Genomic DNA, 144179 nt, shown 5'->3' with positions numbered 1-144179 from the left:
GTGTACATAGGTTACGGGTTTCATCCTAGGTTGGGGTTCGTATGGGAGGCAATAGATGGATGCTTCTCTCTCACCTCGATGTTTTTGTCTCTCTTTCTCCCTTTCTCTCTTTCTAAAATCAATAAACATACCTTCAGTTGAGGCTTTAAAAAATTCCATTAGCCTTTAAAAAACAACAACTGTTCAAATCTGTAATAAGAAATGTTGGCGTGGGGCACCCTGCAAGTAGGATCGGGGCAGTGAGGGTTCGCTCGCGCGGCAGCTCTCTAGAAGTGGGTCAGTTTGTTAAACTTTTCAACAGCCTCACAGTCACTGACTCATAGACAAAGCATCCCCTCAAGTCACTTCAGTCAGTTCAGTATATTTTTAATTCTGAATGAGCCAACTTCTCCCAATAGGTGACTCAGTGAGTGCAAATTAGGCATTTCAGAAAGTATAGTCATACTTTTGGAAAAATAGTAAGGTCTTACAACAGGGCCACTAATAGTACCAAAATGGCCTAAAAGGGCACATAACTCTCATAAGTTCCACTGTGTGATGTTTAGGTTGTGCTGAAGGGCAAATGTGAGTTTTCTGCACGCAGCTCCGCACTTTCAGAGAGCAAAAGAGGCTGGCAGCCTCTGACACATTTATGCCATAGCTGTGAGAACTATTTCTTTGGTGTGAGCTGCCATGATAATTTGCTCAGTTTGCATTGTGGACATAATCCAAACTTGCATACAGATAAGCCCATAAAGACAGTGAGACAGGTTCCCTGTTGGCTCGCAAAAGCCTCACTCTGCTCCTGCACGTCGTCCCCTCCACCGCGGAGGGGACAGGGTCCCAGCCAAACCTCATCTAGCTTGAATGTGGTGCACACGTGGGGAGGAGCTCACCATGAGACCACATTTTGCTTTGAAGAAAAAGTGTTGCTTTTTAAAGCTTTGATGGTCGTTCCTAAATCTTCACTTGCAAGGTGTAAAACATTAAGGGATCACCTTAATTATTTTGTCCTGTTGGAAGCAATAAACAGCTGCTGACGCTGATTTAAAACAGAAGACAGGCTCACACATTGTATTCTCTGTGGACAATTTATTTGGATTATTCTCTTAAACTGAACTAATTATGAGCTAAAACAACAAACTAGAAGGTGCAAAGGAGAGTCTTTTCTTCTCTGCCTGTGAGCGTCGTGAATGTGCGAGACAGATGTGCTCTGGCTGAGACCTGGGGTCTATCTTCTCAAAGTACTTCAGCAGAATCTGCTCAAATGGACATTCCTTGCACTCTGATGGTGTGGGATTTCTATTTTTGGATAATATTGTTAATGATTTCTTCAAAAAAGGATGTTTCTTACTTATGCCCTTTAGGCAGAGGACTGAGGCTTCAAAGAAGGAATGAGGGGTTCCTTCTGTGCACGATAAAAGCCCCCATTTTATATTTTCAATCAGCTTTATTGAGATTTAATTAAAATACAGATAACTGCACATATTTCAGGTGTACAATTTGATGAATTTGGATATATGCAAACTCCCATGATATTAGTACCACATCAAGGTAATAAACATATCCAAAGCCCTCAAAAATTTTCTTGTGTGGCTTGTGTGTATGTATGTGTTAAGAACACAACATAAGAGCTACCCTCTTAACAACTATAAAGTGCACAATATGATGTGGTGCTGTCTACTGTAAGCAGTAATAGAACTTACTCATGTGGTATAACTGAAACTAATACCTTCCGAACATCTCCCCACCCCCACCCCCAGCCCCTGACAACCATTACTGGTTTCTCTCCTTCTTTGAGTTTGAATATTCTAGATATATTGTATAAGTGGAATCATGTAGTATTTACCCTTCTGTGACTCCCTCATTTCACTCAGCATAATGCCCTCCAAGAGAAAACCTTCAATTTATTCTTCAATGATCAGATGTAGTCCTGGGCCTTTTATTCAGAGATCAGGAGAATTCCCTTGAATAAAACTTTAATGTTCTAATTTCAAAATCTCTTCCCTGTCTTCTCTCTCACTATTCTCCTTCAAATACAATCTACATGTACTTTGGTATAAGAAAATCACATATGTTGACTCAGATGTGCAAAAATTGATGTGATTTCCTTTCAGCTTTATGCGTCTTTCCAGTGATGGTTGAAAAACTTGACTCTGACAATTAAAATTGTCTAGTCTCTCTTGGTTTATAATAGCTCCCTTGGGTGAACCACTTCAGCTTTCAGAGTTTTCCCCCTTCTCAGGTATTCTCCCCTTCCTTACCTCCTTTCCCTGCTGGTGTGCGCCCATGGCCGGGTGGTGTTCTGGGAGGCACGGAGGAACCTCCACCTAAGTTGTGCCATCTTGTTCTTCTTGCTTGCTCCCCCATCACCAGCTTCCTCCGTCCTGTCACTCTGCAGACAGAGTGGCTTCCCCTGGTCACTGGGTATCCGTGCTGGTGGCCACTGCCATGTGGCTGGTGTTTGGGTGTTCTGCCAGCACCTGTGCTGACACCTGTTGTCTTGCAGGGATTCTAGTCAAAAGGCCCCCCTCCGGCAGCTACACTTGGGAACCCCCACCTCTTTGGCATCACGTCTTCTCCCGGTAGCCGGGCCTCCCCGGGGACTGAGACATGCTATGTGAAGGGACCTGGGAGGCTTCCCTGGGTTCACCGTCGTAGACACCTCCTTCAGGCTGGTCACACAAAGGCCTTTGCTGACACTGGAATTCTCAAGAGGCTTGACCTTCTCCAGGCTCACTCTCACATTTTTTCAGTAATTTTTTCTTTTCTCATATTTTTTATTTGCCTCAAATTCCTAAGTAGGCCAAGTATTCATGGGCAACCTCTTTCCCTTCTCTTCCTTACACTCCCAGGCACTCCTCCCAACGCAGAAAAGGATCTCTCTCCTCTGTGTGGTAGGAGCTTGTTAAAACCCTATTCCTCATCCTGCTCCCAGGCCAACCCTCAAAGCTTCAGTTCCTTATAAAAACTCTGCCCTAAGAGGTCTGAGAAAACTTCCTACTCCTGCTTAAAAGTCTCATTTATTTGAGACTATTGTTTATCTACAGACCAGATTTTTAAATCTAGTTTGAAACTCAAAGCTGAGCAAGGACTTCTTTGTTCAGGATCGTATTCCAGCTCCCTTTCCCTGTAAAAAATCATCTTCAGCTTCTTGGCTTAATGGGAGAAGGCTGCTGGGTTTTAAAAACAACCAACTAACCAAATAAACTAACAAAAACAACTCTGGAAATACTAAGGAGGAAAAATACACCATATGGTATTTCAGAGTAGTGCCCACTGTGATCAGCTACACTAAACGGTTTCTCTTCCCCAAATACACTGGACTGCCCGCTTCCACATCTTGCCCGTGTTTCTCTCTATATATACAGGCAGGAACTCAGTTTTAACTTTATATTTGCTTTGCTGTTACCTGACTTTTCACATTGGTTGGTGAGCTGATTTCTCCTTTGATTCCAAATGTTTTAAAAGAAAAAATAGCAATGAAACAACTGTAAGAAACATCAGTAATGAAACATCAGTAAGAAAATGACTTCTTACTGATGCTGGAGCTGAACTGGTGTACTCATACTTCTTTTGGCAGCCACCTTACACTTTCAAAACAAATGAAAATGTACAACATATGTATGGTAGCTAGAAACTCTCTTAATTAATCAATGTTTACTTCTACTTGCTGGAACATCTCTAGGGTGTGGCAGTGACCTTATCACTAAAATGTACATAAAATTGATTTAAACCTACATAGAGTGAAAAATTCAATATTCTTCCACTATGTCTAGGAATTCATGACAAGACACATTTTTCCAGTTACCTCATGATTCTGGTCATGGCTTATTTCCTCCAAATTTTCAATTCTTTCAAGTCTTACCATGTGCAACTCCTCCCATTTCTTTATTTCCTTCACCCCCTTATAATCTCAGATTTCTGAAAAATAGCATTCGTCCAAATATGAGCAGAAGACATGTGGAAGAATCTGGGGTTAGAGGACTAAAGAAAGCATTACTTAATGACACCAACCTCAGCTCTCTCTCCCAGCCATTCTCACCATCGAGAACCTCTTGCTGCTGTCTGCCTTGTTGGGCTCCGCCCCTCTCACCACCTGACTGTTTTCTTTTCTCACAGCCTTGCCCTATTCCCAGCCCCGCCCCCAACCCCCCATGATGCTCTCCTCACAGACTTAAACATTTTTGTATCAATTAGTGGGATATTTTGGTGAAGCATGTTCTATTTTTGATTTTTTAAGTTTATGTTTATTAAATTTACAAATTTACAAATTTTATTAAATTTATGAGGTGCCATTGGTTAATACAATTAAATAGGTTTCAAGAGTACATTTCTATGATACATGATCTGTGTATTGCATTGTGTGCCCACCAACCCAAGTTAAATCATCCTCCATCACCATATTTTGGCCCCTCTTACCGTTTACTACCTCCAGTTCCCTCCCCTCTGCTAACCACCATACTATTTTGTCTGTGTCTGAGTTTCAGTTTTATAATCCACATATGAGTGAAATCATATGATTCTTAGCTTTCTCTGATTTATTTCACTTAGCATGATATTTTCAAGGTCCATCCATGTTGTTGCAAATGGCAGTATTTTGTTAGGGCGGAGTAGAATTCTGTTGTATACATGTACCACATCTTCTCTATCCAATCATCTATCAGAGGACACTTTGGTTGTTTCCATGTTTAGGCCACTGTGAATAATGCTGTTATGAACATGGAGGTACATATATTCTTGCAAATAAATGTTCTCAAAATTTTCAGGTAGATATCCAGAAGAGGCCTTGCTGGGCCATATAGTAACTCTATTCTTAATTTTTTGAGGAACCTCCATACTGCTCTCCACAGTGACTCAATTACCTTTTGTTGCTTCACAAACCATTCCAAACAACCATTTATTTAGCTCGTAATTGAACTGGTCAGCAATTTGGATTGGGCTCAGCTGGGACACTTACGAATCTGCTGTCAGTGGCGGGTAGTCTTTGCTTTTTTTGGCTGGTCTCTGGTGAGTCTGGGTCCTCAACTGGGACAAATAGCCTGACTTTGCTCCATGCATCACTTATTCTCCAGGAGGCTAGCCTGAGCTTGTTCTCATGGAGGCTGAGCTGCATTCTACAAAAAACGGGGAAGCACCCAAGACTTCTTAGGAACAATATAGCTCCCAAGAAGTACACCATGTCCTCAGCTGTACTCTATTGGCTGAAGCAAGACAGCAGTCTCCATTTGATGGAAAGAGCAACAAAGGCACACTGCAAAACAATGGGCACATATTGGGGTAGGGGTGGGATGGGGAATAATTACAGCCATTCTGGTGAATAACTTACCACAGTTTCTCACTCCTTTTACACAGAACTATTTAATTCTCTTTGCCTCACTCTGAATCCAGACAGCACAATTCCTAAGGACTATCATTCTATCATTCCACAATCAAAATAATCCTTAAGTTGTTTTTACTACAAAGACATTTCTCCCCAAATTTTTGCAGCCACCTGCTAAACTTCTGTTTTTTTTGGTTCCCAAGAGCACATGGAAATGATGCTAGTACATGTGTGTGTGTCATGTGTGTGCCAGGCAGGGGAGGGAAGATTGCAAAAAATAAAAGTCATTTGAACAAATGAACAAACGATCCTGAACAAAGAAGCTCCTGAGTTATGGGAGATAAATTAATTTTAATTTTCAAAATGTATTATTATAGTGACTTTAAGATAAACAAACATGGTAAAAACACAGTTACATTTGCTTTATTTTATTTTACCCAAAACAGAATTACATGAGGACAAGCAACCTAATACCCCAATGTGGTACTCAGACAGGTTTCTACCTACCCTGATATTTGATGTAGAACATGGGTCAACCACAAACCATGAAATAGATTTCAAGTACACTGGAGATCATTACTTGTTAAAAACTGTATCAGAAGGCAAAGATCCTTTCTATAATTCCATTTTAATGCTGGAGTTAATAAACAACTAAAAAAGAATAGAAACTTCTGTGAAAGTAATAAAAAAAGTAACATTCCTTTCCTAAGGAAAAGGAAAGAAGCTGATGAGGAAAAAATAATCAATTCTGGGAAAGCAAATTTCAACAAGTTTAGTACATTGGCAAAAAAACGACTTGCTGGGAAGAAAGGAGTCCAGAAGAGCTGGATGCTCTTTAAACAAACAATTCTGGCAGGTGAACAAACTATATGGGAAGTGCAGGACAGGGAACAGCTGGCCAAATTGGCAAAGGAGAACTGTGCAAGGTTCTGAAAGGCAAATTAGAGACCCGAGAAAAGACGTCCAGCCAGATCACCAAGGAGGAACAAAAAGAAGGGGCACAAGTGTGTAGGGACCACATCAAAAGTGAGAAAGATAATGATGCAGGGTGGACATAAAAGGCACCAGGGAGCAGTTAATTCGCTGCATTTATAAAACCCAAGTTATTATTGACCATGTTACCATTTGGCTAAGTAATCAGTTCTGGACTTCATATATTTCTCTGCAAGCCCGTTGCCTGGCACCACAAACAGCATCAACTAAGATACATTCAATTGTAAATAGCAGAAATTCTAACTCGAAATGTTTTTTTTTTTAATGAAGGGAATTCATTGGTTCCTATAAATGTGAAGTTCAAAGGTAGAGTAATCTTTAGGTAGAGTATCATCAGAGTTTTAATTCTATTTTTCTGGAATTATCTTGGCCATCCCCTCTTCTGAATGTTGGCTTTATTGTCAGATGGGTTCCCTCATGGTTACAAAATGGCTGCAGCAATTCCAAATCTCATCTCCTCACCCCACATGATTCAGAGAACTTTGTCCTCCACCAGCCAGTATGCAAACTGTCTGGGCTTCCTGCCGATTGAACTGATAACACAGATTAATTTAGGCCAAGGCGTGTCTATTCCTGAAGGACCAACTGAGGGGGTGGATTTATGCTGACATCCTTATGTCATGCAGAGACTGGGACATGGGGCTCCATCTCACCCAAACCACCTGTACTCAGTGGGGAAAGTGGGCAGTGGAGGGAGGCAGCCATTTAAATGCTGGCATTGGGCAGTTTGGGCTATGGAAGAGTAGCAAGAGTAGACTGCTCTGGTTTGGGTGAGTGAAAAGACAAGTGACCAGAGACAAGGCAATCATATAGCAAATCATGGCAGGTTAGAGAATAATCTCAGGGGTGAACCTTAGCCTGGATCTCTACACCATGCTTCTGCCTTAAAGAAAATGAACAGTTTAATGTAAAGTGCAAATAACTGTTGTGCAGCCTTAGCTTTCGAAGGTACTGTCATCAGTACATACGTGGGGTGGGAACCCCATCTCTGACACTGGATCTTCAAACAGTTCAAACATAAAGAGAACAGTGTTTACAGCTCACCTCAAAATAAAGCTGAAAACATTTCAGTGCAGATTCAGTTGTCCCATATGTCGTCACTGTCTGAATAAAGTCTATGTTAAGTTCAATGACGTTTAATTGGTGAGAATAAATGTGAATGATGCACTTTTATGCTCTCAAATTAACAGTGAGTTTTGCTCTGCAAAGGATAATTTCATAGTTTTTCCTACAACTATGAGTCTTTTTTAAAAATTTAATTATTTATTTATTTATTTATTTAATTCTTGTTCAAGTACAGTTTTCTGTCTTATATTTCCAGCCCTGCCCAGCCCATGCTCCCCACCTCCCTCCCATTTCCGCCCCCCACCTTAGTTATTGTCCATGTGTCCTTTATACTTGTTCATGTGAGTCCATCCCCTTTTCCCTTCTGATTCTCTCCCCTCTCCCCTCTGGTCCCTACAACTATGAGTCTTGACATATTTGCAATTTCTAGAAAAACAATTTTATTTCTTAAAGAAATTGTTGAAAGCCAGCTTCTAAATTTCACTTGCAAAATAACAATAATTATACCTACCTCTTATAGTGTTATGAGGATTAATATTACCACTACAATTGCCTATAAACGTTGCATTATTTGTATGTATAATGACTAATTTTTGCTAACATTTAGCTTGCATCAATTCTTGCTTTTGAAAACTGGCCTTGAACATCAAGAAGCTTTCTTATTTTTATATTATTATTAATATTATTTTTTTATTTTCACTCAAGGATGTATTTATTAATTTTAGATAGAGAGAGAAATGGAGAGAGAGAGATGGAGAGAGACAAACTCCCATGTGAGAGAGTCACATTGATTGGCTGCCCCCACATGTGCCCTGACCAGGGATTGAACCCACAACCTTTCTGGTGAATGAGATGACACTCCAACCAAGTGAACCACCTGACCAGGGCAAGAAGTTTTCTCATTTTTAAAGGCAACTGCTTGCAAAATTAAAAACAATTAAAACTTTAAAAATTATAAGGAAAAAAGTGAATAAAACCAAGTACATATAAAAAATATTAAAAAGACAAAAATTACAAAGAAATTGAAAATAGCAAAACAAGATGAAAGAATTGCAAATATATTATTAAATGAATGTAAATGGATGAATGTACCTCTTAATAGATTAAAACCCTCTGTTTGGGTCTAAAGCAACTGAATTTTATTCAGTTTATATAAGGCACTGCAAGAAAATCCCACATAAAAATTGAAAAAAAGATGCAAAAAACAAATTAGGCAAATAGTTGCATAAAGGACCTGGATTCTCTCCGATTCTCTGCTCTGACATCCTTTGTTAATTTTTAGGCTTACAGCAAGATGGTTGTAGCAACTCCAGGTGCCACACCAGAAATAGCAATATTCAGGTGGAGACTGCAGACCATGGCTCTTGCCCAGAAGGCAATTCTCCCAGAGGCTGTCTGCCTCCCAGCACACTGCATTTGGGCCAGCACTGGATCTCATGCCCAATAACTAATAGTCAACTAAAACACAGAGTGGACTCACCATTTACTTCGTTGCATGAGTAAGGGGTGGCTACCCAGACAAAACTGCGGTTCTATTGGAAGTGAGAGGAAAAAATGAATTCAGGTTGGGTGGTCAGTGATGATTGCAACACCAGATAAATATTTACCAAAGGAAAACTGAAATATACTAAGCAGACTTAAGGGTGGGGGAAGCATTGTTAACGAGTAACAATTGCTCTACTTAATGATATATTCACCAGGAAGATATAATTATTCTGATTTCCTGTTGACCTAAAAACATAGCCTTGAAAATACATGCAGCAAAGAATAAGTAGATATAAAAAGAAAAAATTAATAATCCAAAGTAAGAGCTCATAGTGAAACAATTTTAACATAATTTCTCAAAGACATTCAGCAAATCAAAATTTAGTACGAATTAAGAAAATATAAACATCAGAATTACTAAGCTTGATGTAATTGATATATACATGTGAATATATATATATTCTATATGTATACAGTCCTACAAATATAGTAAATCCATTCTAATGTCAAGTGCACTTTGAACATCTTCAAAAACTGATCATTATATTTGACCACAAAGCACAAGTCAACAAAAGCCAATGCAATAGAGTTACAAATTTAATCAATACCTAATGATAGACCAAAAAACCCCAACAACAAACTACTAAATTAAGGAATTAAAAAATGCACTTGTAAATAACTCATGGTTTTAAAAAATTGAAAATTACCCTATAGAAATGATTCAAAATGTTAACCCAATACAGTAAAATACACAATTATTTGCAAGGAAATTTTCTTTTTCAGCAAATTGGACTACTCTTTCTTCTTCAGCATATTCCTGTCCAAAATGTTGACACTGATAGAAAAATTGAGGAAAAAATTTTACCTCTTCCGTGTACAATGGGAAGATTGGCTTTTGCTGTTTCTTTCCTGATTGTTTTCATGAAGTCACAGCTAGAGCCCACGTGCTGTTCATTTTCTCTTTACTAAGCCTTTTTGTGGCAATTTTATAGAAATAGGCTGCCCAGTAACGGTCAGCCTTTCTGCACATAGGAATACTTTCCTCGACCTACCACATGGCTCTCAGAAGAGTGTCCTGCTCCCCCTTGGCCAGTCCACAGAGAAACCTAAATGACCAGGTAGTGCCAACCTGACCATCTCTTCGTGGACTCTATACCATTACTCCAAAGCTTCACATTGGCAGCCTCTTATTCCTAGAACATCCTCATATGTGTATTTTAAAAACCTATAGAAAGGACAGACACTAGTTCAAAGCCATGCAACATTTTTCTCCCATCAGTAACTCATATGAATTGTGTGATCAACTTGATACAAGGAAAGAGGAAGACAGAAATTAGCATTTCAGTGTCTGCCCTGTCAGAGAGAAATAATTAACTCAAATAAGGAGGATAAATAGAATAATTTCAGCTTTCAGGGTACATTATAAGAATGACACTTTATTATTTAATTGAAAATGGATTTCTCCTCATGACTACTTAAAATGCACAAATATTTTTACAGATCATCTGCTACGGTTAAGAGTGATTTTGCATATGGTTGCATTAAGGAAAACCTATTTTAGTTTCCTTTGACTTCACTCTAGGATCACAAATGTTGGCACTCTTAACTGAACAAAGGATAGACTTCCTTAAGTATGTTTCATGATAATAGCTTTCATTTTATTTTGGTTGGCTAGATGTACGTTGCCTCTCCAAGACCTCAATTATATAACCTGGGATTTCCATATTGTTTTTGACAGAGAAGTAGAACAAAAATAAGTTATGCAGACCAAATTTGAAACACATGATATGGAATTGAAAGGACTTAGTGATGAAAACGTTGTCTGAGTTAGTGGTAATCAAATCTTGAAATAGATTTCTTCTTAAACAAGCAAACAGCTCAAAGTATTTGGCTTTGCATCACTATTTTTTCAAGCTTGAAAAGATTACACTGCTCCATCTCCCCCTATAGTGTATTTACGGCTGGACTTTGAAACTGATGCAGTAAACATCAAACTCTTACTCCAATCTTGAACTGTACTCCCCATTAAGCAGCCTCTGCAAGGCTCTGGCTTCAGCATTGCAGAGAAGCAAGCGACACTTCTGACACTACGTACACTTGAGGGAAAATAACAAGGTTTTGAAAACCATGGGCTGTTGCAACAGATGTTCTGCTTTTGTTGTTCCAAAGGATTAAGCTGCTTTAATCTCCTAATGTTGCAGAGCCAGGTTATATTCAACTCTTACTCCGTATCTATCATTCAATACCTCACAGGCTTTTAATCTATTCTAGGGTCATAAATGCTTTTGGGCATTTGATGGAAGCTATTGAACTGTATCCTCAAAATTTGGACTCTTTTGAGTGGACTCGTGGACTCACAAAGTCACTCATGGACCCCAGTTGAGAACCCCGAACCTAAAGAATCTGAGAGTGTAAACTCTGGAGAAAAGTAGTAGTTTTTCTTTAACTTTTTGAATAAGAGATCTTCTAATTGAACAGATGTACGTAGAGATTTTCTATTTTAGTTAAATTGTTAAGAAAGGATTCAGGAGGATTTTCAAAGAAAAAAAAAACATGTGCAATTGTTAGAAGCATTTTAACATTTGCAATCTTTTCTCTCTCTCCTTTTTTTTAACCAAAAATCAAATCAATCTTAAAAGTAAATAACTAGTGTTAGATTAGGTTTCATGCCCCAAAGGTTTAATTTTTCCCTCTTTATTCTACTAGATAAAATTCTAACTCACAATTATAGGTCATCAGAACTGGCAGAAAATATTTTATGGCTCTGACAAACTGTACTGGATATTTGGATTGAAATTATGGAGAAATTTCCATCTGAGGACCACTTTCAGCATTCTGTCAAAGACTAAATCAAGGAACATACCACACTCCAAAAATGGACTATTGTGTGCTTCTCGTTGGAAGTTGGAGCAAATGGTTTGCATTCTTTGGTTGCATTAGACCCTGGAAAGCGTTCCCACCTCTGCTACAGTATAGGCATGTGGTTTTATAATGCACCCAATATGATGTCATTATTTTTCCCCATAAAGATGGAAGAAAATTGAGTACTTGGTGTTTGAAAAGAGGCATACACACAGTGATAGAACTGTTTGCACCACAGTTTGATTTTATCAAGAAATCCTCTTTTCTTTTTGACATTAAAAAATTAAGTTATTTTTAGTTCTACAGTGATAGAATCAAGCTATTAACAGAAGAGTAGACTGAAATACACTGCTACTTTAGCTGACTATTTGAAATCATGCAAACAGTATTTACTGGCATTTTTTAAAGAAATTGAAATATATAACAGTTCTTTTTGAAGTTGAGGCCTTTTCTCTCACTTTAGAGGTGTGATAAAGCTGAATATCATACATGTTGTGTATTTGTTCACCAAGCACAATGACCACGACTTATGGCCAATAGCTGTAATTTTGGTATATCTCCATTTTCCACTACTACCCCAATATATAATCAAGAATAGGAAGCATATTAATAGCAATTATATCATCTAGGACATAGATATTGCTGAAGGTCAAACCAAAATACAGAGTCCAAAATAAGAGACAAGCTTATTTTTCTCCATCATACAAATACCCAACACTGGTACCGAGGGCCTGTCCCATAAAATCATCAGATGTCCCTGCTTCTTCTCCTCTCTCAGTATACTGTTGTCCAGGAGAGTTGACCTGGTCTGCATAATACAGGAGAGCACACCAGACACATACTGAGTGTGTGGCAAGGAGAAGAAGGGAAGGGGGGTTACTGATCTCATAGGTTACACATACGACTTATGGGTGTATCCCGTCCAATAGAGGCCAGCCATATGCCCACACCTCGCTGCTAGAGAGGCTGGACCCTGTCACCCTTGTTCTGGGTGGCCATGTGCCCAGCTAAAATACCCTAATACCATTTTAAAGAAGGGAAATGGACACTGAGTACAATTAATAGTCTCTGCCACACTCACCAGCTATTGCCTGAGAACCAAACATTATGGGTTTGATGTTCAGTTCAGGCAACACTTGTCTTCCCCATGGAACTTGTGCACCATCAGAACTGTTTCTAACTCAGCTTTTTTTCTTCCTGGTTTACATGGATCATAATTGTTAATGAAACAAAAATGTTTTTGTCTCTTACAAAGATTTTTGGTGATAGAATTTTAAAAAACCATTGAGCATTTTCTAATTCTTTCACAGCACATATTTTTGAATAGATTAATATTAAATGCATAAATAATTTAATCTAACTGTAAAGCAAAATATCTGCACACACACACACACACACACACACACATGGAGAGCATTTAGGTCCAACTCAAATTGAGAACTTGCTGGCTCTGGTCACAGAGACTTCCAAGGGCTGGTGCTGGCTTGTAGCCCCAGTTGTCTAGTGTCTGCGTTTGGGGGACAGACTTAGGGGATTATCAGTTAGGGTTTTTTATTGCACATGGTAGAAATTGACTCTGGCTAGCTTAGGGGGATAAAGAGAGGAATTTATCACAATGATTTGGAGGCTGCACATAGAAGAGAGAGCAAAAGGAACAGATTTCATGAAAGACAGAAACAAAACTGGGGCAGCCCCAGAAATCCCATGAAAGACCCTTCAGGACACACATGCGGCAGTGAGTCGGCCCTTGCCGCTCTCCTCCGTCACTATGCTCTGGATTCAGACTCCTGGGAGAAGACGCTGAAGCTTCGAGTTATGCACCAAATTGTCATTTGTGCTGTGCCGTCCCTCCCACCACAAACTCACATGTTGAAGTCCTAACCCCCAGTACCTGAGAATGTGACTATATTTGGAATGAGGGTTTTTCAAGAGGTAATTAAGTTAAAATGAAGTCATTAGGGTGGGCCCTAATCCAGTAGGACTGGTGTCTTTGTTAAAAAAGGAAATTTAGACAGAGACATCCAAAGAAGAAGAATTCTGTGGGAGCATGAAGATGGCCATCTACAAGCCAAGGAGAGAGGCCTCAGAAGAAACCCTGATAACCCCTTATCTTGGACTTCTAGCCTCCAGCACTGTTATAAAAATAAATTTCTATTGTTTAGGCCACCCAGTCTGTGGTGATTTGTTTTGACAGCCCTATCAGACTAATTTATTTGGATTACCTCTTTCTTAAGACTTCACAAAATGAAACAGAGGCCATCTAACCAAAGAAGGAGAAAGAAAAAGGAGAAAAATGTCCAAAATAGAAAACATGATACATATCTCCAAGTATCTGAAGGATCTTCTTCCTATGGTAGAGAGATTAAATTTATTGTGTTACTCCATAGAAGAAAATTGTCAGAACAAAAAGAGGTGGGATAATGCAGACAACTGTATTTGAACATTAATTTAAAAAATGGTTTAAAAAGAAAAAAAAGAAAGAAAATTAGCCCTGGCCACATGGCTCAGGTGGTTGGAGCATCATCCCATGAACTAAAAGGTTTGAAGTTTGATGCCCAGTCAGGGCACATACCTAGGCTGTGAGTTTGCTCCATGGTTGAGGCATGTACTGGAGGCAACCAATCGATGTCTCTGTTTTTCATCAACCTCTCTCTCTCTCTCTCTCTCTACTTCTTTCTCTCTCTCTAAAATCAATAAAAATATCCTCATGTGAGGATTTAAAAAAATTTAATGTTATTGGAAGTTCTGAGAAAATATATAATGGCCTAAATATAATAAAGAATTGCCTAATATAAAATAGAGCCAATTACCTTGTAATATAATAGTAATTAAAAACAGCTATTATCACCTTTATAAATAATATTGACTGGGTACTACTATGAGGGGGAGCCCCCCAAAATCAGGATTATTTTCTAATTTTCTGCAACCTGGGGAGGAGTTAGAATCTTGGGAACACTCCTTATAAGGGGTCTACTATCCAGGCTTCCCTGTTAGGTGAGTGTTCTAGGAACTCATCTGTATCAGCTGGCGTTGTTGTGAGAAGCTGCATTCAGCTTCAGTGAATATTTTTTGAAGACTCTTTCAGTGCATTTGCCCATTTCAGGATGGGCAATTTACTAGTGCACCTGCCCACACCGCACTGAGTGTTCAGCAGTTTTTGACCAAAAACCATGACCCCTGTGCCCACTCTCCCTGTTTACCCCATCTTACCCCGAGTGACTTATTTTTGTCTTGCCAGATGAAAAAAGTCTTCAGAGGGTAATGTTTTGTTGATGTGAAACATCAACAAAAAACAGAAGTACTAAAAAGCACCAAAATCAACAAGTCCAAAAATTGTTTTGATTAGAGGAAAATGAATCTCAATAGGTGCATTGCATTAATGGAGAGTACTTTGAAGGTGACTGAAGTTTAAAGATGTAAGAATAAATGCACAATTTTTTATAAATAATATCCATGCTTGTTTGGGGTTCCCCCTTGTATGAACTGTGTGGGGTTCCTCCCTGCATTATGTTATGTAATATGCCAAATGAGCTCATGCCCAAGCGACCATTATTATCCCCACTTATAAAATAATAAAACCAAAATTGGTAAGTGATAAAACCAGATGTTCAACACAGTCCTATCTGAATTGGGAGCTAGAATTCTTATCCTAGCAAGGAATACTACCATTGACAGTATTCAAACAGCCTGTTAAAAAGGCAGAACTCATAATTTCCATGTTCCAAACCTGTGACCTCTGTTCCAGTTCTCGATTTCAGGAGACGCTGTACTTTTCTTTGTTTCAGGCCAGGTTAGTACATTCTGGAGGAAAACAGAGATGTGGAGGCTTCAAGAGCGGCAGTTATTGAGAGGCTCTGAAAGGTTAGCAGATTGTCGCACTGCACTCTGTACTGTGTAAGACGGGCAGGAATTGCCAGACCAAAAACGCTGGTAGTGTTCCCAAGATTCTAACCCCTCCCCAGGTTGCAGGAAAGGTTCTTCAGGCAGTGTTTATAAGTGTTGGGTCTTCTTCTCACTCTGCTCTGCATCTGGTAACCATAGAAGTGGCTCAGTAACACTGTTTTCTAAGAAGTCTGCTTCTTGAGGTTGGACTGAAATGTTTAGAGCTATCTCCTTGGTGATGTATCATTCTTCTTAGGATAGCAACTGCCAGCCTAGGCTGTGCATTAGAACACGTGGGAGAGCTGTGAAACAGTCTATTAGCCTGGGCCTCATTCCCAGAAATGGTAATTCAGTTGGTTTGGAATGGGGCTGGAGCATGGGTATTGTTGGAATTTGCCCCCAGCACTTCTAATATGCAGCCAGGGGTGAGAACCACTGTCTAACAAGACTATATCATCTAACATGCACTTCAAACTGACGATGATACTCCATTTTTCTACAAGAAACCTACCTGAACTCTTTCTAAGTCATAAAAGCATCAAATGCTGTCCCTGGCTTTTATCCTTCCTAATGAAGGGTCTGATGGTATTAATAAATCTGTCTGGCCAAATATGGTGGGCATGAAACTATTTCTCATTCACTACCAACAGTGCGGGAGATTCCTGATAGAGCTGCAAAATTTGACCAAATGATGTCTATACCTTTTTGTTCAAGATTATTATACTTTCATATTCTATTTTGGTTAAAAAAATTATGTACATGAAAGGAATTTGCTTAGAAATAAAACTTAGTTGTGTGGAGCTTGTGATGTAACTGCATAACAGCCACAAACCCTCACTGATGGAGAGTGGTCGTGTTCACTGCTCGTGCATCTGGGGCGACTTGAGGATTGGCTCGGCAGTTCTGCTCATCTTGGCTTGACTAGTTCACACCACTGAGGGTCAGCTGGCCAATGGCTGATGCAGGTGACTAGAGTGACAGGGCTCAGTCCACATTTCTCACATTCACCATCAGGCTCACCCAAGGATATTTTCATGGCGACAGCAGAGGTGTCAGAGAGCAAGCCACCGATGACCTCTTCAAGAACATTCCTTATGTCAGGCCAGCTAATGTCCTATGAGCCAAAGCAAGTCATCTGACTGAGCCTGGTGTGAAGGGATGGGCAGTCACTCCACCCACTTGCAAGGAGAAGGCAAACGGTGTGAACACAGGAAGGGAGAATTGAAGCTATTATTATAACTCTAGAGCTGTTGGGAAAATAAATCCAATAATATGAAACTCTGAAATGGAGTACAGAAACAAAAGAAAGATGATGACATGGTGAAAAAAAAAGTTGGGAATATAGTTTTAAGTATAAATGGGAGATCAATGGTATAACTTTGTTAGCCTCCACTCTGCTAGATAAGAAAAATATGAATGAAGAAATTACCTCCTACTTTCTATCGCTTTTCTATTTAAAATATGACTGTTTAACCCTATGGAATATGGATACATTATAATGTATTCAAGGAAACTTGAAGAAAAAAACATGTCACTGTGAGGACATTTCAAACTAAGCAGTTAAATTATATCGTAATATATCAGTGAAGTCACTGAAGTTATTGGGGAATAAATATATGTTGAGTTAACCACTAAGGAATAAGTACAGCAAGCTATATCCTTAAATCTCTTAATAATTTCAAAATTGACTTTGAAATGCTATTCTATCAAATTTAATGCTATTTGTTTACCCAATTTTAAGCAATAAAACAGGTGTTTGGCAGAACACTATTAAAATAAGGAGCCTAGCATTTTGCCAACAGCTCTGAAGTACAGTCCCCTGGTGTTCTCCATTTGAGTGAGGCATTCCTTTAAATGATTTCATTCAAATACAAATCTAAATAAAAGTGGTACTTACACTTTCTGTCATCCTAAATTTTATCTGGCTGTTGACCTGAATAACCAGATATCGTTTCTTAAACTTTACAAAAAATACTTTAAACTGACTTCATGATATTTAGTAAAAGTATCACATTATTTTGAAGATGTGGAATACAGAAGATGAGTATCTGTGTTAATGCTAAAATTTCTTTCTCTTTGAATCAGATTAATTACAGAAACAAAGGAAAATAAAAATTACTGGCAGAATTTTAAAATTTGGCATAGCTAAGATAATAAGAGATTACAAAGTACATGTAGTTTTTTAATGTTTAGCTATTATTTTTTCACATTAAGGAGTACTTTTCCATGCGTGTTTTACATATATATGGTATTGAGACATAAGCGCTATATTTTTTAGACAAGAACATTTTTGTACTTGAAGAAAACTTAGGGGTCACCTCATTTGGCCCCTCACCTTATACATCTGGAAAGTGATCCTCAAATAAACTGAAGGGATCTGCCAAAAGTTATGCAGCAGCTTAACCATCACCATAACATCTCATACTTACGTAGTTTACGAAGCATTTTGCACTCACTATGTCCATTAATTTTAATAGCACCTTCGTTAAAATATGGAGTATGGTTCTTACCATCTTATTTTTGGATGAATAAACCAAGGCACAGAGATATTACATAATTTATCCAACATCACAGAACTGTAAAGAGAACAATGGTTCCATTATATTCCTCTGCTTCCTGACAGCAGCAAAGCAGCCCAGTTGGAAATGCAAGTTAAAAACACAAGGAGATGCCATTATATCCTTATTAGAATTAGAAGGTTTATCAAAAAGACTGACCATAACAAGTGGTGTGACGGGGAAGAAATGGGACTCTCCTGCCCTGCTGTGAGGATGCGGCATGGCACAGCCACTTTCGATATAATTTGGCAGTTTCTTTAGAAGTTAAGCACACCCCTACCATATGACCCTGCCTTTCCACTCTTAAGTATTTACCCAAGAGAAGAGAGAGCCTGTGTCTGTGCAAAGGCCCATATATAAATGTTGATGGTAACTTTTTTGTAATACCCATAAACTGGAAACATAACAATATTGATGAGTACCAAAATAGATATACTGATTGAAGGAAGCCAGACCAAAAAAAGGGTGTAAGTAATTGATGATTCCATTTATTTAAAACTCTACAAAATTTAATCTTCAGTGACAAAAAAAGTAGATAGAGTATTAGGGGACTAGAATGATCCGGAAATAATAGAAAAGGCGAAGAGAAAACTTTGGGGTGACAGAAATGTTCATTATGTTGATTGTGGTGATGGTTTCATAGAATATATATATATATTTCTCAAAGAGTACACTTTAAAATATGCATATACTATGTTTCAATACCTGTGTCTACCCCAATAAAGTGTTAAAAACAAAAAGTAGCCCAGCTAAAATCAAGATTCTGAAAAAATCTGTTTAATTATGCCTGAACTTGCTAGTTCATACTGATCCAAACAAGCGCCTTTCTACTTTTTTGACTGAAATAAACCATAGTGATAAAAAAGTACACAGATATAAAAAACAAAATGGTGGTGTAGGCAGACACAGCTTGCCTCCTTGCACAACCACATCAAAATTACAACTAAAATATAGAACAACCATCACTCAGAACCCTCAGAAATCAAGTCGAATGGAAATCTGATAACTACAGAATAAAAGAAACCACATCCACCCAGACTGGAAGGATGGGCAGAGATGCAGAAAGGGCTGGTCCCACATCCATGTGTGGTGTATGAAAATTTGGCAAGGATATTTCAGGACTGAGGAGTCCTAGCCCCACACCAGTCTCCCAAGCCAAGAGTTCCAGTTCCAGGAAGATAAGTCCCCATCACTCTGGCTGCAAAAACAGGGGTGACTGAGTTGATGGAAGAAATTTCTGGAGCCCCAAGCTGTTCCCGCTAAAGAACCCACACATGGACTTACTCAGGCTCACTCCCTCAAAGCTCCAACACCAGGGTAGTAGCTTCAAAGGTGCCAGTGGCACACAGGGAGAAACTGAAGTGTCTGGCATCAAGGCAGGAGTTGAAGGACAGCTTTCTCCCAGACACAAAGGCATACAGAGGCCATTGTCCCTTTTCTGAGTCCTCCCACCCCCACAGAGCCACAGCCATGGAGCAGGTGAGTGCCATATCTGAGACTCCATCAACCTGGCTAATACTGTTTATCCAACCCTGGAGATCCCCTGAGACTCCACCGCACCCAACTTACATTCCACCCAACTTATTGGCTCACCCAAATTGGTAACCATGACTTTTCCATATGAATGGCTGGTATTGGCTCATGCTTCACAAGTTCCTAAATCTTATCTAACAAACAACAGTAAGCTTTTAGGCCCTGTACCTCTTCCTAAGTGGCTCCAGCCTGATTCATAACTTGGCTTTACCTGAGAATCTCCAAGCCCAGTACAAGAAGCAGCCATCTCTGATTGCTTTGTAGCTCATGCATAGTGGCCCTGGGCAGAACACAGGTGGTGGCTGACCTTGGCCTACACCATCCAGGAAATCCCAGAATCTGAGCACCCAGTGGACAGCTACAGACCACTTTGGAGCAGCTGATCCACAGCTGATCCTCCACAGTGGATTAAGGTTGATAGTCAGTGGTTACAAACAGTCCTGCAGCTGACTGGCCTGGGTAAAGCCCTCCCATTGATCTGCCAACAGTAATCAAGGTTCAACAAGAGGAGGGTGTACTAAGTCCATACAGATGGCACACTTTGAGCACCCAGTTTGGGTGATACGAGAAGCTGTGCTATTGGCCCCTACAGGACACCTCTACTACATTAGGCCACACAATCAAGACACAGAGTCATAGAAGCTCTACCTAATACATAGAAACAAACACAAGGAAACTACCAAAATGAGGAGATAAAGCAACATGACCCAAATAAAAGAACAGATTAAAGCTCCAGAAAATGAACTAAACAAAATGGAGATAAGCAATCTACCAAAAGCAGAGATCAAAATAGAGGTTATAAGGATGCTCAAAGAACTCAGTGAGGACCTGAACAGCATAAAAAGGACTCAATCAGAAATGAAGATCAGTGGATTGAGCACGGGCCTGCGAACCAGAGGATCTTGGTTCGATTCCCAGTCAGGGCACATGCCTGGGTTGCAGGCCGGTTCCCTGCAGGCCAACTCCCAGCAGGGGACGCATGAAAGGCAACCATACATCGATGTTTCTCTCCCTCTCTCCTTCCCCTCTAAAGATAAATAAATAAATAAAATCTTAAAAAAAAATGAAGAATACACTAATTGAAGTAAAGAACAATTTATAGAGAATCAAGAGTAGAGTGGGTGAAGCCAAGAATCAAATCAATGATTTAGAACATAAGGAAGCAAAAATCAACCAGTCAGAACAACAAGAAGAAAAAAAATTTTAAAAACACCAAGGATAGAAGCAGCCTCTGGGACAACTTCTAGCACTCCCACATTCAATCCTAGGGGTGCCAGAAAGATAAGAGAAGGAGCAAGAAATTGGAACTCTATTTGAAAAAATAATGAAAGAAAACTAAACTTCCCCAATTTGGTGAAGGAAATAGACATACATGTCCAGAAAGCATAGAGAATCCCCAAAAAGTTGGACCCAAAGGGAACCACACCAAGACACATCATAATTAAAATGCCAAAGATGAAAGATAAAGAGAGAATCTTCAAAGCAGCAAGAGAAAAGCAAAGAGTTACCTACAAAGGAGTTCCCCTGAGAGTGTCAGCTGATTTCTCCAAAAAAACTTTGCAAGCAAGAAGTGTGCCAAGTGATGGAAAGCAAAGACCTACAACCTAGATTACTCTATCTAGCAAATCTATCATTTTGAATGGAAAGGCTGATAAAGTGCTTGCCAGACAGGGTAAAGCTAAAGGAGTTCATTATCACCAAGCCACTATTACATGAAATGTTACAGGGGCTTAAAAGTTAAGCAAAAGAAGAGAATCAAAACTATCAACAAAATGGCAGAAATATATATCTGTCAACAAGTCAATCTAAAAAAAAAAACCTAAGCAAACAAGAAAAACAGAGACAGAATCATGGATACAGAGTGTTTTGATGGTTGCCAGATGGGAGGGTGATATGGGGAAAATGGGCAAAGGGTGAAGGGATTAAGAAGTACAAATAGGCATTTACAGAGTAGCCATGGGGATGTAAAGTTCAGTATGGTTAATGGAGTAGTCAAAGAATGTATGCATGACCCACGGACATGAGCAATGGTGGGAGGTTTGCCTGAGGGAGTGGGGTTGCTGGGTGGAGGGGGACAAAGAGGGAAAATTGGGATAACTGTAATGGCATAATCAATAAAATATAATTAAAATTCAGCACAGAAAAAACCCTGAAAAGCAAAATAACATTAACATTGTCACACCTCTATGCCTTTTGCTGTAAATTCTAACAACAATAAGTAAGTGGTATGTTTTGTTGATTTGCTGTGTTTTAGTGAAAACAAGGATTCAATTAGAGAGGTGCACTTTGGCCATGCTGGTGAGAGTGCAAATGAAAACAATCTTTTGGAGACCTAATTTGGCATGGCAGTTTCAAGGACCTTAAAAATCATTGTATTCTTTGGTCAGGTGATTACACATCTGGCAGTTTAAACCAAGCAAATGATCTCAAAACAAAAAGATTTGCACAGAAGTTGCTCCTCCGAGCATTATTCATAATAGCCAAAAAGGGAAACAAATTTAGTGTCCAGAAATAGGGAATTCTTTTTTTGTTCTTTCTTTACCCAATGAGACATGTTCATTGATTTTATAACTAACTATCTATCTATCTATCTATCTATCTATCTATCTATCTATCTATCTATCTTCCTTATCTGACTGAGAATCCAACCTGTGACCTTCTGGTATATAGGACAACACTCCAACCAACTTAGCCACCTGGCCAGGGAAGAAATAGGGGAATTCTTAAATAAACCATGTTGCAGTCACACACTGAGCTACTCTATAGCAATTAAATAGATAACTTGTAGTGTTTTTTAAATTTTTTTTGGTTTAGATTATTTAATTATTGTTCAAGTACAGTTTTCTGTCTTATATTTCCAGCCATGCCCCCCCACAGTGCTCCCCACCTCCCTCCCATTTCCACCCCCTACCTTAGTTATTGTCCATGTGTCCTTTATACTTGTTCCTGTGAATCCTTCCCCTTTTCCCTTGTGATTCTTTCGCCTCTCCACTCTGGTCCCTGTCAGTCTGTTCTGTATTTCAGTGTCTTTGGTCATATTTTGCTCGCTTGTTTGTTTTGTTGTTTAGGTTCCTGATAAAGGTGAGATCATATGGTATTTGTCTTTCACCGCCTGGCTTATTTCACTCAACATAATGCTTTCCCATTCCATCCATGATGTTGCAAAGGGTAGGAGCTCCTTCTTTCTTTCTGCTTCATAGAATTCCATTGTGTATATGTACCATAGTTTTTGATCCATTCATTTACTGATGGGCATGTAGGTTGCTTCCAACTCTTGGCTATTGTAAATTGTGCTGCAATGAACATTGGTGTGCATAGGTTCTTTTGGATTGGTGTTTTAGGGTTCTTAGGATATACTCCTAAGAGTGGAATTGCTGGGTCAAAATGGCACGTTCATTTTTAGTTTTCTTAGAAAATTCCATACTGTTTTCCACAGTAGTTGTACCAGTCTGCAATCCCACCAACAGTGAACTAGGGTCCCCTTTTCCCCACAACCTCTCCAACATTTGTTGTTTATTGCTTTGTTTATGATAGCCATTCTCACCGGTGTAAAGTGGTATCTCATTGTAGTTTTAATTTGCATCTCTCTGATAGCTAGTGATATTGAGCATCTTTTCATGTGTCTCTGGATCCTCTGTATGTCCTCCTTGCAGAAGTGTCTGTTCAAGTCCTTTCCCCATTTTTTAATTGGGTTAGTTGTCTTCTTAGAGTGAAGTCGTGTGAGTTCTTTGTATATTTTGGAGATTAAACCTTTGTCTGAGGTATCATTGGCAAATATGTTTTCCCATACAGTTGGTTGTCTTTTTATTTTAATGCTGTTTTCTTTAGCTGCGCAGAAGCTTTTTATTTTGATGAGATCCCATTTGTTTATTCTTTCCTTTATAGTCCTTGCTCTAGGGGACATATCAGTAAAAATGTTGCTGCGTGAAATATCTGAGATTTTCCTGCCAATGTTCTCCTCTAGGACTTTAATGGTGTCATGGCTTATATTTAAGTCTTTTATCCACCTTGAATTTATTTTGGTGTATGATGTAAGTTGGTGCTCGAGTTTCATTTTTTTGCATGTAGCTGTCCAGTTCTCCCAACACCATTTGTTGAAGAGGCTATCTTTACCCCATTTTATGATACTGCCCCCTTTGTCGAATATTAATTGACTGTAGAGAGTTGGGTTTATTTCTGGGTTCTCTATTCTGTTCCATTGGTCTATGTGCCTGTTTTTATGCCAGTACCAGGCTGTTTTGATTACAGTGGCCTTGTAATACAGTTTGATATCAGGTATTGTGATCCCTCCTACTTTGTTCTTCTTTCTTAACATTGCAGCTGCTATTCGGGGTCTTTTATGGTTCCATATAAATTTTTGAAGTGTTTGTTCTATGTCTGTGAAATATGCCATTGGTACTTTAATAGGTATTGCATTGAATCTGTAAATTGCTTTGGGTAGTATGGACATTTTGATGATGTTAATTCTTCCAATCCATGAACACGGTATACGTCTCCATTTGTTTGTGTCTTCCTTGATTTCTGTCTTCAGTGTTGTGTAATTTTCTGCATACAGGTCTTTAACCTCCTTGGTTAGATTTATTCCCAGATATTTTATTTTTCTTTTTGCTATATCGAATGGGATTTTTTTCTTGATTTCTGCTTCTGCTGATTCATTGTTAGTATACAGAAATGCCTTTGATTTCTGGATATTGACTTTGTATCCCGCTGTTTTGCCAAATTCATTTATTAGTTCCAGCAGTTTTTTGGTAGAGTCTATAGGATTTTCCATGTACACTATCATGTCATCTGCAAACAGTGACAGTTTTGTTTCCTCCTTTCCGATTTGGATGCCTTTTATTTCCTTTTCTTGTCTGATTGCTGTGGCTAGAACTTCCAATACTATATTAAATAGAAGTGGTGAAAGTGGACAACCTTGTCTTGTTCCTGATCTTAGTGGAAAAGCTTTCAGTTTTTGCCCATTCAGTATGATGTTGGCTGTAGGTCTTTCATATATGGCCTTTATTATATTGAGGAATGCTCCCTCTATTCCCACTTTGCTGAGTACCTTTATCATAAATGGGTGTTGTACCTTATCAAAAGCTTTTTCCGCGTCTATTGATATGACCATGTGGTTTTTGTCCTTGCTTTTGTTTATGTGGTGTATTACATTTACTGATTTGCGGATATTGAACCATCCTTGCATCCCTGGGATGAATCCCACTTGGTCATGGTGTATGATCTTTTTGATGTATTGTTGGATGCGATTTGCCAATATTTTGTTGAGGATTTTAGCATCTATGTTCATCAGTGATATTGGCCTAAAGTTTTCTTTCTTTGTTGTGTCTCTATCTGGTTTTGGAATTAGGATAATGCTCGCTTCATAAAAAGAGTTTGGGAGTTTCCCATCATTTTGGATTTTTTGGAATAGTCTGTGAAGAATAGGGGTTAGCTCTTCCTTAAACGCTTTGTAGAATTCTCCTGTGAAACCATCTGGTCCGGGGCTTTTGTGTGATGGGAGTTTTTTGATTACTGCTTCAATTTCATTTGCTGTTATTGGTCTGTTCAGGCTTTCTACTTCTTCTTCATTGAGTTTTGGAAGATTATATTTTTCTAGAAATTTGTCCATTTCACCTAGGTTTTCAAATTTCTTGGCATACAGTTCTTCATAGTAATTCCTTACAATCCCTTCTATTTCTGTGGTATCAGTTGTAATCTCTCCTCTTTCATTTCTGATTGTGTTTATTTGTGTCCTCTCTCTTCTTTTCTTAATGAGCCTACTTAAAGGCTTGTCTATTTTGTTTATCTTTTCAAAAAACCAACTCTTGGATTCATTGATCCTTATAATTGTGCTTTTGGTCTCTATGTCATTTAATTCTGCTCTGATCTTGGTTATTTCCTTCCTTGTACTTGCTCTGGGCTGTCTTTGTTGTTGTTCTTCGAGTTCTTGCAGGCATCGGGTTAGGTTGTTTGTTTGAAATGTTTCTATTTTCTTTAGGTAAGCCTGTATTGCTATAAACTTCCCTCTCAGGACTGCCTTCACTGTGTCCCGTAAGTTTTGGGTTGTTGTGAGTTCATTTTCATTTGTTTCCAGAAACTTTTATTTCTTCCCTAATTTCATTCTTGACCCATTTGTTGCTTAATAGCATATCATTCAGTCTCCGTGACTTTGGGTGTTTTGGGTTTTTTCCTTTGGGGTCGGTGTCCAATTTCAGTCCCTTGTGGTCAGAGAAAACGCTTGGTATGATTTAAATTTTCCTGAATTTGTTGAGGCTCATTTTGTGTCCTATCATGTGTTCTATCTTTGAAAATGTTCCATGTGCATTTGAAAAGAATGTGTATTTAGCTTCTCTGTGATGAAGGGCTCTCTATATATCAGTTAAGTCCATTTCATCTAGGGTGTTGTTTAATGCTGCAATATCCTTGTTGATGTTTTGTTTGGAAGATCTGTACATTTTTGACAGTGGGGTGTTAAAATCCCCTACTATAATTGTGTTGCTGTCAAAATCTTTCTTGAAGTCCTCTAAGATTTTCTTTATATATTTGGGTGCTCCTACATTAGGTGCATATATATATTTATGATGTTAATGTCTTCTTGGTAGATTCTTCCCTTGAATATTATGAAGTGACCTTCTGGGTCTCTCTTTATGGCCCTTTTTTTGAAGTCTATTTTGTCTGATATGAGAATTGCTACCCAGGCTTTTTTTCTTGTCCGTTCACTTGGAAAATTTGTTTCCATCCTTTCACTTTTAGTCTGTGGTGGTCTTTTGCCCTGAAGTGGGTCTCCTGTAGGCAGCATATGTGTGGGTCATGCTTTCTTATCCATTCAGCTATTCTATGTCTTTTGATTGAAGCATTTAATCCATTTACATTTAAGGTTATTATTGATAGGTCCTCATTCATTGCCATTTATATACCTGTGTTCCTCTCTGTCTCTCTCTTCCTTCCTTTCCTTAAAGCAGTCCTTTTAGTATTTTCTCGTAGAGCTGGTTTGGTGGAGACGTATTCTTTTAGACTTCTTTTGTCTCAGAAGCTCTTTATTTGGCCTTCTGTCTTGACTGAGAGCCTGGCTGGGTAAAGTAGCCTTGGTTGTAGGCCTCTGGTTCTCATTACTTGGAATATTTCTTGCCATTCTCTTTTTGCTTGGAGTGTTTCCATTGAGAAGTCAGTAGCCAACCTTATGAGGGCTCCCTTGTATGTTACTTCCTTTTTCTCCCTTGCTGCCTTTAAGATTCTCTGTTTGTCTTGGAAGTTTGCCATGTTAATGATGATGTGTCTTGAAGTGAACCTCTTTGGGTTCCTCTTGATTGGGACTCTCTGTGGTTCCTGGGTTCATGTGACTTTTTCTCTCATCAAATTAGGAAAATTTTCCATCATTAGTCTTTAAAATAGGGTTTCTATCCCTTGTTCTTCTTCTCCTTCTGGTATTCCTATTATTTGGATATTATTACATTTCATATTGTCTTGCATTTCCCTTAATCCCTCCTCATTCTTTCTAAGCCTCTTTTCCTTTTCTTGCTCTTTCTGGAATTCTCTTTCTGCTTTGTCCTCCAACTCACTGATCTGATCTTCTGCCTCATCGATCCTGCTTTTCATTCCTTCTACTGTGTTCTTCAGTTCAGAAATTGTATTCTTCATTTCCTCTTGGCCTTTGCTGATAGTTTCTATTTCCTTTCTCATGTTGATATAGTTTGTGGTTAGTTCGTTGTAGCTCCCCTCTAGTTTCTGGTAGCTCATTGTGAGCTCTTTGAATTTCCTGATAACCAGTGCTTTGAATTCAATATCTGATAGTTGACTTGCCTCTATTTCATCTAACATTTTTAGACTTCCACCTTTTCTTTCATTTGGGGATTGTTTCTTTGTCTTCCCATTGTTTATGAGACTCTTCTTGTTGGCCTCCGTTTCTTAAATTGATCTGTTCTGATTCCCTGGGTGTATGGTGTGAACTTCTGTGGTAGAATACCTGCGAAATCCAGTGGTGCAGTCTCCTGCAGGTATCTTGATGTTCTCCGCTTCCACCTACTCCTTTTTTTGTGTGCATGCGTGATAAATTGGAGGGGGAAGCAAAATGGTTTATGACAGCAGAAGAGTATTTTATGTTATTTACAGTCACAGCCAGTAGAAAAGAGATAGAAAATTTTTAGGCTATATATAGTGTTACTCCTAACCTTTAACCCAACTTGCCACTTTTAAGAAAGGATGGACAAAAGATAAGTCTCTTGTTGGGAAGGGACGGCTTGTGAGTTGGATCTAGAAAGCAGTGAGGTTGCGGGTGGTCAGATTTTGAGGTAAGGTGAGAATAAAGAATAGTAACTAGGTGTAGTATGTGAGCAAATAGAGTTAATCACTACAGTAATAGAATTCAGGAACCTGTAAAGTGGGCTAAGATCCAAGAGATGTGTTGTGAAGTATTTACAGTTATATAGAACATCCATTATTTACAATAATATTAGAGCAACCATCATATTACAGACTCTATGTGATCTGTCTGAATAGGGGATATAGAGCTTTGGGTAGTGTGCCAAGGAAAACAAGTGGTGTGAAGTATAGAAAATTAGCAATACACGGTGGAGGAAAGAACAGGGGAAACCTGTCAAATAATACAGTATAACCAGCCAGGACTAAGAAGCCTATACAGAAAGAGGAGGAATACAAAGATACTATTAAAATATAAAAGAAGTGAGAATAATGAAAAAAATACAACTATGCAGGAACTTGAGGCTTCTCTACTATAGCCAAGTGAAATTTGTCTCTGTCTCTCTTGTTGAGATGCCCCCTCTTTGGGTCCCACTCTGGTCCTTTTGCAGTTCCCAGTTGTTTGTGTCTCTTGTGGGTAAAAGAAAACAAAACAACAAACAAACAAAGAAACAAACACACAAAAAAGGCAGGAGAAAGGAGGAATAAGCGATAAGTTCGGGAAGAAAGGAAGAAGGACTAAAACAGAAAAAAAGAAAGGAGAGGAACAAAGTATTGAAAGATAAAGCAATAATAAAATTAAAAAGTATGTAAGATTACTTGAAAAAAGTTGCTTAAAAAAACCCAAAACAAACAAACAAAAAAACCCCATCCTTTGTTGGTTTCAAACTGTCCACACCGTTTTTTCTGGTTGCAGCAGGACCTGAGGGCTGGGGTGCAGGCGTGCATGTAGGTGCACCTGCGCCAGCCAGGCTACTGCAGGCGCCGGTACACCCGGCAGGCTGCCGAAGCCCCAGGGGATCTGGCACAGTCCTTCCCAGTCCTGTGGCGGGACTCAAGTGCTTCCGCCCCTCTGCTGGGTGGCTGCCAGGCTGGGTGGGAAGCAAGGCAAGCTGCAGTTGCAGGAGAACACCTCAGTTCACTTTCCAATAAAAACTTCACAAAGCCTGCCTCTCAGCCCAGCCCAGTTCCCAGAAGACAGGTGACAACAATGCTCTTCTCAATTCTCCTGGGCTGGTGGGCTGGCGGGCTGGTGGACTGGCGACCACAGAGTCTGCAGTTGAACATGGCCCTCTGCCCTTGTTACCCTTTATGTAAACTTAAGCAGACAGGTCTCTGCCCGGTATTGCCCAGCTTTGCTTAGACGAAGAGGGAGGGAGTCAGTTCTCTCCCATGGACCCTGTAGCAGGCCCACGGCTCCCACGGACTCTGTTGTAGACCCACCGGGTGCTGGGCTTCTGAAGCACCCTCCGTAGCAGACGATCCCCCCCACTCCGACCCCCCGCGCTGTGCAGGCCCCGCCACCGCCGCCACTTTTGTCTTTATTCATGTCCCGGACTCCCCACTGACCTGTAGCTGTCTGGTCCCTCCATCACAATCTCTGGTTTCTTATTTTCACAAATGCTGGGGAACTGTTGGTTGATTGCACCGTTCCTCAGTAGATCTGCCAGGATTTTCTCCCAGGGGGAAAAAAACAGGAACTAGAATGATCCGTCCTACTCCATCGCCATCTTCCCTGGCCCTGTGATGGTTTTTAGAGAATCACCTGAAGACTTTCCTGGAAAAAGTGCATCCAAATCACAAACTATCTTTTTGCTTAAAACTAATGGAACAAACAAAAGGAGGTAAAAACAAAAGAAAAAAACAGCACTCAGAGAGCAGGCCCACTTTTCGTAATAATACCTGAAAAGTGGAAGAAGTCAAGTCCTAATAAAAAATACAGAAGCTGGTAAATTATGTCATTTCGATGAGCTCCTAATTCTCCATTCCTGAGCAGTGGGGAAGTGAGAGGGAGATAGAATTCTACTGCTGGGGTGACGATAGCTGACAACAAACGAGGCTCCCCAGCAGCAGCCAGCCTCTCAGCAGCCACCAAAGCCAGAGCAGCTACCACCGCTCCCGAACTACAGCCCTGCTTGGAACCCAGGAGGGGCAGGCAGCTACGGCAGAACAGCAACATCCTGTCTCCAGCACTAGTACCAGCACTCTGCTCCCATCAGTGGCTACAGCCCTCCACAGCCCAGTCACAGCCAGACACCCTACAACCTGGGAGATCACAGCCAGGACTATAGAGTCCCGCCACTTCCACCTTCACCACCTGCCTGTAACTACAGGCCCCTACACCCACCCTTCTGCCATCTCCCATCATACAAACCTGCCCTCAGCTCAGCTGTAACCAGTATCAGCAGTGTGCCTAGCAGTGCAACCAGTACTATCAGAACCAGGGCCAGTGGCCACCCTACTACAGGAACTGTGACTGCAGGAGCCACATTGGGAACACACAGGGGGTCACAAGCTCTCAGTAGCCATGGCACTGCCAAGGCCCCTGCCAGGTTCCTCCATAGGCACCTACCAGCACCCACCTCCGCCTTTCACCTCCCCCCACGGGGTCCTGTGGTGCATGGGTCATCCCAGGTCTGTCTCCCTCCAGCACTCAGCCTCCCCTCTGAGGGGCGTCCTGGCTGGGAATTTTCTTCTGGATTCAAACAGGCAACAATGACCTTTTATTTTGTTTCTCTCCCACCTCCTTTCTCTTCTTCCTCTTCTTCCCTTCCTCCTTTTTAACAAAAGACCCCCCACACTCACCACCAGTGAGGCTACCGTGGCTGAGGGGAGGACCCCTGCCTGTCCACTGTCCAAGCCCTGCTCCAGCGTCTCAGCTTCCCAGACCCTTACACAGTTGGTTGTAATTTCTTCCAGAAGCCGTTTCACTGTCTGTTTTTCAGGAGTTAAAAAAAAAAGCAAAAAATTAACAAAACTTTAAAAGCAAACTGTAGAGGGAGGAAAGAGTGGCAATTTTTTTGCAGTTATGCTTTTTTAAATTTGTAACTTTTTTATATTTGGAGAGATGGTGACTGTTGAATTTGAAACTTCTTATTCCAGGCATCTTGGTTGTTGCTCATTGGATCAAGGGGGTGAGTGGGAGGAAAGGGCGTGGGGCAGCACATGAAGTTCCCTTCACTGCCTCCTCTCAGAGGTCTCCCAGGTGTCAGACCCAGAGGTTTTCCCTACACTGATCCTCTGATTATTTTTACTTCCTCGGGCCCATATGTTTCAACAAGATTTCAACAAGATTCTTAACTTAGCAAGAAAAAAAGTTGATAAAAATTACGTGTACATAACTTTTCAGAAATCTAGCAAATTAGGACTGTAAGTTAGAAAAACACTAAAAATAATGAGTTGTTTCCTCATTAGCCACATTCAGTTTCTTCTCTCCTAAAAGAACTGCCATCTTTATTCACTCTCTTCTCACGGCACTTGTGGTTTTCAAATATGCCCACAAAATCTTTTATATTCCTCTCTTCAAGAGGTGGAGACTAATCAGTACAAAGTTGAGTGGCAGTGTGTGACCTGGGAGCTTAGGTTATACAAGGCAATGCAGCGTACTCCTTGCTTTCTCTTGTAGTGCTTGCTCCTGGGAAGGTAGCCGCTGTGCCATCGGCAGCTCTGTGGAGAGGTTCACGCGGCAAGGGGCCGAGGCCCCCAGCCAACAGCCGTGTGGGTGAGCCATTCTGGGAGCAGACGCTCCAGCCCCAGTCCAGCCTTCGGATTACTGCCTCCGCATCTGACAGCGTCACTTCTCCCTCATTAGAGACCCTCCACCACGCCACCCAGCTAGGCCATTCTCAGGTTTCCACTGCCACCAGGTGTATGAAATACTGAATGCCTAATAAATAAGTAAATGTGAGCTGCTACATTTGGGGAGTAATCTGTTAGGCAGCGATAACTAATACAATCAGTCATGTAGGAAGGCTAGACTCCTCCCCAGCCCCAAGGGTAAGTGTCCACTGAAACAAGCCAATCACAGTGATCTTTTGTTTAGGACTCAATTCAGATCATGAGACTTTGGTGTGAGTATGCTTCAGAAGGTTGGAAAGGCTTCCTCACTTTCAAAAAGTCACAAATATTCCCATTTCTTCCTCAAAAGGTTGTTGCCAGAATAAGACTCTTGGAACAGAGGCAACAATGTCAAGGTCACAAGAAAAGGCAGGGACACCTCAGGGAGAACACAATGTGCTGAGAAGTGGAGATCGGAAAGATGAAGGAACACTTTGTGGATCTGTAAGGTCACCCAGACCTGGAATTCCGTGAAACTCAGAAGTTCTTGTGGGAGATAGCAAGAATCTCCTTTAATGTTTAAGCCCCTTGTAATTCGACTTTCTATTTATTTGTAGCTGAGTGCACCCTGATTGATTCAAAAGAAAACTCTTGTAGGTCAGCTCCGGCTACCATAACAAAACATCACAGATGGTGCTTAAATAATAGAAATGTGTTTTCGCAGCTCTCAAGGGTGAAGGTCTGAGATCAGGGGCCAGCGTGCTCCGGTTCTGGTGGGGACCCTCCCCCGGTTCACGGACAGCCACCTTCTCACAGTGCCCCCACAGAGCACACAAGAGTGAAGAAAGCTCTGTCTTCCTTTTCTTATAAGAACATGATCCCCTCACAGGAGCCCTACCCTTACAACCTCACCTAAACATCACTTGCTCTCAAACGCCCCCCTCCAAATACTGCCACATTCGGATTAGGGCCTCAACACAGAACTCGGGGGAGAGGGTGGCACAAAATTTCGGCCCAGAGCAGCTCTTTGAATCTGATAAAAGATTATCAGCTTAAAAACCCATAGTAAGTAAATATCATATTTACTGATAAAACTACAGAAACAGTCTCACTAAAAGACCATAATCAAGACCAGGATGCTGGATATTACCACTTCCATTCAGCATTCAATTGCAAGTCCTAGCAAATGAAATGAGAAAAGAAAAAACTTATGTAAGCACTGGAAAGTGTTTAAAGTGTGCTTCTCTTGGTTAATGCTATGATTATCTACACCAAAATCCAAAGAAATTTAGGAAACATTCTTATCTGTTTTTAAAATATTTTATTTATTTATCTTTAGAGGGGAAGGGAAGGAGAGGGAGAGAGAAATATCAATGTATGGTTGCCTCTCGTGCGTCCCCTGCTGGGAACTGGCCTGCAATACAGGCATGTGCCCTGACTGGGAATCGAACCTCGATCGTCTGGTTTGCAGGCCCGCGCTCAATCCACTGAGCTACGCCAGCCAGGGCAGGAAACATTCTTGTCTATGTTTGATGTAGCTGTAAACTGGTAAAGTTTTTTGGAGGATAATTAGATAGCATCTACTGAAATAGTAAATGTGCAAAGTCTAATCAACTATATCTAGAAATTTTTCCTACAGAAAATTTCAAAGTGAGTAAAAATGTATATATATGCAGTTGCTTAACATAAAATTGCATATAAAGTTAATTGGAAATAACCTAAATGCTCAATGATAGAAATGATTAAATTCTACTGCATATAACACTATATAATTATTTACAGGAACAAAGTATATTTTATATACTGACATAAAATAATATTAATGAAATTTAAGGAGAAAAGCTTATTAAAAATATGTTTATGAATGTGTGTATGTATAATGTCCAGAACATACAGGGTGAAACAAAAGTAGGTTTACAGGTGTGAGTACACAAAACACAGAGTTTATTCTTGGATCATAATTTATTAATTATTGTATTATTTTCTGTATGAACAACTATAAACCTACTTTCACCTTACCCTGTACACCAAACTGTTAAAGTGTTATCAGGAAGATCTTAATATTTTGTATGTACCTCTGAATAATTTGAAAATTTTCAACAAGAAAGTTTTAGTTGTGTATAAAAAAAAATTTGCTAAAATACTTGATAAATAATAATTTTCTGATTTTAAAAGAAATTTAAAATAAAAAGAATCTAATATACCAACCCAAAGTGAATTACTAAAGATAAGAATATTAGAATGCCCTACATAAAACATAACTATATCAAACTTCAGTGTTAATTTGAGATTTATCAGTAATATCCCACATTTCGTCAGGTATCTAACAGTTATAGTAACCACTTCACATCTAACTTTAGAGGAAAAAAAGTCTAATTCAATTAAAAAATTAGATATGTCATTTGATGCTTTTGAGAGTACTTTGAGATCTTATTTAATTAATAAATACATATTTTTAAATTGGCAAAATAGGTGTTTCTATCCATTTTGCTCATATCAGTTTGAACCTCAATGGGTTTTTTTTTCATAATACTTACCCAAGGATATGTTTTTAACTGATTTTTACTAAGGGAGAGAGAAAGAGACATCAATCGGTTGCCTCCTATATGTGCCCATGTGCCCCTACCGGGGATTGAACCTGTAACCTAGGTATGTACCCTGGCTGGGAATCAAACTCCAAAACTTTTGGTCTACAGATGATGGTCCAACCAACTAGGCCACCCAGCCAGGGTTCAGTGTGATTTTTAAGAGCTCCTACCTTTTGCAACAGCATGGATGGAACTGGAAAGCATTATGCTGAGTGAAATAAGCCAGGTGTTGAAGGACAAATACCATATGATCTCACCTTTAACAGGAAGCTAAACAACAAAACAAACAAGCAAGCAAAATATAACCAAAGACACTGAAATAGAGAACAGGCTGACAGTGACCAGAAGGAAGAGGGGAGGGAATTTCAGGGGAAATAGGGGCGGGACTTAGAGGAACATATGTAAAGGATACATGGACAACAACTGAGAAGGGTGGAAATGGGAGGGAGTTGGGGACCACGGGGGGTGGGATGGGATAGGAGTAATAGACAGAAAACTGTACTTGAAAAATAATTAAGTAAATTTTTTTAAAAAAGTAAAAAAAAAGACAGTTTATTGCAAACACTATACTGAGAATAAGATTGATATCTTCACTCCCTCCAAAACGTGCTGTTCTCCTTTTCCATGTCCCTACCCCGTGACACAAAGGCCTGGATGGAGTCACTCTCCAAGGAAAGGAACTGGGGGATGTTGAAGAGGAAGAGAAAAAGATGAAGTGGCCTCCTCGATGACGAAGGGAAGAGCAATCAATTCATTCACCAATAACAAAAATAACTCTGCGAGTCTCAGTTGTGTCCCCTCAAAAATCTATAATTTTTGTCAATACCATTTTGATTGGTCTGAAGTGTTACTTTCCTCACAATGTTCCAGAACAAAGCTTGCCCTTGCTCTCTCTGCCCCAGAGGCCACTCATACAACCAAGAAGACTGGGTGTGCTGAGAGGACCTCCGAACTGCAGGGTGACCTTCCCAGGACATTGAGTCTACAAGGGTTTGTACATCCAAAGCCTGAACCGCTTTGCTTTTTCCCCCTGAAGCTTGTGTCCCAGTGTGTCAGTGAATTAAGAAGTGGTCACTTTTTGAGATATTTTGGAAATGAAGGAATTTTCTGAAGTGAGGAAAATAGGTAGAGGTAGCTGGTGGGGAAAAGAAGTTTTCACTTTCTCCTTTGCTTCATAGTTTCCCCTTTTCTTCTTTTTACCATTTTAGTTCCCTCCCCCCAATATTCTCTGAGGAAGTAATGCTTATAAAGAACATATTCTTGTTATCAACCTCCTCAGTGAAAGCAACCGTTGCCTCCTCCCTCCCAAGACAGGCAGGGGAACTGGAGCTGCCAAGTGTCTGTGGGTTTAGGGTCTCTCCTCACCCAGAGGAGGCAATGATTTAAGAGACCCAAGGCCCTCCCCAGGGCATCACAGATGACAGGTTTCTGAATAGCATGTCTTGTGGACAGTTTGTGAAAACTGTCCTAAGCAGCTTACGAGTTTCTTCCACGTTCCACATTTAAAAGATCCTGTTAACACTGAGCTGCAGGAAAAAATTATACTCTAGAGGGATTCCCGCCCCACTCCGTGATGTGATTAACATCTGAAACGACTCAGATTATGCTCCAGTGAGGAAAACTGGAACATTAAAAAGAATGCACTTGTTTTGTAATCTGCCCTTTTATTTCCAAAAGACCTTTCGTTCCAGGTCTAACCCTGTAAGATCCTCTGGTGCCGCTTTTTTCAGGCTGCGTACTTTGATGTTAGTGTCCATCTCATTGGTGGATGGCCACGAGTTCTGAAGTACTTTGAAAGCAGCTCTGGCCTGCTGATTGTAGCGACACATGAGCTTCCTATGTCAACCCTTTGATGCTGAGAATCTCGGACAGGATTTGGACACTCAGAGGTTTGCTTACCGTTGCTCTGCCAGGGCTCCTCGTCTGAATTTGGCAGTTTATCTTTTTTCCTATGTTTAGTTTTAGAAAACACTTTTTTCCTTTTCCTTTGATCTCTGTATGCTCTTACAGTGATCTTTAATTTAATAATCACCCAACAAAAAGGAAGCTCCTTAAAACTAATTTTAAAAAGAGACATCAATTCATAGAGAAGAAAAATTTCCATGTTGAAGTCAGGCAGGTGCTAGAGTCAGATCCTATGACTTGACTTGAAGAAGCTACATACACTCCCTCTGAGTTGCCCCAGTTTCCTCATCCATAAAATGGGATTAATCACAACTGAGGTAGGGTTTCCAAGTGAGAGCTTCAAAACAAAAAAACAACCATCCCTAGTGTGGACACAAAGACTCAAATGGTTACTGAGCCATCTACAAACACAAAACTACGTGTGAATTCTTTATGCTAACGCTTCTTATACCAAGTGTGTTAGTCAGCTACTACTAAAATAATGCCGCATAGATAATAAATCCCAAATCTTAGTAACTACCATATCTGAAAGTGAAATATCTATTTTTCTTATTTGTGGCGGGGTTCAGCTGATTTCCGCTGTGTTAAGTAAGGATTAGCACCAGGTTACAAGTATTGGGTTGGCCCAACATCTGTATGCTTTTTTGTGTAAAAGAAAGGACACATTTTTCATTTTCACCAACAACTTTATTGAGTTGGATATTTTGAGTATGTCAGCTATCTCCTGCATATAGATATCTCCGGTATGATGTTGATTGTTCTCAATTAATGTTTCAATTTGGTTGCTATCGACTTCAACTGGTTTACTCAACCGTCGAGCAGCGTCCAGTGAGAAATCTCCAGCTCGAAATTTTTCAAACCAGTTTGACACATTCGATCAGTCACAGCACCTTCTCTATACACTGCACAAGTCTTTTCTTGCATTCCAGTTCCTTTTTTTCCTTTCTTGAAATAATAAAGCACAATGTGCCAAAAATGTCATTTATTTTCTTCCATCTTCAATTTTAAAATGGCTATATGAAATTCACCAATTTTGTGAAATTTGTGAAACAAAGTTTTTTTAATGCACACTGATATGACAACTGTCACAATGCAATCTAACAAAAAATTGTTTCAAATGAAGTTGAAGACAACTAGGCACTACTACAGCCATCTTATGGAAAAAAACCAAACAAACTTTTTGGTCAACCCAATAGCTTCAGTCTGTTCCCCAGATCTGCATTCTTGGATTGGAAGCTACATGGGAAATGGGTTTTAGTTTGGTTATATTTGTTTGGGGGGTGTGGAGAGTATTTTTTAACGATGTATCACAGGACCTCAAAGGCCAAACCAAATCCTGAACACACTTATTTAAAGCCTCATCTCGTGTCATGTTCATTGACATTCCAGTGAAGTCCATCCTCCACGGGGCAGTGAAATATGCTCTGCTTCCTCTAGTGGAGGTTCTGCAAAGCTCCGCAGCAATAAGCATGGAGGTACGAATCCCTAACAAGGAGGAAGTGAAGAACTGAGAACAGCAGTTCAGCACAATCACCCTCACAGACATCATTCACTTTGCTCCCTTAGGTGAGGTACTCTCCTATTGCCCCTCAAAACATGCCAAAGCCTTACCAATTATGATGGCAGACTCATGGTTCTGTGGAATAGGATCTGTGCTATTCACTGGGGCCAGACACAGCTCTTCTTGATCCAGATATTTATAAAGAAAAAGGACAAAGAATCTATTACCTTACAGGCCCAAATATAATCATGAGACAGGGACAAGGAATAACAGTAAACGATATGGTGATCACTGGTATACAACAGGAACACCAAAATCCTGTTATGAATATATTGACCAGTCTTCCCAGGGTTTGGAGCATTCCTTCCTTCACTCAGCACTAGCTCTGCTCCTGGGAGTAATGCCCAGTCCACTGTTTCTTGTGGCCCCACTCTGCCTCAGGACCTTTCTTTTCCTTCACTCTTCGTGGCCACACTTAAAGAGAGTACTGGAGAATATGAGCAGCTCTCTCTCTCCTACAGACCTCTTTTAATCTAGCACGGTGGAACTTTGGCAAACACAGCTCTCAAAAACCTGTTGGTTTTTGATGCAATTACTGGCAATTCCACGTGCCAAAGGTCACACATAAGTTTTGTGAGGCATGTCTTTGTTAACTTAACTACAAGTACTTTGGGTGCATCAGGCCTTAGAGGGACTACTTATTCAGTCACTCTTCTAAAAGCCGGTTTTTCCAGGTAGAAGTACCTACTGTTGACAGCGCCGTGAGGTTTGTCTTAATGACCTTGTGCCTGGATTTTGTCATTTCTCTGAGATTTTTTTCAGTAGTTCTTTCAAATATAAGGTGTTTTTCAATTTTATCTTTTACTGTTTGGAAACAATTTTATTTATCCACCATACAGCTTCTGGAATTTCTTGGCTCTCTACATTCCCTCTCCATTTTGACTACAAACTGGCCAATTCTTTTCTGAGCTCATCACTTTCTTACCGTGCCTTTTCAAATGCAGTGAATGGCAGCCTATTCACATTACCAACATTTGATTCATAACCTCCATGTCCAATGCCACAAGCTCATGCAGGTACATTTTTTGCCTCCGTTTTATTGAAAATGACAATTTTGCAGATGTTTTACTACCACATAACAAGCTGCCTTTTTTCCCAGCCTCCTACAACATTTTGCCTTCTCTCATGAGAGATAATGCAAAGTCACAGGAAACAAGCTTGGCTGTATAATTCAATAATAGAGACGGAGTGAAAAATTGGGGAGAATAATCCAATTTAGCCACTGATCTAAATCAACACAAATTTGTAAATTTGTTAAAACAATTAACAAAACAACAAAACTCAAAGAAACAGCATTAACAATGTAATACTGTCTTGCTTATTCTAAATCATAACTCAAAATTTGATACATCCTTACTCTGAACTGGAGGTTTTGCAATGCCATCATTCATTTCATTCAGTAGGCCTCTTCTGGACGTATATCCCTATATGTGTCACTTATATAGTAGGTCTTCTTGTGTGCCTTTCTCCTTAGACACCTCAATAAAGTAGCACATGAGATTTAGTGGGTGTGACTCTCGTGTTATAAATAATACTTGATTATAATCCAGAATATGCTCATGTGTTTCCTGTCTTCTCAGCCTATTGATAGGGATGCTATTGACTGGGAATGCCTGAGGGCACTCACTTGAGCCATATTACTTGTAGAAGACCACACAGACATTTCCCCCAACCAGAGCCAATGTGGCTGGACCAGCCCTTGAGGTTATTACTGCGATTGCAAAGTGCAGCGCACCTCACCAATGACTATCAGGAAACTTACAAAAAACAAGGTTTATTGTTTGCAGGTCCTTGGGGGTACACAACAAACCAGAGGGCCTCACAGTGAGGTGGTGGGTAGAGAGAGGAGGTAGGGAGCATAAACTTGGGGATAAAATTTAATTGGGTTCAAGGGTGGGGTACCTAAGATTCTGTGGGTTCATTCTTTATTGGTGAATTTAAAACATAAGAGTAGGAATTTGGGCTTGGGAGGAGAAAATCAGGGTCACCCAAGTGGTCAGTTATCCCAGTTACCAGGAGCTTTTAAAACAGAAACTTCAGCCCTGGCTGGTGTGGCTCAGTGGATTGAGCATGGGCCTGCAAACCACACGATTGTGGTTCGATTCCCAGTCAGGGCACATGCCTGGGTTGCAGGCCAGTTCCTGGCAGAGGACTCATGAGAGGCAACCATACATTGATATTTCTCTCCTTCTCTCCTTCCCTTCCTCTCTAAAGATAAATAAATAAAATCTTTAAAAAACCCAGAAACTTCATGGGTGGGGCCACCTAGTTCCTCATCAAACTGTTTAGCTAGTAACTGTGTGACGCAGCTGGCAATACGTTTATTCACGATGGTGACTTTGGAATGGACACTTCTGCAATCAAAAACTTAATGTCAGGCACTTACACTACATTGTGTTGAACATTTTAATATTATTTTTTAATGTGAAATCCCAGCATTTTAAAATCTTACCACTCATGTACCAGTGAGACTATGGTCTGTGGATCCCTCAGCTGAGAACATTGATATGAAGGGTTATTGGGGGTTATAAATTACATGACATTGTTTAAAGGGCTTAACACAGTACCTGAGTAAGTGCTCAATAATTTTCAGTTTCCTTCCGTTCCCTTTTCACTTTATAGATTAGAGTTTCATAGTCCACTGTGAGCATTAATTTGTTCAGCTCTGCCTTCAGGTGGAACATCTGTATAAATTCAGCTTTGTGAATATTTTTAAACTGAGAACTTTTCCATCTGTTTTGGAGTTATAGCCATCCACATTATCCTCACTTGCGCTCTTAATGATATACGTGTGATGGAAACAAGACATTTTAATGTGTAAGTATTCATAGCCTCCCCATTCCTGTCTGCGCAGACTTTACCCTCTTCAACCCTCTGAGGTATTCCTTCTCTGCCAGTCCTGCTCTTGGTATTTTTGTGATGCAAAATTAGAAGACAGAGTGACCAGGCCAGAGATACATGAAGAAAGGGGAAAAGGTTTTGGATTTCTGGGTCAGCCCTGGGTTCTTTCTTGTAGAGAATCCAGGTAATGAGCAAAGCAGAAATGAAGCTCAGTTCTAAATTGGTCTAAACAAGAAAGAGCTTTAGGTGGAGGCAGGAGGAAGGAGACTGAAAATGTGATGTCAGGAGAAGTGAGGGAGTTTTAGAAGACTTTGGAGTAAACACAGAGCCTGAAAAAGTATGGAAGAGAGCTGGTATTTTTTAAAGTATTATTGCAGGTTATAACATAAACCTCCTTAATATTTTTTGAGAAATACACATAGAATATTAAAATTCCTTATAATTACCTAGGGCTACTGGAGTATATATTTCTTCAAATGGAATGCCATGTTAAAACTCACTTATCTAAACACCCCCCCCATCACCACCATGCCACATACATACATTTGGGTCCCATGCTATCCTTCCTAACTAAACAGCCAGCATCAGCATTCCACTTTCTCGGTAAAGTTCAGCAAAATCACTAAGGTTTCTTTTCTAGAGTTTCTTCTGTGTATTTTGTGTAAAACTTTCATTTGAACATTTTTTCAAGAAGAGAAAGTTACTAATATTGATATTACCTGTAAACACAGGCTCTCTCGTCAGACTTCAAAATCCATTTTAAAACTTGTAAGTAAGGTGATTTTATGCACACACACGGAGTTACATGGTGTTGAAGAGAGCTAATTAATCCTCAGTCCATGCTCCCTTATCTAGCCACACTGCTCGAGATTGAATTTCCCAGCCTCCCTTGCAGCTAGTTGGCCATTGCATTCTTTGTGCCAGTGGAAAGTAAGCAGAGGTGATTATGTAAGTTCCATATCGGAAACTTAAAATGAAGTAGTTTGCTAACCCTTTCTGCAGGCTATACTGCAGACAAGGAGCTGAGTCAGTTTCAACCACCTGGATAGAACAAGACCATAGTAACAACAACTCAGAAAGAACCCGGGTCTCTCCATGATCTTTTGCCCATCAAACCTAGGCAACCACTTCCCTGCAGACTACATGAGAAAGAGGTACACTTCTATTATGTTTTAACCAGTGACTTACGGTAGTATCTGTTAGTACACCTTAACCTACACCATAATCGATACATTTAGGATATGTTGCTTTCAGTTAGAGAGTTACTGACTAATGAATGGGTAATATAACTTATATATACTACTGTTTGTATTATGTAAACATTCTGTTGTAGTAAAATCTATAATTATCAGAGTCATCATCAGGTTCAAGAAGTACCATGCACTGGTATGAAAATGTATCTCTTCCTCTACTCGGTATGATGGTCATTTATCTCTTCCTCTACCAATGATGTTTGGTCAATTAAAAACTGAAACAGATTCATAGTCACAGAGAGTGAACTGGGGAAATGGGTAAAAGAGGTTAAGGGGTTAAAAAGTACAAATTGGCAGTTACAAAAAAGTCATAGGGATGTAAGTAAAGTATAGGGAATGTTGTCAATAATATTTCAATAACTATGTATGGTATCAGTTGACCCCAACTGAATATATTGAAGGGAACACTTTGTAAAGTATATGATTATGTAACTCCTAAGCTGAACACCTGAAACCAATACCAAATAAAATTGAAAATAAAATAAAATGATAAGAAAAGTCAGAAAGCATAATAATGAATAAGAAGTTATTCAATAAATATTTTTTGCTGAATGAATAAATAATCATAAATTAAAATATGTGCTACATGAAGTAAGGCTATTGGGTTTGGTTCAAAAACTCTAAATGGCAACTTTAGGTACAAAATATAAAACATTATTTGGTTTTTGAAACACAAATTTCTGTATATGAGGTTTCTGTGTAGGAAGTAATTTGGCATATTCATGATATGAAATAGAAAAAATAAATTTAATTAAAAGGTAGTAAAATACGTCTAAACCTAGTTACAAGGTGCGGATTAAAACTGATAACTAAAACAACTCAATAATTACAGGCTAGGCTGCCACTGTGATGTCCAGATTTACATCCACAGTCCAGCCACTATGCTACACAAATAGCTGTCCTAATTGGTTTTACAAGTATTTCTCTATACCAATAATACCAAAAAGGTCATTATTCTTATCCCTACCCATGTACCCATCCCTCTCTATGATGACAAGCTGTCATTGGGTACTATTGGTTCTCCTAGAATAAGAAGAGAAAGGCTGAACTAAGCTATAGCCAGGCCATTTACAACCCTGCCATGGAAAGTGTGGTCCTTGGGCCACCAGCACCTCCCAGGAGCACATCAGGAATGCAGGACGTGGGCTGCAGGGTGTCAGAACTGGACTGGAATACTACCCACCAGGTGGCTTTGCATGTGCGCTGAAGTTTGCGAGTGCTGCTTTCCAGTTTCGCACTGACATCGAGTAGCAAATACACTACTTTAAGCCTAAAACACTAACTACCTAAATAAAATACTTCTAATCCCAAACTATCCACAAAAAATACAGTAATTCAGGTTAAAGATCTGGAAACCACAAAAAGAACTAAACCGAAAATATATGTAAAACATCCTAGTCCTGCAGATCCTTCATAAATTGTTGCCTCAAGGAATAAGATTATTCGTTTTGCCAGAGTTTCATGGACTGTGTAGGATACTCTAAAGAGCGCTACAGATACAGCATCTTATTGTTAGGATTTGTCGGGATTTATCACTAAAAATCTCATTCTTCATCCCAGAGATGAGCCTACTTCCACACACTTTCTCGTAAAAAGAAGGCTGAGGCCATGAAAGGGGAAAAACATGGTCCTGGGACATACAGAGGGTGAGGCAAAAGCAGGTTTGCAGTTGTGAGAACATAAAATACAGAGTTTATTTAGTAAAAATGGTGGTTTTATTAATTATTATACTATTTTCCATACAAACAACTGTAAACCTTCTTTTGCCCCACCCTGTATTAGAGCTGCCTGCTCAAAATACTTTTACTGATAAGGGGATACAATGAAAAAACTTAAGAGCTATTGCTCTAAACTAATTTTTCTCAAGGTATGGAGCAAGAAACATACGTGTCGGTGTCACCACAGGGCCTAAGCCCAGAAAACCTGACTCTGAGCATTGGGATTCAGAACCTGTATTTTTAACAGGCACCTCTGCTGAAGGTGGCTCATAGGCACCATGTTGAAAAATGTAGCACTGAAGGAAATAAAAAGCATTCTGTGGAGAGACCAGACACTGCTGGACAAAGCTCTTAAGTGGTAGCCTTGTTGTGTGCAATGCCCACAACCAGCTGTTTTGCTCAGAAGTCTTGTTGAGGGAAAGAATTTGCCAAGCTGACTTTGCCCCAATATATAAACCTCTGACCGTAAGTGAAGACATCCCTTCTTTAGGATTATTCCGTAATAATTGTCCCTGTTAAAACAAACGTTGCCTGGGTGGGCTTTCAAAATGAGCCTGCTTTCTGCAACTTTAGGTGTTGTGGTATGTGTTAATCATTGTAGGGTCATCAGAGGATAGTTGTTTTGGGATTCATCCAAGGCCTCGAGTTTAATAAACTTTTAAAATAAATAAGTTAAAAAGTAAGTACATAGATAACATACCCTTTGTTAAAAAAACACTCCCAACAACCAGTACTACTATTAGATCCAGGAAAAGTGTCACTGCCCTGAACCCTTCTAAAAAGACCTCCATCACCCCCTGACCCTCCACCCCCTCACACACATGCATTGAGGAACGCACGGTGCCTCTGTTGTTGGGGATTTAGCACTCAACAGGATGTAGCACAGCTTTAAACCCAAACATCTGCTCTGTGACTAACACCATTCATGGCCCACGAAAATGCTTCTACACATCCTTTGCCTTGTGTCCTCAAAGGTGATCACATCCAAATGTCATGAAGGTTTGCAATCTGCTGCTGACAGCCCTGGATGTGAACAGTGCTTCCAAGAGCCCAGAGAAAAGACAGAGTAATCAACTCAGCAGATCCCCTGAAGGCAGTGTATCCTTACGTCCTGCAGTGCCATTTCCCATGGTGCCTGACTTCGTTTTATGTGGTATTCAATATTCAGTGAATCTTTACATAGTTGCATCTGGCAAAAACATAACAGTTTGCAATATTAACCAATTCACATTGTTACTGTGTGGCCACATGAGGTTCTGCTTCCCGCTGCCCATAAATTCCAGAGGCAGAGGTTGGTGAAAAAGGAGTCTTTTATTTAAAAGCTACATAATTTTGGACGAATAATGAGTTTCTGCCTCAAAGCCATTCCCTTTAAAATACTCGAAGACAAATTAACCCCTCTACCCTTTGCTAGCTCCGTTCAAGGCTGCACCTGGAATTTCTTCTCCCATTTAAAAATTACTATGGGATATGCAAATAGTTGCAGCATAATCATTCAACCTGCTTAGCTGGTTTCTGGTCGCGGTTCGGCTTCAGGCATTAGTGTCTCAAGTCTGTGCACCTGGCTGGGCAGGATCACGCAGCACAGTTCTGGTCACCAGGGCTGCCACCACTTCTCACGTGGGATGGAGTATGGGGTTTGTGGTCTGGCCACGTAGCCTCCCGGACCTTCTTGGCCCAGCAACACTTAGGTCCCGATCCCTGACTGGGCTAGCCAGGGGGCAGTAAGAGAGTGAAGTCTTTTCTGTGCACCCTGTGTTTAAATAGTCCGCCCCAAAGCCCAGTGCACTGTGGGAGTGCCTAGCTTGCCTGCCAGTCGAGGCTAACGTCTATCGCACGTCAGCCTGCACAGCGTCTCGGCCTCTCCTCCTGCCACCAAGATCTGGAAGTGGGTAGGAGGGTTTCCAGCCCGCAAAGGCACAGCGTCTGTGCCCGGGACGGGGCATCACCATGCTCGCCTCCACCGTACACGTGTGTTACGACTTTTCATGACGTGCATATTCTGTGCAAGCTTTGTCACAGCCACGTTAGTTGTTTACCCTTTGGGGGAATGGGCCGGGTATGGAAACTTGTCACATGGTTCAGTTACAATTTCAATCTGCGCCTTCGCCACTCCCCAACCCCTCTCACGGGTCTCTGGCGTCTGCCTAGCACTCTGGTCAGATCCCTCCTGCTACATCACTCCCAAATTTGTAAGTCTGTAGCTCTAGAGAAACCATTCATGAAATCTAATACCAGTGCTTTATACTGACAACCAACATTGAACACTTACCATTGCAGATAACTATATTTGTATAAAATATTTTAAATTCTCAAAAAATTAAGATTTTGGTTTTTAAAAACATCATTAATAATTTTTCTTTTCTAGCTTAATTTTATGTATAATTTGAATAATTTAGAATAAAAATAGTATTTCATAAACAATATATTAAAATAAGTTTAACTAAATTTTTCTGTATTTGTTTTCATGTATATAGTTCATGAAAATATATTCAAATTGTGGAACTGCATGTAGAATTACATTTTACTTGTAATCCTTCAGAACACAAATTATGACAAAAATCAATGATAATAATGTAATTAGTAATTTTTCCTCAAAGGAAGATAAGAAAATACATTTAATAGAATAAAATACATAATAAATTATGAAATATGTCTCTTTCATTTTATTACTCATTTAAATATTGCCAGTCCAACAACGAAACATTCAGATACACGCAGCAATGACTAAATTTATTTGTCATTGATATTTTCCCAACAAAAATCATACCTACACAGTTTCTGGTTTTTCATCACAGTGGTATATTTGTCAACATGGAAGGATAGGGCCTGTTTTATTTAATAGTGTTTTGATTTAGAGACAATGATAGACAATTATAATCAATTAACAGCTTGATTTGTAACTTTTAAATATTTAGGCATTTGGAAGTGGGCATCCATTTATCTTCTTGCCTAGGGCTACGCAAATGTTACAGACAGGCCTGAGAACTATTACAAATGGGAAAAAGACAAAACCAAACAAAACAGAGACAAAACAGCAAGAGGAGGGTTATGAACTTATAGAGGCCACTACCATCTCCTTAGACATCTTCATCAAAACGACTGGGCTTCACCCTGGCTGAGCGAGATGTGCCGCTTCCAATCAGGCTGTGCCTGCTCCTGCAGTAAAACGCCATCTCAGGATTGTTTTGGTTACTCTGAATATGTTGTTTTTCGTTGCCCACTGGGAAGAATGTTCTCTAGATTTAGAGAACTCACAGGAGACTCAGCAACTACTGGCTTTTTAGTGTGAGTCCACACATGAAGATGAACATGAAGTACAGCCCTATAGCTGTGTGAAGCCATCGTATTCCAGTGACACTGAAATTGCACTTGCTCCCCGCCTAGGAGAAAGATCACATACAGAAGTACAAATGAACATGCTGGCATTGAACTCCCTTATGTTACGTGAGAAACCAAAAGATATGCAACTACATAGTTAGCTGTGCCTACAATTACGTAGCCAAGTGTTTGCAACTCTTCCTCTCTGTCCTTCCCATGCACCTTCAAAGAGGCCATGTAATTTGGATCAGCACACAAGTTCTGGTGCATGCCTGACTCCGTTCAAATACTGGGCCCATCAGTTATCGACTTGTGTTTATGGCAATTCTATGCCAAGGTATCCTCTTCTACGATATGGATACTAGGGAGCACTTACCCCAAAGGGTGGCTGTGAGCATTTACGGAGTTAGGTGCTTAGAACAGTGCATGGGCAAGCAGTGCATGCTGTGTGTGCATTATTCAAATTTGTTATATGTCCTTAATTATGTCCCCACTTACAAGAGTCTGGAAGAGCAACATCAGGACATAAAACTGCTACTGCAGATCCAAGGGGAGAAAACCAACAACATGGCATTTGCATTTTACAAGGACCCCTTTATCCTAGGCTTTGGGCTACTTAAATCGCACAGTTAATTGACAAAAACACCTTTTTCTTTCCACTTAGCCCAAACTCCCATCTAAAATGGGATTGGTGGTAGCTTACAATATCAGAGCACACTTAAGAAAGATCGATGAATATCAAAACAAAGAGTTGACTGATGTGTTAGGGTCACTGTGTAGTCTTAGGTGCAGACCTGACCTCCCCACCAGCTGCCTGCCGGTGGTTCTGTGGCCCAGATACTCGTGGAAGAACTGGTCTCCTCGTGCTGAGGATCACAAGAAGCTTCTCTGTATAAGCCTCAAGAATCAATACACCACCACATCTGACAGGTTTATTCTCGACTCTTCTCACCCAATCCCCCTTTCCATTCTGCACCTTTGCACAGGAGGAGTGTGCAAGTAGGAGCCCAAGGCAGCTTCAAGGAAGGCCTGGGCAAGCACAGGAGGAAAGGAAGATCATGAGCTAACCTCACTGTGTTTATCTTACTGCATTTTTTTTTCAGAAGAAGTCCTAAAAAGTTCTCTTGAAACCCAGAGGTTTTTGGCATAAAACTTGAAAAAGTCTGACGTAAGAGGTGAAAATGCTGTTTTCCAATCAGGCTCAAATTTCTGAAATAAGGATCTCTTTTTGCGTCTTTTCAGGAAGGATGTTGGTAATATGGTTACAAAATTTTTAGCAGACACATAAAGGTGCTTCTATCATCTTCAAGCTCCCTCATGTATTTCTACAGATGATTTACCAATTTGCTGGATTCAAGCAATCTTTATATCAGACACCCTAAAATATTTTAGATGAGGTGTATTTGTTTCCCTGTGCTTTCCTAACAGGCTTATACACTAGGCAAGGTCTGTGTTTTTTAAATCAAATTGGATGCTGTTCTTGGCACAGGATTTTGCATACAGGTGCCCCATAAATATTTATTGTTGATTATTAAAAACGAAAACAGTAAGAGAGTAGTTCCAATTGTGCGAGGGTTTTTTGAAAGGGAGGAGTGAGCCAGAAAATAGTAACTCTTAACAATTATTCGCCATTTTCTGTGACTACAAAAAACATAAGCCTTAAAATTTAAACACCAATACAATGTTTAAAGATACATCAGTACCTCTTTAAAAAGTGGATAAAATAAAAAAGAGCACAGTATCAAAAATATTATAAAAATAATTAGGCTGGTTCTCTCAACACAAGCAACACATTTTAGGAGGAGAATGGCGAAAACACTTCTTCATTCCATCTCTTTTCCCATTCCCCCTGTTTGTCGCAGCACCTCGTCATTAAACAGCACTTTTCTTAAGCCCTCTGGGGTAGCCGAGATCATCTGTGTACAGGTGTGCACCCTGTAGGGTATAGGCTGAGCTCCTTCAGCCAGGAAACACCAAAATACAGTAACATAAATAAGGGGGATGTTTATTTGTTCCCCATAGCAGACCAGAGCTGATCATTCTACGTCTGGGGCCAGCAAACAGCCTCAGGTCAAATGTAGCCTGTTCTTATTTCTGTTTGTGAGGTAAGAATAGTTTTTACATCCTTAAATAGGTAAAAAGAATCAACAAAAGGATAAGGATGTTTTGTGGCATATGAAAATTATATGAAATTCAACCTTTAGTCTATTAAATGCAGGTTTTTCTTTTTGGACCACAGCCACACTCCTTCATTGAATCATTCATAGTCAAGCATCCATTCATTCAAGGCAAGTATTCATTCACAGTCAAATGGTTACCCGGGACTGCTTTGACGCTACGGTGGTGGAGCTGAATAATTGCAACAGGACAAGTGCCCCACGAAGCCTAACGCATTTACTACTATGTAGCCAGTTACAGAAAAAGTTTGCCGAGACCATGCTAGGTAGCTCTCACTCCTGTGGTGCATTCGAAGGCCCAGGTTCTTCTTCTTGCAGTTTTGCTGTTGTTTCCATTTCTGTCTAATCAGTGGTTGTGAACCATTGCCACATCCACGTTCCAGCTGTTGGTAAGAGGGACAAGTTAAAAACGAGGGCAAGCAATTTCTTTTTAGGCATGTGAAGCAGAAGTTGCACACATCACTTTTGCTCACATGGATTTCTTTGTTGAATTTATTAAAATATACTACACATAATGAAAGCAAGGAAGATGAATTTTGGGTTGGAGGTGTCAGGCAAAAATCAAGTGAGTACCCGAAGTCCATTGGGTTCAATATACAGAGTCATTCTCGCCTACGGTCAGAAGTCTTCACTATATTTATTAAAATGGCCACTTCTGGATGTAAAGCAAATTGGTGTTCAAGCTAGAATAATTTTCTGGAAGGAATTCTAGTATTTCTTTACATGTTTTCAAAATGAAGTGTCCCTCAGGATCCCAGCGCTGGCGTATTCTCATGTGGGTAATGCCCCAGAGACTCACAGTGTCGGGGGACAGCTGGGGTGCTGGAGCTCTGGCTCTCCTGCAGGTCCTGTCCCCAGCTCTGTGAAGTGGCACCAGACATTAACCCATTTGGATCTCAGCTCTACTAACTGCTTCTTATTTGTATTGTCTGCACTTGTATAAAGCTAATGTCTTTTAGAAATGGCGGTGACAAAGTACTTGCATTTTTGTCTGGAGTGAATTTGACTAAAGTACAACCATATTGAAGGTTCTCATCCTGACTGGCTGCTTTGCGAAAAAAATTAATTCCGATTCCATAAAAAAACTGAAAAAGAAGATAGTCGCAGTTTACTTTTTCAAATCGTAGATGCAGGGGCCCACCACTGTGATGAATAACCTTGTATTGCTCCTCGCCAATTATCACCTCATCCTGTGATGTGTTGGAAAATCCGGGTTGGCCCAGTCTGCCCTGGAGAATATGGCTGCCTGAAATCGCCCTGCTGCTTCCGAGCAGGGCACGATCCCACAGCAGCACCTCCCGGAGTGGCACTGAATCAGCCTTCTAATTGGAACCATTACCAGGCAATGCCCATGACTATTTCGATACTTGAGGTGTCCTGAAATTAGGGCAGAATAATACTGAAAGTCTTTAGAATGCAAGACGTTTTTTAAGTTGTGAGGTCTATTGTACATTTGTTACAGTCTATTGGTGTTTTGCATCTCTCAAAGCCTTGTCAGACTAACCTACATACGGAAAGGAATTCACCACATACATTAGAAAAGTTGTTTCCAATCAATGGGGGAAAACTCTTTAATAAGTGCCATAAGAATAATTGTCCATTCAATTGAAGAAGAAAAAAATCAAATTAGATTTTTTATTTTACAACACAACATATACAAATTAATTTCAGAAGGATTAAAGAGCCAAGTGAAAATAATTGTTTTAAACTTTTACAAGAAAATATAGGGAAGAAAACTTTCTAAGGAAGACATAAAATCCAGAATCTATAAAAAAGACAGACTTACTGACCTATAGTCATATTTAAACCTTCAGTAAAGCAAAAGACAAGTAGGTAAAAGGCAGATGTTAGACCAAGTTACATATTTGCAATATAAAAAGCATATAAATCATGGAAAAATGGTTTACAAAAAACTCCACCAATTACAAGGCATCTAATAAGAACATAAGTAATGACTATAAGCAAATTTCTTCAATTAAGAGATTAAAATGGCTTATAAAAAATAAAAATGTTCTCAACCCCTGAGACATTATTTTACCCCCCCGTGCAGGCAAACATTATGAAGACCAATACACACGATGGTGTGTAAGCCTGGGAAGCAATGGGGACTTCCATGTGTTACTGTGAGTGTGAGTTGGAAGGAAATTTAGAAATATCTCTCAAAATTTTAAAAATCTTGTTTCCTTCAACCCAGCAATTCTACTTCTGTATAGCTATTACTAGGGAAATATTTACGTATGTGCAGAAGGAATCACGTACAAAAATTTTTCATGTTCATAATAGTGAAAGTTGGAAAGACAGAAACATTCATAGGGGAATGGCTAAATGGATGATGGAGCATTATATAACAGTTAAAAAGGGGTTATATTTATATGTTCTGTTACGAACATTCTCCATAAAATTATTGAGTAAAAAAGCAAGTTTTAGTTTAATATTCCTCTATGTGAACCACATGTAAAGTATGGTCTTATTTATTTTAAAAGACTAATAAAACAAACTTACAATATTTTGTTTATATTCATGTTTGTGAATGCACAGAAAAAGGTAAAAAGGGCGCACATCAAACCAGTAATGGCCATCTCTTGGTGGTTGCCTCTGAGAAACGTGATTGGGTGGAGCTGGCTGAAGAGCAACTTCCACTTTGTACCCTTGCTCTTTGATTGCTTGAGAGTGAATTTTTGGAGAAGACCCTCTCCAAGAGAATTTATTACATATTATTTATGCAATTAAAGTATAAATAAAGTAAAAAGGCCTCATGAGGTATTTGTGGGCCACCCATTCTAGTAGTTTGCTCACACTGCAAACTGTGCCTTTCACCGCATGTGTCTCTACAGGTTGCTAGCCAAGTGTGAGGCGAATCTGCCACTTGTTTGTAAGTTTACTAGTTTTTACCATTTGGACGGGGAGTGACAGTCATTCCCTGCTTTGTATTTTATTTCATTGCCTATAAATAATAACTGGGAAAGAGAGTTTAAAAGCAATCATTATTTTCAGAAATTATAATGAATATTTGTTCTGAAATATCAGGTTCCTTCGTAAAATATCAACATGCTAAAATGAAGTCTCCTTTTTTCCTCTTCATTAGAAAGTAAAAACTATATTTATAACTACACTTGAAGTCCAATAGAATGAATTTAGATTTCTACCAAATGTTCTTACTTAACATATTTCTAGCTTTAGCAATGTGTAGCTTTCACATGAAAAAAATTCTTGATGAGAGTGTGAGGAAAGTTTATGGAAAACTTAATAATATTCATTTTACATTTCAGTAAATTCATGTTAAGCCAACATCAAATTAACCAGAATTAAGATTGGGGATCAAGTCTTCTGGCTCTGGCCTGTTTTTTCCCCCCCGCTACATTAAGGCAATCTCCCACAAACTACATACACTTTCTTAAATCTTTCTAAAACTGAAAGTTTTACTTCTGAGGATTATAATACAGCATTTGATATACTGAGATTGGAATATAATATAAGAAGCTGAGTAAAATACAATTTAGGAAAATGTGACATTTAAGATAATGATAAATGTATCTAAACAGTGGATTAAAATGAAGATATTTTACTCTTACATAAAGGATGAATGCAAAAATAAAAGTTTGGTCTATCACAAAATTCCCGCTCATTTGCATATGAGAGAGGAATTCTGCACACAATTTCATTTTAAAATAGACCCTCCACTGTTCTATCACTTTAAAATGAATTCTAATGACTAAACTATAATGTAATGACCATACATTAATTTTCAGTGACTTAACCTGAGGCTAAGGTATATATTATTCCTCTACTAAATAATAATAATAATAAAACACATTGCAGAAAGACTTTTGCTATACATTTACATCAGATTTTAAGAACACAAATCTTATATGTAAATATTTTTTAATCAATGTTCTCTAAATGCATTTAAAATTGTGTAAATAAGGTAAGATCAAAACAAGAAAATTAATTTGTCCCCTACTAGACTATATTAAAGCATACATCTCCATATTTCACTACAGCAGGTATTGTGAAAATGGAAGCAACTACATACATGCCTTCAGCTTTGCCCAGCACAGCTGAGCAAGTACATGTCAGAGGGAAACGTTGCAGCTGATTTCATGGTCACATCTGGTGACCGCCATCGTGGTCGTGGAGACCAAGGAGGGGGGAGCAGGTTTCTTTCGTCCTGTGAGTTACCAATTAGAACCACTTCTGTCGTGCAACTTATTCGCAGCAAGTCTGAAGCTGAAACTTGGCGAGGTACCGTGGACTTTGCATCCTTACAGCGAGGATTGTCTACCTATGTCTGCACTGAGCTCACACCGCAGCTCCAAGACGAGGTGCGCGCTGTACACCCGCAAGTTGTATCATGGAAGAGAACCAAGGACATCGGGAAACGGGATCAAATGATTACATTTATTTGCCTGGTGGTCAAAACTGTAAACCTACGTCCCTTTCTGCTTTAGATTGTGCCATTTCCCGATTTGCTGCCACGTATTTTGGGAGATAACATAGAAAATTCGGGGGTCTGATTTATCTTGGAAAAAATAGCTTTAGTATATGTTTTAACAACTTCCAGGCCACCTAAACATGGATAGGTGAGCCACTGCCCCAGCGCTGCCAGCCACCTTTAGAGGAGAGAGGGACCATGCCTTTCAGGTTTGGGTAACTCTACTTTCGCTCTTAAAAACCGAGGAAAGGTGTCGCTGCAGCTGCGAGGCCAGCGGCGAGAACAGGGGCGTCTAGGTGCTCGAGCCTCGGGTTGCACCCAAACCACAGCTTCGCTACTCATACTTGGGATGAAGGTGAGAAGCCAAGAATCATCAATAAGAGAATCTGATAACCATTCTCTCCCCTAGTGTCCCCTTTCGGATTCTTGTAAATTCTGTTCACTTTGCTCCGTGCAGAACCCTGGCCTTAGGGTCGCCCTCTCCTCCATACCTGGGCACCGTGGTCTCGCCCAGCCCCAGCCTTGCCCGAGGCGAAGGCAGCCACTGCAGCGCGGCCCCGGAGGTTGAATGTGCCTGGCTTTAAGACAGCCATGACCTCAGAAACCTAGTAACACCAGAAAAAAGGCTCCCGGGGCTCAAACCTCTCCTACATACGCTCACGTGCTATAGGCACAAACCCGAAGTGTTTGTGCCTGTAATTTCACTCCAGCTAATCGTGAGGAAAATAAAAGGCGCGCTGTAGTGGTCTCTCCCTCCCAGCCACTTGTAGTGAAATTTCCGACACTGGAGCCTGCTAAGACATGGGATTTGCACCGCAGCCTCTCAGCTCCCAGAGTCCGAGCCCGGCGCTACTTGAGGCCTCTCCGAGAATTCCTCCACTAAGTGCGAAGGAAGTAGACCCTTATGCTCAGCGCCTGCAAGGCCGGTGGAGCTAGGAGCCTGGACTGGATAGGGAGGACTCTGCAGGTTGGGGTCTCCCTGCGGCGCCGGCTGTGGCATCCCCTCTGCGAGGGTTAACTGCCATCCGCACAGCCGGGCGGGCGCAGAAGCTTCCTCTCGACGGCCCGGGAACGTGGATACCGCGCCCGCAGGATGTTCGCTGGCTGGGCCAAGCAGTCAGGAAACATGAGAAGGCCCCGACATTCCTGTTCCCGGGCCGCGCGCGCCTGTCTGGGTAAATAAAGCCGAGACGACGGCGGTGGCGGCGGTGAGCGCGTTGGAGCCCGCGCGGAAAACATGCGGCGGGGATGGGAGTGCGCCTAGCCACGAATCGGGAGAGCCAGCAGCCCTGCCGCCGGCCGCGGGCCCCACTCTCCCAGGTACAGCCCTCGGGTCTCGGAGTCCCCGCGCGAAGCCTCGGGTGGGAGGCTCACTCTGTCCCCGGGCGCCTCGGCGCTCCCCGTCCTTCCCCTATCTCTCTCCACAGTTCCTAGGAGACGCGCATGGGTGGTCGCTAAGCCTGGCGGGAGGGTCTGCTAGGACCTGGGAGCCCAGCTGGCCGCTCATCCTTTGCTTTAAAATTGTTCGCGGGTGTTGGGCGGGGCAGTCACTCTGGGAGGGAGCTCCGCAAGTGACAATTAGGAGTGAGTTAGGGTGAGTGGAAAGCACCGGAGCCGAGAGGAGGCGTGGGGTACCGCGCGTGGGCTCCCCGGAAGCTGAGAAGCGGCGGTTCCCACGCCCCCGGGACCCTTTGCGTCGGCATCCAGCTCTCGGACTTCTCTCGGCGGCTCCTGCCATGCCAGTGGACCCAAACCGCGCCAGGTGTTTCACTGCCACCTTTTGTGGGCTGGGGACATCCCGAGAGGGGCCCGATCTTCCAAACTTCAGGGCGGATGCTCTGGGAAAAACACGCCTACATACAGGAGCACTGGGGTGGGGGGAAGACTGTGGGGCTGGGGAAGGATGTATTACACAAATGGAGCAGCGAGAACGCAAAACACTAAGCGCACGGATTTAACAATTAAAAAAAAACAAAAAACACGAGTCCTGACCTTTGAACCGGGGTAGTGAGCACGGAAATTTGCTTTCACACTTGTCGCCGAGCTTGTGTCCAAACCCCAGACACGTACCTGTCTGCGTGGGAGGGAGGACTCAGTCTTGGGGGACTCGGGGCTGCCAGCGGAGGTCTGACTTCACGTCCCCACGAACACTGAAGGGAGCCGTCGTTTCGCCGTGGTCACGACCCTACAAGTCGCGCGTGGCTGCTGCTGTGGTAGCCGGAGGGCGGGGCGAGGGGCGTTGGCGAGTGTGGGCGCTTGGCGAGGCAGAGGATCCGCGCACGGGTGGGGGGGCAGCCCACGTCGCGGTGGGGCGGGGTGAGGGGCGCTGGCAGCGAAGGGAAGGAGAGCTGCTCAGCTGCTCGGTGGCTCGAGGCGGGGAGATGGGGCGGGATGTGGTGGCCGCGCGCCTCTGGGCGGTCACTGGGCAGATCCGCGGCCGCGCGGACTTGCCCCTGACGCCGGTGCGCTGCCGGCAGAGGCTCCCGGCCGCAGCGACTCGGGAGGTGAGCTGGAGGGTTTCTCGGATTGTGGCAGCCGTAGGCCCTGCGGTGCACGGACCATGATTCCGCCTCTCCGAAAACGTTTGCAGCCTCCGAAATGGTTTCCCGAAACCCCGGAAAGGGGAGGGTGTGGAAAGGCTCCGAGCCAGGCTCGCACCCGCGCTGCGGAAGGGGACCACACTGACAGCGGGCTGCGGGAAGGCTGGACTCGCGCGCCTTCGCGCCGCCGAGCCCCTGCGAGTGTCCGAGCTGGTGGAGGGTGGTAGAAAGATCTGGGGGGAGGGGGGCGGGGAGCATGTGGTGCGTTTGTCCCTGAAGCCGCTTAACTTTCTAGCTCTGGAGTCTGCTAAATTTACCAGCCCTCACCCCGACCCCAGAGAAAGACACAGGGGGTTCAGCCAAACCATCCAAGATCTAGAGACCGTGAAATCCCGGTCCGGCCTGGCACTCATTAACTGGGCTTGCGCAGGCGGTTGTTCATGTTACCCCCAATTTCCCTTTCTTCCAAATCTCCTTTACGGCCGGAGCGGAAGCTCTGATAGGCTTTAGTCTTCCATTGTGACTGGAGAACACGCGGGTCCCGCTCTGCTGTCTGGAATGTGGTTCTTCCAGATTCAAACCCAGGCAGAAAGGCTCGTTTAGGAATTACTTTCCCTGCCGCCGCAGGCACACTATTCCCGGTTGAAGTGCCTTGGGGACTCGATCGCCGGGGCAACGAGGGGGACAGGGACCTGCCCCAGAGTGTGCGGGAGCCAGGGGAGCGGGTTAGCCAGGTACGGCGAAATGTGGGTTCCCTGGTCCAGGTGCGGCGGTACCGCTTCTCGCCCGAACCCCGCAGCCCCTCGCTTTGGCCAAGTTTGGGGCTCCGCTCAGGGTGTGAGCGCTCTCAGCGAGTAACGTGATGCACCTTCATCTCCTAGAACCCGAGCCCTGCGGAGCTCCCGGTGGCCCGGCTCCGAGGCGCTGTGGCCGCGCGGGGCGCCCCTGCCAAGCCACACCATGAACACCATCGTCTTCGACAAGATCAACGGCGCCGTGCTTTTTGAAGACCACGGCGTTCCCGAGCGGGAGCTGGGCGGCCGGTCCTACGGCGGCGTCCTGGACAGTCCGCATGCCCGTCCCGAGATGGGCATTCCGGAAGGACCACCCCTCAAGGACAACCTCGGCCTGAGACACCGAAGGACAGGGTATGCCTACGCTCCGGGGGCCCCGGCTCGCGCGCAGTCGAGAGGGGTGGGGGCAGTGAGCGGCGCGGGTATGCAAGTAGCAGTGGGGGCGCGAGGGTTGGAACGCGGAGTTTCCCTGGAGGGCAGGTCTCCGCCTCCTGGTTTTGCGCATTCTCATTTTAAGGTAGTAGTTTCTTAAAATGGGGGTGGGGGGTGGGGATCTATTCGTCAGAATAGCTCAAAAGAGACTTGTCGGAAGCTGAGGACATCTGGAACTGCCCCCTCCATCCTCCCATACTTGGATATCAGGGTAGGAGTTACCTGTCCCTCTCCGGACCGCCGGTGCAGACCCGTAGCTGAGAGCCAGATATAAAGGACAGAGCAGGAAGCTAGGAACAGGGCAGGGCCAAGGAGTCCGGTCTTCCCAGGTCAGGCCAGCCCCGTGGGCTGCCCCTCTTCTGTCACAAGACTTCACACCGCCTCGCGGCTCGCGTCGCCTCCGCCAGGGTGTTGGGAAGGTCGGCTTTGCCCAGGGCGCACTCATCGTGCGCTGCTGGTCAGGGCTCGCTGCCAGCTGGGAGGGGAAGGCCGCGAGCCTGCTGTGCCGGGTTTCGTTTTAGCAGGGTGAGGGGCCGAAGCTCGCTGGTGGGCCCAGCTGCTCTGGCTGCAAACGTATGGATGGCCGTCCCTACCCAGGTGACCTCCGGGAGGCTCCGGTAGCGCCGGGTTGTGTAGGGGCGAGCTTCCTGGCCCTCTCCACCTGGAAGATTGCATCAGCTGCTGTTTCTGCGGTGCTGCTGGTTAGTAAAATAGAGATTAGATTTCGTCAAAATGTTACTACCAGTGCTTTCGATTGGAACTGCATTTCAAAGTGTGCAGAGGCAAAAGCCCCAGAGGCTGCTGCTCAAGAGCGCGAACCTCCCGGAGTCGCCAGGCAGTAGGGCGTCAGCGCGGCGACACCTCCCGGAGCCTCCTGGGAGCGCAGCGCCGAACGCTGGCTCCAGACTGCTTGTCTCTTCCTCCTCGGAATATGCTTTTCCAGGGGTCTTTCTTTCTTTCTTTCTACTCCATGGAACAGATCTTTTCAAACGTTTTAACTCTCTTTATATCAGGAAAAATCCCCTAGAGTGTTTTCCCTTGTACTCTGCCTTTGGAAAGTTCCTCCTTTTCTCCAGGGGTTCAAAGGAGACTGGATAGAGCTCCAAGAGAACCAGGGCAGCGGGGCAGCAGTCATCCCTTACGTTACTCCCGCCGTCCAAGGGGCTACCTTTCCGTCGACCACAGGCGACGAGGAGCCCAGGCCGCCATGAGTTCATTGAAAGAACGTTCAAGAGCCTGCAGCAACCTCTACCCAGCCAGCTCACCAGGCCAGGGCCACTAGAGAAGGGCATAGTGCAGGCGGGCGAGGGAAGGGGACAGCCCTGCTGCGCAAATCTGCAGCTTAAATAACGTTTTCCTTCAAATCATTTAACCATCAGCACCCAGACATCTAACCTCGGGTTACTGGCTTCAAGATATCCCCCTTTTCAAGAGAAATTTAGGGTGCTTTACTGCCACACGATCCCTCTGCGACAACCAGGCCACTTCAAAGGGAAATGCCGAGGCAATGATACTCGCTCGCAAACATTGTTTGGCTCCCTCGTCTCAACCTCCGGGCGCGCGGGGAGGGTGTGCGCGGCTGGGCTGTGTGCCCTGGGGTGCGTGACGGGGGCTCGGCCACCGCTGAATTGCGTGTGTCCCCAAGCCAGGGATTCTCCACGGGCAGCATCCAGAGAGTGTCACTCACTAGGGCCTCCTCCTCTCCCGGTGTCCCAGGGCCCGGCAGAACGGCGGGAAGGTGAGGCACAAGCGACAGGCCCTGCAAGACATGGCGCGGCCCCTCAAGCAGTGGCTTTATAAGCACCGTGACAATCCGTACCCCACCAAGACCGAGAAGATACTCTTGGCGCTCGGCTCGCAGATGACGCTAGTGCAGGTAAACCCGGGGCCATCAAGCTTCTGATCCTTATCCTAGCGAGAGGTAAGGAGCGGGCACTCCTCCGGTTTGTGCGGATCTCCACCTGGCGCTCGGCCCTGGAGAAGGGTGGAGCAGAGGAAAGCCAGCTGGAGGCTCCAGGGGCAGAGCTGTGTTCTGGGTAGAGTTTCTGGGTCTCCTCTCAATCCTCTCTATTAGTTCAGTGCTAATGCTCGGTCCCAGGAGGGATCGCACGGTGTTCTGTTAGGGGCAGGCAGTGAAAAGTCAACAGCAGAGTTTTGAGAAGGTGTCTGGGAATCTAGAGTCACGGACCAGTGTAGATGGATACAGATGGGGATGGCAATGGTTTTCAGACTGGAGTGTGCATCAAAATCGATGGAGAGCTTGTGAAAACAGACGTTGCTGGGCCCCACCCCAGCGTTTCTGATTCGGAGGTAGGTATGGGATGGGGCCCACGATTTGCATTTCTAGCAAGCTCTCCGGGTTGATGCTGAAGCTGCTGGCTCTGGGTCACACCTTGAGAACCAAGTAGAACTTACAGTGTTAGCGTTACTGACAGATCAAGGAGGTGGGTTGGAAGGGCAAGGTTTGGATTTTTTTTTTTTTTAAGAAGAAGCATTCTGGGCATTAGCTAGAATCCACAAATTTCTCTGATGATTCCTTCTACTGGGGCTAAGAAGAAGCAAATCTCAAATGGTTGAGTTACTTGTCAAGTGTAGGACAACACTAGTGAACAACACTACTTTACATTTGGCTTGCGTTTTTTCCCATACGTAATCTTTCTTGGTATTCACAAAAACGGGGTGAGGCACAGAAGTTATTGTCAGCATTTCGCAGATGATGTAACCAAGGCATGTGGAGGTTATGCGTTAGTAAGGGTAGAAGTAGGTCTGGAAATACTGTAATTCCAGATCAAATGCTCTTTCCATCACACCACAGTTTTCTTTAATAATTTGGTGACAGGAACTTCTATAAATGCAAACAGAACACACGTCCTCAAAAAAGGGGGAAGCACTAAATGAGCTGAGAAGCCTCATACATTTTAGTAGCACTGCATTGATGCATTTGTGAGATTTTGGTCATCCCATTGACTACATGGTAAGGGAGAACCCCAGAATTTTAAAAACAAAATTTAACTCTTAGATAAAATAAAAATTGCTTTCCAGAGTACTTAAGATTGTCATTTAGGAATTAAAAGTTTGACAATGATGTTAGCAATAGGTTATTTTGGTTGATTATATAGTTCTGTAGTTAATGCTTGCCATTCTTTTATATAAAGCAAAAAAAAACCCCTTATGACATATTTTGAACATTTTTAGTTATTAAAAATAACATTTGTCATTAGCAGAGACATTTAAATTTTCATGTGCCATAATTTTGTAATATGCAGTATAAGTACTTTTCATTTTAATGCAGAATCAAGTCAGTTTCTACCTGTAGTGATAGTGCAAATACAAATAACAATTCTTTTTGCCATTAGACATTGGTTAGGCTATTACATTTTTCTAATTTGTGTGAAGTTTTCATTCATGTAAGAAAAGTTTTCTCATTATAGTTTCTTTCTGTACAAAATTATGTAATTTTAAATAAGGCAATGATAATTATTCTTAACAATAAGTGATACTTGCTTAACAATTGTTAAATTTTATAGTATATGAAGCTGGTTTCTGGAGCTTTAAAATAAATGAAACTATCAAAATCTATGTTGCAATCAGGGGATCTTATATATAATCCAATTTAGGTTCAGTTATTTCAGTTAGGCATAAGGGGTATCTATGTAAGAAAAAATGTATATATGCAATGTACATATGTAATATAAAATACAAAAATGTACACACTCATACCTACCTACCTATATGTTTATATATATGAGGGGTTTAAAAAGTTAGACATACATTAATGGCCAAATTCTGACCCTATGGGGAACCAAAGAAATTATGTAAATACTTTACACTTCTGAGGAAAAAAATTAAGCTGTTATCTGAATAAAGCTTTTGATCCCAGCAAATTAAGCCCCTATTTAAAGAGTCAGGCTCCCCCACTAAATAAATTTCTCCTGTGGAGTCAAGCTTCTTGAGAAGAGTGACCATGTCTTATTCATTCTCGTACCACCGTACCACCCCACCACAGTACTTTCCATGTAGTAAAGTGGCCCTACATGTTTATAGATTAAATAGGTTCTAAGGCCCTGGCTGGCATAGCTCAGTGGATTGAGCGCGGGCCTGCGAACCACATGATCGCAGTTTGATTCCCAGTCAGGGCACATGCCTGGGTTGCAGGCCAGTTCCCAGCAGGGGACTCACGAGAGGCAACCATACATTGATATTTCTCTCCTTCTCTCCTTCCCTTCCTCTCTAAAGATAAATGAATAAAACCTTAAAAAAAAAAACAAAAAAATAGGTTCTAATGAGGGAATACCACTATAATTACCATGTGGATTTCCAAAACATCTTTGTGAAAGCTAAAGGATGTTTTGAAATCTGATTAAGAAAGTTTTAAAATCCGTCCTGCTGTAGGGAATACACAGAGGGCAACTCTTTGTCTTTTTTAAAAAATATTTTATTTATTTATTTTTAGAGAGAGGGGAAGGAAGGAGAAAGAGAGGGAGAGAAACATCAGTGTGTGGTTGCCTCTGGAGTCCCCCCAGCTGGGGACCTGGCTCACAACCCAGGCCTGTGCCCTTACCAGGAATTGAACCATGGACCCTGTAGTTCACAGGCCCATGCTCAATCCACCAAGCTACACCATCCAGGGCACAACGCTTTATCTTTAATGTTAGATGATGGTTTTACAGAACAAGCAGAAGTATCACTAACCTTAGTATTTTTAATATATCTGGAAATATACCCTATTTTCATGTAGACAAACATGGTGTGTTCCCTTCATTCCTGGCTTCTCTCTTGTTTATTGCAACACCTATCTCCATTTCTCATGATTTATATTAATAAGCTGTTAGCAAAACTTTCATTTCTTAATACAAAACTAGCTTATATTTTGATAATGTCTTTTATACTTAACCACTTCCTTTTGGTTCTGAGTAAAACTGTCAAACTTTTCATGATAAGTGTTTTTGCCTTATTTTGTTACTCTGAATAAGGAGGGATGTAAAACCTGGTCAGCAATGTCCATTAATCCCAGAAACAAAGAGCTGAAACTTTAATAGACAAAATATCCTTAGGACCATAAAAGTTGCTTTTTCTAATAAAGAGAAGCTCTAAGGACAATAATAGGCACCTATTTTGATTTGTGCCTGAAAAATGAAGCAGAAAGGATTATTTGCAAAACTCTCTAGACTTGGCAACTTTCACTACACACTAGATTTAGCCTAATGTGCTGTAATTATGTTTGACTCTCATTTGCATTATTAATCTGGCATCTTCCTAGTGAGACACAAGCATTTTTATAAAATTATTAATGAGATGGTTTGTGTGTGTATGTGTGTGTTTTAATTCCAATCAACTAAAATTTTTCATTGTGCTTGGTTCCTATTGCTGACCACTGTTGACACATTATAAAGATATACTCTATACCCTCAAAAGATAAATAGCTTTATTGTAGAATAATATAAACTGGTATACAATTAAGGTTCTGTATTATTGTAAGAAATTAATCTTACCAAAGAATCATCACCATTACAGAGATTTTCAAAGGGCAAATGAGGCTGTATCTCTCTGGTTTTAATATTTTCTATTGTTTATTTCTTATACCTTAAAATATACTTATATTTTTTTCTGGATTATCAGTGAAATGTCTCCTTAGAATGATGTCTTTCATAATCACAATCGACAGTGCAGGGCAAGAGGTGTTTAAGATTACAGTTAGTGACTGGGTGTTCGTGCTACCTCCTCTTATAGGAAAACTTAAAAATTTCTAGGGTATGTCCCTGCACCATATGGTTAAAACCTCTGTGTTGCAAGATTTTGCCTCCTGTATTGACCTAGTTTTAGTTTTTCTTGGTAAGAGTGCTTCTGCTGAGGTATGTATGTAGTTATTAACTGCAAGGATTATAGCAACTGTTAAACATTCAACGAAGTCTCAGAAAGGTCCTTCTACATTATTCCCAGCGTTATAGGACATGGCATGGAAATGAAGTGCTTGATATTTCAGTCAAGCAACCCAGTCACTTTGTTGATTCTGCCTGTTCACAGGTGGACAGATGCCAGCATAGCCCTTGGGTTTACTGTAATGATTCCTCCGTCAATACGATGGACATAAACACCTCAGTTGGAGTAGGATGGAAATTACTTCATTTTCTCTCCCAGCATCGAGATATTTGGTTCTCTGAGCATTCACTATAAAATAGTGTTTTTACAGCTCTGAGTTTGACATTAAAATACTGTTCCTTCAGAACCTCCCCCTGGTAAAGAGGCCTGTTTCATGTAAAACAGACTTTAAAGAGAATTTAAATAATAACCTGAAGGAACCCCTAGTAAGTTAAAGGTAAAAACTTGAACTGCTATTTTTTTTCAGTGAAACAGATGGAATTTGCATTAATTCATCAGGGAAAAATTGCAAAATAATATTTATGCAGATTTGTTAACCTATTTGTCTGCTGTTTGCACAACTTAATGCAAGTAGATACTAAAGTCTCAGACTGTATCCAGCCCTTTGACTGTGCTGCAAATGTCTGGTAATAAAATACTGGCAGAGTAAATATAAGCAGATTGGGTGCTCATCAAACTTATAAAATTAAACTTAGAAACAGCCTATATTAGACATCAGGAAACCTTTCTGGAAAATCTCTGAATATACAAGGGTCTCGCACAAATACCACCCCTTTCTATTATAAAACCTCTTATTACAAAATCATAAGCACGTAATTCTATAACATAACAATATCACTTTCAAGCACACCATATGCCATTTTGGGTGAAATGTTCAAATTAAGACTATAAATTATTACGCCCATATTATTACCCTACCAACCACTCTCAAGCAGGTCTTACTCCTGCCAGATCCTGTATAATTAATACACTGTGGGTATGTAAAACATAAAAAAGACCTTGGTCTGGTGACTCAGTTGATTGGAGCGTTGTCCTGTGCACCAGAATGTTCCACTTTTGATTCCTGATTAGAGCTCGTGCCTGGGTTGCAGGGCGATCCCTGGTAGGGCGCCTGCCAGAGGCAACCAATGTCTTTCTCTCTCGCTCTCCTTCTTCTCTCTCTAAAATGAGTAATAAAAATACATTCTCAGGTGAGGATTAAAAAATTTAAAACATGAAAAGGATATGACCCCTATATATGAAAAGCTAGTTAATTTTAGCAAGGCTTTGAAAGGTCCCCCATTTTGCTATGTTAAAATTATAGTATATTAACATTTTTTGAAGTTAGAAGACCATTGCATTTTAGTAAAAATATGAGGAGTTTTTTAAGAATTAGATTTTTACACTGTACTATGTGGTGGCGGTGTTATAATTCCAAGTTAGTTAAGAATTAAGATTACTTAAGATTTGGGGTTTTTCTGAATTATATGATGTTTAGTAAAGAAAGTAACAAAAAGTTTTGGACTTGGATTCTGGTAGATACATGACCTCAGCCTAGAGGAAGTTGCAGCGTGTCGTCTGTGTGTGAGAGGGGCAGAGACACACATCTGAGTTGGAGGGAGTAGTGTCAGGAGCAGGAGGTAGGTTAGTAGCAGCTCTGAAGGGAATTAACGCTGTCGTAGGACGGTGTGGGCTGTATCCACAGATCTTAGTTTTGAGAGTTGACAAAGATGCTAGGAACCACATATTTTATAAATGAAAGGTTTGAAGTTTGGAAAAGTGAGTGTCTTATCTCAATTCACACAGCATATTTTTGACAAGTTCAGACAAGAAACCAGGTCTCTTCCCATTATACTACAGTAACAGAATAATGGAACATTCATGTGGATTTGAAGAAGTTGAGTGATTAAATCATAGTGGCTCATCAATAATTGAATTTCATGGTGGTTGTTAAGATTCATTCAATTGGACAGCATGGAAATTCAGAGAAAGAATGTTCTAAAATTCTTAGTAATAATGAGAACTTGGACAAATACTTTGGCCATGGCTTAGACAACAGAAAGAGAAATGTAGCAAAGAAATGGACCAGGCACTCTGTGCTTCCATAGCAATAACCCATGTATCACAGTGTTAATTCCAGTCGTAGTTATTTATTGCTGGTCCTTCTGCATGTGTGGGGGACACAATATCCACTCCTAGCACCTACCGCCATGGCTAAAGCGAAAGAGCTTCTTGATACATGTTTGTTGAATGAGTGGTTCCAGAAGTTCCCTGTCTATAGAGGTTGGAAAGACTCAAAATTTGAAGTCAGACTGAATCATGGTAATAACAGCACAGCTTGGCAGGAAGAAAGGTTGATGAAAACTATGATTTCTGAAATGCCATAGTGAAATATTACCTCACTGTACATAAGTTTAAGAGGACAATTTGTCATTGCTTAGGGCACAAGGACAGTAATTTGAATATGTATCTAAAGCTTAGGATATGTTTCGTGCATATGTATATATAAATAAGTTGGGGAAAAATACAATGCTTTACCCATGGGGACAAAGAGGAAAAAAACTGTAGCTCTGTTTTTTGTTTTTGTTTTTTAAGTAGAAATCACCACAGTTCCACTCAATAATGGAATGGGCCTAGGGCTTGAGCAATATGCAAAAAGTGTGTATTTATAGTATGAATCTAAAAAAGGGGGGAAAAAGGGACTTCTGGTGCAAGCGTTGCCACACAAACCATTATGGTAATGTGGGGTCATATTCTGGAACAAATTGGCAGAAAGATTCTCTTTCCACATTTTATTCTTTTAAAGGCAAATACCAGCCTCTCGGGTTTTTCATTTATGTGTTCTGATGATAGCCTGATATTTGGAAAGAAACCTCAAGTACTATTTTTGCTTCTAGAAGTTTGGTAGCATCTTATTAAAAAACAATGGAAGCAACTGCCGTTTGTTTTGCAGTGTTCATTTCTTCGGTAGCACTTGACTTTTAGGGTAAAGCGGGGTGTTATTTGGGCTTTTTTCCCTCAGCTTGTCTGGTTGCTCCATCTCTGGTTGTTTTGCCAGCTCCTCTTTTATACTCTTACATCATTAATAGCCAGAGGTCTCCATTGGTCCTTCATCTTCTTTTCGTTCTGCTTCTCACAACTTCAGCTATTACCTCTGTGCATTTGACCCAAATCTGTTTTTTTTCTCTCCTTAACTGTCAGTTATCATTTTTATTTTCTTGCTTCACATCTCACCTATGTGCTAGAAAGTGTTTCCAACTAAACATGCCCCCAAACAAACATATCATTTCATCCTTAAAGAATCCTACTTTCTTCCTTTAAATGGCACAGATTTGGTGATTCAAAGTCATCTTTAACTCGTCCCTCTTCCTTACCCAGCTGAACGTCTCTGGAACTTGACTTGTCTTTGTTCCCGTGTGCTTTTTATTGGAAACACACTTTTCTTTCTAGCCGTTACAGCTGACATTTTCCTTCAAACCCTACCTTAAATCTTTCATGAAGTCGTGAGTTACATGTAAAAGTACCCTTTCTTTCCTTTGGAGTCCTGTATAATTTTATCGTAATGCATCTAAAGCCATTCTTTCTTGTATCAGACTTGTTCGTATATTCTCCTGCCTCTCTTCCTAGACCGAAAATTTGATGGCAAGACATCTTCATTATTTTTGTTCCCCAAATACAATAAGTAATCAGTCCCTGTGCTAAGCACTCAACATGTTTGTTGAATGAATAAACGAGTAGATTGAGTGTCCAGTGCTGTTATGCCATGAGCATGTTTAGTGGTGAGACATACTGAGAGAGGCTTAGGTCCTGTGAGGGAAAGTAATTGTGTGGTAGATTATTTTTATGTTTTGTTAATTGAAAAATAATACTTTTTTAGGTGTCAAATTGGTTTGCTAATGCAAGACGTCGACTTAAGAATACTGTTCGACAACCAGATTTGAGCTGGGCTTTAAGAATAAAGTTGTACAACAAGTATGTTCAAGGAAATGCTGAGCGGCTTAGTGTAAGCAGTGATGATTCATGTTCTGAAGGTTTGTTCGCATTTTTGTTTTGCTTTCTTGGCTTTGCCTCAATTGCTATTTTTAAGGTCAATCCCACAAAATATAATGATGCCATGATGGTTCTTTTTTCACTTTTATGGTACTATAAATGACCACCAGAATGATGGTTGCTTCCTCTTGTTTATAATTTATTGTGTGTCAGAATAACATTTTCTGTGAAATTCATTAACATTGAAATACCATAGGGAGAGATCACATAGATTCCTGCTTTTCTTTGCCCCCAAATTATTCTTGAATATCAAAGATAGTTTTATATATTTCAAATATTCTTTCTTTACATTTATCATTAATGATTAAACATAGCAGTTGGGTGGCTGGGGAAAAGTACATAGGAGTCCTACCTGATATTTTTTCCCCTTAGATGGAGAAAACCCTCCAAGAAGCCACATGAATGAAGGGGGCTATAATAACCCAGTTCACCATCCTGTGATTAAAAATGAGAGCTCAGTCATAAAGGCTGGAGTGAGGCCAGAGTCACAGGCCAATGAGGACTACGTGTCACCCCCAAAGTACAAGAGCAGCTTATTGAACCGTTACCTTAATGACTCTTTGAGACATGTCATGGCCACAAATGCGGCCATGATGGGAAAGACAAGGCAAAGGAACCATTCGGGATCTTTTAGTTCCAATGAATTTGAGGAGGAATTAGTGTCTCCTTCGTCATCAGAAACTGAAGGGAACTTCGTCTATCGCACAGGTAAGTCTGTACTTTTTCTGATTTCTTGTTTCAAACCATTAAAACTACAAGCAGGGGCATTTATTTCAACAGGTAGTAAGTCATAGTTTTTATTGCTTTTGCATCAGATTATCCACACATTGTCCATAGTTAGGTTTTAAAGCTTTTGTTTTGTTTTTAATTACCAGAGATGCTTATAGTAGATGCTGGAAAAATTTCATCCTTAATAAAAATGATAAGAATTTATATTCTTAATAATAATTTTTAATCTTAATGATAAACATTCTTAGATTGATACATATATTGGCCTTTATTAATACATTTTAATGGAGGAATGTTCTGGATTCCACCATCAGACATGGAAATTCTTTGTATTCCATATTTTTCTTAAATTCTTTCATTGCTAATAATGGTGGAAAATCAACACAAATTATCATGGGTGCCAGGACTTTGGTGATAGAACAGTATGCGTCTGGCTTAAATTGCTTTGGAAATTGTACTTTTATTTCAGAAATAATGAATCAATTACTACTCGTCCAAAACAGTCAGAGGGGGTGGTGAATTTGATAACATTTTCTATCTTGACTTCAGTAAGGGCTTTGGTGATAAAGAGTGAGCAACAGCCGCAGAACAGAGAGCATGTGTGTATCTGGTGTAAATAGAGTCCATGTCCTAAAAATGCCAGCAAATGAGGTTTAGAAATGTTAGAAATAAAGATAACTTCAGAAGCATCCAGTCCAGCCACATTATGTCATAGATAAGAGAACCCAGAACACGCAGCTAGTTTATTCCTGTCCAGATCAACAGTGCAGCTGAGCTAGCACAACAGGTTGGAAGGATGTGACTGCTGCCAGACTACTATCACTGTTACTATCACACATTCCAGTGTAGCCACTGCTCAACTTCAGTTACTACATATACCACCACCATCATTGGTTGAGAAGTTGTGATATGCTAGGCTCTATGATAAATGCTGCACAAACGTTACTACATTAAGTCCTTAGCATATCAGGAAGCCTGGTGGGTGACCCATAGGGCTTTATAAAACAATTTAAATTTGTTTTTTTTAATATAACCTTCACATTATCTAGCCAGAAATCAAGTGTCTACAAAGTGTACAAGATACATTATCTCCCAGGATTCAGAGGAAAATCTCAATATACTTTTAAAGACTTAATCTCATTTTTGTTTGTGTCTCCAATTCCAACAATGAAATAACTCCAAATGGTCTTAAATACAAAAATAGTCTTGTAAATAATGATTGGGTCTAGGAAGAAATATAAGCTGCAATAAAAGACTATTTAGCTAATGAAATAAAATTTAAAACTACATAGTAACATCTAACTAATATGACCAGAGAGGAACTTGGAGGTAATTTAGAGCTTTATGAATGTTAATTTACAGAGAAAGAAAACAAGTCATACAAGGACAGGTAATTGAGAAGAATGTTTTTAAAAATATAAAATGCGAAGCCAAAAGATAGACAAATAAATCGAGAGTTGACTCTTTGAAAGCAATAGTGAAAGAAATAAGCAAAAACTAATACTAGGTAAGGTTGGGAATGGGAAAGAAGATCCAACAATCAATATATAGGTGCTAGAGAAAAATATTTTAAATTATGGTGAAGTACTGTGAACAACTGTTGACAAGGTATTGTATACAAATATGTGGAATAAATGAAATGGTATTATCCACATAGATTAAATTATAAACTGATAATGAGGAAAGTTTTAAATCACCACTAATTAAGAAAAAATAAATGTTTTTGAGTAAATTCAGTTCCCAGAACACATGACTTGATAGACTCATTGGATTTATTTCAAACTTTGAAGAAATCATTTTCATGCTTTATACATTTTTTGTCTGAAACATACAAAAATATGGGAAATATTGGCCCTGGCCAGGTAGTTCAGTTGGTTGGAGCATTGTCTTGATTCACCAAGGTTGCAGGTTTGATCCCTGACACGTACAAGAATCAACTAAAGGGTGTATAAATAAGTGGGACAACAAATCAATGTTTCTCTCTCAATACATACACACATATGTATATTATCCCAGTTTTTAAAAATGTGAATGTTATCCAAATCCAAAACTAGATTAAGATAGCATAAAAGTCAAAATTTTTATTTTGACTATGAAACAACATGAGAAATGTGATACTAAGTGAAAAACAATGTAAAATTGTGGAAACACTGAATATAATTATGACAATACAAATGTGTATAGACAAAAACAAAAAAGTTTTGTAAGCAATGAAAATTAATTTTGATGAGATAATTTAAGGTCTCTTATTTTTAAAAATGTCTTTCGGTTGCTCAGTAAAAGCAAGGTCATATATCTATGAAATTTATGTCCAGTGTAATGAGTCTTCTTAAAATGCATGCTTTTTTCAGAGGTAACAAAATAAAAAAATCAAAGCAGGAATACATGCCTGTATAGCTGATGCTTTTCTAAGTTAAATATCATGGCCATTTATTTTTATTAAAGCATTCCAATGGACTATTCATGTGCCAAGTTCTATTTTTAAGTTAAAACTTATTTTTCAGTTGTGCAAGCAAATGAGAAAGCAGCCTAGACACGTCAACTTCTGTTTTTTCATGCATGTTTATAAACTTGAAAAGAACAGAATACATTTTGGGGTTTTGTGGATGGAGAATTAAGAAAAACTGCTACATTTCAGACCAAAACAGTAAATGGCTGTCTTCTAAAGCTGAGTGGCAGCATCGGTACGACTGTAGCCAGGTTAGCACTCGTGCGTGAACAGCAGAACAGGGGATTTCAGTAAGTGCTTTCTGAGCAACTGCTCTGGTTTTCTCTGGCATGCAGACTCACTCTGAATTCCTTCGGTTCCTCCCGGTTTTACTTTCTTTCCTCACCTACAAAGATATCTTCTAAGTCTGGTATTAATAGCACTCCCCTTCCCAGTTCTATAGTAGTACAAAGATTTCAAATTTTAAAGTCTTTTCCAAGAAACAATTGCCTTTAATTACAGCCTATTAGTTTATCAGTGCTAAGAAACTTTATCTACTTTCCATGTGTTTTTGTAAAAGAGTTGTTCTCTCTTTTACAAAACGCATTACAATGCGTTATGTTCTCAGAACGCATTGTAAAGGAATTGATGTATGGGAGGACAACGTTATTGCTGAATTTCACTTCACCAGTTCTTCTTAAATGCTAGCAGGGAGAAGCCTGGAGGGATATAAAGTAGCTACAAACATGTTTTTATTGATTTCATTGATTTTCTGTAGGCATTAAATATTTCTCTGTAATCTGCAGTCTCCCATATCATGCAGGAAGAAAATGTTCTTTTTTTTTTAAGGAGCATAGGGAATGTTGGTTACTTATATAACGTTAAATATTGGGGAAAACATTTCTGATGGCAGCAATTATAACACTATAATTGATCAGAACTGTTAAGGTCATTGCTTTTAAATAAAACTAAGTAATACTCAGGAAAATTTAGTCAGTGCTGTTTGTCGAATTAATTCATCTAAATAAAAATTATAATCCATTTTCATCATGTTAGGTTAACAGATGATAGTTTTCAGGTATTTGATAGAGTGAATTCCTACTACAAACTGACCCCCATACCCCTATCCCCTAGGTGGGTTTGCTCTAAGGTGTCAGGGTGAGGGCTCTGCCCATCACATCCATCTTCATTCCCGTTGAATTAATGCCAGTAGCGTCCATGTGGGACCACCCACGAGGGAGCCATCTGCCACCGTGCCACCTTATAGAGTCTTCAGTGGGGCCTTTTTTAACTTGGGTTAGAGTTGGATTTGCCTTCAAACCCAAGTCTGTAAAATTTATTTATTTCTTTGATGAAGGAGAGAGGAGACATTTCTAAGAAGTGCACTGATAGGGAAAATCAGGCATGTCTTTTTAAAAAATTATTTATTAATTTTAGAGAGAGAGAGAGGGGAGAACATTTATTTGTTGTTCCACTTATTTGTGCATTCATTGGTTGATTCTTGTGTGTGCCATACCTGGGGACTGAACCCACAATCTTGGTGTATCAGGATCCTCTAAACTAAACTACCTGGCCAGGGCTCAGGCAAGTCTTAAAATTAGATGTGTGGACTTCCCATTTTCTCTTACTTGGCTTGAAGACAAATCCCTGTCCTGTTCTTTCTTTTTTGCAGCTCACAAGTGACCAACTTCTAAGTGGCTGGTACATTTTGAACTCCGCTGATCTGCCAGCATATAATTCATTTTTTAATGTGTTTTATTGATTATGCTATTACAGTTCTCCTGGTTTTTTCCCCTTTGCCTCCCATTCCATCCAGCATCCTCCATTCCCTCAGGCAATTCCTGCACCATTGTTCACATCTGTGGGTCATGGGTGGGTTCATTGACTGCTCTACTTCCTATAATGTATTTTACATCCCCATGACTATTCTGTTTGTACTTCTTAATCCACTCACCTCTTCCCTCTTTCCCTCCCCCCTCTCATCTAATAGCCAGCAAAACACTCTCCACATTAATGATTCTGTCTCTGTTCTTCTTGTTTGCTTAATTTGTTTTTACGATTTAATTGTTGATAGAGTTGTATTATTTTGCCATTTTATTATTCATAGTTTTGATCTTCTTTTCCTTAAACAAGTCCCTTTAACATTTCATACAGTAATGGTTTAGTGATGGTGAAGTCCTTTATTTTTTTCCTTATTTGGGAAGCTCTTTATCTGCCCTTTGATTTTAAATATTTTTTCTGGGTAGAGCAATCATGGCTGTAGGTCACTACTTTTCATCCTTTGAATATTTCTTGAGAATCCTTTCTAGCCTGCAAAGTTTCTTTTGAGAAATCAACTCATAGTCTTATAGGAACTCCCCTGTAGGTAACTAACTGCTTTCCTTTTGCTGCTTTTAAGATTCTCTTTATATTTAATCTTTGGCATTTCAATTATGCCCCTGTGCTGGAGCTCAGATGAGTGTGCCTCTTTGCATTCATCTTATTTGGGACTCTCTGTCCTTCCCAGACTTGCATGTCTACACCAAGTTAGGGAAGTTTTCTTTAATTTTTTTTTCAAAAAGATTTCCAATTTCTTGCTCTTTCTCTTTTCCTTCTGGCAGGCCTATGATGCAAATGTTGGACCTGTTGAAGGCTGCTTATATTGTCCTCACTTTTTAAAGTTCTTTTTTCTCTTTGTTGTTCTGATTAGCTGTTTTTTGTTTCCTTATGTTCCATTTCATTGATTTGATTCTTGGCTTCATCCCCTGTACTGTTGTTTCCCTGTAAATTGTTCTTTATTTCAGTTAGTGTGTTCCTCATTTTTGACTGGATCTTTTTTATGCTGTTGAAGTCTTCACTAAATTTCTTGAGCATCCTTATAACCTCTGTTTTGAACTCTGCACCTGATAGGTTGCTTATCTCCATTTCATTTAGCTCTTTTTCTGGAGCTTTGATCTATTCTTTCATTTGGGCCATATTGCTTTATCTCCTCATTTTTTACAGCCTCCCTATGTTTGTTTTTATGTATTAGGTAGAGCTGCTTTAACTCTGTGTCTTGGTAATGTGGCCTAATGTAGTAGGTGCCCTGTAAGGTCCAGTGACACAGCCTCCCCGATCACCAAAGCTGGGTCCTCAAGGCGTGCCCTTCGTATGGGCTGAGTATACTTTCTTCTTATAGTTGAACCTTGGTTGCTGTTGTCAGGTCAATTGGAAGGATTTAGCCAAACCGGTCAGCTCCAAGGACTGGCTGTGACCACTGACCATCAACCTCAACCCTTCCTGGAGAATCATTTGTGCCAGGGAAGGGTGGCGGTGCTCCCACATGGTCTGTAGCTGCCAACTGGTTGCGCTGACTCTGGGTAAGTGGTTCAGGTCAAGGTCGGCACCCACCTATGTCCTGTTCTGAGTTATGTAGGCCACCCTGCCTGAGTTATAAAGCAATCTGAGATGATTGTTACATGTGCTGGGCTTGGAGATTCCCAGGAGGAGCCAAGCTGTGAATCCAGGCTGGCTGCTGCTAGTGCCAGGCCTAGGACTCACTGAAACAAGCTGTTGCTTGTTTGAGAAGATTTAGGAAGGAGAAGCATGAGCCAAGACCAGCCTTTCATATGGAAAAGCATCTTGGGTGGGCTTGGATCTCTAGGCATTTCCAAGGTAGGTCAAACAGTGTTAGCCAGGTTGATGGATATGATTGATAGCCAATATGGCCCCCGCCTGCCAGCTTTGTGGCTCTGTGGAGGGAGGGTTTAGAAGAGGGAAAAGACCTTAGGGTACCTTGATGCCAGATAGTTCGGTTTCTCCCTGTATACCACTGGTGCCTTTCAACCTGCTATCCCAGTGCTGGAGCTCATGAGTTGAGTCCGAATAGGTGAGTCCATGTGTGGATTCTTTAAAAGGAACTGCTTGGGGCTCCAGAAGTTTCTTCTATTGACTCAATCAGTGATGGTTTTTGCAGCCAGAAGTTGTGGGAACAGTTGTGGGAACTTATCTTCCTGGCACTGGAACCCTGGGCTGGGGAGTCTGGTGTGGGTCTGGGACTCCTTTCTCCCAAGATATCCCTTCCAAATTTTTATCACACATGGGTGAGGGACCAGCCCGTTCCACATATGTGCCCCTCCAAACAGTCGGGATGGATGTGGTTACTTTAATTCCATGGCTTTCGGACTTCCATTCAACTTGATTTCTGATGGTTCTGAGAGATGGTTGTTCTACATTTTAGTTGTAATTTTGATGTGATTATGTGAAGAGGCAAGCCATGTCTGCCTACACCACCATCTTGACTGAAAGTCCACATGGAATTCATCAATATAACCTGCTCCTGCGAGACTGAATGTTTAAACTTCATCTTGTTAAACTGTCTAAAATTCCTCTTAATATTTTACATCTGTTGTTGTAAAAACATATAGGCAGATGGGATTCTTTTCTCCATAAGTGTGAATTAATCAGATTAGCTTCCCCTCTACTTGACGGAAGTGAATATCCCTGAAGAAAGGGAGATTTTTTTTTCTTTTTTTAAAGATTTTATTTATTTAGTTATCTTTAGAGGGGAAGGAGAGGGAGAGAAACATCAATGTATGGTTGCCTTTTGTGCGTCCCCTGCTGGGAGTTGGCTTGCAGGGAACTGGCCTGCAACCCAGGCATGTGCCCTGACTGGGAATCGAACCGAGATCCTCTGGTTCTCAGGCCCGTGCTCAATCCACTGAGCTACACCAGCCAGGGCTAGAAAGGGAGATTTTGATTGAGAGAAGACAGGTCATTTATTTGGTACCTGGAACACTTTGGGAGGTAGAGTCCATTTGGATGGCCTGCCACATTTGGAGCAAAATGAGAGAATGAGGCATTTTTGGTTATTGAAGAAAGAGGAACTAGGAAGTGGAATGAAATCTGGGAGAATGACAAAGGCTAAATACCACTTCCAAACATTTTTCTTGGCTAACAACTCCTTTGAAGAAAAAACGGTGAATTTCTGATAGCCTTTTAAAAGTGGGTGTTTTCTCCTGGCTGGTGTGGCTCAGTGGATAAAGCTCCCACCTATGAACCAGAGAGTGGCCGGTTCAAGTCCCAGTCAGGGCACATGCCTGGTTTGCAGGCCAGGTCCCCAGTAGGGGGTGTGTGAGTGGCAACCACACATTAATATTCCTCTCCTTCTCTCTCTCTGACCCCTCCTCCTATGTCTAAAAATAAATACATAAAACCTTAAAAAAAGGGATTTTTCCAATTACTTATTTCAAAGCAGTAATGTTTTAGATGAGATTTCTAGAAATTCTGACCTTTGAATAAGCCTGGGGTTACTATAGAATTATAAACATTTAAGCATTGTTCTAAACACCAGAGATTTTTTAATGTCAGTGGTCTTGGTGGGGAAACACATGCACATGGATTAGTTCTAAAATTAAAATTAGGTTTATCTTTGAAAAATAAATATTTTTATGGATTATTTGCAAAATTTAAGTGAGATTTTTCTGTATTCCACGTACTATTAAAAACTGAGAGATTAACTGCAGCTAAAAATAAAAAAGGAGAACAAATGTTGGCACGAGCAGTTGCTGACCCCTTCAGGGGTTAGCGTCTCATTTGTTTTCTTTGTTTTCTGGTATCATGTGAGAGCCTGCCAAAACCTAATTGTAGATGCTGAGACTCACAGTCCCATTCAACACTGTGACTTACAACAAACAAATTGAAAGTATACGGCAGCTCAGTTAACAAAATGTACAGATTTTTAGGGTTGTGTTTAATCCTGGCATTGATCAGCTTTTTATGTTGTATTTCCTCCATGTGGCACCTGAAAATGATATAACACTGACTTTATATTTCTGAATGTAGATATATTGAATATATACACTTTATATATTGAATGTAGACAGTTTTCTGAAATGCGGTTGTATCTTCTCTCTTGTGCTGATACTCAGTGCCTTGTATGTATTAAAAGTTTGTTGAGGCCCCAAAATGGTGTTTTATTCATTTTTATAGTCCCCTTATTCACTAGTACAGTATCTTTTACATGTTTGCTCTGTAACTGTCTCTTAAATGAATGAGTTAGTGTTTTCATGAGTCTGTCTCTTAAGTCATAGAAGACAGTTTAATGTGTCTGTTGGTCTCTGTGAGCATGGTAAGAGAGAGAAAATGGTCCTAAATACCTTTAAGTGGGTCAAAAAGAAAAGGCAAATACAAGAAGTTAAAACCAGAGGAAGATAATTAAACAAAATGAAGCTTGAAATCTTAAACAAAATGTTTAAGAGATTAAATAAAAAATTAGAAGATATAAAATGAAACTAAACAGATTGTTAAGTAAAAGAGTGACCTTCAAGAAAATACAAGGGTAATCAAATCCACCAAAGAATAAAAAGTATAGCATAAGACAAAAATCAGAGGAGCCTTAGTGATTTTGACTTCGCTGATGGTGTTCATTGCGGAAGTCTAGCCCTGTAGGCGAGACCTAATAAACAAAGCAGAGAGTGAGACCCACCAATTTAAACCCTTCTGCCGTATCCACCCTCAGAGTTGGCACGACAGCTGTGACTTTTTCAGGACTATTTTTAATCATATGGTAGAACTGGAGACAGCCTATGCAGAAATTTTACATTTTCTTTCTCCCACTCATGTGGAAGTAAAGATCCCATACATTTTACATATTTTCCTGTAAAAATCAAGTTGATCAATATGAAATTTTGATTCTGCAGGGCATTTTCTATATTTTGTCATTACTGTGTACTGGCATTCAATCATTTGTAATTGATTTCCTGACACTATGCATTTCAAACTTGCTGGAGCGGTCAGTCGTACCCTGGTGCAATTTCATAGAAGTGCTTGTTCATGTCACTATATTTAAGGCTGTGTCAGTGTTTCCATTCAGAGACTTTTTTCATTCCCTAGGGCTTCTAAATAAGTCATAAAAATTCAAGCCAGACTCAAAGTTGGCATAAAAGGGCCTTTTCCCCCCTTCTCCTATGTATAAGGAATATAAGTGCATAATTCCCCCTAATTCTAAATTTAGTCGGGTTTGTAAACTCTTTACACACTGACAAGACCAAATGAGATCTGTTGACACCTCTCCGGTCTGGTACTAAAAAGGTTTTACTTTCTACGAAAATAATAAGACATTCTGTTTAATGAATTGGGAAGTGGTTCCTTTCCTTTCTTTCTTTTTGGATTCGCCACAGTTACTTTTCCCCTTCTGCCTCCCTACTTTGTTTCTTAAAGTTAAGCAGGTACTTTTCTGTGTCAAAATTTGTCTTGTTGATTGAACAAAAATTTTACTTAAATATGTGTTTTTTTTCCAGTTCAGGGTTTTGGTACTTTTCAATTTGGAAAATTTGTTTGCTTGTTTTCTATTAGAAATTATGTAATTTATATTGTGTTTTGGGAAAGGAATATAATAGTAATTTTGTTTACTTTGCCCAAGTTCTTTAACAAGACTTGTTTTTTTTGTGTTTGCTTTTGTGTTTTGCTTGTTTTCAGGTTAGATGAAGCAGGGCATGTTTAAATAGTAGCTACATAATGAGCCTTTTCTCCCTGTCTTCTTTGACAATTTGTTATCCATGTTCTCTCATTTTTGTTGTACTAAAAAGGGCAATAGCCAAGGATTTCATAAATTCATCAGTGGATTTTAGAGGATACTCTACTTCGGTTATTCGGTTGGCAGATTAGGACATTGTTTTGGGCTCTTCACTAGGTATCATAATTGTTGGGTTTTGGATCTGAGTGCTGGGCTTCCTTGCAGATATGATACTGACCCCCAGTACAGGAAGCCTGATTGCTTTTGGTAATTTCAGGTATTTAATTGACTTTTACTTAAAAATACTTAAATCCTTAGTGTTGAACTTTTGAGAATTTAGGCTGGGTATGTGTACATTTTTTTAAAACTCCCTCTTTTAATGGCTTAAGTAGAAAAGTCTTCACACCTGTTGATAGACTGTGGGTTGAAATAGTCACACCATACCCGAGGGACCATCCTAAGGGAGACAGGAATGGTTGCAGAAGCTCGAAGACAGTGAATACTCCTGTGGCGCTCGTGTGTGTGTGTGTGTGTGTGTGTGTGTAAGTCACTTAGTAGTAGCAGTAGTAATAGAAATTGAACATAGCTGGGAAGACAAAGTAGCTTTTAAAAATGACCAGTGGTATCTTTCCTGGGCCTTCTGCACATACTGGAGACATAACAACCCAATTGGAAAGTATACTGAGAAGATAGATTAGTCTCAGTTTAAAGCAACATCATTCATCAACTTCTACCAATTTTGAGTCTGCCCAGCCAGAAAAGCCATTCAGGAACCATTTTTCATACCCAGTAAGGACATTACAGTGCAGGCACCACTAAGGTGTTTCGATGTCAAAATCACCGTTAACATTTCTTCAGCTGAGACACTTCACTAAATGTACCAAGGAAAAACTAAACTGCAGTTTAGACTTGACTGTCTCACAGATCTGGTTAACACTTTATCGATGGCACCATGGCCAAGGTGCTCTGACGCGCATGTCATGTCTTCCACAGTCACTGGATTGCAGTCAGGTTAACAATGACCTCTAGCCTTGGCTGGCGTGGCTCAGCTGGCCGGCGTTGGTTGGAGCGACATCCAGTGAACCAAAATGTAGCGGGGTCAGTTCCCCATCAGGGCACATGACTGGGGCAATTTCCGTCCCAATTGGGATGTATTTGGGGTGACCAGTTATTGTTTCTTTCTCACATCGACATTTCTTCCCCCCCTTCTCCTTTCCCCTCTCTTTCCCTTTCAAATAAATAGGCCTGTACTCAGATGAGGATTAAAAAAAGAGAAAGGCTCTTGCCCACTGACTTCAGTGCTTTGGAATATCTTTGTTACAGTGACCAAGGTGGACATTTTTAGCAGGAAAAAATGTGTTCCCATTTTGGTACCATTATATTCATATATACACTGTATACACGGGACACAAAGGCAATTTTGCCTTTGATCAGGTTTCATTTAAATAAAGAGAATAAAATTTCTTCCAATAGTAATTTTAAGAAGAATATTTTGGTAACATAAAATTAAAATGAAAAAACGCAAGTGAAAACAAAACCCTCGAAGCCGCTGAAAGGTAGTCAGAGACAGCTGCTCATGAAGTGTGATTTCCAAGAAACAGTTTGCTCTTCGACTTTTCAGATTTAGAACTGCTAGTCCCCTCGATGGAGCCAGACTCAGGTAATGGTGGACAAAGCTCTCAGGATGGCAGAGACATTCCAAGTAAGAATGCCCTGTTCTGCCAAGACTGTCATTATGACGCGAAAATGTACCCTTTTGCTAAGGGCCAAAATTCAGAGTTTCTCCTTCCAGTTTCTACACTGATTCAGACAACAGATGCTGAAAAGGCGGAGTGGTATTCAGGATCCTTTGTCACATGGCCTCAGGGCAAGAGGAGGCTACCTGCCAAGAGCGAGAATTCCTTAAATGTTACTGGGTCTTACGTTTCGAAGTGTAAAATCCCTGCCCCCAAGTTGCTCGGTGCCATGTGCCTTTGCTGTGATATTCTTGCCCAGCACAAAGCTAGATGGCTGCAGTGTCGTGACGGCTGAAGCATCGGCACAGCCTTCGCTGGCTTGCAGCTGCGGCTGGGTGCTGCTGTTGCTGTGTGTTCTCTTTCATCGTTGTTTTGGTTGCACTTATTCTCACTATATATTTTTTCTCCTTTAATTCTCTTTAGAGCTGCTAAATCTATCCAGCTGGATCACAAATTCCTTTCACAACCTGTCAGTAGTGCCGTTGGTCTTGTTTCAGCTTTTATTGTGTCTCCTGAGTTCCTTTACTTTCGACCTTTTCAGAAATATGGCACCACTTCGGATTTACTCATAACCCATGGGGCCTCCGGTTTATCTAACCTGTGTACTTTTGTCTTCCAGAGGATAAATTTTAATTTATTTTTTCTTAAAATGTACTTAAAAAAGTACAAACATAAATTATCTGGAATAGTAATTCTCAACTATCTTGAAAGGTGTTTGAGTTCTATTTCACAGTTACTATGATTGAGGCAGTAAAATTTAGTTTATAGTTACAATAACTTTCCTTTCATTAGGAAAATATTAAAAAGCTCAACTTTATGATTTCATGACATATTACCAGCCCCCAAATACCATTTCTAATCCCCACCCCTTCACACACGCACTTGGTGAAATGCTGAGACGAAGCTCAGAGAAGACGCATAGAGACGAATCAGCTACGCTCTGTTTGACCCCGGCCTGTCTCTAAGATGCTTTAGTTAAAATGATAGTTAAAAAGTCTGCATAGAGGCTTGGTTGAAACAATACAAGTTTAGTCTATATTTTGATTAAAGTTAAATTAAATTTCACTGAATTCCTTGCTTTAATCTGTGGTTTGCTGGGCCTAGATTTTGTCTTCAGTCAGCCTCCTTTTTTGACCCATGTGTAGATTAGGCCACAGGAAGTTACAACGTCAAACCAGAAGAGAGGTTTGCCTTAGAAAACAGGAGCCCAGGTTCCAGCCACAACTGCCAGCAATTGGATACGGATTTTAAGGAAAGTTACTTTATTAACCAGGACTTTGGTTCCTTTAGTTGTAGAACCAGGGAGTGTGACAAGATAATCCATAAATACTTCATTGCCTCTGATAATGTGAGATTCTGTGAAATATGTAGGAAGAGAAGGAAGCCCAGAGTTTACAGAAAACCATAGGTAAATGCATAGCTTACTATCTCTATTAGAAACAGAACTTGGGCTCTGAGCAACAGCACAGGAACATTTCAAAGGGGCGGTGTGGAGCATGGCAACAGCGGTGGCAGGTAAAGAAAGGGTCCTGGTTTAGGCGGCTGAGAAGGGGGGATGGTGGTTACATCTGGCAATGTGTTTTTCCCCAAATTGATAGCCAGTTGTCCCAACACAATTTACTAAGTACTTCCACCTTTACTTATTGATTTGAAATGCTACCTTTATTACATACTTTGTTTATATGTGTCTATTTCTATACTCTGATGTATTCCATTGAACTTTAAAAATATTTCTATGTCAATAATATACTGTTTCCATGACCTAGCTTTATTGTGCATTTTGGCATATGATAGATGTCTACTTTTACTTTTTAAAAAAAATCTTCACCTGAAGATATAGTCATTGATTTCTAGAGAGAGAGGAAGGAAGGAAGAGGGTGAGAGAAAGAAACATCAGTGTAAAAAGGAAACATTGCTTGGTTGCCTCCCATACATGCCCCAAACCCAGACTGAACTCACAACCTAGGTATGTGCCCTGCCCAGGAATTGAACCCATAACCTTTTGGTGTACGGAATGACACTCCAACCAACTGAGTCACCTGGCCAGGGCTACTTTCACTTTTTAATAATATTCTCATCTAGGCTCTTGAATTTACTTTTCAAGCTGAAATTTGGAGTAAGTGGGACATTTTAAAAAAATTATTGGAAATTAATTTGGGATTGCATTTAATGTACATATTGATGTTATCTTTATTATATCAAGTCTTCCCACTCAGAAACATGGTGTATTTCTCCATTTGTTCTAATCATCTTCCATGACACAATACATTTTTGTTGTATTTTTTGTTTATGTTATTACTATTGTCCTAGATTTTCCCTCTTTGTCCCCCTCCACCCAGCCCCTCCCACTCCCTCAGACAATCCCCACACCATTGTCCACATCTATCGGTCATGCATATATGTTCTTCAGATGCTATATTCCCTATCCTGTACTTTACATCCCCATGACTATTCTGTAACTACCAATTTGTACTTCTTAATCTCTTCACCTTTTTCACTTCCCCATCTCCCCCCTTACCTGGCAATTGTCAAAATGCTCTCTGTAGCTATGATTCTGTTTCTGTTTGGCTTGTTTGTTTATTTTATTTTTTAGATTCAATTATTGATAGATATGTATTTATTGCCATTTTCTTGTTCACATTTTTAATCTTTTTAAAGAAGACCCTTTAACATTTCATATAATACTGGTTTGGTGATAATAAACTCATTTAGCTTTTTCTTGTCTGGGAAACTTTTTATCTGTCCTTCTATTCTAAGAGATAGCTTTGCTGGGTAGCATAATCATGGTTGTAGGTCCTTGCTTTCCATCACTTTGGATATTTCTTGCCAGTCCCGTCTTGCCTGTGAAGTTTCTTTTGAGAAATCAGCCAACAACAGTCTTATGGGGTCTCCCTTGTAGGTAACTAACTGCTTTTTTTCTGCTTCTTTTAACATTCTGTCTTTGTATTTAATCTTTGGCATTTTAATTATGATGATGACACAATAAACTTTTATAGTTTTCTTTATATAGGTTTTATGTATTTCTCATTAAGTTAATTACTGTATATTTTATTTTGTTAGTCTTATTGTTTCTATTGTAGATGACTTCCTTGTCACATTTATAATAGTTATAACTGATATGTGGACAACCTGTTGGGTTTTGTATATTTTTCTTACATCCAGTTGGATTGTCAAAGCATACAAACATATGATCTTCAAATAGAAACTCCTCCTCCCTCTTTCCCTTCCTCCACTCATTACATTGCATTGACCAGGTTTTCCAAAACAATGTTGAGTAATCAAAGTGATGGCAGATATTAAAGGAAATATTTCTTATAATTTTACCATTAAGTATAATGTTTGAAAAATGTTTCTGGTATAATCACTTTATCAAGTGAAGGGATTCTTCTTCCATTTCTAGATTATTTGATAAGAGATTTCCCCCAACCCCAAACACAAACATAACTAAATAAGCTATTGCATTTATCAAATGCTTTTCCCACAATTTTTAAGACTATAATCTCACAACATAACATTCTTTTAACATGTTGTAGTTCTGGATGCAACTTATTAACAATTTTTAGTAATTTTATATCAAAATTCTCAAGTGAGTTTTGTGTATAATTTTCTTTTTTTAAAATGCTCTCCTTGCACAATTTTGTTATTAAGAATTATCCTACCTTGTGGAAATAGCTGGAAAGTATTTTACCTTTTTTTGCTCTGGTCAAGTTTAAGTGAAATATGGATTAGGTCCTCCTGGTATCTTAAAGGTTTCAAAGAATTCATCTGTGAAATGATCTTGGCCTGGGATTCGGGGGGTCTTTACATTCCCTCTCACATTTCCTATTTTCCCCTCTATGTTGCGAACACTTTCCTCAACTTTACCTTTCCAGATTTAGTCTTTAATTTTGCCCTTCCATTCTAGCTTTGCTCTCTCATTTTCATTTTCCAAGAACATCTTGTTTTCTTATTGCTCTTTTCTCACAGCAGCCATGACCCCTTTAGAGATCAGAATTTACCTGAATCTTGACTCTGCATCTCTTAATGGCCTCACTCCTTTGCTAGAGCCCTCTTTAGACAGGACCCCTAACTTGTTTAAAGAACATTTGTAGCAGCTGTGTGCTGGGGTCAGATGACTTGGTAGTGGTCTATAAACTCAGGGGGAAAGGCATGACCTAACTCTTTTGATGTCTGCCTCTTAGTGGTAACTTTCAAGATTTCCCTCATGGTCCACTTCCTGTCTATGAACGGCTGGCTCACTTGGAATATCTCCTGTGCCCTGCTCACACTCCACCATGGTCTTGCTTGTTTTGAGTTATGGTTCTCTGCTTGGATTTTCTCACCAACTTGGTGCCATGTGCATTTCATCTTCCATGAATTTCTCAACTTTTCTGATTTAGTAATGGTACCCTTTACTGTTTTCAAGTGTTGCTAGGTACTTACTTGTTTTTTAATTTTCACTCTGTAATTTTCATGGGTTTTTGAGAGAGAAGAACATAAACTTATTTAGTGTACCAATTTAAAGGGAACTCTATAACATAGATTTACTAAATGATTTTATTATAAAATCATTTGTTTCTGACAATCATTTGCTTCCTTTGTTTCTGGCAGTTTTTAGTGGGGGTTTGCACACATTCAGAATTATGAATAGATTCTGAGTAGCAGAATAATTAATATAGAGTAATTATATACAACATGGAACATGGGTGCTCCTAAAAATTCCTGACAGGTTTCATGCATGTAAACATGACACGTTACCATGGGCAAGATTTTCTGAAGTACATTGCTGAAATAAACAGCTAAATGTAATTTGAATTTAAAAATGCCTGTAATCATAACAATATAATATAGTGGTACTTGGCAGTTGTGAACTTTATAAATACTACACTTCTGACATGTGATTAGATCCAAAGGCGTACTATTTTAGTCTGTAGTTAAGTATGTGGGAGAGTATGGTAGAGTAACCTGTTTTTCCTTCCTTTCAGTGGAAAACTTACTCTCTTTGTTTGAATGAGTAGTGTTGGGAGTTTTTAAGTAAAAGAACAAAGAGCTAAGAATTCCATTTTTTTTGCCCATCTTTCCTTCAAGCAAAATTATCAACTCCATGGAGCATTAAATAATAGAGTTTCATACTTTTTTACCCTTTCATATTGGATTACTTTAATAATTTTTATCTAGTGCTAAAATGTACTTAATTAAAGTTGTACATCAAAATAAAATGATACCATGGGAAGAAAAAGGTTATCATGTTTCAATCATTATATTATAAGGTACATATAAAATTTGCATATTCAATTTATTTCAAAAATGTCAAAATATCTTGATTTTCTTTTAATTTCTCTCTTTCTGCCCCTTTCTCTTCCTCTCCCTCCTTCTTTCTCTTTCCCTCCCTCCTTCCCTCTCTTCCTCCCTCTTTCTTTTCTTTTTTCTTTTTAAACAATAAACTGCATTGTCTTTGTTCAAGATTCTGCTGTCCAGGTCCTTCCTTGGTCTATTTGACTGCATCTGAGCCGACTGAGTATGTTGCTGTATTTCTGTTTCTGGAACTGGTGGACTGACCACAGAGTACTTTTCTGTGAGTTTTCTTTCTTCCCTCAGGGATTTGTTCGATTGTCTAGTTGTCAACATGTGGATACGGTGCTGTTTATACAGCAATAAATTTGAAATGGGCCACTGCTCTCATATTTTTCCTGCAGCAGCGCCCTCTTTTACAGGAGCACCAAACATTGCCAGAGCCCTCACTGACAGTGAGTTCATGGCCATTGTTTTAGGCAGTACCTGTTACACTGGTTGGGTCTTTCCCTGGATTATGTAGCCACCGCTTTGGTACATTCTTTGAACTACTAGAATCATTCTGATAAGGTCAGAAGCTTTCCATATTATCACTAGCTGTTATCCCTGCTGGGCAGGCAGCTACAGAGCACGCAGATCCAGACCTAATTCTTAGTCCGCCATTGCTGCATATCCCAAGGCTTGTCCTAGAAGGCGTATGGATTCGAAGAGTTTTCTTTTTTATTGATGCTGTACACCCTCTGTTGGAGATGCTAATGAACAACAGCAAATCCAAGCACTTGTTTTAAGAAAGTACTAAGTGAAGCCTCTGAAACTCAGAAGGACGAGGGGAATGCCAGAAAGATGGCTTGAGGCTGTGACACATACAGAGCCAGGAAGGGGCACCTTGTATGCCGCAGTCAGAAATGGTGTAGGCTGTTTTGGAATTGATTAACCATGACAGGTTCAGAGCTGATGACTGTGGTCACACATCAAAGTATGTTTTTATGCCTGGGTATGGGTTTTCTCTAGGCGCACAACAAACTACCAGACACTTCCAACTTAACACTCTCTGTTATCTCAGGTTAGAAGGCTGGCACAGTAGGACTGGCTTCTCTGTTCACAGTCTCACAAGGCTGACATCAAAGTGTCCATCACACTGGGGTCTTACTTGGCAGCACCGGGAAAGAGCTCACTCACAAGCTTATTCAGGCTATGGGCATAATTTCTAAGTTTACCTGTGGCGACAGGACTGAGGGCCCCATTTCTTCTCTCTGATCGCTGTGCTTTCACACCAGCAACAGCGTGTTGAGTGCTTCTGATGCTTGACTCCCTCGGCCATTCCCCTGTGCCCCAGCCAATAGAAACCTCTACGTTTTGGGGCTCACATGATTACATTGAGCCCCCCGCCCAGATAATCCAGGATAATCTCCCTGTTTTAGGGTCTACTGATGGGTGATCTTAATTACATCTGTAAAGTCACTTTTAACATGTAACATAACATATTCACAGAAGTGACACTAGGGGGAAACGTCGAGGGAGAAAATCCTCCCCATCCCACCAGGCAATTTTGAGATAAGGTGTGGCCGGTTCAGCCTCAAATGTTTGGACAATAAGCGTCCTCATTGGTGTTATCCGTGTCTCAATCCAACCCTGCAAGGCCTTTGTCTCAGACAGCTGATGCCTGGGAGGTATGAAAACAGCATTGTCAAAATACTTTACCCAAGGACATAATGAGGACAATAATAGTAGCTGGTAGTCACTGAGCACTTGTACAGCACCAGGCATTGAGCTAAGCACTTGAGTTGCCTCTTCTTACTCAATCCTCTTAACAACTCCATAAAGTCAGTACCCTTATCATTCCCATTTCCCACAGGACATTTTGAAAGCAGAACTGGTAAATCTTTAAGGGATTAGATGTTCGAAAGTTTTCAAAAAGCTTCCCTAGCTCCTCTGGGCCATCGTAATCCTTTCCCCATTCCAAAAGATTAGGATAAACCATGTGGCTCCTTTATCTTTGATTACAGCCTTCAGTCCAGAGTGTATTTCACTGCTTCCTTCAACTTGCTGCACTCTGTCTTTCAGGGTCCCGGTGTGGGCCTTTGAGACTGGAGATGATGCCACTGGGATGGGGCCTGCTTTGTAGGACAGGCAATGGCATTCCAGCCTTAGACTCCCAAGAGGGAGCTTAAAGCGCCTCTGTAAAGAGGAGGGGAATTCGGAGACATAACAGTGGCCAGAGGGAGACAGGCTGCCTTCAGCAATCCTCCTAAGAGCTACAGAGTCTAAACATGTGGTGAAGGCAGAAAGAAACAATGGCACAGAATAAGAGTGGTAGGTCCCTTTATCAGAGGAAAGCTGTTCCTTTGGAAGGGGCAGCTAATCTGTGGAGAAAACAAGCAGGACTATAGTCAGATTCTTTCATGTAGCTTCCTGAGTGTCACCGGAATGCTCGGGGCAGGAGAGGAGGCAGCATCTGCCTGGACCCGGAGCTGGCCTTCACTTACTATCCTAGACAGTGTGCACTGGATATAAGGCTTCTCCTTCAGGCCACTCTAAATCCACAGAAAACAAGGTTGTGCCTTGAATTTCAGAATAGATACCTTCCCAAAACTTTAGATTTAACCTGAATCGTGCTTTAAGGACAGTGTAGGCACTTGGTATTTTAAAATAATCCTGCCATGTACCCTTCCATTATATGAACAAAATAACTCAACTTCTGTGCTTAAGTTCAGTTTCAAAGATAGTGAGGTTTCCTTAAGGTTAAACAACAATATAACTGCCTTTCTAAAAAAAAATCTATCCTTGTGTCAGCAGTAACACCTATTAAAATATTTTATCCTGGTCCTAAAATATAACTGAAATCACTGGACAATAAAATAGTGAGTGGATGATCTGTGAATAGCATAGTTTTAAAACTAGAGAAATGTTGTCTTTTTTGTATGAGTGTTTACACTCAGGTTTTTAACTTCCTATACCAATGAAGATTGATAGTTTAGGAGAATTAAATTGTTTAAAATTTCAAATGCTTACTCCAAAAGTGGAACTCAACAGCATTCCTTTAAAAAAGAAAAAAAACAACAACTTTCACCTTGGCTTTTAATCGATAATTAAAGCCAAAGTTTTCCTTTCATTTTAAAAGCTTATCCTTGAACTAAAAATAACATAGAGCGTTTGAAAACACGGCTCCAAGCTGCTGTAGATCTTTGCCTGAAGCCACAGAGACTGCAGTCAGACCTCTCAGTGCCAGAGAAATCGCAAGTCAGAGCTAGCTGAAGGGGCTGAGTTTCTGGATGTTGCAGTACCAGCAAGGCTGCTTGTGTTTTGGGAGCTGTTCTTCTCTTTGGGCTCTACTCGTGAATGACTTAATCCCTATGTCAGATCGAATGTCGTGCCAGTTGCCATGCAAAGAAAAAGCAAGTGAAGCCTCTTTTGCCTTCCACAAATTTGATGCGCTGGCCTGCGAGAAGTGAGGCAGTAGACAGGGAGAGACACAAAACAGACATTGTAAAGTAAGGCCAGAACACAGTGAAACTACAGAGGTTAGGTGAATGATAAAAATATCCTTTATAGGGGGTAAGGGGCGTATAAGGACTAAATGGTAATGGGAAAAATACAATAAATATTAAATAAAATATACTTTAAAGTAGAATGTCATTGTTTATTATGGCAAGAATAGGGGATAATGTCCATGATTGAACTGTAAAAATATTTTCACTAAGGTCATTTTTGTACTTACTATTCTGGTATTGGGTTAGTAAATCTCATGCCAGATTAGATCTAATAATATATTGCATTGCTCTATGTAGTGTAGAAAGTGCATGAACATCTGTTATTTTATTTGATTTTCATTACAATTTGGTGAGGTAAAAAATAAAGATAATTATTCCTTTCAGTTATTCCCACTTTCTTTCGATTGGGAAGGAGTTACCCACTGATGAGCCAGAAAGACAAGTTGAGTCTCTAGCTTCTCATTCAGGATCTTTCCACTCGATTTTACTGTGTTTTCCATCCTGGTTAAGTGTACTCAAAAGAAAACATTATTTATGGAGTAGAACTTTCCAAAGCATCCTTTTGTACATGAACTGCTTCGAAAATTGGACAAAAAGCTTTGGATCTTTCTCTAGGAAAATGTGTAGCCATACCTTTTGCCGCCATACTTTTGTGGAACCCAGATGACAACAGGGGTATTTCTGATCTTTTAGATTATCAACAAAAAGTCACTGCCACCAATCAATCCAAGGCCAGCAGGAGTCCCCAAGCTGATTTGATAAAAGGAGAAAATTTAGCCCTGGCTGGTGTAGCTCAGTGGATTGAGCAAGGGCCTGTGAACCAGAGGATCGCAGTTCAATTCCCAGTCAGGGCATATGCCTGGGTTGCAGGCCAGTTCCCAGCAGGGGACACACAAGAGGCAACCATACATTGATATTTCTCTCCCTCTGTCCTTCCTTTCCCCTCTAAAGATAAATAAATAAAATCTTTTTTAAAAAGGAGAAAATTTATTCAGATAAATAATTTACAAACTAAGGAGACACAACCTCCAATGAAAACCAAAAGTTCATTGCACAGAAACAAAGAGGAGGCCAATTTACAAAAAGTGCCTACCCTGGCCCCTGATTGGTCCATTCTTATGCAAATGAAGGATTTAAATTTTCACACTCTGGCTCAAATAACCTGTTTCAATTGGTCAGAATCACACGTCTTGATTGGTCATTAAGGAGCTGCTCTGATTGGTCAGTAAAGATGTAAGTTAGACTATAGCTACCCAGCTCCTATTTGATGGGGCAGGTCTCAGCTCATTGGTTGGCATAGGATTCTAGGAACATCTTTATAAGGTTTAGCTCTGATGGCAGGAATGAAGTGTAGGAAGTTTGGCAGCTCAGTCTGTGACTTTTCCCTGAAGTGCCCTGTAAACAACAGCTGCTCGACTCTGATTATGAATTTGGGCCCAGTTAACCACGAGGAGTCCTTTTTGGAAGGTGTATTTCTTCTTGGAGTCAACGAGATCTAAATAAGATTTTCTTGGGCACTTTATTCATAGTGTGGAAGGTTGGACCCTTCTGAAGGTTTCTGCCAATAGCTGAGGGTTCTGTCTTTAAAGTCTATGTCACCTTGTGCTTTCCAAAATGCTTTCAGTTTATACATCACCATTCCACACATGTAGTTCCCTGTTTTACATCATGTTGATTCCGATATGAGATGTACTCCCTTCTCAAATTCCAGATGATTCCCCCACATGAAGAAAGTGTGTATGTGTAGCAGACTGAATGGAAAATTTGGGGGAATGAAGAAGGGTCACACATAATGCAATTTGCAGGTCACCTAACTTTATATTAAGCACAATGTTTTCTTGTTAAGTGTCTTTTAGCCATTTCACATGGGACTCTTTCCTGCCTGCTCTGCCCCACATGGTCCCCAACCTCACAGTATCTTACTGGCTCCAAGATTCCCCATTTCACCCTTTCCTGTTCACCCCCTAGATGCCTGGTTGCCTCAACATCTCCAAGTTCTTTTCACACCATGTAATATAATCCATATGTCTCCAGTTTCAGCTCCCATATCATTCCAGGCCTAGCTTTGATGCTCAAACCCATACACCAAGATGCTAACTAAGCAAACTGAAGAGACTTTTTCATAGCCTTCACCTTCTTTGTAAAACATTTGTCATGTTCAGTGACAATTTATTTCACAGTTATACCTGTCTTTATCATTTAGGGGTCTCAGGGATTCCCTAATACCCAATAGTCATCTCTGCCAGATTTGGAACCCCATTAGGAGATAGCTTCTAGAATTTCTGGTTGTTTAAGGACTGAGTTTAGAACTTTCTTGGGGTTCATTTTTATAGCAAAGTTGGAAAGTAGGCACTAGGCACACACAAGACCGCTGCAGGGTTGTGTCAAGGTTAACACAGCAGATATGGGGGTAACAGCTGGGCTCAGGAGCCCGTTCCATTTGCCTGTCCATTCTAGAAACTGAGGGTGGTATCAAAGTTTCTGGGAATAAAGAAGCTAAATCAATTAGTTCAAAAACACACTTTGGTTCTTGGTTATGTTTTCTTTAGAGAAAATGACACATGTATTATTAGGAAAAGTGAAAAATATGATACAGAAATAGAAAATGGCATAAAATGGTATTTTAAAAGTGGATAGTGATTTTAAGAAAGGAATTTATTTAACCTGCTTAAAATTTGAAACTATGTTATTCTAAGAGAGGCATACTTGTTCCCAGCGATGGAACTTCCCATCTTGGTGATGGTCTGTAATTTCAAGGCACTGCTGCTTGAGGTCTACCTCTGTTTCCAGGTATTGTGGCATATATAGCTTTCTTAGCTGTGATGGGGCAGTAGAAAAAGATTTGCATCTTGTCTTGGCCAGTGTGGCTCAGTGGATTGAGAGCCAACCTGGGAACTGAAAGGTCGCCAGTTCAGTTCCCAGTCAGGGCATATTGACCTGGGAACTGGCCCCCCTACCACCCCCTGGCCTGGGTGGTAGGCCAGGTCCCCAGTTGGGAGCGTGTGAGAGGCAACCAATTGATGTATCTGTCAATGTTTACCTCCCTCTTTTTCTCCCTCCCTTCCCCTCTCTCTAAAAATAAATAAATAAAATCTTAAATCAAAGATTTTCATCTTACTTGAAAGCAGTGATATGATTATCACATTTCTGAAGGAAACTCCCTATTAAGCACCATAATATGATTTAGAAATATTGCTGGTAAACACAAGTGTTAAGAAACTGGCAGAAGTGCAGAGTTAATGATGGACCAGAAATGTCATTATTCCCACTGCAATTCTGAAGCTGTGTTAAAGAGGTAGAAATCCTCAAATTAGAAATTATGCCCCGTCCATGTCTCAATTTATCCACTAAAAAGATTTTGTTATTTTTATTGGGCTGTACATTTATGTATGTACATTTATGTACTGGGACTGTGATATTTGTGAATCGGTTATAAAATTAATATTATTTTTATGCTGTAGATTCATGATATACAAAAGTTAATATGTCTGTTCCTGTCTCGTTTTGTGGCCATTAAATAGGTCTTGCACATTTCTTGTTAAATTTATGCACAGACATTTTATAGTTCCGTTGCTGTAAGTAGAGTCCTTTCTTCCATCACATATTTCTAATTGTTGTTTATATGAGGACACTGATTTCAACGTTAATATTGTATTCTGCTCTGACCATAATTTGCTTATGGTATTTGATAGTTTTTCAGTAGACTTTCTTGTGCAGTAATATTGAGTTGGCCAAAAAGTCTGTTACATGGGTTTTTTTTTTTTCTGTATGATGGCTCTGGTAGTGCTTAGTTGTCTTTAACTTCATTCAAAACAATTTTGTTACATTGTATTGTGGCAGCTGTTATATATCAGCATGCATTTTAAAAAACTTATCAAAATAGGTGAATTTTTATGCAGCCATTTTAATGTTGAAGATGCAAGCAAATACACATCATTTTTGGCATATTATACTTTATTAATTCAAAAAACGTAAAAATGAAACTGAAAAGCAAAGAAAGATTTGTGCAGTGTATGGAGAAGTTGCTGTGACTGATCGAACATGTCAAAAGAGGTTTGTGAAGTTTCTTGGTACTATTGACACTTTGGCCAAATAATTCTTTGCTGTGGGGCTGTCTTATGCATTGGAAGGTGTTTAGCAGCACCCCTGGCCTCTACCCACTAGAGGCCAATAGCAGGAGATAGAGACATACTCAAAATATCCAAATCAATAATGTTATCAGTGAAAATGAAAAATGTATCTTTTATTTTACAGAAAAAAACTAAACAGACTTTTTGGCCAACTCAATAAAATTACAGATTTTGACATGTGTAATGAGCACTTTTTGCCCAAATATTAGAGGGAAAAATAGGATGCATATTATACATGGGTAGTACTAATTTTGTATCTATATAAATGTTTTTAATTCTTTTATTTATGCTTATGTGTTAAAAGTGTAATTCTAGAAAACAATAATGATATCTATATGCAAAATAATACCCTGGAATATGATCGCTAGTTTTATACATAAATAAAAATTGAATTAAAATGAAATTTTTTCCCCTGAAAGTGGGGCCAAAAACATGGGTGAGTATCATACATGGCAAGATATGGTATAGTGTTTGCAAATAATTATGGTTTAACCTCCTTTCTGAAATTTTTGCCATGGGTTTCTTTCTCTGGCTTATTGCACTGAATTGTACCTCTATCACAGTGTTAAATAATAGTGATGCACATTTTTATCTTGTTTCAGACCTTTGTGGCAATACTTCCAGTATTTTTCCATTACTATGATGCTGGCTTTTAGGTTCCAGTCAATGCCTTCAGATTATGGTTTTAGGGTTTGAAGATCTAGGTTTAGATTTTTTTTTTCTCTACCACTAACTCACTCAGAAACATTAGGTAAATCATCTAACTTTTTTATTTATTTTGAAATAAATCAAGAAATATAAAATACAGAAAAATACCTGCCTCATGGAATGGTCAATAATAATTATGAAAGCACTTGATAAGCTCTGCTATATAAATGTCTCTTGTTTTTTCTGTTGCCTCTGGCACAGAATGCTTTCCTACAGAGCTCTCTTAAAGACTGGAAAGTGGATTTCCCTTTGTGGCTCTGGGCTGTTTTGTAATTCCATTCACAATACAGTTTCTACGTATATTCCAAGTTTTGAGAGAAAAAGCGCTTTTTGAACGATGAGCAAATTCCTTTGCTGACATTTAAACAAAATGCATTCCAAACCTGGAGCTTTTTGGAATGCTAAGAAAATGTTGGTCACCTTCTTGTAAAAAAAGTGTAATAAAAAATGTTTATGTACCTCAGCACTTCCTGACTGAGCTGGAAGTGAGTGCACTGAGGTGGTGTTGTTTTGTGTTGTTTCAGTTCTGGGAGAAACGGAACCAGAAAATACAGGAAATTTTGGGAGACTTTTGCTCATGAAAGCTTCTCTTTCTTTTTCCCCCCTCCCCACTTTGGTTAAATTGAGAGGGCCATATAAGTTTGAATCAACTGGAAACAAATTCCTGTCAGTGATCCGTAACCAACATTTTCTTCTGTGTTAAATTCTGTGTTTTAAAGAATGAACTGCGTGTCTAGAGATTCCAATGGCTCTACTCACTTTTTTAGACATAACACTGTCGCCTGGTAGCCTTGACGGAGCTTCCTTAGTGGTTTCTGTGCAGAGTTATGTCTTGATCCAATCTGCTGCAGTTCACGAACTGACTTTTCCTTTGTGAGAAGCCACCACGTGTAGCTCCACTCCGACAGGGTTTACATTACTTGACGTTTGATGTATCAACTGCCCCCTTCCTCCATGCTTAAAAAGTAAAATGTGTGGTCATCCCCTGTGCTTTCTTTTTTTTAATTAAGTATATTTTATTGATTATACTATTGTAGTTGTCCCAATTTTTTCTTCCTTTTCCCCTCTGCCCTGCGTTCCCCACCCAACCTTCTAGCATCCCCCCAACCCTTAGTGCATGTCCATGGGTTGTACATGTAAGTTCTCTGGCTTCTCTATCTCCTATACTATTCTTAACTTCCACATGTCTATTTTGTACCTACCAGTTATGCGTCTTACTCCCTGCACCTTTTCCCGCCATTCTACCCCTTCCCCTCCCCCACTGATAACCCTCCATGTGATCTCCATTTCTGGGATTCTGTTCCTGATGAGGTAAAGTTCAAGGAGTTCATCATCACCGTCCCCAATGTTGTCTAACCTCTCTTACCTTCCTCTGCCGGGCACTGCCTCGGGCTCTCGGGGTTAGGCTGTGGGAGTTATTTTCAGGCAGCAGTCTTTTCAGTCGGCCTGCTGTTACATCAGAGGCTCTGGAGATGCCTCTGGCTTTGTCATGTGGTTGGACTTCGGGAGAAATGGTTGAAATTCATTTTCCTGGATTCATTTCTCCAACTACACATCGAATCACAGGAAACTGCCCTTTCTACAGTGGTTGTGGGTGCCATTTTGCATTAAAAGCTATCCAGGCCTTAATGTTTCTCTCACACACACTAACATAAGGAGGCCATTCTAGTCTCCAGCGTGCGTTACAGATTTATTTGCTGACCCGAAAGGCACATACCTTGGAAACCAGACTCCTTCTTTTATTTATAGATGTTAATTCATTTTTTTGTGAATCTCAAAGCAAAAGCATAGCGAGAGAAAACAGCGTGGGAATGTGCCATGGTGCATCGGTCGACGCAGCTCTTTCAAGCGGCAGTTGTTCCAACAGGAGCAGCACCGTCGTCGTTCACACCTGCTCATTTCACAGAGCACTTGTCAAATCAAATTTACTAAGTTAGAATAAAAGCCAAACTAGAAGGCATTAAACGAATCAGTTCAAAACTAACCCCTCCGCAGACATAGGCCGAATGGCGAGAGGGAGCCGGCCCAGCAGAGTATTCACAACTCCCTTCACCCCAAGCATTCTAAATGAAGGGCTCCAGCCCCGTTAATTCAGTAATAAAACAGCAGTCAGGGGAGAAAATATGTTCCGTTCAGTGGCGGGGGGCGGGGGGGGGGGCTCTTCCTACTTGTAGAAATTAAGATGAGCAAGCTAGAAAATGACACTATGTGTTCAATTCATCATTTTTCTCACTGGGCAAGCTTCAGAGGACAGAAAGCCTCTTCTCATTCTCTACTGTATTGCCAGTTGTTAGCGAAGTGCAGTAGGGATCTGCTGATTGATTGATCTCTGGGGAATATAAAAATACTTCCACCTTTGAAACAATCTTAGTTTGGGGAGGAAAGTATGTATATCTTTTGTTATGTAAATATAGCATCAAGCAAAGTAAATACGATGGGCCAGAATCCATTCTTGGGTAATTGGAAACAGACTCTGTACCAAGCAAATGGTTTACATTACTCCAAAAGCAAAATTTTGCATTTAGTGTAAAATATAGTGGTAAAATATTGAGCTTTTGCTTTCTACTGATAGTGTAAACATTACTCTAAGATACAGTCTCTGGAAATAATTTAGCTAACTCTTATTTTTATATGCATGTTCTGTTCTGGAGACTCGTTGTAAAAATTGATGGAAAGTTATTTTCTGTAAGTGACAGTTTGTTTACAGAAATTCCTTGAGATCTTGATGGTGATTGAAAAAACTGAAATAAATGTTGCCTGAAACCGCCTGTTGCCGGGCTACTCCACACCTTCCAAAGCAGTTCCACACTCTGCTAGTAAACCACCTGAAAATCAGAACGGTCATGCAGGCGGCTCCCTCTGTTAAATGAAATATTTATGTTTCAATCCCAAAACATATTGTGGATCATTTTGGTGTCTTAAGTTGAGGGTACAGAATAAAATTTTCCAAAATTATGGAGGCCAAATGCCATTTTCTCCAAAAGTTTGTGTAATATCTATTTATCTGTGGGCAGATGACTGCTCAGTATAATCAGAGGCAGCCTTTGTCAAGTTAAGTCTAAGTAAACACAGCTGAACATAAGCAAGTTGGACTACAAGGTTTTTTTGAGCTTTGCCAACAGCATATGACCTTGGAGAATGCTGCTTTTTTACTACAATCTGCTTTCAATGGAAAAAAGAATTCTTTTTGTTTCACATTAACAAGTGATGATTAGAAGCTTGTTATGTTCTGGTTTTTACATGCAAGACAAACGAACATCATGCACGCACCCAGCAAAAAGCCACCTTCCTGAGGGAAGCTGAATACTCATTCCCCTCTAGGGAGCTGAATGTATAAATCTGGAGTGTGGAAAACAGTTAAGTGGAGTTTCTTTCTAAAAGAAAACCTTTTTTGTTGTTGCTCATTTTTATTTTGCTTTTTTCCCATCTCTGTGCCATTTCAACAGATTGAAATTGTGGTTCCAAGTGCCACTGGGAAATGCACTTTATTGATTTATCCATTCTTTAAGAAGCATCTGTCGTCAATTGGAAAGAAACTCTGTGGTGACATTAACTTTCGGTTTTCAGTAGAAATTCTCACTAACCGTTTTATGCTTTCCTCTAGTCCTTTCTTCTTCTTTTAGAAATAAATGTGTTTCTCTTCAGTCACCTAATCCTGTCTTCTTTTAGCATAGTATGGAATCCAGTATTTAAAAAATTTAAGGGCATTTCATGGTTCAAATGAAGTTTCTATTAAATATTTCATGTCAAAGGCAGACTAGAAGTGGGAACTTTGAATTAGTAGAGATTTGCCTTGTAACTGCTGGCTTTTCTGTGTCCTCTGACTGGCCAGCAGCCAGATCGACCCTCCATGCTTTCTGTTCCTTCACTTAAGGAAGCAATTTCTTTCCCCTTCGCCCTTCAGGTGTGCCATTTTTTTTTCGAGAAATTTGGTATGCATTAAGGGTGTGTGACTAATAAGATTTTTAAATAATTCATCATTCAAGACTTTTGTACTTTACACTGTTTTGTTTTTTAAATCACATGCTGAATAATATTAGCTAAGAATACACGAAAACTTTTAAATATATGTCCCAAAATATTATTCTGTAGTTATATTTGTTTAAGACCCTTTCTTATTTATGTATCTATTTGTATACCTCTTTTTCCTATATACTGATGTATTTCTATATTAAAATGCATGCTTTGAGGAGGAAATATCAGAATATTTCTGAAGATGTTGCTAAGTAATCCGGCAATGAAACTTTCTCTTTTCTGTTAGAGGCAGCATCATGCATCTCTAAGAGTATGGCCAGCATCTACACTTGAAGGTCCTCCAAGCTCTCCTCCTCTCTGATGTGTCAAAATCAAATCCTTTATGACCCGCCTTCTCCAAAGGGAAACTTGCTCCTCCTCTTTTCTTCCTTAACTCAGTCATCCAAGGCAGAAACCTGAGAGACATTACCGAGCCCCGCCTTCTGCTCCCAAACCTCATCTAGTCATTCCGCCTCTGTCCTCCTAAGCTCTCCAAAGCTTGTCTTCCCATCCATCCCACTGCTACATTCTGAATCCTCAGACTCCTCACTTTTCTCTTAGGCTCCTGCCATGATTCCGCCTGGCTCCTCAAATCCAATCTTCCACTAAGGCTCCAGGGATCTTTCTAAAATCCAAATCAGGTCATATCACAGTTTTTAGGCATTCCCCATACATTTCAGGATAGGGTTCACATTCTTCTTCTTGCCATCCAAAAGCATAAACCCCCCAATGCCTGGCCTCCACTCATCTCTTCTGGTTCATTTCTCAACAGCTCCTCACATACCTCATGCATTTCAGCTTCACCAAGAAGAGTTTCCCGGAGGAGTCATGCAGTGCGTAACACTGGGTTTCATACAGCTGTTCCCTCACCTCGGAATGCCTTTCCCCACCTTCGCCTTGGTACCTCCTGCTCATCTTTACCTCAGGCCTATGCTTTTCCATTTTTTCCAGATCTAGGCATCTGGATAATAAGTTGGTTGGGCATGCTGGCATGAATGGAGGAAGCTGCTTGCCCTGGGAAGCAATTGCCCAGGGCCTTTTCTCCATGCTGCCCCAAGGGTGTATGAGCTCCTCATCTTCTTTGCAGCTCCTTTTTGGGACCACCCCCACCCCACCCCCTGCCCTTGTCACTGCTCCCTCTCCTGTATGCTCCTACAGCACTTACCACACTGGGTTGCTGTCATTTGTTTCCCAAACTGCAAATTGCTTGGTGATGAAATCCATTTGCAATTTGTATTTCTAGCAACTGTCACAGTGCCTGCTAGATAGGATGCATTCATTAAATGTTTGCCAGATGAACCCATGAACCTGTGAATAAGTCAATGAAGACAACACGGAGAACAAATTATATTGCACTTAAAGTTGAGAGATCTGGCTTCTACTACTGGCCCTCTTGTTTACTAACAGTGTGGCTTTGGACCTGTCAGTCAGCTTTTCTAAGTCTCAATTTTCACATCATAAAATGGAGAAATGACACAAGTGTGCACAAAAAGGAAATGAGATTACTTACACATTTATGACTCACAAAATACTCCATAATTATTGTTATCACCATGAATTAAGTTAACCTCGTCCTTAACTATGGTCCCAATAGTAGGGTGGGGGGCGTAAAGTGCTGTGTACAGATTGTAGTTTGTCACTTGACACTCACAGTGAGATAATTTGGCTCTCACTTGGGTAAGCTCCGATTCACTGCAATATGTTTGCCCATTTTCTATCAAAGTACCAGGCATCCAAAGACTGCAAAAAATATTCCAAAGAAAATTGAGTATTCCTCCCATTCTGCTATGCATTGGGAGGAATAAGTGTCAGTCTTTTCGTAAGGTATCAGGAGTTGAAATGATCTATGTATTCTTGCTTCGGTCAATCTAAAAATTTAAGGATACCAAGTACAGATGTTTAGAGTAAAGCAGTGACACGATTAATGTCTTTTAAGTAACTATGTTCTCAGTAGTTATTTTATTCCTAGTGAAAAGTGGGTGTACCCGTTAGATCTTCATAGGAAATTCTCAATGACAAGGATTAGAGAAGGAGCTTTTAAAAACGGAATTTCCAAAGCTGCTCCCCCAGATTCAAATGATATATTCTATCTTGAGAGAGGACCTTCACATTTAAAACTTCCTCCACACAATTAAGAGAAAATGCTCTAACACATCTATATGATTGCATGGGTAGTGTGTAAACCTCTAGTCCAATAGTGGTTACATGGGCCAACCCCAGAAATGAACAGCAGAAGACCAGTTGCTGACTGGTATTTGCCTTGGTAATCCTCAAATTTGCCTTGGTACTTACTCTCATTTTCACTGTCATCGAAGATTCCATCCTAATGTTTTGCATGTTATGGCTACTAAGCAATTTATGTGACCTTCTCTGAGCCATTGCAGAATCAATGCATCCATAACATGCCATCTTGCTCTTTTGAGGATTTTTCACACCAGAGCACCATAGACATAACATGGCTGCCCTTGACCCAGCTTAGACAATTCAAAAACAAAAACTATTTTTGAATTGTTGTGTTACATGTTATCTGTTCCATTTCAAGGTTCGGCATTCAGCAAAATTTGCTACCACTACAGAAAGAGTATTTGCAATTGTAGAATAGTTATAGTTGCTATTTATTCAGTATTACTGGATGTCAGGTGTTTTACAGTGATTATTACTAATTTCCACAGCAGTCCTTACTGTGCAGTGTTTTTGTATCTATTTTACAGATGAGGGAAAAAATAAAGGAGACTTAGAAATTAAGTAACTTGTCCCAAACCACATGCTAGAAAGCATCGGAACTGGGATTCAGACCTCAAGTTCTCTGGCCCCAAATCCCTCCTCTTTCCGGTGTGCCTCACTACTGGAGGGATCAAGTGTGATTAAGCCAGTCCACCCTTCACCATTTGAGCTGATTAGTAGTGAACAGGTGTGCTCGATTTCTCAATTCAAAAGAAACAAAAAGGACACGAATCCCATTAAAAGCAGCTGTAGGAATTTGTCATCTAATGGGTTATTTTCTTTCTCTCTCAAAGACTACCAAAGTTATTGTGGAATTCTACTTGAATAATTCTTCAATTAAACATAAAATATGACTCCTGTTTCTAAAGCAAACAACCCTGGCCCCACAGAACTCCCATTACTTTCTTTTTTTCTTCAGTATAAAAATCATCATCTTTTTCATTTCTGGGCCCACTTGCTGCTTTTCCTAGCCCTGTCAGTTATTTTTATTGTGATGTTTGTGAATAATTAATCAATGTATTTTCATACTTTCACCTTCCTCATCACTTATCTTTCATTTCTTTATTCTGCTATGAGTTCAGATAAGACAGCACATATACAGATTCCTTGCTCCTCCACTTCGAGAATATTTTTTCTGCATCTTCTTGTCCAAGTAAGAGTCTATATATTACATTGTCTAACAAACTAGCTTATAGGATGACTTTTATAAACCTCTTAAAGGAAGCTGAAAACCAGCTGGTTAATGTATATAATTGCTTAGAGTGTGGAAAATAAAAGAAACGCTTTTTCTAAAAAGCCTTACTAACCAGCTCCACCTTCCCACCTCCTATTCTTGTCTTATTCTGAGGGCTGTGTACTTAAATGCTGCCCAGAGGCCTGAGACAATGGCCTACTTCTTCATATGTGTTTTGTAAAGTCTTGTGTTAGGAAACCATTGTGGGTGGCCTTGGCAGGATGGTTTCTCCTCCTTCAGTTCTCTTGGGCTTGGACCCATGTGTCGACCGTATGCATAACAGAGAGTGGCTCACTCATGCTAAGCATGAACTGGGTGTGTGTGTAACTGGAGAGACATCTGAAGTAGTAGAGGGCATCCTGACCAATGGTGTGTGGTACATTTCTAGCCTGAGGGACCCTCGCATCTCTTAGTTTCTTAGAAGAAACTATTCTGCCCACAAATCTGTGACTAGGCTATACCACCCCCTCCTGCTTCCACCTCCTGGATGTGGGAAAGTGATGAGAACTATCCCATGTGCCTACAAGAGCTGGGGAATCTTTCAAGGCAGGGATGTCAAACTCTTTTTACCAGGGGTCACATCAGCCTTTAGGTTGCCTTCAAAGGGCCAAAGGTAACTTTAGGACTGTATAAATGTAATTATTCCTTAACAGTTAAGTGAGAGCTCAGTGCTGCTGCTGGGTAGAAACAAGGTGCTAGGCCAGATAAATAAGGTAGAGGGCCAGATTCGGCCCGCAGGCCTTGTGTTTGCCACGTGTGTTTCAAGGGATGTATGATTTTTTCTGGCTGTTATTCCCCATCCCGTTCCCTGCCCCACCCCCTGGCAAAAAAAGTTTAAAAAAATGAAAAAAGGCAAGTTTTTTGGTGCTTCCGTGATGAAAATATGTAGTTTATTTACTCTGGTCTGTGACAGTCTGACTCTTTTGTGTAATACTTTGATTCAAGGCAATAACTACTATCTTCTTCTCACTGCTCATTCACCATCTATTTCTGGGTGTCTGCAGAGAATTTAGAATTAGAGGATTTTATTTTTAAATCACTTTTGAGTATGCATAGTATATTCCATCACCAAAACCAGACATGTTGGTAAGTAGATCCAGTTTGCTCTGGAACTGTGATTTTTACTTTCTTTTCTTTTTGCACAGCTTTCTGCCTCCCCCACCCCTTTTGTTTATTTTTAAATTGCTTTGCGTTATTGATTATTAAATTTCTCTCTAAAGTCATCAAGAAGGATGGGAAAGGACCCTGGCTGGTGTGGCTCAGTTGATTCGGCATCGTCCTGCTTCTCGAAAGGTCGCCCCTTTGGTTCCTGGTCAGGACACAGGCTTGGGTTGTGGGTTTGTTCCCTGGTCGGAGCACATACAAGAGGCAACCGATCGATGTTTCTCTCTCATATCAAAAATTCCTTTCTTTATCCCTACATTCCCCTCTACCTCTCTCCCTCAAAAAGAGAAATAGCTTTCTTTTAAAAAGTATGTGAATAAGTATAAGAAGTAGCACAGAGGATTGCATTTTGTCCAAAAATACATTATTAGGTCCATTGCCCCTTTCTCTAAATCAATAATTTTTAATGATAAAAATAAATGTTCTTCTTTTATTTTTAAGGTATCTTATTTACTTACAATAACATATGAAATTTATAACACAATATATATGGCAGCTGCTGGGCATTTAAATATATTTAAATCATGTGAACATGCCATTCTCTTGTTTTTAAATTTCCAGGAAATGGTTTGCAAGAACTTTTCTGTATGTTATGCTCATTTTTTTCCCTGATAGTCATTGAGATCTTTTTTTAAAAATCTAAGACCTTTTGGGTGCTTTCTCTCTTTATAATTTCTTTGATTAGTGTTTAAGTACTATGTCTTTAATACCTTGTGATGCCCACAAAATACTCCTCCTGAATATTACGTTTCCTAAGGCCATAGCTGTGGAGCCTTGCTGTTTAGACTTGCTGCATCTAGTGTGGGTGGCTGTTGACAGCAGTGGTCCCAGCCCAGGATGGCTCCACATGGTCCCGGGTAGAACCATCTCAGCTCACTCTCCAGCAGACACCCAGCCAAGAGTCATTTGCAGCTCTCAGTCTGTCACTGGGCCTTTGGGTGGCTTTGGGACAACTACCATTAGCGTTTCGGTTCTCTTCAGCCCTCCAGTCCCAGATGGTATGACCTTTTGCTGTTGCGCAAAAGCAAAGCCAATAGCAGGCCAGACCGGACCCTCTCAACGCTCCTTCCCAAGTAGATTGAACGTCATGACCAGTGAGCTCTGTTTCAGTAGCTTCGGTCTTGGTGGTAGTTGTGCTGTTTGCATGGTGATTCTGTTTCTTATTGCCTGTCCCTGTTCCTCTTTAGACATCACATAGCTCCTACCTCTCCGGGCTGCAGTAAAAATAACAGATTAAAACTGACCCAAAACTGTTTGTAAAACCTCATCACTCTGTCAAAGTATAAAAACAATGCTCTGTTCTTTCTGAGGCAGGCCTGAATAAAATATTCTACTGAGAGCAGCAGAAACTGAGTTTACTTTAGTTTATAAAAGCTTATTATGCTACCCTAGAAAAAAATTCTTAGGTTGAATAATTAGTTTTTGATAACTCCGCGAGGATTAATATTTGTCACCCTATTTTCCCAAAGGAAAGATAAAAAATGCAAGATTACAGAAAATGAAAGGCCTCGCCATCACAGCGATAGAGAGCTGGGCCAGCGTGTTTATTTTCAAAACAGAAAACAGATCTTGTAACAGTCTGTTATGACCGTGGCCATGCCAGCCAGAAGAGGGAAGGTGATTGGGTTGTTCTGAAGTAGTCAGTGATATAGCACAATAAAAATCTTGGGTTCCTTCGTTCTCAACTTTGTAATGACTGTCCCTGAGTTATACGTCATAGCACAGAAAAAAGTGGTAGTTACTGGGAGAAATAATGCAATTAAAGTGAGGCGATTTATCAAAAAATTGTTTTTAGTGATATTATATTCGTGTTTAAGCAAAAAATAAACAATGAAAAGTATTTTTGAAGCTGCATTCTGAGCAGTATTTCCCCATAATGTTCTGAACAATTATTTCTCTATAAAAATATCGTATCTGCTTAGTCACATGAAGAGAGAATCAAGAACTTGGTTCATTAAATACAGTCCTAAGACTGTTATTTGACCCCTGTTGGAATACTAGGAATCCATAATAATTTTTAAAAAGTAGCAAAGAAATGCTGCCTGTGCTGCCACCGTGGAGTGAACACCCGGACTCCCAGCGTCGTGGCACGTTTTACTGGAAGCAGACCACTCGGATGCTCCACTGCAGTTCTGCTAACGCGGTGGCCCCACCGGGTAGAGTACCGTCTACTGCAGAACGCCTGCGGAGCTTGCTCCCTGCCTGTCTGTGATCTCCGTTATCACAGACTCAGGGGTAGGACAGGAGCCTGCCCTGCCCTTTTGAGAAGTACTCCTGTGGATTTTATTCTCTTTTCCACAGCACCTGAGAAGATGGGTTAGAAATTAGGGTGTGCTAGCCTCTACCTACCTGTGGGGGGCGTAGCCCCTCCAAGGAGCTTGGAGTGGCCCTATGACTAAAGGAGGCCTACTGAACGTCCCCACTTCCCTTAAGAAATTGTCACACCATAGCCTTTACTTACTATGTGCCAGGTACAGTTCCAAGAACTTTACACTTAGTATAGGTGGCCCTCGAATAATGTTGTTTCATTCAATGTTGTTTTCTTACAACGTTAATGAGAAAAAGAAATCGATTCTTGCCGGACCCACTGCCTGTGTGGGTTGGCGTATTCTCCCTGTTTCTGTGTGGGTTTTCTCCTGTGTTCCAGTTTCCTCCCTGTCCCACAGATGTGCACAGCGGGTTAGTTAGCACGTGGTCTCCATCATCCAGTCTCAGTGGGTGTGGGGGTGTGCAAGTGCACCCTTCATTAAAAAGGTGCCCCACCTCAGGGTGCATCCCACCTTGCACCCTGAGCAGCCAGGCCAGACTCCCACCACCCAAGATTCTGAACTGGAATAAAAGGGTTGGGGCAGAATTCTCTTACACGTTTTTATTCTTCTTTCTTAAATGTATGTGTAGCTCACATTGAGTTCAACGTTTAATACTGGAAGTGCTTTGGGTCTTTACTTAGAAGTGTGGTGATAGGTTTGTTCCCAGAACATACCACAGAAACTTAACTCTTGTTTCTATCTATTAGCCTATGGTAAAGCTGGTTTCCTCACATGCTGTTTCACTTAACATTGACGTTTCCAAGAGCCTATCCAGGACATTAAGTGAGAACTTCCTGTACATCACTTACTCCTCACAGCAACCTGGGGGAGTAGGTTTAACTCTTACGCCCATTTTATAGGGGGAGACACTTCGGTGCACTGTGTGTAAATGATTTTCTCGAGGTCACATGCCTAGCTGACGAGTTGGCTAACATCGTCCTGTGCTCCTAAGACACATCTCGTATCTTAGACAAATTATTGCACAAAACGGTGGTTTCGAGCCATGAAATGTTTTTGTTTTCTCCCTAGACATATCAACCTGTTATCCTTGAGGAACTTACCCCCAGTTTTTTTCTAGCTCACTTGTATTCTAAATGTAGGTGATGATAGTGGAATACAATCTGTGTGCCATTGGAACTTAATGAATGATTTGGGATGTGGATTCCTCTGTCAAGATTTAAAATAGAGAGAGGTATTCTCTTGGTCAAAACAGGTCATCAGAAACCTCTTGACTAGGAGTCCTCTTGGACCCCCACCCGCAGCCAAGGCAGGGCAAGGCACTGACTCCATCTTTATTCCTTCCTAACTGCTCCTGCTCATCGGTGCCATAAGCAAAAACCTTTCCAATTTGCATTTCAAACTCCCTCCCCTTCCAAGTTTAGACTCTAAATGACTGTTCCTGCGATTAAAAGCAGAAAAATCACAGAACCTTTAAATGTAGAAATGTGTGAACATAGAACACTGATATGCCAAGTATAGTTTTAACATCTTAAGTGTATTAAAAATGTTGAAATGCATTTAAAATGTAGAAGAAAGACTGGTAATATCATCCATCTTATGTCTGAAGTATGTTTTTGTCTATTAATAAATGCAGCAGATGAACTGTGAGTAGGGAAACTCATTTGCTACTCTTCGGAAAGATCCAAGAAGGTTGTGAACATCATCTCCCTTCCTGTGTCTTTCTGGTGTTAATGCAGTCAGACAGGTTTGACATGAAGATCTCCTAGGCTGAAGTGTCATTTCTAGAGATGGTTATTTGAGGAATTTGGGCAGCAGTGTGAGCCAATTCAAAGATACTCGGCTGTTCACTCATCAAAGGATGGTTTTTCAGAGACGCTGAAGGCCTTGTCAAATACATGGATGGAGCCAGACTATCCAGCCAATTTCTAGATTGTTATGAAGGCATATTTTTTTTCTTTTAAAGGGTCTTTTGCTGAATAGAGTCGTATTAGTATTTTGTAACTGAAAACTATTCAGCTGTATATTTATTGAAGAAGTCAGCCTTCTAGAACTGCAATGGAGCAGCTATAGAGTTGATCTCAGGAGAAACAGCCCTCATTAAGCTTTAGCTAAAAGTCAGTACGTCCATCCAGTTTTCAGACATAGTAGCCCGACCTGCCTGTAAAAAGGACTGCTCTTATAAACAATTAGTGCTCCCCGTAACACAGAGACACACAAAAGTTATGCATGCATAGTTAAGAAGTCATTTCTGAGACTTGGGCTGAAACCTGAGCTATCATGGATGAAATATTTGGGGGAACATCTCTGACAGCCCCCTTGAGGACATGAAGTAACAAAATCCATTAGACACTTCAAGGTAGTAGCCATTCTTTAGTGCGGCCCCAGCGCTCTTTGTCTTGGCACGTTCTAGTATTTGGCACAAAATAGCATCAGAAAGCCATTTTGTCTTTGAAGATGATATATTCTGCGCACTTAATCCATTCATCTAAGCTGATGGGCTTTGCCCAGGACTGAGGTATTTCATCTTTACATAATGATTTTCATATTAAACCTCTGAACAATATGAATTTTTTGGTGACTGCATTCAACCCCATATTCTAGATATAAGAAAAAATGAGAAAGCTAACTTTTTTATTTTATAGAATTTACATAGTACTAGATACATGGGCTCAAACTCTCTTCTAAATCTCTTACAAAATATTAAATCATGTGTCCTCATAACAAGACTGTGCATCCAGTACCATTAGCCCCATTTTATAGGTGAGAAAGCCGAAACTCAGAGAAGGCAAGCCTCTGGCCTGCCGTCCCACAAACAGTCTACAGTGGAGGAAGGGTGCACCCTGCTGTCTGGTTCCAGCGTCTGATCTCCAACCGCTGAGAACGCTGCCTCGTGCCTCACACCAGACCACACTCATAGCTCATAATGATGAGCGAATGATGGAAATGAGAATATTTAACATTTCCAGATCTTCTTGACGCTCGCCAACAATTTCCTCCCCATAGACCTCATTCTAATCTTCAAAGCAAAATTTCAGACTGAGAGTTGTAGACTTTGGGAAGATGGAGCCTTTGAAATCACAGACGAGCAATCTTGGTAGAAGGCAGTGTGCATAGTAACTTAGCATCAACAATATTTAATATATTTAGTGGAAAAGATTAAAAGTGACATTGAGAAATTATAATTGGGTGGTACTCTGCTTATTTCAAAGTTTCTTTCTTTCAAGCTGTAAATTCCACTTCCTACCTACTCTTCTAGCATTCTAGCCCAGACTGATGGGGTCAGGGTAGCTGTGCATTTTACCAGAACACAGGTACAGCTGGGACTTAATAAGAAGCCACTAGGCTCAAACCTTTCTACTCTGCCTAACAAGGAAAGCCATCAAAGCCATAGCTCCCTAACTGATAAGGAACCAGGCAGTGCACTCGTAGGTTTATCCACAGACACGGCTACTCTGGAATAATAAAGGTGTTCTGCTATTGGTGGTGTTAATCGAAATAGAACCTATTCTGAAAGCTTTGAGATGTCCATTTTCCCCATCCTGACCAGGGAACTCTTCCCTATCAGTCCAAAATAGAAGGGTATGGTTTCTAATTTTTATTTTCTGGCAGGAGATAGAGAGGATGGTGCATTGACAGAAAGGCAGTGCAAGGTGGGGATCCTGTGGATCCAGAACATCTGGGCAGCGTCAGCCATGGGGAGGCCAACATGCGAGGCAGCAGGAAGGAAAAGGGTCTTTGGCCAGAGCGTGGAAGTCATGGCTGCAGGAAACCCTGGCTGAATTTTTGGAAAAGATTGTTCTTCAAACTCTGAAATGATCTTGGAAGCCACCCATTCTTTAAGGCCCCAGGATAAATAATTTAGCTAGTACATTACAAAAGGAAAAAAAAGACTAGAGCCATCCATGAAGATGAGGTGGACTTTACTGAATAATTCTCACTATTCAGAAAGCTTGCAAAGCTTCCCCAGCCCAAGGCTCACAGAACTCACGCTCCAGTAACACTTCTGAGAGCAATAACCTAGATGTTCACTGAGCTAAGTTGCAATCCCTTCCTGAGGTTTTAAAGCGGAACTCATTTCTTTGCTGAGTGGAACTGGAAGAAGCAGGTTAGTCTCCAACAGGTAAGTGTTACAGGTTACTGGGTGGTTTTCTCCCTTTCCTTTTTGGAAAAAAAAAAGTCACTTAGAATGATTTCTCTTTACCATTCAAAAGCTCTAACTACTCTAAAGAGAGGATAACCACAACAATTTCTTCTAAAAGTGTTGCACAACAGCTGTCTAGAAGTTATTTAGCAGTAATATATCGCTAAAAGAAGTGGTTACATAGATATCACATCTATTAAAATGACACCAGTTAAAGTGTGAAAAAGAGCTTGAGAGAGCTTATTTAGACTCCCTATTCTGTGATTTGGAGAGATATTTTGACATTACAAATTAAATTATAGGAGAACAAAAGTTTTGTTGTAGTTCTAGGGTTTAAAGTATTAGTAAAAAGAACAGAAAAAGGTGTTTAGTAGGTTTTTCATAGGTTATCATTCCACAGACTCTCTGTGTAAACAATGCATTTGGCCTCGCCAGGGTCCTTGAAAGTGGCTTTAGCAACTGAGATCACTGGGGCAACAAGACGCAGCAGTGACAAACACGACCTTCAGAGTCCCAGGGCCAGCTTCGAGCTGAGTCTCACAGCCCCGACTGCCTCCCACTGAGTCCTTTGAGAGTTTCTGGACTCCTCTAAACTGCAGGGTTGTCTGTAAAGAAGGGGCGTGATGCTCTCTCAGGGTTATCAGAAGCATTTAACTGGAGATAACATTTGTAGAATTCCTGGCATAAAAATAAGCATTCAATCAGTGTTAGTAATTGCTGTTTTAAAGATAACCCCTTCTCGTAACGTTGGAATCTCTCAGTATTCACATTTACTTTAGCTGAAGCTAGATTTCAAATTCTTTCAAGTTGTTTCTATTTATTTCACAGGCAAAACCCACCGCCACATCAGGGAAGACTGAATAGTAGATTATTATCTTATTTATTAACAAAGGCTAAGGCTAAAGTAGAAGTTCAGTGAGAAAAGCAAGTTATAAAACATATACAGAATGACCCCATTTTTAAAAATGTCTATCAATGTTCTTGGAAGGCCATATATCTAAATGTTAATATCAGGTATCCCTAAGTCCTTTATTTTCTCTTTAACACTCTTCCCCAGATTTCTGCAGTGAACCTGCATTTCTTATTAGAGAAAAACAACATATGCTACAGTTCAAAGGAATGGGACAGAGAGCCATGATGGATCCAATCTGTGGGTGTGTGTGCGGCCAGGCTGGATCTTCTGTGAGTGGCCGTAGAGAGAGAACCCGGTAGAGAGAGAACCGTGGTGAGGGGAGCAGGGAGCCCTGTGATTGCTCGCTCCACATGTGTCAGGTCCTAAAGTCTGGAGCAATCGGTCTCTCAGAATCTTCAGCGAGGTTCTGTATCTGCTCTCCTCACCAGGTCTTGTTTTTAATCTCACTTGTTCCAAGTATGTAATTACTCCAGAAACTGATCTGTTGTCTCGGGGGCTCTTGGGACCTCTGAGATCAGAAACACACCAAAGCCCTGGCTGCCCACACCTGCTGTCACCAGTCATGGCCCCGAACTGACCCAAGTGTGAGGAAACACAGTTGCCAAGCATCTGGAGCCCTGCCTCTCTCTAGTGTAACGGAGGGAAGCTTATTATATGACTTTTAGGCTATTTAATTAAAAATACGCATATTCTTAATCATACTTAATTTTACTTCTATTTTAGTGGTATGAGTAATACTTTGAGAAACATTTAAAAACATTCCTAACTTTAGGGCTTATTGATTAAATTTGAAAAAAAATCTCAGAGCAAAAGATTTGGCCATATTTTTGTTTCTTTTTATGACTCTAACTCTTATTTCAGGAATATATATCAGAATTAATGTGTTTCTAAATCAGCATTTATCAAACTTAAGTGGACACTTTACCCACAGAGCTTTGTGTTTACCCATCTTGAGTTGCAGCAGACCTGAATTTTCTGTATAGTTTTTTCTCTACTTAACTGTATAAGAAAACACATGTCCAAACCGAGGATAGCCCCACTGTAAGTTTCAACATGCTTTGGGTTTTACAGCGTTCAAGATTTTCCTAACTACACACCTCTTTTTTTTCTTTCCTTTTCTTTTTTGGTCTTAAAACACGCTCTTTTGGCTGGTTTAATACGTTGTTACTGCCAACCAGTTGCTTTTATGGTAATTGACAGCGTAGCTGATTTTTGGAACCTTAGAATCTAAAAAGGCATTTTAGCTCAGACTTTGGAGAGGCCGAGCCAAGCTACTTGCAGAGTGAGAGCTACAGCTGAGCTGGAAGTAGGGGGCAGTCAGACCGAGGTCTGTGCATGCTAATTAACAACAGGGAAAGTCTGCTCTAGCTCAGACTTGCAGTTTCTCTCTTTTCAGCAGCGTTCAGAATCCTTCCTCCTCCTGTCAGACTGAGCTACTGGGTGCCACTTGTGGAGAGGAGGCGGTGAGACCACCTGCCTGCAGTAAGCAGAAGTGGCATGAGCCCCTGGTGATGGGTTAACACCCGCCACTCCTTAAATGCTGACAGTTGACTGAAAAGGCACAAGTATTTCAACCGGATAAGAGCCAGCAAGTTTAAACTTCAAAGGGAAAGAGCATAAGGAAAAGAACCTTTATATTTAATACAATTATTTAATGTAATTCATGCATTGTAAATTTTCTGAGTTCCCCATGAAGGAAGCCGGTTCTTTAAAATGCCTGGGGCATTTCCCCAGATTTTATCTCAGCATAACAAATAGAAAAAAATTTCCCCAAACTCCCGCATTTTTATAGTTCTTTGCTTACCTACAAAAACACAAATTTTTCTGAGTAAAAGGCCCCTGTTTGCTATCTCCCTTCTGCTAGTTCTGGAAACTAGAAACCCTACATGGCAGGAGGTGGCTGTTAGATGCATAATGTCCTGGGGGCAACAGGAAAGAATACCCTTCTAACACCGGTTCAGATTTTCAACTGAATGACCCTGCACACAGAGACCCACAAAAGCTGTAGTAGTCAGCTTTCTCTTTCCTGTTGGTTTGAAATGTTCGACATGGAGCTTTGTTATACAATGTTTTAGCATCAACTACTGTTGATGGAGAATCAAAATGTTTCTCCTCTGCATGCCTTCTTATGAAGACTTTTCTTCTGTTGCTGAGAATGGAACCCGATCCCATACCTAATGACACTGCATGTGCCCGTCTGCCTTAGAAATGAAATAAAGGATTCAGTCTTTTGAATACTGCCGAGTACATTGTTGAAATTTGTGAAACTAATTAGGAATACCCAAGTGGGAACTGGGGTCTGTGTTTTTGTACTTCAAAGGTGTTTTCATAGGCACCAAACTGTAAAGCACATATACCCAAAGAGTAAGCAGAATTTTATAATCTCACAGGAGGCTGTAGTAAACTTGTTTCTCTGTGGCACAAGTTCAAGGAGGCAGCCCCAGGGAGCACAGCCATTCAGGGGACTGCAGGACCTACAAGTTCACTCTTCATCTCAAATAGAAGCTCTCCGTGGGCCTTAGCAGTGAATTACATGTTCCCCTTCCACAAGCAGGCTGCACTCATTTCTGGCATTTCTGGGCTCTGTAACCCATTACATATTTGATAGCCACAGGCTTCTTTCTTGCAGTCGGTGCCATAATCACTCTCAGGTTGACCATTCAGGTGGGAAGTCTGATTCTGGCCCCACGTGTGTGTGAGACTGCTCGCTTTGTGAGCCAGGGCATCGGTTACATGGTCTTTTCTAAATTATGTTTTGTTATTTCCCTAATGTTATTTAAGCTTCATGGAACTTATTCTGCTTTTGCCAAGTCTTTCCATTGAATAAATATCTCCATAACCTATTGCTTCACTCTGGCAACAGAATTGTTGCAATTTGTGGGCAAAATTGAGCAAAGGCATAACTCTTTTTTCCCCCTCTGTAAAATGTCCAATGTGCTGGCTTTCCTCCTCCTAAACAAAAGCCTCGACTTGTTCTGTGTTCTGGTAGCACCTTGTGTCTGGCACTCCTGCATCAAGATTCACGGATAACAGCCCTAAACAAAGAATGATTTAATGGGCATAATGCAGACATGCTCTCCACACACAGGGGCACTAATGCTAAATAAGTTAAAACACAAAGTGCTTAGAATAGTGCCTGACACATAGGAAGTGATCTGTGAACTAGGATCATCAGAGTTCTGTGAATTAAAAGTTCCTCCATTTACATGAGCAGTTTTGTAATACTAAAATTTCCAAAACCAACAGCCCCAATAGCTAACCATCCAGGCAGAAGTAATAGGAGCCAGAAGATCCAGAGGCTGACCATCCAATGGCTCACTGATCCATTTATTTCCCCCAAAGGATCCCTAAAACGAAAGGAGTCCACATGAACGAATGCCACTTGCTATTCCATTTGGGGTTAGACATGTATTATCTCATTGATTCTTTCTGACAACCTTATCACTTATTTACTAAATGCGTTTGTTTTGCTTGCTTTTTTGATTCTTTAAGACCTCAGGATCCCTGGGTGAAAGACCATGCAAGAGCTCACAGTGATCCATTACCGTCTCCCTGTCTGCACCGTAACGCCCGACTTAGGATGAGTTAGTGGGCTTTCCCAATTCTTTAGCTTCATAGAGAACTTCGAAGTTTTGCTGCCTTATCTACATGGCTACTTGGTTATATTCTCTTTACCACGTCTTGCCCGGGAATTTTGCCCTGGTTGAACAATATTACAATCACGTTGATGTTTTTCTTCTAGTTCTATGACTGTCTTAGATCCCAGAACCAGAAACTGTGGTTCTAACCAGCCTTAAGCATTGCAGAGAAAAAAATTGCTTTCAGAAATATTGAGTCAGGGGTGGTAAAAGAACGGGAAAGGACTGAGAGCAGGAAGAGACAGCATCCGAAGGCCACAGAGCTAAAGGAGAGCCCGGAGCAAACACTGTTTTTCATGTTTCCTGTGTGCGGCAGAGTGCCTCATTCTGTAACTTCTTGGTAATGTGTTTGTTGGGGATGATGCTGGTGACTTAGCCACTATCTAGTTTTGGGGTCTCACAGACTGATGGGGAGTCCCAGGTCCACTCTTGTTCCCCACCTCCCTGCCATGCTGGCAGCCCCTCGTTCCCTCTCTCTGTCCACTTTTGTGTTCCCAATTCATTGAGCCAGAGGAACTGTCCAGAGAGATTTAATCACGCCCAAGAACCTGTTTTGTCTCTCTTTATATTGATGAGGTACTGGTCGACATTAGAGTTCTGAGAGAGGGAGCCGCAGGGAAGGAAGTTCTTTTGCAGCTTGGAGACTGGTGCCTGCTTATTTTAATGTGCCAGGGACTCCTGTATGTATCGCTGTCAGCATTGGGTGTATTACTCACTCGTTACCCAGCCAGAGGGAACTAGTTGCCAGTCCTTCTTCTAAGGTGGAGATTTGATTCCCACCTTAGAAATCATAGAATATTGAGCCAGAGGCACCCTGAAGATCTTCTAGAAACATCCTCATTATATAGTTGAGAAAATTGCACCCCAGATGTGGTGGGGCACCACATTCTGGCCAGAGGTACACTGCAGATTAGTGGTGGGGTGGAACCGGAACCAGAACCTGGCAGTCTCGTTTGCCTCCTTGTGGGAAGGCCCAATTTCTCAGAATAAATTAACCTCAGAATTTTGTATATCTGTGAAAGCTATTTTTTATTCTTTATTACTTGTCTTCATCATATGCTTGCTTCTTTGTAAAGAGTTTTTTGTATCTTAAACTACTCTATCTTTGTGTAAAAACAAATTTTCAGCATATTTTCTTTTTTTAATTATTGTTATTCAATTACATTTTTCTGCATTTACTGATGAATTTTTTTATTGATTGATTGTTTTAGAGAGAGAGAGAGAGAGAGATCAATTTGTTGTTCCACCCATTCATGCACTCACTGGTTGATTCTTTTTTTTTTTAAATGTAATTAAAATATATATATTTTATTTTTTTATTTTCCAATTTTTTTATTTAATTATTTTTCAAGTACAGTTTTCTGTCTATTACTCCCATCCCATCCCAGCCCCCATCCTCCCCCCTCCCTCCCATTTCCACCCTTCTCAGTTGTTGTCCATGTATCCTTTATATAGGTTGATTCTTGTATGTGCCCTGACCAGGGATCAAACCCACGACCTTGGCGTGTCCTGAGGACGCTCTAACCAAGTGAGCTCTCCGGCCAGGGCCTGGTGAACTTTCCTAGTAACTGATGATGAAACTCCTGAGATTAAAAAAAGAAAGGAAGACAGTAATTGAATTTTTGCTTTTCTTTGCAGACACTCTGGAAAATGGATCCAATAAGGGCGACAGGTGAGCAGTGGGCTTCTATTTGCTGCTCATGCTTTTCAGTGGTGCTGTTTTTTACATAGATGCAACAAGTTTGATCGTTTTCTTCCCTCTTTTGCTTAAATTCAGTGCAGCTAATAGAAAGGGAGCGAGCAAGGATGACACGTACTGGAAGGAGATCAATGCGGCCATGGCCTTGACGAATCTCGCACAAGGGAAAGACAAACTGCAGGGAACCACCAGCTGCATCATCCAGAAGTCGTCACATATAGCAGAAGTAAAGACGGTCAAAGTGCCCCTGGTTCAGCAGTTTTAGTAGTTTGTCGCTTTTCAGATCGATGGCTGGCCTTCACCCCAGTGTGTTTTCATAAGTCCTCAACTTAAGAGCTGAAGCAGGAATGAAAATGACTCCCTTTCAAACCTCTTTTTATTTTTAAATATCCTGACTATATCATTTAGTTGCTTCTGTAAAAGACATATAAATTATAAAAAAAACTCACTTTAATCTAAAATATTAACTTATTCTATGTTACTCAAACTATGCATACACTGTCTGCGTTGCCATCACAGTAAGTGCCTTGCTTCCCCAGAATAAGCTACAACGTGGGCACAGCAGAGCAGCTATGCCTCAAAATGACCACGCCATAATGCTTGCTAGTCTGTGTGTCATTCCCGATGGACCTGACCAGTCCAGGACTGAAACCATAATTGCCAAAGCCCTTGAAACGTATTCAGTAAGTCACGTGTTAAAATTTGGAAATCTTTCAGCCCAAATGAAATGTTCCTTTAAGAAAAACATCTGTCGTATGTAAAATTATTCAGTGTGCTGTTCAGAGAGACAGCGAGACTTTTATGCATGTGTCTTGCCTGCGTATCTAATACATTACAAACTTCCAAAATGAAAGGAGCAGTGATCACATAATGTGTACATTTAAGAAGAATCACGGTGACTACATTGTGATCAGAAAAACTTTCCAAGCACTTCTGGGAAGTACAATGCCCTTTAGAGTCAATTTGAATTTCCTTTTTCTCAAGTTTTGCTGAAGTGTTTAGTTTATCATATAGATAACAGGAAATTTTCCTTTGTAGAACTAAACTTATTAGTTTAGTTTTAAAACATAACCTTGATTGCATTAAAGTTCAATTATTTTTGTGGTGCAAATTGTTTTTCATAAGGAATGGGTAAAAACCTTTTATTTGGTTCATTTCAAATTACAATTGCTGATGGGCAATTTATTTTGCAATGAGAACAAGATAATGAAAGAAATGTATCTCTGTGAATATACATACACATACATAAAATTGACTTTAAAATTTAAAACATATGGACAGCAAAACATTGAACAGTCTCTGAATTATGCCAAGTAGGATATTAAAGTAAAAGTTAAGTGAAATTGTGCATTAAAAGAAAGAACATTTTGTTCCTAAATTAAGCTATCATTGAGTGAGAATAATCAATACCAAGAAACAAAACTACCTTTTTCAGTCAAACGATAATATTCTAATCAGCTTGGGGAGACTTGAAACTTGAATAAGCAGTGGAGATGCCAAATATAACAGCATTTATGTGCTGCAGAGAAATAAAAAGGATTTGATTCTCTTATGAGGGATGGGTTTTTTTTGTGTATGTAATGTATTTTGTAATTTTTTTAAAAAACTGGAAAGCATTTTGTGAGTGTGAATGAGAGCCAGTAATGCAGCCATTTGGTGACTTTTTTTTTTTTTTGCAAAATGCTTTTAAACCCAAAGGCTGCTCTAGTTGTTATGTGGACAGTATCAACCTTGACATAAATTGTAGGACACTTTTTCATGTAACATAGCATTGGGAATTGGGTTTATTTAGTGTAATTAAGATAATTTGATATAAAAATATTTTGTATATATATATTTTTACTTTGTTTTCTAAATTGCTGTTTGCAGTAACAGTAAGTGCAAAGCGAGATATGTAAGTTATGACTGTATGATCAGATGAAGTACGTGGTCTTTTAGTTTACATCCTTAAGTAGTTACAGATCCGTGATAAAAACTGTTTCATCTTTGTAAAACAATTTTGCCACAATGGGGTAATATCAGTGAAAACTAAACACAAGTACTTCACTCTTTTTCATACTATTATAAGTTATTCTGGTATTAAATATTTTAATAAAATTGTTTCATTTTGACATATTCCTGTTAGATGAATGGATGCTGGTTGTTTTTTCATTTGACTTAGCCATAATTCATTTTTGCCATTTTTAATAAAAGAATCAACAAATTTGTTCTATGTTGTAAACTATGCATGACAAGCCAATAAAGGACAGCTATTCACATATTTTTTTAAATACAAAAGTTTGGCTTCTAGCCTACAAACACATCAAGAAGTTTTTGTAATTAGCACATCATTGGCAATATCTCCAATTGTAATTACTTTTAATTTTTTTTCTCTTGCTGCTTTAACATTCTCTGGAAACTAAAGTCCCCCCAGTCCTTTAAAAGAATCTTGAACAATGCTGAGCCAGCAGCTGAAAATCTAACTCATAATTTATGTTGTAGAGAAATAGAATTACCTCTATGCTTTGTTTTGCCATATGTAGTCATTTTAATAAAATTAATAACTGTCAGGAGTTCTTGACAGATTTGAAATAAAAGTTAATTTCTAGACCTCATATGAATTTTGTTTTCCTTTGAGAACTGACCAGGTGGAGAAAGAAGTAGAAGAGAATAGCCCATTATATGCTGTGGCTCCCCTGGGTTCGTAAGGGATGTGATATGGAAGCGCTGTACTGGTGCTGGGTTTGGTTTCAGCACCTTAGACCACCAACCCACCTTTTCAGAGCTAAGGAAAAGAGGGTATGGTTCTAACTGCTAAACTACATTACTACTTTAGAGCGAACATTTTCACTAAATGCCTTTGTTTAGTAGCTAACACAGTAAGCCTTGTTTCTGGGTGCTCTGTACTGGGGAGAGCCGGGCTTTGAAGCGAGACAGATCTAAGTCTGGACCCCAGCACTGCCAGTCACTACTGTGCAACCCAGAGTCGGTCCCTCCTAGCTTCAGTTTCTTTATCTACAAAGGAAGAGGAATGAGGTAAACCTTATAAAACTTGCCACAAACTTTAGAGATAATATACAGTTTATAAAGTGCCTGCCACGGTGCCTGGAAATTTTTTTAATAGGTACTCAATGACTGGAAGGTATTATTACATAATTATAATGCCTCTATATAGAGTTTAGATGAAGGAAAGTAGGAATATAAATGGCATGAGATATGGGTAGTTTAATGAGGAGCCTTGGGAAAGGAAAGATATCTGACATGAGGGACCACAATGAAACGGTGAAAGTTGGGATCAGTTTAGATCTTCAAGAAAGATCATTGTATTATTAGTTTGAACTTCCTGGGAAAAAGTTTAAAGTAGCACAAAGAGAAGACCAGACATTCCAATAGAAAGCCCAGCGCGTGCAAAGCTTCCTTCACTCAGATCAACCAGAATTGCTTTTCCCTCTCTTGGTCTTGCTTAATTTTCCTGTGCAAGGTGACTAGGAACTTGAGCTGCTGTCTGTACTCTCTGCCCACTCCCAGCACCAATGTTTAACAAACAGTGGCAACAGCTATGGTCTGCTTTTAAACTCATCCAGCTCAATGCCATAACATCATGCAAATAAATACAGAGAATAAGAGCAAGTCGCCCACGGTCTTCTGTCTGGGGTGGCTTAGGTTGGCCATGCCTTGGAAGGCAGTGAGGAGTGGTGGTCAGAACTGAGCTGGCACAGCCTGGCATTGACTCTCCACTCCTTAGTGACATTGGGGAATAAACATAAGTCTCCTAAACCTGTAGTTTGCAATTGTAAAATTTAATCTATGAAATCTACCTACTCCAAAAATCTGTTGTGAAGATTAAGTAAGACAGCAGCTATAAAAGCCCTTCTTTGCACACTGCATGGTACTATACAAATGTTAATGATTATTAATGTAGTCCAGATGCTCTGAAAGGTCTAATGCGCCATAATTCTGGCAATGTAAATTGTAGTTTCCATGAAGCATATAGGACCCCTCGATTTTGTCAAAAACGTATTATGATCTGTCATTTTGGACCTCTTGGAGCACAACGTGTCTTTGGTCCTGTACTTCTCTAAAACACTTGTGATCAGAATTAGATGATGCAGGTAAAGAATCATAACTTCACCACTTCCTGGCTTTGAGACACATCTGAGAGATGGAGTAAACATTTGGTTCGGGAGGTGTGTGCATTGCCTGTAAGAATTTTTTTTAAGATGAGAAAACCAGATTTCTGAGTTTGGAAAAACAAGCTCATGTGTTTTTACATATTTATACAAATGACTTCATGGAAATTCATGAAAAGATTGTCTCAATCAGTCTTCTAAAATAAATTTCACCCCAAAGCCAGTTTCTAGAAATTTGATTTGTATTCTTTTAAATAAAATTTTAAATTTTAATTTCTGCTTTTAAAAAGTACAAATGTAACTTACGCCAGTTGTAGAAAAGTGTAGGCTGTGTAGCAGAGCACAAGATAAAAAGCCCCACGCCTGTCCCTACAGGATCCCAGCCCCCCCGCCCAGAGACAACCATGGCTAACAATACCTTGCGTGTGCTCCCAGGAACTCTGCATATACAAACTTGTACTTTTCATCTTGCACTTCTGATTATACTTATCATTCTTCACAATATTTTTCCATTCTATCATGTATATATGGAGATGGTACCTATATACAGATATGTAGATTTCATTATTAAATTAAGACATAGAATTTTTTATCTATTCTAAATGATTTACTAAATACCCCCTTGATAGACTTTTGGGTCATTTCCAATGATTAGTTATTATAATCTAATGGTATCCAAAGAGCTGTTTCACAATGAGATAAGCAGCTTGTCCCAGAATATAAATCAGCATAATGCTTTCTTAATCAATAAAGCCTTTCTATGAACAAAAAATTGTCATTTGAACTCACAGTGCTCTTAGAAGTGTAGTTGATTTACATTCTGGCCCTTTAACTCCTCAGACTAGTAATAAGCGATTGGTGGATTGTCACCACTGGGCAGACCATAGTGAAGTAGCATTGCTGTAAATACTGGTGCAGTGAACATAGGTGTTTTGTGCCACTTACACCCACATGGAATGAATACCTAGCAGTGGAATTATTGGCTCAAATGATAGGTATATGAAATGGTTTAATAGAAGCTGCCAAATTACCATTTAAGCCCTGGCTGGTGTAGCTCAGTGAATTGGGGGCAGGCCTGTGAACCAAAGTGTAGCAGTTCAATTCCCAGCCGGGGCACATGCCTGGGTTTTGAGCCAGGTTCACAGTGTGGGGGCGCATGAGAGGCAACCACACACTGATGTCTGTCTCCCTCTCTTTCTCCCCTCTCTCTAAAAATAAATAAATAAAATCTTTAGAAAAAAAACAAATTACTGTTTGAAATTTCTACCAATTTATACTTCCAACAGTAGGGTGTTAATGTCTTTTTTAAAAAAATAACTTGGTCAAAACATGGAGTATTACTAAACTTTTTAATACTTGACAATACGCTAGGTAAAAAATGATGTCTCATCATTCTTTTAACGTGTACTTTTTAAAATGAGTGACATTGTGCATAAGCTTGTTGGCCATTGGTATTTCTCTTCATTGAACTATTTTTTCATTTCCTTCCTTCCTTCTTTCCTTCTTTATTTCCTTTTATCCATTTCTTAGTAATATTTACAATCTATTTCTATATGAAAAGATTCAGTACCTTCGCTGTAGTATATGTTACAAATATCTTCCTGGTTTGTATTTTATATATATTTTTACTTCTCTTATAATATTTCAAACTCAGAAGCTTAAATATCACCTGTGCATATACATAGGGATATCGGGGGGAGTCTGCATGTATCTGGTCAGCATAGACAGTGCAGTTCAGGGTGCAGATTCTGGAGCCAAACTGCTGAGCTTCTAATCTTATCTCTTCTGCTTACAAGTTCTATATTCTTGAACAAGACACTAACCTATCTAACCTCAGTTTTATCGTCTATAGAATACTGATCATAATAATCATGTATTTCTTAATGTCGTTGTGAAGATTAAATTAGTTATTATATATAAAGCACTTGCAGTAGTAATGCCTGGCACGGATAGTGCAAAGATTGTAAAGAGACTCATCCATCTCTTTTGCAATTTGCACTATGGTATTATTCTTTTATTAGTATTTTTGTATGCTTAACTCTCATATCCAATGGCAATTTATTTTTCCATAAAAATGAGCTAGGCACCCCCAAAAAGAAATACTTGTGTATAAATTTAACAAAATATGTACAAGATCCAGATACAAAAACTACAAAACTCTGATGGAAAAAATCAAAGAACTAAGTAAATAAAGTGATATTCCACATTCATGGATGGAAAGACTCAATATCATTAAGATGTCAGTTATTTCCCAAATTTATCTACAGATTCAACACGATTCCAATCAAAATGACAGCAAATCACTTCGTAGATATGAACAAACTGATTCCAAAGTTATATGGAGAGACAAAAAACGCTGAATAGCCAACACAATATTGAAAAACAAAATTGGAGTCCTAATGCTCTTAACTTCAAGACTTATCGTATTTTGCCATGCATAATGGACACTTTTTTTGCCCTGATTTTTGAGAGAAATAAGGATGTGCATTATACATGGGTAGTGCCTGAAATACCTTGTATCTATTGTTGTGTTTTGTAACTATTTGTTACATAAAATTTCTTGTACCATAATATGTTCAAAAATAAATGCTAAAATTTTTTATAATACAAAAAACAAGTATCTAAATATAAATAAAAATAAATAGAATTGAAACAAAAGATTTTTTTTCCTGAAAGTGTGGGCCAAAAACATGGGTGTGCATTATACATGGCAAATGTGGTATTTCAAAGCTACAGTAAACAGGCAGTGTGGTGTTGGCAAAAGAATATACAAGTTCAACAGTGGAACAGAATAGAAAGCCCAGAAATAGACCAACACAAATAGAGTTAACTGTTATTTGACAAATTAGCAAAGGCAATACAATGGAGAAAAGATACTCTTTCAAAAAATTGTACTGGAACAAGTGGACATCAACCGCAAAAAAAAAAAAAAAAAAAAAAAAGCTAGACACAGACCTTACATCCATCACAAAAATTAATTCAAAATAGATCACAAACCAAAATATAAAACATAAAACTAAAAAACTCTTAGAAGATTAGAGAAGAGAAGACCTGGGTGACCTTGGATAATGCAGTAATGTTTTGGATGCATCACCCAAGGCTTGTAACAGTTGATAAACTGTACTTCAGTAAAACTAAAAAAACTTTTGAAAGACAGTGCCAAGAGAATAAAAGACAAGCACAGACTGGGCGAAACTATTTGCAAAACACACATCTGGTGAAGGACTGTTTTCTAAAGTATACAAAGAACTCCTAAAAATCAGCAATAAGAAAACAACCTGGTTATTTTAAATGGACCAAAGACCCTAAGAGACACCTCGCCAAAGGAGTTATACAGGTGGCAAATAAGCACATGAATAGATGCTCCACGTTAGTTGTCATCAGGGGAATTCAAATTAAACCAATGAGATACCACTACCCATTAATTAGAATGGCCAAAATCCAGAACACTGACGACATCAAATGCTGACAAAGATGTGGGGCATTAGAAACTGGCATCACTGCTGGTGGAGATGCCAAATAGAGGCTTCAAGTGCCTCTGCTGGGATGACAGTACAAATCAACTTCTTCTGCTCAGTTAGGAAGCTATTTTTTATGGGGGGGGGAGTGGTGGGGAGAAAATGCAGACAATTGTAATTCAACAACAGTAATTTATTAAAAATTCTATTTTAAAAATTAATTTTCTAGATTTATCATTTGGATTTCCTCCTCCTTTTTTTCTATGCCTCCTTGCCTTCCTCTCTCTCAGTTTTCTCATTAATTTTACATAGTCAGTATTTAAGCTACTTAAATTTTTCTCCGAACACATAACTCCCACAGTTACTGAAAAGGGTTTAATGCTTACTTTGAGTCCTTCCATATACTACTTCTCCTTCTTGAGTTCTATATTTTATCTTCTTCATCATGTTTTTCACTATGTTTTTTATCATGTTTCATCATGTTTTTTAAAGATGAGCTCATAAATGCTGTATTCCCTCAGGTTGAAGCTGTCTTCTGTTACTTTACACACTCAGGATAACCTACATTGGTCTGGAGTTTCACTTTCACCCTCAGAACTCTTGTTATTGCTGTCCTACTAATTGATTAGTTGGATATTGTGTGGGAAACCCTGATGTCAGCCTTATGTGTTGGAAATCCACCAACACATTACTTACTACTTTTTTGCCTGAATGCCATACAATTCTTTATGTATCTTAAAGTTCAGTGACTGAACCAGATGGGTCTGAGTGTTACTCTGGAACCTTCTGTGTCTTCTCCATTTACAGTTTGAAATCTTATTTAATCCAGGGGAAAAAATTCTTATATTTAAATTATCTAAGTTCCCTTTTTCTGTTCTCTTCCTCAATATTGCCGACTTGTCATATTAATTTATTCAACTTGCTACTTGTTATGTACCAATACTATGCTGGGCACTTTGCTAGGTGGTAGGTATTATAATATAAGCTGAGTATATCAGAAACCTAGTTGAATCTCCCATGTCAGTCTTGTATAGCTACTTTTAGCAGCATCAAGTTTTATTTTTTGTTTTCACATCTATGTGTTTTGTTTTGTTTTTAAAATTATCTTCTATTTCTTTCCTGCTCTAAAAAGGCTTACTTTCCACTTCCTTATCATTCTCTTCTCTGTGATCGTGATATCATTTATATCCTCTTTGAAGTTGCTTTCAAGCTCATTAACTTCTTTGGGCATATTGAACAATATTTGTTGGAAGTGTTCTCCTTTCCCTGGAGATTGTGTGTGTGTGTGTGTGTGTGTGTGTGTGTGTACGCAGGACGATACTCCAACCAACTGAGCCACCTGGCCAGGACGACAATTTCTTTTTTATGCAGGTTCTTCACTTGCTTTTTGCTTGTTATATTTTCTTTTCTCATTTGCAAGAATTACACTGAGGTCCCACTTTTCTTCTGTCCTTTATACTTAATATTACTCGTTGCTAAAGACTGGGTATGCAGGTGGAAAAGGCACAGTGCCTCTGGCAGCTCTAGTCCAGGTATGTGCTTTAGAACAACACCATGTTCTTATCCTTCCTGAATCGGCTCTGTGTCTGTACGAGGACAGGACTCTCACCTCCAGGGTGGGCAGGTCTCCCAGGCTGGAATGGAAGAGGCTCACAGTAAAATATGGTCATTCTCAGAGATTCCTTCTTTGTTCAGCTGACTCAGGTCAGCAGTTATAAACTAGATCATTGTTTTCTCTTCTTTCCAGCCCTGGCTCATTTCTAGTTCATTTCTTGAGAGGAGAAAATAAGTCTCACAGTCCCACTTCCCTTCTAGTTCTTTGTTATGAAACTGAACTCCCACTGGGACTGACCTCCCCCCCCCTTTCCTGGGGTCTGCTCCTGATCCAAGCGCTTGTCTGTTTAAGTAAGCTTTAGTTGGCTGTTTTAGGATATCGATCACTGACTTTGAGAGCCATGTATATCTTCCTTAAGATGTAGAGAGGTATACATCAACTTTTTCACTATCCCTCAGTTTGTTCAAAACACCACTACATAAAACAGATATTCTTTATATTCTGAAGTGGGTCCAAACCAAGTTTTATCAAAACTGGAAATTTCCCCTCATATTTCTTTCTTGTTGGCACTGGTGAGGGGTACTAGTAAAGAAAGTGAAGTATAACTTTGTGCTACCATCTTCTACCAGGAGTCTCGGGGAATTGCATTCTTAATATTTTTCTTTATTGTGATCTTAAAAATTTCTATTCTGATATTTCATTTTTTAACTTTCTTTTTTGTACCTTTGCTAGCTTTGCACAGCGCTCCAACCCTCCCACCTGACAATATCATGTTACCTAGAAATGATTTCCTCCTTTAAATAGCCCCAGTCTTGCCTTTCCTAGTATGTGTGTCACAAGACCCCCTGAAGTCCATAATGAATGGAGTGGCTATGAAGAAGTGATAACCTCTATTTCCTGTTCACTTTCTCACAGGCGGTTAAGCTTAAATGTGTGCTATAAAATCTCTCCAACCAACAAGCCCAACCATTTATCACTATAGTCTTAACTACCTCTGCTTTTTGGGTATCTTAATTCCCCAAAGGACTGTCAATTTAACCATAACTACCTAACAACTGCCAAGCTTCACTTTATGAGCTGCTGTTGAGAGTTTAGTTATTTAAGGCTGATTTTTAAAAATTTTTATTGGTACTTCATGGCATTGGCCTGATTTACAATGCTTGCTGTAAATAACCACAAATTAGGACAGTTTCTTTCCCTTTAATGTGTAGGCAAATATTAAAATGAGTACTGAATTATCTTTCTCCATATATTTCACTCCTTGGCAAGTCGTTCTCCCACGTTCATCCAACTCGTAAGGTTGAATGTGGTCAGACCTTGATGGGCAGGAGACCTCCGTGGAAAATGGCTCCATGCATTTCATCAAGTACTCGGTGTTTTTGCAAAGGTATCCAAAGTGGGAGAAATCTAGCGGTTAAAAAGAAATATTGAATTTTTTGACCGTAGAAGGAATGAAATTCTGACACTTGTTACAACATGGATAAACCTTAATCACATCATGCTAAGTAGCACAAACCAAACACAAATATTATATGATTCCACTTAAGTGATGTACCTAGAATAAGTGAATTCATAGACACAGAAAGCAGATTAAAGATCTCCGGGGGTTGGGGAAGGAGCAATGGGGAGTATGGCTTAAAGGTAGAGAGTTTCTTTTGGAAATAGACAGTGGGGATGCTTTGAACTACATTGTGAATGTAATTAATGCCACTAAATTGTACACTTAAATGTTTTATATGGTTTTTTAAAAAGAAATATATTACTTCACATTTTTCAAAAATGTCTGGAAGTAACTTCAGAACTCTTACCTCCTTCACCCTTCCGTCTTCAGAGGGTTCTGCCTGGGGTCCTTTCTCCTCACTTAGGATACTGGGGCCTTTTGCTTGTGTCTTAGTGAATCTCTCTCCATCACCTGCCACAGTTTCTCCATTCCTTGTCCTCTCTCCAGGAGGGGCCGCTTGACTCCTGTCTCCCACCCTCTCCTTTGCTGAACAATCTGACCCCAAGTCCCTCTGCCTCCTTTTCGAGGCTGAGTGACACTCCCTTCAGCATTTTTCTGGTCTGTGAGATTTAGCAAAACTCACCCAATTCTGTGCCACTGCAAAGACCTTCTGGGCAGAGACCACTATGGCTCCTCTCCCTCTGCAGCCCCTCATGAGAATCAGAAGGGCCCTGGGACAGAGTCGTAGTCTCACTGAGTAGCCACGACCATGAAGAGCCACGGCCTCATCCTTGCTGTCTGCTCAGGAAGCAAGTCAGCACTGGAAGTAGTGTTCCAAACCACCACGTGGGCTGGTGAAGAGTTTGACCTGTGCACCTGCCCGAAACTCTGAAACCAGGTGGCAATTTTGCTGGGTTTTCACTGCCAGCAGCTGGGGGCAGGTACAGGCATGTGGTACAAGGGGTGTCACCAGAGCAGCTGCATGGCACAAATCGGCAAAGATGGAGAAGGCCCTAAACAGGGTTTAAAGAAGGATTGCTTCACTTTCTAAAAAACTATAGAGGCAAGGGCAGGCGCTGCTGAAAAATCAAATACCAGGCCAGGGGCTAAATCTGAACAAGTAGAAAAGATAGTATGCTGTCTTGTGTAGTTACAGGAGAGCCTTCAGTTTATACAGTCACCCCACTGTATCTGCGGGTTTGTGTCTATGATTCAACCAACAGTGCCCTGATCCAAGTTTGTTTGAATCCATGGATGCAGAAGCCAAGATGTGAAGGGCCAACTGAAGGACTTGAGCATCCTTGCGTTTTGGTATTCACAGGGTTCCTGGAACAAATTCCTCAGGGATGCAAAGAGAGCGGTGACAGGACAGAAGTAAGCAGGACCACTGCAGGAGCTAAGGCAAAACAAAACTTGAGAGAAATGCTCATTATTCCAGGAAATTGGTCACTGAGTGAATTGATGTTTAATTAATTTTCTTTTGGGTAATTAGAGTGCATAGCCCTGTGACTCCCAGTTAGAAGTGACTTCGATTCGCATAAAGCTCATTTGTAGACTTTTCAGAAAATAATATTTGTCATAGACACAGAAGGAGAGAAATAATATGTCAATATATATATATTAAATATTAGGCTTTTTTACCTAGTCATTGCAAATAATTCTAGGTTCCAAGGAACACAGGAAGCAGAGATAAATTGCATTTATCTGCTTAACTTTGCTAAGAATCATCAGAGGAACCTTTGCAGGAGCAAGTGAAGGTGCGAGAAGCAGTGTGTCAGTGCTTCTGAAGCCGTATGGATTGGTGGAGCCACAAATGTGCGGGCGTGTTGCCTTATTAGCCTAAGAAAAACATCATTAGGAAGGAAATCTGCTACTGAAAACTCTACCATCGTATATCATTCACCCCAAAGCCAAATATAGTGGAAGCTTTTGTTTACCTACTGTCTGGGATTTTCCATACTTTTGCCATTGACCAATGGAGAAACAGCCTCAGCTTTGGGCTGGCTCATTAGGGTCTTTCAGAAAGGAGCCAGTGGACTTAGCATCTCATCCCAGAGGGAAGGCTCCTGATCACGTTAAACCAGAATGGTGTTGACTGCCTCTTGCACCGCACTCTTAGTTCAAAGCCTAGCAGCACTAAAGTATCTGGAATTATACTCACTCTCTTTTTGCCATGTACGTCCCCAGAAATACCCTACACAAGTATGTGATTTCTCTAATGAGCCCCACATTTTTGTTTTGTTTTCTTACTTCTCTTTAATTCTCTGCCCACCCCCTCCTCCTTTTTCAATCTTTTTCTCTCCTTTTTCCTCTCTAGGAAGCTACTTGAAAATTTGTCTTTGAGTTGAAGTTAGCGCTCTGATGGTGAAAGAAATATTTTTAAAAAAACCACACAGACAAATCCAACAGTTCAGGTGTGAAATCTTCTTTGTAGAAACTCCTCTTTGCCATCTTTGCATATCTTACAAAATGAAAATGACTGGATGGCATTGTGTTTCAATATGGTTTTAGTATCCAATCTACAAGGGTTGGATTAAGCCTCCATTGCTAAGTGGAGTCTCAGTGGAAGTTTGGAGTGATTCATGGGCCAACTTCTTTGAGAAAGAAGTCTGAGCCTCAAAAAGGAAATTTGAACAAAGAGCATGGGCCAGGACGGGCATGAAAGGGAGTTCTTGGTCTGGGCAGCACAAGGTCCGATGTCTAGGGGATGGCCCCTAAATGGTGATTGGTACACACGGCATTTCCAAACTGACACCTAGGAAAGAAAGTCTCAGAACAAGGCTGGATCTGATGCTCAGGTATTCCACATGTGGCTGTAACCCTTGGTTACAAAGGTTTGGCTATAACTTTATGAGCCCTACCTCATAAGGCAGACTGCCTCTATTTTCACTGTTTTCTACATTTATTTCCCTTTGGTTATTCCCATCCATGATTAAATAATTTGTTTTACTGGAGGTGTCAAGGAAAGCACCCTTCTGCCAATTTTTAGGTGTGAGTATCTTAAGGATGCAATGAGCTCTGGAGGTAATCACAACCCTACAGAGGAGGGTCTAAGGCAGAGACAAACTTGGGGTTTCGCTCAAAAGAGAGAGTACCCTTCTCACACTAATTTAAGAATGTCTTGGCCTTAATTCACATGGAAGTTGGTGTTTCTTTTGCCTTTTCCCAGCCAATTCACTTAATGCTCTCCTTCTTCCTTCCCAAAACATTTGCAGCCAGTTACTAATTTTTGCTGAATAGAATTAACTCAGTTCAAAGAAATCATGTTCTATTCTAGCCAACAAACACTCTCCTCCGCTCCCTCCTGCCCAGAATGTGCAATTAGGGCCTGGTGCCACCAAGTGGTGTAGGGAAATAAATAAGGGAAAACCTCATTTAAATAGAGCTGGAAGCCCTGAAGGGGCGGATCTTCTCCACATATCTGTTGCAGTCCCTTGCAAGAAGAAGCTTATTCCACACACCCCTGAAGGAAGAAGTAAGATTTTCTCCCTGCCCAGCAACAAGCCAGCCAATGAGAAACTGCCATGTATTGGTCAATGAGAAGTCACCACAACCTTGTACTCTCCTCCAGTAGATTTCTGTTCAAAGCAACCCAGGCTAGGAGGAACTGAGTAGTCTAGCATCACACAGGGTTGGGAGCAGGAGGGACAGCTTTCTCTAAGACAGAAGTGCTGGGAGAAGCCAGTGTTCCTTTTCTGGGATCTTTCCTCACAGGGCTAGCAGGCAGGTGCTATATCTGAATCTCCATCAACCTGGCTAACAGTGTTCACCCAGCCCTGGTGATTCCCTGAGACTGCTGCAGGATCCAACTGACAGGCCCAACCCGAACCACTTCCAGTGGCTTTTCCATACAAATTGCCTGTCTTGGCTCATGCTTCAGACATTCCTAAAATCTCTCAAACAAGCAACATCTGGCCTTGGTGTGCTGCAAGCCTTGTGCTAAGGGACCCCAGGGTCAGCACTAGCAGTCATCAGCCTTGGCCTCTCCTGAGCACCTCCAAGCCCATCACAGGTAGCAGCAATCAGCAGATCACTTTGTAGCTTATATCCAGTGGCCCTAGGCAGGATACAGGTGGTAGATGACCTTGGTTTGCACCTGCCTGGAAACCCCAGAGCCAGAGCACCTCTTGGAAAGCTTCAGACCATGTTGAAGCTTCACCCAACCTCCTCCACAAGTGACACAGTCAAGGGGCAGACTCAGTGGGTACCAGAGCCCCACCGAGGTAAGTCCTGTTCTTTGGGGTCGAATCCTGCACAACTGATTTTCTATGATGGCCTGTTACAGCTGGTTCTCACAGCCAATTGACTTTGGGATAAATCCTTCCCATTGAGGTGCCAAGAGCAATTAAGACAACTAAAACAGGAGGGTATACACAGCTCACATAGGGGGCACACAAGGAGTGCCCACTTCAAGTGATCAGGAAAGTTTTGTCACTGGACTATACAGGACACTTATTATATTAGGCCACACTATCAAGCCTGGGAAACATAGCAGCTCTACCCAATACATAGAAACAAACTTAGGGGGGCATCCAAAGTGAGGAGACAAAGAAACATGTCCCAGATGAAAGAACAAGACAAAACTCAAAGAAAAAAACTGAACTAAATGCAATCAAGCAGCCCACTAGATGCAGGTTTTAAAGCGCTGGTTATAAGGATGCTCAGTGAACTGAGGGGTTGAGTAGATGAACTTAGAACTTCAACAAGGAGATAGGAAACATAAAGATAGAACTAGAAAATATGAAAAGAATTAGTTAGAAATGAATAATACACTAACTGGTATTAAGAAAACATTACAGGGAATTTAACAATAGAATAGATAAAGCAGATAATCAAATCAAAGATTTGGAAGATAAGGAAGCAGAAAACACCCAATCAGAACAGAAAAAAAGAAAACAGAATCCCCCCAAATGAGGATAGTATAGGGAGTCTCTGGGATAACTTCAAGTATACCAACATTTGCATCATGGGAGTGCCAGAAGGAGAAGAGAGCAAGGAATTGAAAACCACTTTGAAAAAGTGAGGGAGGGAAACTTCCCTAACCTGGTGAAGGAAATAGACACACAACTCAGAAAGTACAGAGTCCCAAACAAGATGGATACAAAGAGGCCCATGCCAGGACACATCATAATTAAAATGTCAAAGGTTAAAGACAAAGGGAGAATCTTAAAAGCAGCAAGAGGAAAGCAGTTAGTTACTTACACAGGAGCTCCCATAAGAAATTTTGCAGGCCAGAAGGCATTGGCAAGAAATATTCAAAGTGATGAAAAGGAGAGACCCATAATCAAGATTACTCTACCCAGCAAAGCTATCATTTAGAATCAAAGAACAGATAAAGAGAACCCCAGACAAGAAACACCTAATAGAGTTCATCACCACCAAACCAGTATTACAAGAAATGTTAAAAATATCTTTAAGAAGAAGGAAAAAAGATAAAAAATAAGAATAATAAAATGGAAATACCTACATATCTATCAACACTTACTTTAAATACAAATGGATTAAATGCTCCTATCAAAAGACATATGAAAGGTGAATGGATAACACAACAATGTAAGGATATTTATAAGTGACTCACTAATTTAAGAATAGCTTGGCTGTGTGGTTCACTAGATTTGAGTATTGTCCCATAAACAAAAAGGCTGCAGGTTTGATCCCTGCTCAGGGCAAATACTTAGGTTGCTGGTTCAATCCTTGGTCGGGGTACATATGGGAGACAACCAATTGATGACTCTCTCTCTCTCTCTCTGCCTTTCTCTCCTTCTAAAATCAATAAACGTATTTCTGGTGAAGATTTTTTTAAAAAGAGAGAGACTGACTTGATGTTGAAAGACACATACAGATTGAAAATAAAGGAATAAAGAAAGATATTTCATGGAAATGGAAACAAATAAACAAAAATAATCTGGGGTAGCAATACTTATACCAAAAAAATAGACTTTAGAACAAAAGCTATATAACAAGAGACAATTCCACTTCTGGGTATTTGTCTGAAGAAACCCAAAACAGTCAATTGCAAAGACATGTACATCCACTGGCCAAGATGGAGGCATAGGTAGATACACTCTGCCTCATTACACAACCAAAAGAAGGACAACAACAAATTTAAAAACAAAAAATAACCAGAACTGCCAGAAAATTGAACTGTATGGAAGTCTGACAACGAAGGAGTTAAAGAAGAAACATTCATCCAGACTGGTAGGAGGGGTGGAGACAGCAGCTGGGGTGGAGGGGACTCAGGGCAAGGTGGAGCTGGAGGACCAGTTGAGGTGGCAGGTAGCTGAGCCAGTGGTCCCACACTTGGGTAAGGATAAACTGGGAGAATCAACTGGGGAGTGAGACAGACTGCATAGCCCAGGTGAGACCACTGGGAAATAAAGCCTCAAAACCTCTGACTGAGAAAAACTATAGGGTTTGAGGCAGCAGGAGAAACTCCCAGCCTCACAGGAGAGTTTGGGAGACCCACAGGGTCCTAGAACATGCACAAACCCAGGCATGTGAGAATCAGCACCAGAAGGGCCCAATTTGCTTGTGGGTATCCGGGGAAGTGACTGAAAACTGGCCAAGAACAGAGCAAGTGGCATTGTTCCTTCTCTGACCCCTCCCCCACACAGTGCCAAAATGCAGCAACATGGGTTGCCCTCATCCAGGGAACACCTAAGGCTCCACCCCTTAATGTAATAGGTGTGCCAAGACAAAAGAAATATGGCCCAGTTGAAAGAACAGATCAAAGATCCAGAAAAAATACAATTAAGTGACAAACAGACAGCCAACCTGTCAGATGCACAGTTAAAAAACCGGTAATCAGGATGCTCACAGAAATAGTTGAGAATGGTCATAAAATAGAGCAAGAAGTGAAGGCTATGAAAAGTGAAATAAAGGAAAAGGTACAGGAAACAAACAGTGACGGGAAGGAAACTGGGACTAGAATCAACATTTTGGACCAGAAGGGAGAAATAAACATTCAACCAGAACAGAATGAAGAAATAAGAATTTTAAAAAAATGATGAGAGGCTTAGGAACTTCCAGGACAACTTTAAACATCCCAACATCCAAATCACAGGGATGCCAAAAGAAGAAGAAGAGCAAGAAATTGAAAACTTATTTGAAAACATGATGGACAACTGCCCCTGGCAAAGGAAATAGGCTTCCAAGAAGTCTGGGGAACTCAGATAGTTCCAAAAAAGTTGACCCCAAGGAAGCACACACCAAGTCATATCATAATTATATTACCTAAGATTAAAGATAAGGACAAAATCTTACAAGCAGCAAGAGAAAAGGAGAGAGTTACCTACAAAGGAGAGCCTTACCTATCAGGCTATAAACTGATTTCTCAAAAGAAAACTTGCAGGCAAGAATGGGCTGGAAAGAAGTATTCCAAGTCATGAAAGGCAAGGACCTACAACCAAGGTTACTCTATCCAGCAAAGCTATCAAACAGAAACAAACTCATAGATAGAGAGAACACTTTTATTTTTGCCAAATGGGAGGGGACTTGAGGAAAGGTGGAAAAGGTAAAGAGATTAAGAAATACCAATTGGTAGTTACAGAACAGTCACAGGATGCTAAGTACAGCATAGGGAAGATAGTCGATAACATTGTAATAACTTTGTATGATATCAGATAGATATGAGATTTATCAGGATAATCATTCAATAAGTTATATAGATGTCTAATCATTGGGTTGTACACCTGAAACTAACATAATATTGTATATCAACTGTAATTGGAAAATAAAATATTATTTGAAGTGAAAAAGCAAAACAAACAAACAATCAAAAAAGCTGCCTTGTCTGACTTTTGATTTCCTCTATGAAAGAAAGCTCCTCTTTTGTCTGCGGGTCTTGCCTATGGTTCCCCATAACTATGACACATTTATGTTTTGTTTAATATCTTACTTAAAAAAACTGCGAAAGTTCCCTTGGCTTTATAATAATTTTTCCATCTTGTATTTAGCAAAATACAAGATGCTAAATGCAAGATGGAATGATTTTAGATATAGAACTCTTCACTAAGTTTATCAAAGCTGGCTTCCAAAACTATTTTCTTCACTCAGAATAATTTTCCTCCTTTTCTCTTTATTTTTGAGACTTTTCCTAAGCTTGTCTTTCATATCACTAACATGGCATTAATCAAGGTAGCAATTCAAATCTTTTATTTCATCGTATACTTCAGAGTATTCAGTCTTTAAATCACTTTGCTTTTTAAGAAAATCTTAGCTTGATGACTAATTTCAAGCTATTTCATAGAGTCCACGTTTTCTTAAATTTTATTGAGTTCACAGCAGATGCTACTAAAATGTACTTCCTTTTCAGAAATAAATCTTTTATAAAATTATGTTCCCTCTGTCTTTTAAATATGATGTTTTCCTTCTTATATTAGTGAATTTCTTCCTATGCTTGTATGTGTCAGAATTAATCAGGAAAACATCGGCACTCTGAATATTTTTTTAAAGATTTTATTTATTTTTCTTCAGAGGGGAAGGGAAAGAGAGAAGGAGAGAAACATCAATATGTGGTTGCCTCTCGTGGGTCCCCTGCTGGGAACCGGCCGCAACCCAGGCATGTGCCCTGACTGGGAATCGAACCTCGATCGTCTGGTTCCCAGGCAGGCCCGCGCTCAAGCCACTGAGCTACACCAGCCAGGACGCACTCTGAATATTTTTAAGAAGGAAGCGATACACAGAGGACTGGCTACAGCAGTCACGGAGGAGATGCAGGGTCAAACATCGATGCTGAGACTGCACCCCAGGCTGCAGAGATGACAGCAAAGGTACTGGTGGAGCTCAGGCACCAGGCTACCTGGCAGAAGCTGAATCTCAGCAGCCTGCCTAGGAGTGGGGGTGAGTGGGGGAGGGGTAAGGGCTGGGACCTCCGACGGAGAGGCTCCCCTGTCTGGTGAGAGCTGGAGCCACAGGGGAGACGGCATGCCGGCCTGCCAGGGTCCCTTCTGAAGCAGGGAGAGAACACCCTGACTTCTCCCTTCCTCCCACACTGCGGTCTCTCTGAGCCTCTGGAGAGCAAAAAAGCTTTTGCTACAGAGCAGTATCATAGTGTGAGGATATGAGAGCAAGCAAAAAAAAAAAAGAACAGCCTTATGCTGTTGGCTGCTTTGGGGCTTTTTTCTGCTCCTTTTTGAACAATGGGGATTCTATACAGGCCTCATATCTGTGCCAAAAGGATTCCTTGTGGAAGGCTTCTTACATGCTAAGTTGGCACAGTACACTAACTAGGGGGACTGAGGAAAGGACCAGGGGCTCTCCTGGCAGCGGGGCTCCTATCTGACCTCGGAGATGCTGCCAGGTCCCACTTCCCCAGTGTCTTGGCCTCCTCCTGAGTCTGCAGGCACTTCATCCAGGCAGCCTCCCTCATGGGGGCCCTGGATCCTGCGTGGTGTGGCCACCTCGCAGCCAGCCCGCCCAGTCAGACTCTCCCTGCCAGGCCTTCAGTCCTTTGCTGGTCCCTGAGAAACTTTACAATAATCACCACAGACCATAGCCTGGCAGGGCTCAGGGAGCCACCCACTTGCCCTTGACCCCACTCCTAAAAACAGAACGTAGACAGAAGCCCCCTCGCACTTCTGCACAGATCTCCTGTCCCCACACTGCTGCTGGGTTGGCGCCCTGTCCGTGACTGCCTGTGCCTGGGCTGTGGGCCCAGCCTCCCTGACTTGGGTGAAGTGACTGCAGGTAGTCACTTCACCCAGGTAGTCACTTTTCTGTCCAGTTATCTCTCTTTGTCTTTAGACTCAGAGGCTATCCTTGGAGTTTGGGATCCTCTCGACTTACTTCCTGCAAAGCCACAGAAACTAGAGACTTAGTGGGTATCTAAGGACACAAACCGAAGATACAGTCCCTGCTCCACTGGGAAGACAGACAAATAAAGAGTCGAAGAAAGGCCAGACCGGGTAGGACGTGCTTGCAGAGGATGGGGGTAGGAGCGGCACCCCACCTAGCTTGGGGGAAGTTGGTGCTCCCTGTGCGGGCACCTCTGAACGGAGACTAGAGGGAAAGCACTGTGGAAGTGGGGCCGGCTGCTGTCAGACACAGAAGGCGTAGGGGAAGGCTGGCTTCTAAGGCAGAGGGAAGAGCATGGCCAGAGGCCTGAAAGTGGAAGGAAGCCTGGTATAACCATGGGCCTGCAAGGCAGGAAAGGGGGGAGAGTTGTGGAGCAGAGATCTGAGAAGTGTAGCATTGAAAGGTCGGGGGCCCTTCATACGGACATGTCCAGACTGTAAGCTGAGGGAAATGGGCGTCGTGAATACGTGAGCTGGGAGTATCTGTGTGTTTTAGAAGAAAGTCCTCTCACGACAGCGCTCAGAATGGTGTGGAGGGAACCTGGTGCAGACACTAGAAGACCAGTTAGGAGGTCAAGGCTAGAGATAAAGGCATCCTGAACTTGAGGCAGCAGAGGGGATGGAGAGCAATGGGTGGTTCAGGAGAAACTGTAGCAGCTGGGGGCAGATTGGGTGTGGAGTGTCAGGCACAGAAGTAACTGGGGCGACACTGAGGCCTTTCTGGCTTGGGTGACTTCAAGAGTGAAAGAAGGGCTGAGGCAGCAAGCATGGGATGAAACCCAGGTCAGGGAGGAAAGATTTGGTTTCTCTTTTCCTTTTATTCTGATGAGTTTGAGATACTTGTGGAAAATTTGCTTAAAGACATAGGTTGGGAGTGCAGTCAGGAGTGCACAAATTGTAAGAATGCTTGTGGGCTCAGACACTAGGGGCATTCCAACTCGCACTGTCACACCTCTCTGTCAACTCTGCACTGACACAGGGGGCAGAGAATACTGAAAATGCTCTATTTAGAAATGATTTCAGATGTTCCTAAGATCAGGACATGGGTTTATTTTAAACACGGTCATTTTCATTAGAGAGTGTCTTAGAGTGACATCTGTTCAAAGTTTACACCTCAGCGGATCCCCCTGGAGTCAGAAGACAATCGAATCTAAAGCCCATGGAGGGGCAGCAGAAGCACCAGTCTGCAGGCACAGGAGTCCTTCGTGGGACTGGCTGGCTCCTTAGGACGCTCTGCCTCACAGTCACGGGGCAGGACAAACAGGACTGTCTCCCTGAGCAAACACGGCCAAGCCAGGAACTGTGAAATTTGGTCTCTATCAAAAAAGTCCCCAGAGAGCCTGAAACTCATTTAGGGCTGTTTCATAGAGAACTTATTTGAGGAACATGACTGGCCTTGTATAGCACCTTTAAAATAACAACTTTCCATTAAGCTGTGAACACTAAGGAAAACATTTCTCACAAATATTTTTTAACCAACTTCCAACAGAGGGTTGCCTTATCCAGCCACGCTGGCTGGAACACTGCCTTCGTTCTGCGAGGAGCCGCAGGACCTCCTGCCGCAGCAGCAGGGCCTGGCGTGGCTCTCTGCAGCTTTGCTCGGAGCAAAATGGAGTGAGAATTCCCCACATCATCTGTAATGTGAAGTAGTCCTTGGCTCTGTTTCATAAAAACACGCACTAGAATGAAAGTAATTGTATGGTGAATGTGGAGTTACTATTGAAATCCAATCATTACTTTAAAAAAACAATTATGAGCACCTACCAGACACCGGGTGCTGTTATAGGTGCTGAAGATAAGGAGTTAAATGATAAGGTCTCTGTGTTTCCATCAAGCTCACATTGTCACATGAAGGGAAAGAGAGTAAACAAGAAAACATAAATGAACAAATTGAAGCGCTACATATTGGAGCAGTGGGCATGGGAGACTGAGGCGTCGGGGCAGAGTGTACAAGCAGAAGAGTAAGCAGGGGCATTTAGTTTAGACATTTCCGGAGGAGAATAATACTTTGTGCCATATGAAATCACATGAAACTTAAATTTTAGTGTCCATAAATGAAGTTTTATAGAACACAGTCGTGTGTATTGCGCTATAACATCAAAGCTAAGTCATTGCAACTGAGGCAGGATCACCTGCAAAGTTGAAATATTTACTATGTGGTTCTTTACAGAAACAGTTTTCTGACATGGTCTAGATTTTAAGGGACTGAGGAGAAAATATTAAGAATGCAGATTATTAAATATTAAAATTGAGTGTTGTCTCTTTTGAGTGTTTCGTTATAAATAGCAAAAACAATTAAAGAACTATTCGCCAGCATTCCAAAGCCAATATTCAATTCAACAAAGAACTCTCCACATTATTATCAAACAAGTGAAGTTCTGGCACACTTCTATGTTGCTTTACTTTCTTCTTAATGAAAATAACAAAAAAATCAACTGACATTTATGACGTGGGTAATGGGAAAAGATATGCCATGTGAACAGTAACTAAAAGAGAGCTGGGATGGCCATCAGACAAAATAGAATTATATTAAGAAAGATTACAAAAGGTAAAGGAAATTGTATTTTAATAAGAGTTTCAATAAAAGAAGAAGACATGCAATTGTAAACATTCATGCACCTAATCATAGTTCCTCAAAATATGTGAAGCAACACATTTTGAAAGGAAAAATAGTTCTATAATAATAGCTGGGTATTTCAATACTCCACTCTCAATAATGAATAGAACAACCAGATAGAAGGTAAGTAAGGAAATGGAGAACTTAGCAGTAAAACCCACTAGATCTAACAGACACATGCAGAATAATTCACCTAACAATAAAATGCATATTCTCTCAGAGGCACATGGGACAATCATCGAGATAGACCATATATTAGCCCACAAAATGCCTGCACAGTTTTAAAAAGATGATATTATCTGAATTATCTTCCCTGACTATAATGCAATGAAGTTAGAAATCAATAACAGAAGAAAGACTAGAAAATTTACAAATATGTGGAAATTAAACAACACACTTTTGAACAACCAATGGGTCAAAGAAGAAATCAGCAAGGAGATTAGAGAATATTTAGAGATAAAGGGAAACAAAAACACAATATAGCAAAACTTATTGGATATAACAAGAGAAAGCAGTGCTAAGAGAAAATATATAGCTGCAACCACTTTCATTAAAAACACGAAAGAAGTCAAATCAACAACCTTTCTCTCCCAAGCAACTAGAAAAGAAGAACAAACTACACTCAAAGCCAGTGGAAGAAAAAAAATAACAAAGGTTAGGACAAAGATAAATAAAATAGAGACTAGAGAAACAATAGAGAAATCAACAAAACCAAAAATGTTTTTTTGAAAAGATCAACAAAATTAACAAAATTTTAACTAGACAACTAAAAAGAGATAAGCCTCAAATTACTAGAATAAAAAGATGAAAACAAGGACATTACTACTGATTCAACAGAAATAAAAAGGATTATAAGAAAGTACCATAAATAATCGTCTGTCAAAAATTGGATAACCTAAATGAAATTGCCAAATTCTTAGAAACCTACCAAGATTAACTCATGAGGAATAGAATATCTGAATAGACCTATAACTAATATGGAGCTAGAATCAGCAATGAAAGACTCTCTACAAACAAAAACCTTGCATCACATGGCTTCACAAGTGAATTATTCAAAACATTTAAAGAAGAATTAACATCAGTTATTCTCAAATATTCCAAAAAATTGAAGAAAATGGAACACTTCCTAACTCATTTTTTAAGGCCAGTATCACTCTACTAGTAAAGCTAGACAAAGACACTACAAGAAGGAAAGAAAAAACCCACACACCTATATGGCTGATAAATATTGATATAAAAATACACCAGCAATCAAATCCAGCAACATGTTACATGGATTATACACCATGATCAAGTAAGACTTATTCCTGGGATATAAGACTGGCTAAATATACAAAAATCAATGTAAGCACCACATTTACAGAATGAAGGACAAAATCCACATAATCATCTCCATTGACGCAGGAAAATTTTTTGAAAAAAATTAACCCTTTAATGATAAAAACACTCAATAAACACACGGAAAGGAAACTACCTCATGGATACATCCTGTATCTAAATGGTCAGCAAATCACATCAGCTTTTCCTTAAAGATAAGTCAGAATCCAGTTTCTCACGGCATTCATTGCTACCACCCTGACACAAACCCCCATCCTCTCTCATCTAGATTACTACAAAAGCTTAGAGGCTGGTCTCCTTGCTTCTTCCTTTTGTCTTCCGTCTATTCTCAAAACAGAAGCCAAAACAATCCTGTTAAAATTTAAGTCACATTATGTGCCTTCTCTTATCAAAATTCCTCTGCTCTCTTCCTACTCACACAAAGTAAAAGTTCAAGTCCTCACAATGTCTTACAAAACCCTACACGCTCTTCCCCTCCCCCACAATCTCTCTGAAGTCACCTCCCGCAGCTCTGTCCCTCCTCAGTCTACTCGACGGCAGCTTCCTGCCTCGCAGCCTTCCCTGAGTGGTTCCCTCCATTGAAACGCTCCCCTTCTCAAGGCCTTCGGGTCTTTGAAACAGGGGTCTTGAAACATCCCCTTCTCAGTGAAGACTCCCCTGGCCACCTACTCTAAAATTTCAACTATCTCATTCATTATGATATTTCCTATTTTTTATCTCTGCTTTAATTTTAAGTCTCGGCATTCACTATGACTTATACTAATTAGCATATATACCATATATCTATAATAATACTATACCATAATATAGTATGTAGTATATAATACTACACCTATATATATACTATTTGTCTGTGCTAACACTATAATACTATACCATAATATAGTATATAATATATGATTCTATATATAGATACTACTGTACATTATAGTATACTATAATTTGTGTATACTATAGATAACATAGACATACAGATGATCTCAGCCCTGGCTGGTGTGGCCCCGTTGGTTAGAGTGTTGTCCCATAGACCAAAGAGGCCATGGGTTTGACTCCTGGTCAGGGCACACACCCAGGCTGCAGGCTCCATATCCAGTTGGGGCACAGGTGAGAGGCAACCAATCAATGTCTCTTTTCTCTGTCTCTTTAAAAGCAATGAAAAATGTCCTCAGGTGAAGATAAAAAAAGAATTAAAAATATACATGCTCTCCACTAGACTATAAGTATCATAGAAGCAGAAATTATTTGGTCCGTTTTGTTATATCTTTCTGTATCGCTATATGCTCAGCAATTGAATAGTGCCTGGTGCTCAGGCACCCAATGACTGTTGAATGAATGCATGCATATAATACATAAGACTCGGCAAATGCCGTTAAGGGAGCACTTATGTGTTTGAAGGCAGAGAAAGGATATGTGAGGAAGCAAGGCACGAACATGATACATTTCCACTGTAACTCTTGGGTTTTGTTTATTCAAAATAGTATTATTATGTCTGTAGATAGCCAGTTGGTAATGATCAAATGTCGAAATGACCCTGCAATCATTTTGAAAGGAATAATCACCTCCAAACGCAAACTTTCTTCAGAGACTGCAAATGAGGACAAAGATGAGATGACATCACTGGTATTTGACAATGTTGTTTTTTAAAATGCAATTTCATGTAATTTGGGATTAGAGGACTCAGTTAAGGGGCAGACTGCAGCCAAGAGAAGGCTGGTGAGCAAGGAGCAGAAGAACACTCATGTGGGGCAAAAAAAGGGGGCAAGTCCAAGAGAAAACAGAGAAAAGGGTCAAGTGTGATACCAGCTTTGGCATTTGTGGCATAACTCAAACATCACTGCAACCCACTTGGCCTAGCTTCAGCACATACATTTTGACCCAAAGAACAACACTCCACTGAAAAACAAATGAAATCAATTCCAACTTTTACTTAGGGAAAAATTACCAAGAAACACGGAGACAACTACACATTTAGTGCGTGGCCAATCAGTGTGAGCCTTTTCTCCAAGTCTCTTCTCTGAATATCCCAAATCCTTTCTCTGAGTCTCCTCCACTCTCAGCATTCACCACAGAAATCACAGCTGACCCCAGAAACTTCTTGCTCCCTCTCTCTCTCGACACCCAATCCAAATGTGGTGAAGGCCCAGGTCCTGCTACTCTCCATTCTCCCTCTGTCTGCCCTCCCTTTCATCTCCCATTTTCTTTCTCATGAATAATCTCGTCCTTTCCAATGTAAACTCCATGTCTTCACTCATCCAGTGTGTGTCTGTCTCTCTCATTGCCTCAATTCTGTATCATAAACCCATGCTCCGAGCTGACAAAGCTAGAATTCTCTTGATGAGAGAGGCAGAGGGGGTCCTGGAAAGGCTGTAACCACATAACATTAATAATTTTCTTTCCCATCACAGTGGAATAAAGTCTCTTTTCCTCTCTGGATTTCAAGTGTCTTAAAATATCTGATTTCAAAAGAAGGAGGAGGAAGGACCCCTTGGAAAGACAGAAGTACCAGTGAAAAGAGAAATCCCTTCTTTGACCAGGGATTTCAGCCAAGTGAGCTAAAAGGCCAGGATTCTTTTTAACCATCCATGCCACAAGATGTAAACGAATCTATTTACTCAGCAAAATATTTCCTTATTACATTTTGAGTAATTTCCCATTGAAAACAAACAGTGCATGTCAAAAAGTTCCACAAGTCCCTCGGGCCCTGGAGGCTAGAATGGGCCCATCACAGTCATCTTTCTTCTTCTTTCAAGAGAGAGAGACAGACAAGTTTATTTTTACTTTTGTCTTTCTATTTTGATTTACAAAATGCCACTGCTCAATTGAGCTCTGAAAAAGAGACAAAAGCAGCAACCATCTTAGTTTAGGTTAACTACAGAACATTGCAGCTGAGAGGGATCTTAGTGGGCAGCAAATTTGACAATGTTTTATTTACTAGTTAGGGAAACTGGGAGCAGTCAAGGTTACCAACTTTGACATGGGTTGCCCATGTTAATAAACCATTGAAAAAAAAACCAGTCAGAGAGGAGTGGGGAGGGAAGACTGGATGGAGGAAAGTGAAGGGATTATCCAATGAGCATACCTGTATAACTCACAGACACAGACAACAGTGTGGTGGTGGCCAGAGGGAAGGGAGGGGAGATAAGCAAGGCGCGGGGGGGGGGGCGACATCTGTGATAGTGTCAACAATAAAAAACAAAACAATAAAAAAGAAAGAGAATTAAAATCACCTCCCTTCTCTTTGTTTAGTGATCATCAGTACAACTCATTGAACAATTTGCTCCTTCCATACTGATGTAAAATGCCGCGTTCGTCATAGACGGCGTTCTCATTATTTAATTCTACTCTGTTGTAATGAGATATACATTCTGGCAGCAGAGTCTGACACTTCTTATTTCTGTAAATTTCTGAGTAATTTTAATATTTTATATAGGAAGTTCACTTCCTTTGCCCTTTAAATATTATTATATTTAAATTTATTATTCTGAGTAAAATTTAGAATCACTTGACAGATTTTGTTAAAAACCTCTATTAAGATTTACTTATTAAATTAGGATTCACTTAACATCATTGCAATTTTTTAAAAGATTCCTCATTAAAATTTTTTCTGTTTTCTTTATTCACATGGGTATAATTCAGATACTGACTTAGCACATTTTTTAACATTCCCATTGAATTGTCTTGAGCCCTCTCTCAAATGCAGTGGGAATGGCAGAGGAGGTGGACCTTTAAGAACAGGTTGGCATATTGGTGATGTGCACAATGTTTAGAACATATTTAGAACCAACATCCTAGACTCTTCAGCTGACCGAAGCCACTCCTGCTGAAAGCCAGTTGCTTGGGCTTCAGGAACTTAGGGCTCTTGCAAGAAAGGACAAGAGTAGCCTTTTCATTTGCGCTGGGTGGTTTCCTTAGAAAAGAATGAACACAAATTCTACTGTAGAGTTCATACTGGCTGTTAGTTTTCTAAGACCCTAAGTGAAGGAGGAGGGCCAGAGGTCTCTATCTTATTCCTGTTGGTTTCTCCACCTGTAGGCCTATATCTCAGCTTCCTCTCTACTTGTTGAGTCAGTCACCATTTTCCTGCTTCCAAAATGTTGATATATCTTATTTGCTATTGTTTTCTATCCTTCTTTTCTTGTTTTTGTGGATTTATACCTTTTAAATATTTTTACAGTCATTTTAGTGATGTTTCTGGAGTGGAAAGAAACTCATGTATTCAATACACCACGTTTCCATTATTTATTTTTTAAACTTTTCGTATTTTTTACAGTACATCTTTTGAAAACAGCAAATAGTTGGCATTTTTAAAGTCAATTTGAGTGTGTTATTTTTTCTTCATTGAGGTACGATTTATACATAGTACCATGCACAAATCTTAAATGTACAATTAAGTGAGTATTTACATACACATAAACCTGTGTATCCAACTCCCAAATCAAATTATAAACTATTTTCATCAACCCAGCAGGCTTCCTTCTGCCCCCATGTTGCAGTTTGGGTTCTCCGAGACCAATTTTAGTGCTTCCGATATTTCCCATGGACCCTCAGGATCAGTACCTGCAGAGGGAGGGGCAGAAGCATGACTGGGTAGAAGATGTCATAGTGTGAAGCAGGACCCACAGCCTCAGCCACACTCACAGGAAACTCTAGAACTGAGAGAACACATTAGAACTGTCCCAAATTGGGCCAAAACGGACAGTCTCTTGCCTTCATGAATTATTGGATGTGGACAGTCTCTGGGAGCGTAGGAGCTTGGACGAGGAAGCTCTCTGCAGCTGAGGCAACTGACAGCTCTTCTCACGGGCAGCACTCCCAGCAGCTGAAAAAAGTCCTCCCTGGCAGGGGGGGCTCCAGGACCCTCCAGGGCCCTTGTCAGCACCCTCAAGGTCATTCTAACTTCTACCACAGATAAGTTTGCTTAACTTTGAATTCCACTTAACTGGAATCACATGGCATGTTCTTTCATTCTAGGTACTTTATTTTGTTCAACCCTATGCCTGTGAGTTCCATCAAGCTACTGCATGTAGAAGTTGCCTTTCTCATTGCTGTATAGTATTCTATTGTCAGAACACATAAAAATTTATTTATCTATTCTTCCACTGAAGGACATTGGGTTGTTTCCATTTTGGGCTATTATGAACAATGTTATTATTAACATCCTTATACATGTCTAGCTTATGCATTACATTCATTTTATTTTGGAAAAATATAAAAAGTCATTATTTTGGGTACATATCCCAGGAGTGGAATTGGTGGGTCCCAGGATATACACATGTTTAACTTTAATACGTATTGTTTTCTTAAGTAGTGTGTACTTTCAATTTTTTTCTATACACATAGATATTTTTCTGTTTCAAAAATTTTTATTGTATTTTTCCATTACCATTTAGTTCTCTTATACCTCTTCCCCATAACCACCTCACTGTTGTCCATGTCCACATACCCCTTTTCTTTTTTGCTCAATTTTGTTTCCATTATATCTTTGCTTTTTCTATCATCAA

At 40.3% G+C, this 144179-nt stretch overlaps 1 protein-coding gene across 1 annotated transcript; it reads left to right on the top strand.

Annotated features, from left to right (window-relative positions):
- The first annotated feature begins 56928 nt into the window (after window positions 1-56928).
- Window positions 56929-115270, top strand: MKX (mohawk homeobox). Its single transcript, XM_037037219.1, has 6 exons — window positions 56929-57116; window positions 58911-59070; window positions 66931-67084; window positions 67476-67811; window positions 114306-114339; window positions 114445-115270. The coding sequence occupies exons 1-6, from the start codon at window positions 56929-56931 to the stop codon at window positions 114629-114631; spliced, it is 1059 nt and encodes a 352-aa protein (XP_036893114.1). The 3' UTR covers window positions 114632-115270.
- Window positions 115271-144179: the final 28909 nt, after the last annotated feature.

Source organism: Sturnira hondurensis, unplaced genomic scaffold (assembly GCF_014824575.4).
Source record: "Sturnira hondurensis isolate 20B ecotype Veracruz unplaced genomic scaffold, ASM1482457v3 Scaffold0022910, whole genome shotgun sequence".
Lineage (NCBI taxonomy): Eukaryota > Metazoa > Chordata > Mammalia > Chiroptera > Phyllostomidae > Sturnira > Sturnira hondurensis.
The sequence above is the reverse complement of the archived record's forward strand: the minus strand, read 5'-3'. Positions and strand labels throughout refer to the sequence as shown.

Coding starts and splice junctions, on each gene's coding strand:
- MKX (XM_037037219.1), top strand. CDS start 56,929: ATGAACACCATCGTCTTCGACAAGATCAACGGCGCCGTGCTTTTTGAA. Junction 67,085..67,475: donor TGATGATTCATGTTCTGAAG/GTTTGTTCGCAT, acceptor TTTTCCCCTTAG/ATGGAGAAAACCCTCCAAGA. Junction 67,812..114,305: donor GAACTTCGTCTATCGCACAG/GTAAGTCTGTAC, acceptor TTTTCTTTGCAG/ACACTCTGGAAAATGGATCC.